The sequence below is a fragment of the Oryzias latipes genome, chromosome 3 (assembly GCF_053564925.1).
Source record: "Oryzias latipes strain Hd-rR chromosome 3, Olatipes_Hd-rR_3.1".
NCBI lineage: Eukaryota > Metazoa > Chordata > Actinopteri > Beloniformes > Adrianichthyidae > Oryzias > Oryzias latipes.
The window spans coordinates 28,398,557-28,540,164 of NC_136239.1; the positions used below are offsets into that span (position 1 = coordinate 28,398,557).

The following is a 141,608-nucleotide window of genomic DNA, read 5'->3' on the forward strand; positions in this document are numbered from 1 at the left end:
ATCCAACGTAAAACCCATCCTAATATGCCAATCAGACCTGTTGGGGTTTCCGCAACAGACGGGCTTCTCCTTCTGCAGAAGTCTAACAAAAATTCTCGTTTCCTGTGTGGTTATTCTCTTTGTTAAGAGACTTATGACATCCGTACCGGATTGGTCGAGGCCCCGGTTAACAACGACCGCCATCGGTGCTGTTCACCAACAGGGTGCTGGGGGAAATTGGACATATAGTACAAATGTAAACTGGAGAAGAGAGATTATTTACTCTGACAGTTTAAAGAAAAATATATTAAAGATAATGAGTATAGAAAAAAGGACTTTTTCGCTTTACTCAAGATAAATGGCTTTATTTTGGACACATTGAGAGCAGACTTTGAGTCCCTTTTACCACCCAGAGTGGAAACTCTTGTAGAGTTGAGGTGTTGGTATTGATGAGGGAGCGTCTTCCCATTCGGTGAAATCTGTCAAAAAAGTTTTGTCTGCTAATAAAAACTATCTGATCTAAACACAACTGCAACACAAACCTTGTCAGCACATTTTCTATTAGTGATATAAAAAAAACACTGGAAAAAATCAAATTATAAGGAAGTAGAGCTATTACACAAGGGGGAAAGCAGGAAAAAGATATGTTTGAGCAAAGTGTCTCATAATAAACAGGCAGAAGCATTGCTTAAGACTAAAGCAAGTATTTGTCATCAGTGCATTGCAACACATTGCATTTACTGGCTTTTTGCTGATTTACATACATACAATCTGGCATGTGATTTAACATGTAGGTAAAGTATTAGCTATTTTCTCTGAATGAATGAATGCATTCAATATTCATGCAGTGAAGCTGCTGTAAATTGTCATTATTAGTTCTGCTGGTAGCGGAACTGGACTGGGTTTTCATAAAGTCCACTTCACAGTTTCCAAAAGTGCTGCCTGTGTTTCTCTCCTTAAGACGTCACAACCGTTTGTCGTTCATGATCCTACAGTACCTTATTCTTACAGCAGTTTTTTGTGTAAAATAAACATTCTGTGTAGTACTGAAAACACAAAGAAAGGAAATTAACAGAAAACTATTTAGTAAAACCAACTGAATCAAAATATAAAATCAAATAAAAACCTATTTTTACTTTTATTTTTGGACATTTTTGTTGACAGTTCGTTTCCGAACTTTGGTGTGAAACCTTCTTTTTGTCACTATTATATTAAAATAGATTGAAACTTAAGTATTTCAATGTAATAACAAAGTCCTTTTGTATTAAAAATGGGTTAAACTAAATAAAGTTATTGTATTTTTGAAATACTATTCAATGGAATAGGTCAAACTAAATACCTCTTACTTCAGTAATATTAGAAGTCATTTCTTTCAGAAAAATTACTGACGTACCTTTAGATTTTTTTGTCTTTAGACGTTTTTTATTAATTGAGGTAGGATGTTTACTCAGTATTTTTTATTTCTGCTGCAGACAAAGCACATGTGATTTACAGACTTTAACACTTAGCTAAACTTAAACATGATCATCATGTCTTTTTGTTTCAATGTGACATGTTCACTATGGCGGATTTTTGAGACAGACTTTTTCAGAGAAACCAATGCAACAAAATACTTTAACCCTAGCTTTCTATTTTGTATCAAGAATTTATATTTACAACATAAAACACCAAAAAATAAGCCTTCAAATCATGTTATATAAATGATTTGAGATTAACAGTGGTGATTTTTTTTCTAGCTCCAAAAATTATTTTATCTTATTCAGAAATTTAAGAGATTTAATTAAAACTGCTTTTGTAATAAATTCAGGCATTTAGTAAGACAAAGGAGCCAACAATAGTAATAAAAAAATGAAATCATACATGATCAGAAATTCCCCAATTAGGAAAAAAATCCTATGATACTCTATTAAAAAATAAACAATCATCAATTTTGGTTTTATCACGTTCTGCTTTGCTGTTTTTGGTTTTCTATCATGCTACAAACTGTGCAAACAATAAACACAACATAAATCTTTTGTGTATTTAGGAGTAAATTGCTGTGTGAAAATAAAGTGTTATTTTGACATGATTAGCTATTAAAACATTTAGGGGGGTTTAGTTTTAAGGGAGATTAAAAGAATTTCTTTATTTATTATTTTATTTTACCATAGAATCCATCATAATTGCATACATCATCCTAGCTTTCCACCATAGTTTCTTTTTTTACATTATTTACATTTTAACAGCTTTTTTAATGTGCCTTAAACTACTCCTAACTTTTCAAACATCCCAAAGACTTTAGAGCTTTTACTCTTCTAGCAAGTCTGTTTGTATTAATGACGTTTTTGTGAATGTCTTCTTGCACTTAGCAGTAAAAAAATCTCTGTTGATGCTTATGCTTGTACAGATATATACAAGAGAAAAAGGAATTAGTTCATCTGTCCTTCGTTTGTTTGGGAAAATTACTATATTTTTCAAGGCAGTGTTTGTTGACTCAAACTACTCTGATCCTTTGAAGAGATCAACATGATTCCAGCAACTTACATGATGAACTATCCCCAAACCTCTTGTTAAACCTAACACACAGACGTTGGTGCAGGTATTTACTAGTCTGTAGACAAACAGTGATAACATCAGTGGTCTCTACAGGTGTTGTAATCGATTCATATTATCTCTAAGTGTGTTGATGTGTGTATTGATGTATAGCCTGAACCACAACTCCTCCTTTCCGCTCACTTTTCTTACACCGCCCTTTCTCTACTGTCAACAAACTGAACCATCTGTTTGCGAGCGTGGGAGATGACAGGAGTGAGTGCAATAACTGGAGTGCTGGGTGTCGCGGCATCAGGAGTTAAGGAACCTGGAGTTGATGCCACAGGAGTTGATGCTGCAGGAGTCGAAGCTGCAGGAGTCGAGGCGCCAGGGGTCCCACCTGGAGAAGTGCCTGGTGTTGTGCCGGGAGTGGCAGGAATGACAACAACAGGGGCCAGGCCTGGACTGGCTGCCCGATGCTCCAGTCGTGGAGTGGATGTGACAAAGCGTGCCTCCCTAATTCGATAGGGACTTCTGTAGACGGAGATGGGCGACAACTCTGAACCCCAACCAAGATAGCTTCCAGTAGAAGGGGACTGGGGATCTGCACTGAAATAGAGTGTTGTGCTGGACTCTCCAGGGATCCCTGACTTTTTCTCTGGGGAACCAGCCAGGAGAGGCGAGCGTCGCTCGGGTGACCAACCAGGTGTTTTGATGTCTAGAGAGACTACAGAGGATGAGCCCTCGGTAAAAGACGCAGGATTGCTGTCGATATGACGGAGGCCTCCAGTTTGTTGAGGAGATGAAAGTGATGGCGATCCATAAGCAGCACTCTGAAACTCTTCATCACCTGAAAATTCAAAGCATATTAAAAACATGCACTACCAAGAAAACAGGACAAAATCACAATCCTCACAGCAATGCAGTTAATTAGTTCAATCTGAAACTAGGATCCCCGAACAAGCTGTAGTTTTAGAAATATTTACGCTTGCTTTTACTATACAGCTGTGCAAAACTAGAATGTTTGGTTGAGTTTAGGTGCTAGTAATAACCCATCTAACCTTTTTCTTCAGAGTGCGGCGGACTGCATTCTTCTTCTGCGCTTTCTTCAAGAATCACCTCCTGGACGGGGATAATCTCTGGGTATCCTCTTAAATCCTGGATAACTGTTGGAGGATCTCTTCTTTTGGGTCGGGCTATGATGCTGGAATGAGCTGTCTTTGGAGGCTGTGAGGCTTCTGTTGCCTGAGAACAAAATCGAAGATTAAACTTCAGCTTCATCACAAACCATTCTAACTATTAAAGCTGTGGACAGCATGAACATTTTCACTTGTTTCCCTGAATGTTTTATACGTTTGGGTAGAATAATAACAAAAATAGTACTTTTAAGGCATTTTTGTACAATTTCTTTGACATTCTTGTAAATTTGTTTGTTAGAAAAATCTGCAAAAAAATGTGTGCTGCAGTGCATTGCTTTCACCCAATTCTTCACTTTTAAAACATTTGTTGCAAACATCACTATTTTTTTCCAATTATATAACAAACATTCTTCTGTTTTTTTCTTTGTTTACGGTGATACTAAATGAAGTTCTAGATTTAATGGTATGTTGAAAATTAGCCATACACGTCATGAGATTGCAGACAAAATCTGTGCAGACTCCAAACAATAATTCCTCAAAAAACCTTTATTTTAATGTATTCTTTATCCATTTAGGGAATTTAGTCAGTAAATTATAGATCTTGCCTGGGTCTCTTGCGGTGTAGGTGTCGGAGCGGGTTGTGGTACCGGTTTTGTGATTTGAAGAACTTGCCTCTGAATAGGTGCAACCTTTAACAATAAGATCACACATGACACCTTTATATTATCGTAAGAGACATCACATCTGCAGATAAATAAACCTTGGGTAATATTTGTACCAAAACGAAGCAGAATCATCCACGTGTTTAAGAGCAACAAACCATAGGGGTGTGTGGAACGGCAGGTGAGTGGATTTCCTCAGGCAGACCCATCAGTCCGGCCAGTCCTCCCTCACCGTATGCAGTCCAGATCCTCACAACATCCCCTGTCTTCAGAGCTAGGCGAATCAACAACCAGTGGTGATGCTTCCAGCCTTCCCATTGGATGGGAAGGTCCATGAGTGTACCACCGCCTGAGCAAAACATTTAAAATAGTTTTTAATTCTCAGTGCTGATAGATTAATATAATATATGACATGCAGATTTTTTAGGCAGACCTGACAGTGTGGCATGGCGGTGCAAAGTGGGTGAGACTTTCTCCTCCAGAGACAGTGCAGACCCTCGGTCTGTGCAGGCTCCACCTATTCCCCTGTGACGAATACTCTGGAAGATCTCAAAAGACTTCGGGTGGAGGAAACGATAGTACAGCACCAACGCTATCAGTCCTGTACAAGGTAAACAAGCAAATACCAAACAAATGATAAAATAAAATAAAAAAGGTAACATTTCCATCTAATAAAATAGATGAATGAAAAATGTTCTCAAACGTTACCAATAAGAAAGCTGCAGAACACTGCAGCTGGGATGCCCACGGTGTCCCAGGACACCATGGTGAACAGCCAAGAGGAAGCCAATAGAAGAAGAGCATTCTCCACAAACATAACCTACAGTAAACACAAATTAAACACATATCTTCTCCAATCAGATGTGGCATTGCTCTGATACCGCTTATTGAAGTGTTGATACAATGCATAATCAGCAATCACCTTCTAATAAATACACTTTAAATAGCTCTATTTAAAACATGAATTTCTAATTCTATTTTAACGGTTGTTTAAATAAGCTTAAAAAATCTAATCTAATCAGATATGCTGCTGCTCTTCATGGCATTAAACAATATTGATATCAATAAGTATTTAAGCTTGCATTACAAACTAAATATCTGATACTAGTTTAAAGAGAAAAAAAATTCCCCACACAGCGTGAGTGTGCATTATTCAAATGAAAGTCAGATAAGGCTTAACTCTTTCATGTAGTGTTATCTGTGCAGCAAAAAAGGTTGTTCCTCTGAAAAACCGTTAAACACAGCATAATAGGAGGAAGGTGCAGAGAGAAATACAACACCGCACACTTTCAGTAAATCACATGATAGGAGGAACTGCTTTTACATGACTGTGTGATATTTATTGGTTGTGTGAGCACTGTACTGTTGGCAAACACAATGAACATTAAGTTACACCAAACCAAGAATTTGTCTTGTGTCTATAAACAAAATTCCAATCATTAATTTCACTGCCAAATATAACAAAAAAGCTTGAATTGAGTTAATTACTTCCTGCTCATCTGAAAGTTTGGCTTTTAACTCTTTCAAACAGTAAGTGTTGAAGCGCACTGAAATATAAATAAAGCCCGTTTTTACGCAGCATAAGAACAATAATCACAAACACACACATACCAGGTAAAAAGCAGCCATGCGGTATCTGGACTGACCATACTTCACGTTGAGGAAGAGAAAGACATAAATGGCGCCCAGCACGAGGTTAAAGATTCTCCATCGACTTGTTGACCGTATGATGTCAGTCTGTTGAGACACCATCCAGAAAGTTGCCCCTAACCAGTGCACACCTGAAACACAAAAACATCTGCATCCTTGCCAATGTTTTACTGATTCCTCCTTCAGCTGTGAGCAAGCTACTTTAGAACAGAACCGCGACCGTTTGTTAAATTTGTGAAGCTTCTTCCCCACACAGCAGACTTTTCAGCACTCACAAGAGTTTGGAAAGCCAACGCTGAAACGCACACTTACCAAGGACTCCCAAAATCCACTGTCTAAAGACCCGTGTGAACAGCATTAGAACAGCAAACCTTGATCCAAGCATGGCAACCTGCAGGCAAATAAAGTATTTTTGCAAACTAATGGCATCAGTACAGATCCATAAGTACACAATTATGTTAAGTTCAAGGGTGTGTTGGTCTTTGCCCACCCTCCAGAGCAGTCGACAGAGAATGGCAGCTGGGGTCATATGCAGGTGCCCGGGTCTGATCAGGGAGCACGCTCTGGCATAGAGAACCAAGGCCCAGGCCAGCGACAACAAGCACACCACAAAACACACCGAGGCTGGAGGGAGAAGAGGCAGGAAAGACACAAACAGCAAAGTAAAGTGCTTCACTACACTGAAAACACTAAATAAGTGTTGTACAGGAGCACAAATTTAGTAGTATACAGGTGTGAGTTTTGCACAGTTATGTATTGACCTAATGCTTATTATATTTAATATGCTGTGAGACATTTGCCTCTTTCCTAAAACAGGAAACCTGACCAAACTGAACCTAAACAGTTCATTTCACCATCTGGTGTTTGGTGAAACACCATCAAAAGAAATAGGCCAGGATGGTTTTAATGAAAATTGACTGGATGTTGTCTTTTGTTATTGGAACTGTCACTATACAGTATAGGTGTACATTTTTAACCCTTGTGCTATCCTATGGGGTCAAGATGACCATTGATGTGTTCTCCCTACCATGACAAAGGTGGATAAAGGTGGAAAGATTTCATGTAATCCATGGACACCAGTGAAGATCACAAATCATTGAAGAAAAAAGGTTCAGAGCACTGTCTAGTGGGTCTAGATGACCCAACTCCCAACGTTAAAGTGCCTAAGATAGCACAAGGGTTAAAAGAAGTGCTGACAAATAACAATTTTACTTTAAGCAAACTAATGGACCCACACTGCCACCTATTAAAAGGCCTTAAAATAGCATGTCAAATACCATTTACATTATATGGGACTGTTTTTAACACTTGCGACTTCTGTTCTCCCTCATCTACAGACAAAATGTTAAGTTTTATATAAAGTTGTTTGCGGTATATTCTTAGACTCGTGACTTTTGCAAAATACGCAGACTATGACGGTTGTACAGTGAAATTATTGCTTTTTTTTGTGCTAAATATCCTTAATATAAGGGAAATCCCAAGATCTGCTTAAATAAAATGTATAAAAAATGTTTTGCTCATTTGAAATGCGTGACTAATAAACTTAACCAAAGCTGGGATTTGAGCTGTAGATTCAGCAGTTCATTTTCCCACACAAAGCAGTCAATCTGTTCTAGCTGTGCAGTATGTTCTATGCTCCTTTAAGCATCTCTCCTTACTTGGAGACTTGATGCCGATATCAGTGCAGATGAGCACGTAGGTCTGGAACAGCGTCTCTGGGAGGGTGACCACTAGGGCCTCAAACAATCTGAGGGCAGATGCATCAGCCTGCTGCATGATCTCCACATATAAATCCTCATCTGGAAGGTGCATACATTCCCACAGCCTGTGAGGACCAGTGATTAGACAAATACAGGTTATAAACATGAAACTGTATTGCTAACAAAATGGAACTGTATCTCCACTTCAGGGATTACTGCAGCAATTATCGTGATACATGTCTATCATATACACTGGAGGCACAAATGCACGAAAGCCCACCTTTTGAAGATACCCAAGTGCAGTATGTGTGTCCACCTGAGAGACTTCCGGGCTATTCGTCCATCTGACAGATACCACTGGTAACTGAGCCACTGAGGACCCCAACCTGAAACACACAGCAACACATCACGCCACTCCACACTGACATTTCACTTATTTCCTCCACTCTTCCACTGATTTGTGTGTAGCTGGAGGTGTCACCTGGAAGCAGGAACAGTGCAGTGAAGCCAGCGAGATGGGCGTAGCAGTAGTTATGACCCACCCACAGGTAGTAAACAAAACAGTAGATCACTGGGGACATACAAAAAAGACACAATAGTGTAAACTTTCGTTAGAGGAACAATATTTGGTTTTATTAGGATATTCAGAAAAAAACATAAACTCAACTTTTACTTTTACATCCGTTGTATAAAATATACTAAACTCTCATCCAGTGAGAACTACTTTTCCTAGTTTCATAAAAAGCAGTAAAAAACAAACAACAACAACAAAAAATTGAATACCCGTCTGCAGAGCTAAGAAAACTTAAATCTTAATTATATAATCAATAATAAAATATTACTTATGACACCATCAGTGGCTATAAAACCTAGTTAAGCAGCAACTTTCCTGTTATATATTTGTTAAATAACTTTAATTTACTTTAATCAGCAGTAAATCATTCATGAGTAAGTCTTAAAAAGTAAGTCTTTTATTAATTTATATATTTCTACTTATTTTGATTTAATAATCGCTTACAAACAAGTTGTTACCACATCTAAATGATGTGACATTGAGGTTGTAAAGAATGCTCTCTCGGTGTATTACTAACTCCTCTTTAATGAGCATATTTCATGCTAAGTAAAGTATCTGAGCATGTAAACAATTTGAGAGAATCCGATTTATGATCATGCAAATATTGAGCATAATTATAGGACAAAGTCTATCAAAAATAACTGCTGGTTAGATTAAGTCTGCTGTATTTGTGCATGAAGCTGCTCCAGCATCCATCAGTGTCGCTGCAGCAGTGCGTCTTCATCCAAGAAACGCATTTGCAGCAACTTATCCCGCGTTCGTTCTTCATCTTTCCATTTGTGTTATCCTAGTGTCCTTGCTGTTTTGAATGACATTTCTCTGCATGGCTGCACAGACAGCAGTCTCTCCCCGCTCTGCATTCCTCCGTGCATGTAACATGAACCTTAAAGCGGGCAAAAAAACGGGCGGGATGTCCGGACAGAAGACTAGGCCCCGCACTGGGGTCTACGCCCATCCCCTGCTCCATTCCCACACGTTCGAAAAGAAAAGGAATAAAAAGAAAGAGAGGAAAGAAAAAGAGCGCTAAAAATACGAGAGCACGGTTCCGCCAAGTTTAATGCAGGAACCGTCCATGCAGGTAAAATATCAACATGATCACTTTGGGTCGTGAGTCAGCAGTCCTGCGGGGGTAAAGCAAAAGGGATGTTTGAAACTGAGAAAGAGGTGCTGCGAGTAACGCAGAAGAATAAACCTATGCAGCGAACATATTTTGTGCAGCATAATGTAAATTTTAGCTGCTTTTTAATATAATTTTTTTTTTTATGTTTTCCATCTTGGGATGCTACGCGTGTCCAGAATGGCGCGCACGCGCCGTCAAAAAGCCTCAAAAAAGATTTGTCCTTGTGCATCATCATCCTCATCATCATCATTATCATCCAGCACACAGAAGTAAACGTGCGTGTAAACCCGCGTGTGTCTATGAGTGCGTGTGTGTCCCAGGTATGTTTGGGACTTACGTGCCGTCCTCTCTGCAACAATGAGGAATGCGGTAAAGGCGAACACGCAAACTTGGCAGCACGGCATGCAGCCGCCTCCGTTGGCTGGAGTGGCCGAGTAATCTCTCATGGTAGTCTCAGGAACCGACCGGGTCTGGAGATGGACAGCGATGTACCGATGCGGACCCCCGCTGTAGCAGCGCGCGCTCTCCGCTCCGCGTCCCCGCCTGACCGTCCCGTTAAAGTGGTACAGCACAGATGTGCACTTCTACGCTCTTCATCTGTCTGACTCTGTCAGACGGCATTCCCTGGTCTTAGCACGACTAAACGGTCCTTTTTGAAAAACGAATCACTCATTTCTGTATTAAAATCCTATTTAAGAATTTGCTTCTACAAAAAAATAAATAAATAAATAAATAGTAATCATAATATCCCCTCTTCCTTCAACATACACATTCTGAAATAAAACATCCATAGGCCTATAATCAAATTGTAACACGAGAAAAGGTCTAACATACTTCAATTCTAAGATAAAAACATGTCTAAAAAGAAGTGTTGAGTCTTTGCTTACAAAGCTTTACAGATGAAGCCCTCACATCCTCAGAAAGGCTGTTCCTCAGTGCTGAAATAACCTTTGGGGCCACCAGCAGACCTGCACCTGAAGACCTGAAGACTCTCTGGTATGGTCCTAAACTGTTTGTGCATTGATTTTTTGCTGCTGCTAACTAATCTGCTGATAAAAGTCAGGTATGCAAGTCAATCTGAACTTTGTATAATCAACTTAAGCATGCCTTTGCTTAACTTTGCAGTTTTCTCCCTTTTGAGTTTAAAAATAATTTAAAAAAAACTGTTTTACTAATTTTTTCTATTAATCTATGCATTTTCTGAATTTCTTTTTAATATTAAAAATACAAAAGTGAAAACAATTTACATAGATGGTACATATTTATTTGTGTGGGCGGGGCCTATCCATAGAAGACTGTTTATGGGGAAAAAAGGCTTGGCTTGTTCAAAAGTTTCACTTTAAACTAATTTTTCTCCTGTTTTTATTAATCACCGCCTTTTACTGCATGCCAATGCGTCAAGGACGTTGGATTAGGATGCTGTGAAGCTTGCAGAGGCTTTTAATGGACACTAGGTGGAGTCATTTACCTTCTTTTAACATGGATACAGAATTGTGTGATATTGGTGTTTGCATGTTTTCAGCAATTTTTAAATACTTAAAAAGTTTTATGACTAACGTTGTTGGTGTTCTTTGTCCTTAGAGTTGCTGGTTAATACTAACTACACGCAACATTGCTTCTTTGGTGTAATTTTCCTGTCTTTCAAAGATTTTATGTTCTTGGACTACATTTACATTTACAGGTTACATTTTATGTTCTTGGACTTCTATGTATCTGTATTTGAACTGTGTCGTGTACATGCAGACAGGTGACAAACTTATTCCCAAATTGAAGAACTTATAGATGTTTGGTATTAAAGTAGTTTAAACTACTAAACAAATAATACAGAAAAACCCAAATTTCTTTAGGCAAAGTTTATTAACTTAATTAATCCATTAAAGCTAAATAAAATCAATCTTAAACACACATTATAAGTTGCATTCTACTTCTTGTTTGTATCAGTGTGGAATTTCTGCAACAGGAGATTTAGAAAAAAGCATCATCATCTGCTGCAGGATTTCTGTGGTCATTTTTTTCAAAGAAACGTTTTATATGCAATTTTCTCTGCAAGAATATCTTGCTCTCTTCTTTACATTTTCCCCTTTTCAATGAAAGTCACAGCAGGGATGCAAACAATGAGAGTGAAAATAAAAAGGTACATTGGTCCACAATTCCATAAATCATGTTTTAACAGTTCACTTATGAATTGCAAACTTCCATGTTGCTGGTCTCAAAAGTCTCTTTCAAGTTTAGTCTTTTTTCAGTGACTTTCTTTGTTTCTGCTATTAGAATTGTGCTAAAGCAGTCTCTGCGATCCCTTTCCGTCATCATCTCTATTCTGGTCTTTTTCCTTTCACTTTTGCCCGTGGTGTGTGGAAGACGGGGCCATCGCATCACTTACAACATAAAAAAGCTGTTTTATGTGATCCCGGCAGCAACAGCTTAGTAGTTTCTTTAGTGCAAACTTTCAGCTCATCTTCCCAGTGAAGTCAGGGTTCATGTTTATGCTCCGCATTGTTCCACTTTCCCGTTTCCATCTTTCCAGTGTTCCTGCATCTCAGTCTCTGTTTGTCTCTCTGTTTACTGCAGCATCAGTAGTATCTGTTGAGGCTTTGAGTGACTGTATTGATTTCTGGTTGTCCATTCATCCAAATCTCCCGGAGGATGCGTTCCCGTTCTTCTAATCGCTGGGCACGGTCCAGCTCTGAAAACAAACACACACCCTTAGATACAAGTGAGAAATGCTCTCTGAATGTTGTGTAGTGACAGGTACCTGAACCTCATCACACCATTGTGTTGACTCTACTTGTACCACCTTTTTTAACCTTTTTTCCACTTCACTTCTGCACTCAAGTGAACCTTCATGTGGACCTGGGTTCTCTTGATTGATCCACACCACAGTTAAGTTGAGTTTAAACTTGTCAAACAAAAGAGAACTCTCTGGGGACATAAATTCTGGTGCAAATCAAACCAGTCAATGTGAATGTCCTCTTATGGTTATTTAGGCCATCACCACTCTTTTTGACTTGAACAAGTAAAGGATCTCTATATTTGGAGAGCTGCCTGCCATATTTTGAGCATCTGAATCTGTCAAAGTAACTAAGAACAAAAGCCACCAAGCCACTCAAGCCAACCTTTAAAGCTAAATCCTACTTTGCAAGATCAGAGTATATATTTTTTGAGACAGATACCCTCAGAGGATGTAAACATGGTGGCCTGCACCAAAGCCCTCTCGAAGCGTCTGCGTCTCCTTGCTGAAATATCAGATGTGTCGTCCATGTCCTCCTCCTGCTGGCTGTCTCCGGTGGCTCCAATTCCTCCAGAGGTCACAACAGCACAAGTGTTGATTGGGTTACCGTCACCATGAGGATTTTGGATGCAGCTGTGCCTGTGGCGTCGATGGCGTTGTCTCTTGTGACGGTGATGAAGATCATTGCTGTTGCCATAGTGGCAGTCGGCACGACAGTGTATCTGGAAGACGATGGCGCACAGCGTGACAAGGAGGCCGGCACACACACCGCCGAGAAACACCAGGGCTGTTCTCTCAGGTTGGTCTGGAACACATGGAAGTTATGCACAAATTAGAGGTTACCAGAAAACCTATTATAGCAGTTGATTTATTGTCAAACACCACGTATAAAAAAGGTTTCTGAACCTCTCATCTGTCTGAAAGTTCACTTTGTCCAAACGTTTTCTACTTTCTACTAAAAAAAAACCAAACTCATTCATATCCTTTTTTTTCATATGTTATAAAATATATCTTTAACCCCTAAATGTAACCTTAGGCAACCATCCTATTTTTCTTTGTAATGTAGAAAACGCCAAATTTTCTCCATTTATCCTGTGAAAAGGTTTAGGCTTAACATGTTTGATAAAAGGAAGGGCTCTGCTGTTTTATGCTACGTTCACACTGGCCATAGAAACGCATGTTCAAGCAACCCATTCAACTGGAAAGTCGATGTGAACGTGCTTATGAGTGTTTTGGGCCACCGTGCTCAAAACTCTCATGTTCACGTACAGGCTACACAAGTTTAAGTCCAGTTTTTGGCTCTAGGTACAAAACGTGCAGCCAATGAACCTGCATTGAAAGTTAAACCAGTTGAACTTTGACCAATCAGGGACTCAATCAGGGATTTGGTAGGGACGCATGGATGGCATCCTTTTAAATACACAGAAGTGCCAACCGTTTGAAAATTGATCGTGAAGGAGAATTTAATCATTTCTGTGTGTGACTGGCTGGAATTATACGACACTGAGTTTATATCGGAAGGCAGCTGTGAAAGAAAAAGCTTTTCTTTTCTTTTCTTTATTTAGTTTACTTGACAAGGGACCATGTACAAGAGTATTAATCAAAGAAAAGACGCTTTGGACCAGACCAATGCTCTAAGAGCTAATTTCCATCTGCAGTCCCCCAAGCCTGGAGCAAGCTATTTCGCACCAAGCCTCTTCCAATTGTAGGAACATGCGCTAGTATTGGGTAGCAACAGTCCAGTGTGAACACCATATGCACCATCTACAAATCTATTCCGCTGCATCAGAGCTAGATAAATGTCCAAACAGGGTTAACCGGTCCTTAGGGCCAGAAATAAGACTGACAATGGTAGCTAATAAACATGACATCACACACACTGATAGATAAATTCAGCTGTGGGCTCCAACTTTTGCACACAGCAGTGGTTCACAGCCAGACATAAGTCATTCACACATGATTCTTCCGGCATACCTGCAATGAAGGTGTACGCTGCCAGTAAATTGCTAAGCATCGCCATCTCCTGAGGGACTCCCTTCACCTCCATGGATGGGCTTTCTGTTGGTATGGTGGTCATAACTTAACAGAGGATGAAGAGGTCAGATTATCTCCATATTCCTTCCTGGATGGTGGCTTTTTGGAGTAAATGTGAGCACAGAAAAGGTATTCTGGAAGGAAGGACAGGAGCCAAAATAAAAAGAGTTTTTAAATAATTCAGCAAACAAGACACATTTTTAAAACAAATATGTTTTTTTTCTGCTAAACTTGTTTTTCTTCAATACAAAAAAAACCCCGCTTACATACCAAAAACAGTTATATATGTGTGGATGAAGGCTTTTGCTAGTGACCTTACTTCTCAGCTTTCAAACTTTTTTCTATAAAGTAATTTTTTCTTAAACTGGTTTTGTGAGAGAGATAAAATAGCAAATTTTACATATAAAGAAAAAAATAAACATAAAAGATACAAACTAATGTGATCTAACTAACATTCAACAAATTTGTAGTTAATCATAGAATGCTGTGGAAAGAATTACATGTATATCTTACCCATTTATCTATTATTTTGTCTCTCTCACTCAATTCTTATTGTCATTATCAACATGCCTGAGCTGGTTTCATGCAGACTGTAGTGGAAAAAACACAGAGGCATTCATGCATAAGAACTACTGAAGTATAAAATATTCAGTGCAAAAATCATAATGCATGTATTTGCACGTTTGTACGTGCTATGCCACACCACACCGCTGTGGCACAAACAAACTTGTTAAATGCAGGTACAAACAATGCAGTGGAAGAGGCATGACGAATTCCAGGAAGCAGTCTGTGTTTGCGTCATAATTTTCAGGAAGATTCATGCAAAATGTGTCTTATGATAGAAGTAGATATCATTAGCCTCATAGTATAACTGATTAAATCACATAAAAACATTTTAGGAAGCAAGAAAAACACAGTTTTAAACTGGAATTATAATTTTTAATTGATATTTCACCAGTAAGTTCAAAATGACCCAAGCAATTATTTAATGAGGCCAACCAACCAAACGAATTACCGCTTACTCTATTCTTTCAAAAACAGCCAAGTGTGAACTTCTCATTTATCAGTTTTTCTTCAACGTGATGCATGTTATGTCATGCAGAGACATTGTTCCCATCAGTGACTGACCACACACTGGATGTCTGTGGGCCAAGGGGAGTACTTCTTTGCTGTCTTTATCATAACTGAACAAGAATGCTGTGGAAAAAAACATCCTTTTACTGAAAGGATTGAACAACACTGATGAGCTACATCAAATTTTTTCACTTGTCAGCCAAGCAACCTGAGCATAAATTACCTCGAACCACAGACTCTTCCATTCTCAAACTGCAGCAGACTCTCTTTGCACTTTTCTCTAGATTATAGGTTATTATATTATTTTATGTTTGGTTTGGGAGGAAGATCACCCTTTCTGCAGCTACCTACTGTGGCTTTTTGCAAGAATACATTTTTTTTCCATCATTATCTACAAAACAAAATGTTTACATCCTCATAAAAAGACAGATGAGCAAATTTTCTCTGTGGGCCTAACTAGGATGTCTACTTACCAATGTAAGTCAAAATCTTTAGGGAATATTTAACTAAAACATGGGAATAGGTCAGCTTTGTAGTTTTAGAAGTAATACGTGCGAAAACAAAATAAATGATCCTTTGTAAACTGAATCTGTTGATTGATCATCTATACAGCCTTTGTTTCCCTGAGAACCAGCCCATTCGTTTACGACCTAATTTAAGACTTTACCATTACCCCACCCAAACACCTTTTGAAGATTTGGTTCATTTCTCAAGCACTTGCTGAAAACAAGCAGCCATCAGCTCTTCACAAACTATAACTGTTATTGCAAAAACATTTACTGTGAACATGCAGACACAGTGCCCCCACAGTCCACCTGTGTGTGTATATTCTTAAATATAAGCACCTATGGACACAATGGGGATTTGAGCTTGTCAAGATGAAGTCTAATATAGAAAACACTGACTGATCATATTTTTCTTATGCTTTCTAAGATAATTGGCATCTTGCATATTTTTTTAACAACAGTGTTTGCAATGCAACCATCAAAATCTTAAACAATTCTCCAAAGAATTGTAGGTTTTTTTGTTAGTTCGCAGCAGAAAATATAATAACCACAAGATGTGGTCTAACTGAGTTATCCAGCTTCTAAACAAACCTTTATTATTAGCTAATCCAGCTAATAAAAGCTTCCTCCCCTCAGGAAGTAATACAAATGTCACTTTAATTGCAGTGGAGGGCAACAGCGTGAGCTCAACTCTCTCATTAGATTAAAAGTTTGCAATGCTCTCATTTGTTTTTTAATCTCTGATCTTTTTTTTGTCATACTCAAAAAAAGAAATAAAATTAGGGAAATTTTAATCAACTTCTGTTTCTCAAATTGATGCTAATTTGAGAAAAAGAGTTGATTTCCCCTGCTGTCAAGTTTAAATGCCTCTTGTTATGTGCTAAAATCTTTTTAACTCAGTTTTTCTGTGATTGTCACCCTGTAATAATCCCAAACACTCCAGGAAGACAGATAAACGCTTCAAATACCAGTGCCGTCAGTAAACATTTAAATGTAAAACTGCATCAGACTGCAGACAACAAAACCTGAATGCTGCATTTTTGTAATGTGATGTTTAAATCCAGACCAGAATTTTAAACTCAAGAGCATCAAAAATGAATGATGTTCTCAGAAACAATCAAGCTGGGCTAATTTCTGTTGATGTTCCCAGCTGTAAAAGTACAGCTCTTTTGGCCTGATGGGAAGAACCAAAGCGCACCGGAAAGGTAGCTTGTTGGTTTTTTTCTTTGCCCTTTTTGAAGTTTTTTACCTTGGGGAGGCCAGTTTGTCCCTTTGTCACGCGCTCATTTACATGAAAACACAGCTCTGGTTTAAGATTGTGTTACAAAATTAACTACACTGTCAGGAAGTCTTGCATCAAAGTGACAAGTGCAACAGGAAACACAACAAAAACAAAGCTCGGAGCAATTTTGCATTCACTGACTGTCAGGGTCATTTTGTGAAGTTGGGTGAAAATGCTGCAGGACGCAACTGCCCTTCTTCCTCCCACTGCTCTGCCTCCCCTCCTCTGACTTTAAATGTGACAGTTTAGGTTACTCTTACTGCAAAAAGCTTCAAATTGTGCCAGCACCCCCAACACCCATTTCCTTCGGTTACTAACTCCTCTTTGCAGTTCATTAAGCAATGTGGTTTTTCTACTTTGATAAATAATCAGCGTGGTTTCCAAGCATAGACAGAGCAGGTAAGACAAATAAAAAAGTGACAAACGTTTGGCAGATGCAGCAGACAAAAAAGCTGCTATGCAACAGAATTAGTGTAAAAAGCCTCATCTGCAGAAGGCTCATTACAGGAGATGTGTTGAAAATTGTCCTAATTGAAACAGTAAACAGCAAAAAAAAAAACATTAGGCTGACAGAGTTGAGGTCATTTATAACAAGAACACATTTGTCATATGCAGTTTTTGCATATGTGCTACAAGGTTTCCACAACAGTACAGGTTATAACTGCCAATAAAACAAAGAAAACACATCGCTTCTGTTATTTACTGCTACTCCAGCATTTAAACAGGCTGTCAAAGTGGTCACACTTTCAGAAATACAGACAATTTCCAAAAAGCAGAGATATCCATCCAGTAGATGGGTTTTTGTTAACAAGACACAGGATTGTGTTTATTTTCCACATGTAATTTTCAGAAATTTCATTTGAAATATTGACCAAATGTCAAGGACTCATGAATGTTTTTGTGATTCCTTTTGTGCTAAAAGCAAAAAAATGTTGACATGAAGAATGGAAAAAGGCAATTCTGTGAAAAAAACTTTGTCAGAATTCAGGTGACAGTGACAGTGTCTGAGCGGAGACCCCCTAAAAAAGGAACAGTTACTGGCTCAGCGAATTCAAACAGCTCTTTACTAGGCGAGCTCTGATGGTGCTGACAGGTAGAACACTGGATTTTGTACAACCAGTCGCTGTCTCATTTCATCATTTTCTTCTTAATATGCAGGCCCCAAGCTTGGCTGTTCAAACAAACTTCCAGGAGCTTTAAAAGTTTGAGTTAAAAGAAAAGGAGATACTCAAATGTGAGGTTTCAATGCAGAGTTCTTGGAACAAAGTTTGGGACGGGAACCAAGTGTGGATCTGTCACAGCAACAGTTTGGGCAAATTACATTCACATCCTTTGTTTTTCCTTGACACTAATCTTTGCCTCCATTCTCTGCTCTGCGTCTGTGCAGTCTGATCTTCTTCATGTTCACAGAGGCTCTTTGTTTTTTGTTTTTTTCCGTGTGGCTGAGAAAACTATATGGTTCCTCTGGCGGTGTCAGCTGGGCTCACACTGTACTCTTGCACACACAAACACACAGGGTTCCCTTTCGCACATATCTCCCCCATCACACTCATCACACATAAACCCTGCCGCTCTCAGAGTGCATGTCTTCTGACGCTAATCTAATGTGACAGTTGCCTTTCCCTCTCCTGCTGCACCGTTACTAACATGACCTGCAGAGAGAACAGAATGTGCGTGCAGAATTAAGGAAAAAAATGAAACAGTTCAGGAGAATTGAAGCATGCAAATATAAGGAGTGTCAGGATAAGGAAAGCGTGATGTGGTGTGAGAAAAGTGACGTGTGAAGAAGAAGAAACTGAGTGGATACTTCTTCCGACATGCAGCAAATCATCCACATCACAAAAAATGTGGATACAAACACCAGCAGAGTCACAATTGCATGCAAACCAAATACTCACAGTTCATCAGTCCCATGATTCCATCTGAGGTGTGTTTACTTGTCTCTCCTTCCTCCTCTAACCTCTGATTCCTTGCTCTCCTTCCCTCTTCTAGTCTGAGCTTTTCATCTTCCCCTCAACAAAAACCAAAAAACACTAACAGTACAATTAGAGCTATAAATCTCCACTGTCCCCCAACGTTGTCACACTGGCACACAAACCTCCACCTCTGCCTCCTCTTTGTGAAGGTACAAATTAAAAACATCTGTCATTCTCCCTTCTCTTCAATTCTTCTCTGTTTCAAGCAAAAGAGGGAGGAGGAGGAAGTGCTTTGCTCCAACTTCTTTCCAAAGGTCACTTATCCAGAAATTTCCTTTTAGTTCTTCCAGGTTGTTTTCCAGACAGCAGCTGACAGAGGTCGGCCCCAGAGGGCATGGATGTGACCTGAGGCTGGCTGACTAAACCTGTGTGCTCCGTCTGCATCCCCTGCCTTCCCTCACATTAACATCACACAGATTCACGTTTTTCAATGTGGACTCACCACTGCTCCCATCTCGCTTTCGGTCTGTCGCTCTCCAAGAGGGAGGAGAGAAAAAGACAGGGGGAGGGAGACAGGGAGGGGCACTGTGACTGCACTGCTTTTTTGAAACAAACTGATATTTACCTCCTGAAAAACGCTTTTAATATCACAAACATGTGGCCACACCATGTCAGTTTAAAGGTTTTTTTTTTAGTAAAAAAATGGTAAAAATGGGTGTAAAATCATACTTTACTATGACTTGAGAGCATGCTCAGCAGCTGAGGCATCACAGTAAAGCCGCTGCAGCTGTGAAAGAGACAACAGCAGCTTTATGTGTACATGTGCGTGCACGCTTGGCTGACTTTTATTGCCGTGGGGGGCTGATGTTTTAAACTCAATCAGCAGTTTTGTAAGAGCAACTATGTCAGATAAAGTTTATGAAAATTTGATTAGCTGGTCTGTCGTGTTGGCAGGTTATTTTTGAACCCGTGTTATGCAATGCTGAGAAAACCCTCCCGACTCAAACTTACCCAGGCAACGGCGCTCAACAGGTATGTGAAAGAAAAACAAGACAACAGATGCTCAAAGCTGAACCAAAGTTTGATTTTAAGCTGTCTGTAGCATTTCAGACGGGGTCTCATTTCTATCTCACTATGTTCGAGAAAGATTCAGATAAATAAATGCAAGCCTGCTACTTGAAGCACAGAAATGTTCTTCTGCCATCAGTAATTTGCAGTTTTCTTGGCGCTATGATGCTGCTGGCAGCCTTTCACAACCCCCACCACAGTAATATTTGATCCGGTATTAACTTCATCCCACCCCATTACCCTGCAGAGTTAGTCGGATGCTTCCATGTGGAAAGTGACAGAGTCTAGACTCCCTATAATGTTTCTGTGCATTAGTATTGCCACAATTCTTAGTTTAAAACCAAACTTTATGCTATGCGATTAAGCCAAATTGGAGGGAAAGTGAATTGTTGCATCCCTACTGCATACCAGTATGTTTACGTTAGGATTTATTCTTTTTGTTTTATTACTTTATACCAGGTTTAGTATGAGCCGAATGAGAGGTTGCTCGTCATTGTTTCTTCCTCATTGGCAAATTAAAAAAAAAAAGATTTTTCTGACTGTTTTTTTTTTTTTTTGTAATTTACAAATTAATTATGAAACTGTGTTCGAATTTTGAGAGAGATGCCATCTTTGATGAGGAAAACAAAGATGTTGATGCATCAGAATGAAGTGGACCAGGGAGCCTGTAGCCTTCCTTTTGTATTTATACTTGAAGAATACAATCTCTTAAAACTGCTTTTTTCGTCTAATCCTGATTCATAACGATTTGAATAAAGAAATACTCAGAAAAGCTTTTTTAAGCATAATTATTTTATATACACTCACCATCATCAGAAAAATGTGACAAGCACAAAAACACAATTTTCATCGGAGTATGTCTTCAATCTTTTGTAATTCTTTGATTGGTCAAGCTTTGGTTAGTCTGTACAGAAAATGGAGTGAAGGAGAGCTTGTTCAACACAGCTGAAGGGGTGGGCAAAGTGATCTGACCTGGATTTGACGGACGACTGCTCAAAGTCTTCTTATTTCCTCAGGAATCAGCTGAAATAGCAATAGATCTTCCTCTGCTTTGAAGATGTGGCTTCTTCCTCTACAGGTAACTAAAATAAAGTCATTTTTGCCCTTATTGCTGTACTTGTAAAACATGAACCAGCCTTTAGCCTGTGGGGTTGTGGGAGAGCAAGCACCTCAGTCAATGGTCAACCAGTTTCGTTTCCTTTTCTTGGAAAGTTTGCTGAAACCAGTTTACATTTGGTGCCTTTTACTTCTTTAAACTCCTGTAGAGCAAATTAAATCCAACTGCTACAATGAAACAGGAAAACTTACTTCTGTATGTTTTCTCAGTAAAAGAGGAACTAAGATATGACTCCATTTGCAGAGCTGGACAAACTTTTAAGTTCAACATTCAATGTTAGAAAAAGCTTGTAAACACGGATAAAATGTCAAGTATTTGCACAGCGAGCCTCAGCGTTAACCTTTACGAATCTAATTTAAGACGTCTGTGATACACAGAGTCAATATCTGATTGGGCCTCGTCAGAGATTTCACATGCAATGCCGCCAGAAAAAACACATACAATAATGACAAACTGTCTTTCAGGAAAATCCAGTCATTATCCGAAGCAGGTGATGTGAGCAGTGCGTGCCCAGAGAGCATTTTTGCAGCCAACACAGTGAACAAGCTCTCTTCATCCCTTATTCCATAATTCCATGACCTTTCTGTCGGTAATCACAGATTTATTTTGTTACCTTTTGCAGTTTTTTGAATTGTGCAGTGAGTATGGGAACAGAATTCCAATAGAAACTATATAAAGACGAACAAATTTCTTTTTTTTTTCACTGACCAAGGTATTCTGAAAAAGCGACAAAAGTACTTAGCCTAAAAGCATTTTTCTGTGATCTAACCATGACAATTTAACAATGCGGATTTTTGAATGTTCAAGATCATTATGTGGACTTTTATACATTTTTCAAACATTTTACTTTCATTTTTCTTTTGTGATACCTCATCTTCTTTTAAAAACATCTTGTCCAACTGACCTAAAGGAGCTAAACCTTTTGTTTTATAGGTTATGCATATTTATATACTTTCTCACTGATGGAAACTAAAATTCATACTGGTAGAGACATCTGTGACAGTTGAGAAAAGTTTTGTAATGATATGTTTGGCCAATTTTTGGGGGACATTTTTGAAAACACAAAAACAATGGAGACACAAACACATCACATCTGTATACTCCTGGGTCTCACTGTCACAACCCAGTGAGAAACCACCTTCTGGCAACATGATACAAGATCCAAATATACATGTCAAATTGAGCAGATTTTACAAAACCTGCAGAAATATTGCGTTTAGATGGTCAAAAGATCATCAGCTTATCATAGTTTTTAAATGAGTGGGCCTCAGATGTTTCATGTCCATCCTGTTTAGTATTGGTAGCTTGCTTGTTCCTTAGGAAATATTGCTTCAAAGTTCCTCCCACTTGTTGTAAAAAATACATTACATTCTATCACACCACAAAAATTGTAGAGATCAAATCAACAAACAAACATGATTTTTTTTAAATAAAGATTCTTGTGTCTGTAAAGCTCAAGATTAGAATAGACTTTCTTTGTAAAATGGGAACTCTCGAAGAAAACTATCAACTTATTTCATAATTTGCCATTATCTTGGGGTTTATACCTAAATTAAAATCCCACAAAATCTCAACATATTGAAATAGGCATAAGAGAGAAAAAAACACCACTTAACTACCTCCACAAAATGTTCTTATATTTTAAAATACATTTTTTGTTATTGTGAGACAAATAGACGGATAAACATGTTTGGGTTTTATACCTTTATTGTAAAAAGACAGATATTTAAACATTTTAAATGAGTGTAAACAGGTAAGTTTCTTCAAAGAAAATGGTTCTGTTCAGTTAGGGCCAAAGACTAAACTGATAAAATCATCCCACGTATCTCAAAATGAAGATGTTCATTATGGTACTTTTTATTCTTTATGGTATATTATATCACATCATAATTTGGAGATACAGTTACCTACATTCATTTGAGATAAACAGTACAAACAGCTAAAAGGCTGTAGGACATTTTTTTTGGGAAGTGGCATATTTTATTGTCACAGATATAACAGATGTATTGTCGCATGACAAATCAAATCAACAAAAAGGATGTAACAGGCAGCAGACTGGGATCCTCGGCATCATTAGTGGCATAAACACAATGAAAAGTTGTTTAACATCCCAAACACACAACACTTGGACTCTTTGCATCACAATGCATCTATTTGAGCTCCTCCAGCTCAGGATGATAAAATATTAACTCTCCTGCATTGTTTTGTGAGGAATTGTTGTGAGTCATCTCTGTGGCTGCGGGTCACAGGACTTGTGAATTTCATTCTGCACAGCAGCAATCCCTCCTCCTCTGGTATTTTACCTAATTATTCATGAGTGGGGAGGGGGTGAGGAGTTGGGTCAGGGAGGGCAGGCTCTGCTCCATTTATCCAGAAAATAATTAGTAAGTATTTTAATAAATTAAATGGCTCTGTGTTTGAAAAACTGCTCTGGTGAAATGAGCTATTTCTTTTATTTTGGTGTATTATCCAGAGGTAAGTCAAACTGGAAGATGTTTTACATACATGTCACTTAATTGGAGAAATCATTTTTTTCAAGATGAGTGAGCCTTATAGAAAAAACAAATTAATCTAAAATATGAATGAAGAACTCTTAACAAACTGCTGATTTCAATGACAAAGTCAAAAACCGTCCCTTTGCTTATCAGTGGACTGTGTTCTCCAGTATGGTGTTCCATTTGAGCCAAAAAATATCTATGTGGTCACTGTCTACGGCTGTGTCTGAATTCCCTCTGTACTCCCTAACCACAAGATCATCTAGTGCTCTGGACTTTAAAAGCAACTCGGACACCATGCTTACTATGTTTTGTTTTTTAAATGACAAATATTACATCATAGATTTCACAAAGTAAAAACCTAATAAATAAGAGCATTTTACGTCGACTATTTATGAATTCACTGTGTTCTGATGATGAAAACATTAACTGTTTATTAAGAAAAATACATTACAATACATTTTTCCCCCCACAAAAATTACAAAAACTCGATGTAGGAATTGCAGATTCTGACAGCTCTACGAAATGGCAAACACTCTATATAGTGCGGTGTGTAGTGCGCCTTGTGTTCACTACTCACTTTGAAGTGAGTAGTGAACACAACCTACGTCTTTGGTTCATTGTCTCTGCCTATGGTCCACTGTCTATGTCTATTGATGAAATGTACTGAACAATTGTTAATGTCCATGTATGAACCAAAGAGATAGACAGTGGAGATAAAAGTGTTTTTGGCACATAGGGGCCCCGTATTCCAGAACAGTAGGAGCTCCAACGTTTTGGATGCTCTACACCATAATCAGAGACCTGGCTGACCTTGTTCAGAGGATTTCTTCTTCTTTTTTTCTTTTCTTTTGTCTCTGTTGCTCTTGGGCACTTCTACTCTGTGCTGTCTTTGGCCAGAACAAATCCCTCATTATTTCCACGTTATCTGTGTGTATCGTCAGAGCCCCGCGGGGATGTGAATCAAAAGGCACAGAGAGCCCTGTGGGAGCTGTAGTCTGCTGGCCGGGTTTAGATTCAGTTTTAAGGGTGCGGGTCAAGCTGCTGGGGTGAAGGGCCAGGGTAAAGAGTTGCAGACAACTTTAGGGTAGCAAGTGTCCCCACGGGGTCTAAGAACAAACAAATGTGTGTGTGTGTGTTTGTGTGTTACATAAGACAGCTGCTCATGTGGTGATAATCAAATCATTCCCATGACTGAGTCAAGTAGAACCGAGGGCCTCTCTAACTCATCTTCTGTGCACGTCTTTCCCTCCACACTCTCGTTCTGTGCCTCCATATGTGTTTACTTTCTGCTGTTCTCCTCTGGCTTTCACATTGCACTCCTCATTTGTTCCAAAGCACACAAATCTTCTGTCTGGATGTCTTAGTGAACTTACATCTTTGTACATTTATTTATGAACTCAAAGAGGAAGCGAGCTCCTAACTGACCTTCAGGCCCAGCCACAGTTCACACATCACGAAGCAGAAGTAGGACCACACAAGGTAACACACAAAAGCTATAATAATCACAAAGCAACATTTAAGGATGTTTTATATAGCTTTAAAGTTAAAAACCGGACTCTATGGGCGCTTTAACCCTATAAAACCTATTATATCAAATAATTGACAGAAAATGAATACACGAAAAAATGTTGGTATGTAAATTAATTATTTTTTTATTTTCATATGCAAAAATGTGGTTCCAGGGAAAAAAGCTCCTTATTAACCCACTGTCTCAAATATGAGACTCACATTTTTAACATAGTGTAACTCTATGAACTATCAACAAAATTTGCAGTCTTTCAACAGCAAGAAGTCATTAAAAATTACTTTTCCCACCAAGTGTTTTTTAATATTCATGGAAGCAGCCATTCTGGCATAAGCAGAAAAGCCCTTCTACTGCCCCTAGTGGAATTTTAAGTGTTTAAATGTTAAGAGACGAAAAATTTAACCTATGAAAAATACATTATTTAACATAATTTGTTACCAAAATATGAAAAAAATCTTTCAACCTAATTGTGGGGAAAGAGAGTTCCACGTAATTATTCAAATAAAATAGGATTAACTGATTTTTTTTGTTGGAAGTAGTGATTTCATCACATATGGCTGCTTTTTACCAAATTACTTCATTTTTCAATATCAAGACAATAAAACCAGTTAGTTCACTTCACCATCTTTAATTTCTTCTAATTAAATCAGATTAGGAGCAACATGGAGTTCATAGTGAGTTCAAACAGCAGGATAAGAGAGGCATAGCAAACAGCTGCAAAAAACAAATTATAAAACTTTGACATTAATTTAAAAAGAAATTAAGTTAGTCCAGTCTTCACAAAAAGTCTTGTTGAAGACAAATCAGCAATAAAACAGCAGGACTAAGAAAATAACTGGTAACTTCTGGCAGTAATAGTAAGACAGAAACAAAACAAAAAAGTCAAGTAAACGAGTTTTATTAGGTGAAATCACACATAAGGACAAACCTCAAAGATCCCCAACTGATTCTCCAAAATGACACAGCAGAAGCGCTCCAAACCTTTGGATAGTCGCACGCATAAATTAAAATAAATACAACACTCTTCTGGTTATAACCAGAGTTTGGTAGTTAGAAAAGAATCTGAATGAAGGACAAATGAGTAAAAACAAAGGCAGCGTATGTAAAACACAAATGTACACCCTAAAATCTGTGGACTTTATAATGCTGTGTTTATGAAGGACATTTTCAGAGGAAGCAGAGATGGAACTCAAAAAAACAAAAAAAAGAATAAAAAAAAATAGAGAGAGAAGCTGGAAGATGTTTTCACCTTGATCTTCTTGCTTTCCACTGAAATTACTTGGCCTTAAGGTGATCATTATCAAGCCACCTTTCTCCAATTAAATCAAACTACAGTATTTTAATAAAGGGGGAAGATTCATCCTCACCCCACTGCACTGCAAGGAAATGTCCTCAAATAGACTCCCAAAATGAGTAACATTCTATCTAAATTGTGAGCGGTATTGCTGAAGGGACACAGACTCGACTTAGAACAGCAGAGTTTCTTTTGTCGACAGTAGCAAGAGGACTTCAGAGTGGGGCTTTGAGCTTCTCCTGGTTGTCTGATTCATTCCACGCTGCTGTCCATCATTTGTCAACTACCGTTTGTAACACATTAATGCCAGCTTTGAGAGGACGGCATGAAGCCAAACAGCTTATGATCAATGATGGGCCAAAAAGCAGCCTCTCAAAAGCAGTCAGTCACCGTCTCCTTTGGTCAAAAGAAATATTAAAAAAACGTGAATAAGTCCATGGGCGAGGACAAACCGGCATCTTCAACATCAACATGCTGAATGGTCTTGGTTAAGAGAACTTGGCAAAGTTTGAATACCAACACCTGCGGTTGTGCAACAATCTTGCAGAAAGGTTGGGCTTTATTGTCACGATGCTTTAAGCTGAATTCATTCTTTGTCCTTTTGACCCACATTTAGCCTCCACCGTTTATGAGGACAGCAGTGCTTCCCTTTAAGCTCTCCATGCTGTCAAAATTGTGCAGATGCAAACTGCTGAACAGTTCCTTCTTTGCTTGAAACTGTTATGCAACTGTTGTGAATACAGCTGAATTTATTCATGTTGTGTAGGCTGAGAATATGAATGAAATCAGAAAAAAAACGTCTTTAGTACTAGGTATTAAGGCATTGCTTGTGAAACAGTGGGATGTGCTTCTCCTCAGAATCCTCATTGTTTAAGTGAATGGAACCTTTTTCGCTTGTTGATGTGAAAAATAAAAGCAGCCTTCCTGTTTGGAAATCAACCAGCCTTCCTATTTGGTTAATAGCCCCTATGTTGGTGCCCGTGTGGAGGACACAGTCTTTTGCGTTAGTTCAGCCCACGTGTCTATCGGCTGGCGTAAAGCTGTAGGTCGAGGCGGACCCACACTTCTCCTGTTGGAACCTCGTGCAGCAGGAGACGTCGTGTTACCGAACCCTTGTTCTCCATCTCTTTCTTTATGGTTGCCACGGGAATCTCCGTCCGGCCCAGGAACTCTAACAGGAGAAACAAAACAGAATTAAAACACATGATTATAAAATATAAAGTTAAATAGAACAAATGTACCAATCTATAAAGGATTCTATCAGATATGTGGAGAAACCATTCAAACTAATGCAGGCCCCATATTAGAAGGGAAAAATTTTATAATTTGAGCTTAAAATGGAATTTCTGAGTATTTTTTTCCTCAAATTGTTGTTAATCAGAAGCAGACAAAAAAGGCAGTTGGAAAAAACTTGTCGGTGTGGCATAAAAGCAATTACGGCAGGCCACAAGCTCCCTGCTTTGCTCCATTCTGATGCATCCACTTGTAGAAAAATGGATCCATGTACGTCTTTGTTCTGAGCGGACATCTGGATCAAAACTGTACGGCTGGATAGCTCCAATATTGTATGCCATTTTTGTTGCAGTGGTAATGTTAGGTTGGGGTTGTGAGGCCCTGTAAGTTAGCAGTAGAGTGTAAACCAGGGGTGTCCAAACGTTTTGCAAAGAAAGCCTGATTTGTGAGGTGAAAATGTGTGAGGGCCAACCAATGGGCCAGCATTCTTTAAATCCTTTTCTTAATATTAAATCCAAATGAACTAATAACATTTTCATTGCAATGGGATACTTTTTATTTCTTAAAATAAAACAGAAATAAAAGGTAAACACATTTTTTACCAAAATTGTAGGGAATTTCATATTTGATGACCAGAATTAAAATATAGAAAAAGTTTGTCTGGGAAAAAAATAAAAAATAAAAAATTTAAGTCTGGGTTCATATGAATGTTACATTTTATTTACAATTAAATGCTAACTGTAACGTTTTAAATTTAAATCGTATGAACATGGAAAATAACATAAATAGTTATCCTTAAAAAAAAATCTGTTCCTCTTGCTTGACCTTTAAGGCTCTGAAGGTCAAGCACCCACAGGTTGCAAGAGTGCAATCGCAATCAGGAAAGAGTACACACAGTCCTTAGAAAGTTCTGGGGGCTGCATGTTATTGATTTTATGACAGGAGCCCGAGGGCCGGTAGAAATTTGAATGTGGGCCACATTTGGTCCACGAGCCGGACTTTGGAGATGCCGGGTGTAAACAGATAGACGTTGGGGAGTAGAGGCGGGTTAATCCGTGCCAACGTTTCCACCCACAACTCAGAAGCAAATTTCTAATGAACTCCTGCCGCTCCGCAGAAACCATGCCCTTGAAAACGACAAGTTTTTTGATTATGCCTAAAAAGGGCATAACGAAAAATTAAAGATCACCGGAAACGCTTTTATAAAAAAATCAGAAGAAGATCAGATTGGGACTTTAAACAACACCACTGATGAAAATATGAGACACAGTAAAAAAGAGAAACTGCCACTGACCATCGGGGGAGAACTGGGCTCTGTCAGAGATGGTGATGCAGAGGACGTCCTGGTACAGGTCTTTGAGGTGAAACTGACACGAGAAATTCCACTTGGGGTTCAGAGTATCGTTGAGCGTTCTGGAGGTGAAGACCTGAGCTCCCACGTTCACTTCACAGTAAGGGTTACTTTTACCTGCAGGCATTTGAGAGAGTGGACATGCAAGAATGTCAGGAAAGTGTCACTGCAAGACTTACCTTTGGACGAAGCAAGAAAAAAAGATTCAGACAGTAGGTGATTGAAGCACCATCAATCATTGTGTCTGACTCAGAAAGCAGAGCTAAGTTAAAAACGCACAGACTCACCATTTGGCCTTGTTGCCTTGAGCTCAGTGGCCTCCAAGATTGTGACCAGAAGTCTACCGATGCCACTGACTTTTATGGATCGTCCTGCAAACAAACACGTCAACAGACACAAGTCAACAACTGCATTTGCTGCTTAATGCATGTTTGCAAAGACTAAAGTGGGAAACACACCTTGATAAGCCTTTTCCCTTTTTTTCAATTCAGTCTCAATAAATTCCTCAGACGCCGCTTTAATCTTCTGAACCCACGCCGTCCTGAACACGCACACAGAGCGTTGGCAAAACTGGCTTTACACCTGCTTCATCTGTCTACAGGTGTGTCCCTACCGTTCATTGATGTTTTCAGTCTTCAGTACGTAGACTCTGTCGATGTGAGTGATTTGGAAGGTGGGCTCATCACTGGAGGAATCAGAAATCTTGGCCAGAATTTCATTTAACAGAACCGGCTGTGGGAAAACAAGAGGCATCAGATGACAAGAAAAACAACCTAAATAAAACATGACTGAAGTGTGCGGATGGCGTCCGTCCTTCTCTTACTGGTTTGTACATCTTCAGCTGCACGTTGTTCCTGTTGCTGAACAGTTTGTCGGGCCCAGAGGAGGAGAACTGCTTTGCAGCGTGAGTTAGGAGCAGGAAGTCATTAAAAAGAAAAGCCCAGAGTTCCTTGTTGCTCTTTGCCTTGTACATCTGTAGGAGCACAACAGTGATGAAATGATGACATGAGTCTGCAACAACACATCTTTATCCTCCAAAAGAAAAGACAGTATATCATATCATATTTTACAAATGGATATTCATGTAGAACAAGATCAGAATATTACGTGAATGTCGTCCTATTATGATCGCTTTAACTTGAAAGGATTTTTCTATAAATCACTGCAGCTGTTCCCCGGTGTTTGATTGTTCTGTTGATACTCACTTTCCCACTGTGCAGCAGTTTCCGGGGCCCCAGACAGTTGGTGAGTGAGTTAAAGACCAAATTCTGCAAGAAAACACAATTTAAAATGGAATCCTTTAGAAACAGAAATGGTTTTAAAAGCAGTGGGCATCAACACTTATTTAGGTCACGGACCGGTTTGATGTCAGACTCACTGACTGGCCTGTATGAGGCTGATTTTTTTTTTCTTCTAAGCTTCAAGTTCCCTCAACTTTTGAGGTTTATCTTCAGCCTCTGTAAAATATCTGCAGCTGGTTTAAACTATATATGTACAATACATTTTATGTAGGAACCATTAAATAATTATCCAGATTTAGAAATAGATTCCAGTAGTGTCCCAAAATAAAACTTTCATCAGAATCAGATTACCGGTATAAATAAAACGGAAAAAAACTGGAACCGGTCCGTAGCCCAAATATTGGGACCCCTGGTTTGAAGGGAAAGCAGATACCTCAGCAGGACCATCACACTGAACATGATTCTGAATCCACTCCAGTCTGTCAGAGTTCTCCTTCTCCCTCACACCTTCGTTTACCTGCACAGAACAGTAAAATACAAAAATCCTCTGAGCTAAATTCTGACATACGTCTTAAAGGTCTGAAAATGTAAGAAAAACAAGGTTCAAAAACCTGCTGACAGAGTTCCTCGGCTCTCTCCAGAGCTTCTTTCAGAGGGCCTCGGTCAGCGTGGCCCTCTATGGTACTATCCAGGATCTACACACAGTTACAAATAAAAAATGAATCAAACCAACTTGACCTAGAGAGGGAAAGTTTGGGTCACATCCCAGACCATCAAACAGGATGGCTTACGTTTTTGATGTGCAGAGGGTAGCGGGTGATCCTCTGCATGGGTTTCAGCAGGAAGCTGGACAGCGGCATGCCTTTACATCTGTAGTCTGTGCCAAGTTTCTTTATCAGGACAAAAAAAAGGGTGAGTGTTACTTTATAGATTATACCTGGCAGATGTATTAATACAGAATAATAATAAAAAAAAAACTTTGACCTTCCAAGAGACAAAGCTGTGGATAATGTGCAGTCAAGTCATTCAGGTTTCTCTCGGTTGCATAACTTCCTCATAGTTCTCACCTTGAGGAATTCCTTAAAGTCGGGCTCGTTGTCGGTCCGGGTCTGCAGCAGTGAAGCTCCGTTGATCTGGCAGGAGCAAAAACTAATGTAGGGCTGCATGTGGGACAGCTCAGCGGCCAGAATGTCTCCAATCATCTGCACCGGCATGTTTTCCCCTGTTGTCTTCTTACGAACACGGAGAGCCCTGCTCACGCCACACAAGGAATTTACAGAAACATTATTCTGTGTTTTTAGAGAGTTTTAGTGATAATTGCTTGGACTTGTGTAACATTTACTTGACAAGTTTAGTGTTGCAGGCCAGAAGCTCTTTCCAGTTGACAAAGATCATGGCCATCTCAGAGTCAGTAAGCCTGCCCGACTCTGACATGGGTTTGTGGAAAACCTGCACACAGACAAACAGCACAGAATAAAGATGCAATCAGGTCCAAAGCTCCCCCTACACGCTCAAAAACATTTCGCATGAAGGCTTGTGCGACCTACCTCCAGGACAACCTGCAAGTCATCTACATATTTCTCTTCAGCATCCATCAGCTCATGGATGTAACCCTGTCGTTTTTTCTCTAAGGGGCTCAGAGAGTCCAGGCTGGTTTGGTCTGAACACCCTAAAGGGGTGAAGACGGGGAAAAAAGAGAAGAAAGAAATGGACTTTAAACCAGTGCAGCAACTTCAATGAAATCCCCACAGAGTGTTGAGAGAGACACCTCTGCACTGCCTCCTACTGGAGGTTATAGCAACCAGAAACAAAGGCAGGCCTATGCTGACAAGTTTGCATCAAGAAAACCGATAAAAGGAAGTTGAATGAAAAGGAAAAACAAAAATCCCTGAATAAACCCCCAGTACACAGTCAGACTTACCTAGAACAGACTCATCATCTGGCCTTTCAGAAGCTCCCACAGAAACAAACTCCTGCTCAGTCTCTGAGCTTTTTCTGTCCTCCCCCTCGTCTGCCTGCTCACCATCTCTGTCACTCCAAATGTTTAAAAAGTGAAATCTGCATTCCCAAGCCATTGCTTTTCTGCAGGGATGTGAGTTTTCTCTCAGTCTGACTTCTGTCTGGGTTATCTCTGTCTGCCTCTGTGCTGCTTTCTTCACAGAGCCCTCTAAATCTGTTTGTACCAAAACAGGAAGAGAGATGGGATCTTTCCTTTTTGCCCTTAAAGACTTGTTCAGAGTAAATACGGTGAAAATTTTCTTACTTTTTGGTGAAGTCTTAAATTATAAAAAAACAAAAAAAACAAAAAAGAACTGGTAAAAGTAAAGATTTGACCCATCCCAGGTGAGGGCTAAAATCCCTAAAAAAACCTCAAACACATGGACACTTTTGGGATGAGCGATTAAAAAAAAGGACAAAAATGTGTTTTTTGTTGAAATCATAGAAAAAAAAAAAACTAAATGCACACAAATTAAAGGGCTGACAAGAATAGAATAGAACAAAAACACAGAACATCCAAGTTCCCACTTATTTGCTTTCACTTTTATTTAAACGTCAGAACAGAAATGGTATTGAGTACAACAAAAACAGTCATACTATCTTCCACCACAAATTTGTTAAGTGCTACCTCAAACAAAACTCCTAATCTGTAAGTGACAGACCAAAAATGTACCCAGATGTCGTAAGGAAAAAAAAATGTCTGCACCCAAGCTTCATTTTCCTCCTTTATGTCTAGTATATTTATTTTTTGCAGTGTGCGTTCGACATTACCAGCAAACACTCACCCATGTTCTCTCCATAGTCATAAATCAATTTTTGCAGCACAAAGCAATCACAAAAGATAAAGTGCAACAACCTGATTTCATTGCCACCCATGAACACAAGGCTAAGGTCCAATGCAGGACTGCTCACCTCCAGAAGCAAACCCAGCCATGGCTTTAAAAGTGCAAGATAAACAGCTGGTGTCACATTATGCGACTAAAGTGAGCAGTTTTTAAACAAAATGGAAAAACGTTGCACCACTATGTGAGCATACAACACTTAACTTTGGCTTTTAAAGCTTCACATTTTAGCCGTTACTGTCTCATTTATTCAGCACAAAAAAACTCTTAACTGAGGATAATTAAATTAGCTTTTAAATTTCACAGAAACTGGTGGTTTCTCACCAAACAGCTTCTGCTTCCTCTAATTTCAAGAGTAAAGACAAATCTTCCTCCAGGATTCTTTAGAAATAAGTAAACTCACATAGATAATATCTGGGGAAAACACATGGACCTGCACTTTTGATTCTTTTTGCAGAAAACTAAAGATTTTTTTTCAAAAAGCTTGAAGTATTTGGCTGCACACAGGCAGAGCTACAAGGATACAAATGAGACCGTGAAATCCAAAACTAAACGGGAAAAAAAGAATTCTCTGGTGAAAAATGAAGAGTAGAACAAAGACAAGCCACAGAGAAACCCACTATCGCTCTGCTTCATGCACTTCTACTTCAAGTTCAGCCAAACAAACAGGAGAAAAAATAAAGAGGCACAGAGGATTTAGCATTTCGAAGAATCAGAAGAGAGGCACCAGGTTTCTTTCATCCATCAAATATTTCAATCAAAAAACAAAACTTCCCCCTTTATTATTATTTTCACCTATCCCTTTAAATAACATTAGCTGAAAGGGAGGGGTTAGAGAGAAGAGAGTCCAGAAACGCCACAGCATCAGAGCAGAGTGGGATAGTGGGTCTCTGAGGCCTGGTTGAGAGGGGAGGAGGAGGAGAAGGAGGAAGAGTCTTTTTACCACCCTGGAAAAAGAAAGAAACAGTAGAGCAATGAAAGAAAAAGTAAAGAATAAAACTACAAAACAGAAGGTTAAAATAGGCAGAGATTACTGTTCTACATGTGAACAACTGATAGAAGCAGCCGCCAGGGTTAGAAAGAGTAACAAAAAGCTTTGACTACTTAACACAGGCATTTAAAGCAAAACAAGAGAGACTGGCTTAAGCATGTGAAAAGTCCGTGCTACACGCTGCGTTGGTTCACTCACACTGCTGGCTGGGCTCAGTATCCAAAGTCATCTTAACGTAATTGGTGGGGAACAGGCCAGTGACCCCGTCTACTTCTCCTTTCCACCAATCAGGATCGTTCTTGTCTAAAACGTTGATCAGCTGTCCTTTTGAGAAGCTCATCTCATCCTTGTTGGCGGCTGTGTAGTCATACATGGCAATCACCTGGCAGACTGAAACAGACACGCCGTGTTATGATCGATCTATGCAAAGCTTTTGACCGTTTCAGTGTCGCGCCATTGTGCAACTGTAGGGGAGGAGCTTGTTATACCCGGCTGGGGAGCTGGTGTAGATTTGCCGCTGTTGGAACTCAGTACTTTAACATTACTGCAGTGGAACCATCCCTTCCGACGTTTCTTCCCACGCGCCTGCAGTCACAAAACAAGGTTATTTAGGTGCAAACAGTACAAACCCAGGACTGATGATATTCTATGAAAATTACAGTGCAGATGTCTTAATTTAAAGGACGACTTGAAGTGACCAAATATTTTGCTTTTTATTATCTATGAAAAAGAACTAAACTAGCTGTGTTAATACTGAGGAGGTGCTGTAGTATATATGAAGAGTGATGAAGCTAGAAAAGAAACTGGGTACAAAACTAAATAAATACATAAATAAAATAGTAAAGTTGACATAAAAATGAGAGTTCAAGTTGTTTTGATTTATACTGATTAGATCAATGTTAGGGTGGTGCAACAAATGCACAAAAAACAAGACCAGGAAAAAAAAACTGCTTTCAATGACTAACTTTAATGTTGGATAAAAATGTTTTCACAGTAGAGGGAAAAATAAGGAGGCAGGTGAAGGTAGGAACCTTTTTTAGTTTTTAAATAGAACAGGTATCCCCACCACCATTTATTCCATTTTTAACAGTCAATTTGTGATTGAAAACATTAACTTGGTTTTTCTGAGCTGCATGTCTATATGCTTTTCCCAGAGAGACTGTCACTAAACTTGTTTCGGTTCTACTGTAACTTTATATTTAGGTTGTTTTTCACCTGTTATCACTTTTACTGAGGAATTTACAGATAATCTTTTCTCTAACTTAAATATTAGTTTGTAGCAAACACTACATTCAAAGGAGTAAAAAGTCTAAGCTCGTTTCCCCAGAGTGAAATGAAGTGAATGAGTTCAACATCAACCTGAAGTTCTCCGAGCCACCAGCCAGACGGGTTCTTATGGAAAATGAGGATGAGTTGGCCAACCTCCAGGTTCAGCTGCTCAGGGACAGCAGAGGAATGGGCTTTGATCACCTGGGCAACCTCTGCACACAAACAAAAAGAACAGCCTTTCCATAATGCAGCAGATGCATAAATGTCACTTTTTGTTCCATTTTCTAGAGATAGGCAGACTGAACGTCATGAAAAAACAAACTACATTATTTTATTTGACAGGGAAGTAGACTTTTGTGATTCACAACCTTCTAGCAAAGTAACATGATAAAAGTTAATTTGTATAAAACTGGTCCTTTAGTGATTTTTGAGTTTTTTCTTTGAGAATACATACATACCCTTAAAAACAAACATTAAAACCGTATAATGATGTTAACAACATAAGTAAAAAAAAAGGTTTTGGACCTACAAACAGGAGATTTAGTTAATGCAAGAAAAGAAAAAGCTGTTTACAGTTGAAAAGCCGCAGCTTCAGGGAAATAATTACAGAAAGAGTTTGGGATGAATTTAAAGACTCCTCAACCAAATAAAATCTATCAGGCTGTGGTTCCAAGTCTTTGATCAGCTTTTATAGTTACCCCAAAAATATTAATGGTCAAACAGAAAAGGTTTAAACATTATTTATCATTGGGAATGTTTAAAAGAAAACTAACCTTGCTTTTTCTTTCCAGTTATGCTTGATGTCTGTGAAAAAAAAAAAACACAATAACAAAAATTGATGTTACTTATTAAATAGTTGTATTAATTTTACAGGAGCAAAACAAACTTATTCTGGAAGTCTTGTACATAGCAGTACAATCATTTTAGATGTGACAAGTCTGTTGTGTGTGCGTGAGTGCATGCTGGGTGTCCTTACATCGGCCTCTTTTGGCTTGACGTAGTTGTGGGGAAAGAGGCCGGTGCGATCTCCCGTTGAGCCGTTCCACCACTCTCCCTCCCTCTTGCTCACCAAGATCACGTCCCCCTCTGTGAAGGTCAGGTCGCCGGCCTGCGGGGACTTGTACGCATACAGCGCCACAAACTCTGGGAGCAGAGCACACCAGAACAAAACAGAGACATTGGTACGATGACTAAAGTCAAACTTCACTGATACAGACGTCAGACTGCAAGGACCACAAGGACAGGTCGCACCATCGCAACCACATGACATATTGTTCCATTTTAAAACAGAAAGTGTCATATGAGGCCAATTAAATATGTCACATGTATCAATACAGTAAAAAATATATGTGATGTAGTTCAATGCTTTAGCTGTTTACCCTCCAGCTGAAGACTGTCTGCAGAGTCTAAAGCATCGGCATGGGAGCTCTTCCTGTTGTGAACACAAACGGACAGATGGATTCAGACATTTCATGTCCTCACAGCCATCTAGCTGCTCAGATTACAGCGATAAAACTCAACATCATACTTAGTTGTTTTTTTTCTTAGTGAATGCTTGGCATTCTCAAGTCAAATAGCTGCAAACTTGGTTATCAGGAAATTAAGACACAGATCCTTCTCAAAACCTGCAGTCTATTTAACCTGGTTGCTCATAAATATGAGGGAGAGCATGAAGCTGCCCTCGATCAAAAGAGTAAATCACAAAGCTCCCTCCTACGGCTCGGATTCAACGCATTTGTGTAACGGTTTAATATTGTTTATACATAGCAGCATTGTTTACATTCACAGAGTTTCAAAACATGCATAAAATCAGCTGTTTATAAACCAAGTCATGTGGTTTTTGCTCCTAAACTGCAAAAAAAGCCCTGTGATCACTTAAATAAAAAGGTGATCAATGGTGCTAAAAAGGACAATGAATGATCTAAGTGTCAAATAAAAGAAGATAAAAAAGGATTTGAAGCAAAATTCTTGTCATTTATCAAAAATCTCCCAAAAGCAAAAAAAAAAGAAAAAAAGAGCCAGATTTGCAATTATACAATTGCCAAATGAGGCCTATTGGGCTAAATAAATAAGATTGAATTGAATGACTAAACGGTTGCTCACTTTAATTTAAAAATTAAAAAATTCACATGACAAGAAATACATGGAATCATTTGTGCAGCCTGACTTCCACACGTGTTTGCTGCATCATCACGTGGCAGCTGCAGGTTTCCACTCATTCACTACAGATCAAACCCTGTTACTGTTTCTTTATAGACCAATGAACCATTAACATTTTCAACAAAGCATGACATCAACAAATGGCTCCCGTGTGGCTGGTAGCTAAGCTCATAACTCCCTCAGAGAACGGGTCAAACGCAGAGAACCAATTACATTTTTGTAAAATACTAAAGTGATTGTGCTAACTAACAAAAAGTAAATAACAAAAAGAAGTCTAGTAGACACTTGATTACTGCTGGTTAGATGGAGGGATAGACAGACAGCTGAAGAATAAAAATGACTGAGGAGACATGTTTGTTTTCATTTGTTTCTCTTTTCCAAAATAAAATCCTAGATAGATCATTTGTTTAAATGTCTGTGTACAGCTAAAGTTGCTGTATTAATATTACAAATACATATTTATAAGTCCGGTATTAACTTTGGGAGGAGGTGTAAAAGAACAAAAACTATGAATCAAAAATATGTAACAGCAAAATGTAGCATTGACATAGGACAAGCTACTTTAAGTCTGGTTGACTTTTACATTTCTGATGAAGGAACTCAGGACGACCTCCAAAGAGACATGCAGGTACAGATTCTTCTCCAGGTCACAGTGCACACCTGAGAATCTAAAAAATGTAAAAAGGACCTAAACTTGTCTTTGTGTGTTCTGAAAAAATACCGGTCGGGTTCTGTTGTGACATATATAGTAACCCACCTCAGACCCACCCCTGCCCCCTCCTCTGGGCTGTCGATGTTGTTTTAGGCTGCGGCTTGTTTACCCGCCTGGCCAAAAGGCTGAGCTGTTGCGGTCACTTGAATCAAGGTGTGCAAAGTTATGCAACTGCGATTAAAATAAAGTAAACACAGGCTGCGCTGCAGGTGACAGCTGGAGCTCCTCCCACAGAGTTCAACGCACTGTAAAAATGGTTAGCCTCTTTAACATTTAACAGGCTTCAATAGGGTAGGGACTATAAAATGTTGTCTGGTTCACTTTGGAATATGGACCAGTCTGTACTTTTTGTACCATATTTAAAACACAGATTTCAGATTAATTAAAGGGCAGAACACTGAAATACCCTCGACCCATAAAGTTCATTTGTTTTTTAAAAGCAAAAGTACTACTCTGAAACACCCAAATCAATGCGACCTTTGGGGACAGCATCTCTAACACATGGAGGGTCAATACTACAACTTTTATTGTTTTATTCTTTGCCTTCCAGAAAAGCAGTAATAGTGGGTGTGGTCTACAGTAAAATACATCCACAGCCTTGAAGGAGGAGCTACTTAGAAACACTTTATCAAGAGGTCAAACTCGCTGAGCCGGCTTCAGCTTTCCAAGCTGAAAAGCATCACAGCAGACTGTTCTAGACTGCTGTGATGCTTGTCAGGGTCACAGACCAAGAAAACTAATTTACGTGCACAAAGGAATGATACCAGCATCAGTTTAAGCTGCATGTTCTCTTGTCACATGCTGGTTTACATCAGATCCTGCTGCTGGGCCTCCTGCTTTTAAATATCTGTGTCCTGGTTTTTTAGATCTCTCTGCATGATGGCCTATGGATTTTTCCCCTCGTTGTGTTTTTTGTCCCACAAAGCAACAAAGCCTCTCCTTTGAACCTAGTATTACACAATAAAAGTAAGAGTGTACTCACTCTGAGCTGTCGTCTTCTCCCAGCACCGACACATATGTCTTGGGGAACCAGCCCCGATCACCGTTCAGCTCGCCCAGCCACCAGTTCTCCTGCTGCTCCAGAACGTGAATCACGTCATCCTTGTTGAAGTTCAGATGGTTGTCTGTTTTTGCAGTCCATGAACACAGGGCCTGAGCCAACAGGCTCACTGTTGCCTGATGATGTAACAGAGTGACATTTGAAACATTAGTATACTGGTGTCGTAAATGTCTGTGGTACAGTGTCCTGTCATTTGCAGTGAGGTCAATAAGTATTTGATCACCCTGTGATTTAGCAAGTTCTCCCACTTGGGAGGGGTCTAAAATTTTCATCATAGGTGCATTTCCACAGTGAGAGACAGAATCTGAAGAAACATTCGGAAATCACGTTGTACGATTTTTTAAAACAATTTATTTGTATATTACTGTGACAAATAAGTATTTGATCACTTGAGTTAAACATCTTTAATATTTGGTACAGAAGCCTTTGTTAACAATTACAGAGGTCAAACAGTTCCTGTAGTTCTTCACTAGGTTTCTACACACTGCAAAACAGACAGCAAAAGGTGAAGGATTTTGCAAAAGGTTTCTTCAGAATAAAGATCTCACCTGTCCATGTGTCTCAGAAGGGGCTGAGCCTAGAGAGTGTGTTGGTGTGAAGGCAGACTTTGAGGCGTTGGAGAGCTGTGCTTGGAGGGGCATTTTAGCAGGAGCGGCAGCAGAGTTTTCAACTGAGGTTGATGGACCCACTCTCTCAACATAGCTCTCTGGGAACCAGCCCATCTTTCCCTGGCGGCTGCCATAAAGCCAGCCTTCCTCCTTCTCTGTCGTCTCATCAACCTGTTTAGGCAGGAAGAGTTCATGATTTGGATGTGATCTGGAAGAACGACTAAACCAAATGACAGGGTGAAATGTGATTTGCTGGGATGTGGAAATGTCACGTTTACCTCGATGATGTCTCCTTCGTTGAGGCTAAGCTCCTCATTGTTTCGAGGAGTGAATGGGTAAAGAGCTTTGAAGGATGTGAGCGCCGCAGACTTCCTGTGCTGTGTGGCCTTCGGCTGTCCACCTGAACAGGAAATACGACAGGAAAAAAAATCTATTAACCTCAAATGGTTTCAATCAGCTGAACCACCACAGAGGAGGCGCTGACATGTACGGAAAAGTTGGAAAGTCTGGTATTGTTTGTCTCTTACCCTTCCTCTCCTCCAGCCCCCGCAGCAGAGCTGTCAGCTTTCCCTGAATGTCCAGCTTCCCACCGTTTGCTTGAGGCTGACGAGAAGCTTCCTCTTCCTTCTTTCTCTTCTCCTCTGCTTTCCTCTTGTGTTCTTCCTCTTCCTTTCTCTTTCTCTCCTCATCTGCCCTTATCCTGTCCTCCTCTCGCCTCTTTTTTTCTTCCTCCTGCTGTTGTAGTCTTCTCCTCTCTTCCTCACGCTTTTTTCTGTCTTCTTCCTCCTTCTTCCTCCTCTCCTCCTCCTGTTTCCTCTTTCTCTCTTCCTCTTCTTGCTTTCTTCTCGTTTCAGCATCTCGGAGAGCTGCTTCCGCTGCCCTCTGTCTTCTCCTCTCCTCCTCTTCCTTCTCTCTTCTACGTTCTTCTTCCTCAAACCTCTTCCTCTCCTCTTCCCTCCTGTGCCGCTCCTCCTCTTCTTTCCTTCTCCTTTCCTCCTCTTCTTTTCTTCTTCTCTCTTCTTGCCTCCTCTCCTCCTCTAATTTCTTCCTCTCTTCCTCTAATTTCCTTCTTTCTTCCTCTAGCCTCCTCCTCTCCTCCTCTTGCCTGCGTCTCTCCTCTGCCCTCAGACGTTCCCCCTCCTCCCTTCTCCTTCTCTCCTCCTCCTCCCTCTTCCTCTGCTCAGCCCGTTCAGCCTGTTCCATAGCAGCCTGGATGAGAGCTTGTCTTTCTTTCTCCTCTTCCTCTCTTTGTTTGGCCTCCCTTTCTTCACGAAGCTTCCTCTGCCGCTCCTCCTCATCTCTCCTCAGCTTCTCCTGCCACTGACGCTCCTTTTCTATTTGAATACGCCTGCAAACATAAAGTCAAAAATGACTGACATAACCTAACAAACAGGTTCAACACTACAAAGGTTATTTCAATCTTTTTCCTCAAGTATCATGACATCTTTGAAAATGATGAAGCACTGTACTTTTGTCTTTCTTCCTCCTCCCTCCGTTTCCGTTCCTCTTCCTGCCGTTTCCTCTGCTCTTCCTGTTGCTTTCTCTTCAGTTCACCTTGTTTCTCCTCTTTGATTCTCCGCAGATTTTCAAGTGCTGCCTGTTGCTTTCTCTGGCTTTCTCTTAGATCCTGAGAAATGTTAAAAAGAACATGTTTACAAAACAAAAGATTTTTGTTTGAGTGGGTTATGAGACATAAAAAGAAAGTACAGAACCTAAAGGATGGAAAAGTGTAGACTGCTTTGAAGGACATACAGGAGATGAGAAATTATAAAGAAAACAATGGGACCTAAAGGGAAAACCTTTAACAGGTAGAAGAGGTTACGGAGGCAGCCCAGAAGACATAAGACTGCCTGAAGCATCGAGTCTTCAGCACCCACATTCTGTAAAGCATGGGACACAAGGTACAATGGAGGAAGGCAAAGAGAGGAAAAAGTGAAAAATAAGAGACACCTGAAAGTTTTAAAAGGAAAAAAAAAGAGGAAATGAAGTTTAAAGGCAATAAAGTAAATGTGAAGAAAGTCAGGAGTCAGAAAAATATTCTCTATAAGGTTGATAACATAAGGAGAAACAAAAACGTATAGGGTAAGTACTGCGAACTGCTTTGTTGTGCAGCGGATTGTCGAAAAATAAAAAAAGCATTGTAGCTGACAGATTTGGGCTCAATGGAGTCAGAGCACAGTGAACGCACCATGCAGAGACGTCTGCCGGCCCTGGGTTCTGTCATTCAACCTGTTGTTTGCAGTTTTTTGGTAATTAAGGGAGGGTGGGGGGTGGGGGGGCTGGTGCATGAGACAGCATTAAGGTGTCTGAGGAGCGCAGCTACACTTTTAAATCAAAAAGTAACACACACACACAAAAAAAGAAATTTTTGGGGAGCGTTTCTGTTGTTGAGAGGTGCTGGTGAAACCTGTACAGTGTTGATAACATCCTACAGTAACTTCAAAATAAAAGACATAAAACAGAAATGTCTTGCGTTGAATGACAGAAGCCAGGGCAGAGGAGCGTCTCTGTGTGCGTTCACTGAGCTCCTGAAATTAGCAGACCCAAAGAGCCCAACTCAGTCCCATACAACCTACTTTTGGCAAAACAAGGCAGTTTGTCAGAGAAAATGTCGAACACAATTAAATTGAATCATTATTAATTGATAAGTTCTTCTGGTTTGGCAGGGGGTATTGCAGAAATAAAGGGAGGGCGGATAGTGCATGAGACAGAGTGGAGGCGTTTAAAGAGCTTAGACCCACTAATACATTAAAAATGTACCCAAATACAACAACTTTTGGAGAGTGTTTTCTCCTGCTGTCTTTGTTGTTTACCAGAAAATAAAGAAACAATCTCAGCTTCTCAGTGTGGGAAAAGGAGAGAGCGACGCTACAGAATATTCTTCATTTTCTGGTTAACGACATTTATTCTCGTGATATTGAGATGGTGGATCTCGCCATTACGAGGAAGCGGTAAAAAAAAAAAATAAAGTAAAAAGTAGGGCAGGCCGTTTTCGGCTTCTGTATTAATGCATACCTGCATATCTTTGTTGTAGCGCTCTATCTCTGCTAGTCTGGTGGAACTCTCTTTCTCCAGAGCTTCCAGTTGCTCCCGCAGTTTCATACAGGTCCCTTTCTTTTCTGCAGCAGTCACTTTCATCGTGGCTATGGATGACACTAAAAAGAGATGGTTCACCATTAAAGTCCAGACCGAGTTAATTTGGGGATATATTTGTGTTGGATTTCTGCAAAAAAACACCTTACAAACTTACAATTTGTTATTGTGAGTTGTTTTATGTATGCAAGGCTATGTTTATGTCAAATTCCATATTTTTTGTGTGTTTTTTTCATCTATTCATGCATAGAAATTGAATAAATAATTTATTATCGATGTCAATTGTTCCCTTTCTACTAACCAGGCAGGTTATTCACAGCCATGTTTCTCAGTTTCTCTGACAGTCTCTTCTGCTCCGGGGTCAGCTGAGACAGTTTCCTCTGAAACTCCTGACAAACAGGAAATGGAAAAAAAAAAGACATCCATCACATAAGAAAACACAGTCAGAGGGCAAAAGTCAACAGACAAGTTTGTTACAGCTACTAATGGTTGATTAAAATGCTGTCAGACAGCACCATGAAAAAACAAAAGGACTTTAATAACATCGAAACAACAACTCAAAAAAGCAGACCTCTATTTGTTTTTGTAGACTGGTAATGTCCTGCTGGCACGTTTCTTTCCTTTGGTTGGTTAGATCCAGCTCAGTCTTCTGAAGCTTCTTCTTGTTCCGAATGTCTCGAAGTCGATCTGAGATCTGTCGGTGTTTGTTACCCTGGAGCACAGATTGGATGGAACATTAGGAGTTGAATTCTTTTTAAAGATCAGAAAACTTGGAAAGGTTGACAGTGTAATCTCTTAAGCACTCACCACAGCCTCCAACTCCATCTCCAAACTCCTCTTTTTAGCCTTCAGTTTGATAATCTCATTCTGCTCCTGTTCCTTCTTCTTCTGCAGGTCACTTCGCCTCCTCTTCTCCAACTCCACTTTTCTCTGACGCTCCAGTTCACGTTGGGCAGCCTAGAACAAAACAAAGGTGGCAGTGGTGCACATCAGCATAAGACCCGGCCTGCATGTCTCTCAGCAGAGAGTATAAAAGCTAAATGAGCATGTGTAGTGCAAGCAGGGCACTAATACAGTAATACCCCAACATGTGGGCTTCACCTCTTTTCTCTCTATTTCCCTTTGTCTCTCTTCTTCCCTCTGTCTCTCCAGTTCCCTCTGTCGCTCCAACCTCAACTCCTCCTCTTTTTTCCTCCTCTCCTCAGCTTCCCGGGCCTCCCTCTCCTTTCTCTCCTGCTCCTCCTTCTCAATCTGAGCTTTCCGCTCCTTCTCTTTCCTTTCTGCCTCCAGGAGGGCCAGTCGTCTTTTCACCAGCTCAGCATTCCCTTGCTCCACGTTGGCCTTGAATTTATCCTCAAATGACACTAAGAAGATGAAATAAAGTTTTAGTGATGTCAATGTATTCTTACAAGTTTAAATGGTCTTTTTAATGAAGGTTTATTACATCATTTATGATTTATTTTTTTACAAGTTAAGAGATTAACCTTAATTCAAAGTTAAAAATAAGAATGATCACACAATCCTAAGTAAGAAAAGGTACTAACAGTTGACTTTGGGTTTCTGCGGAGGCTGCAGGTCCAGTTCTTTGGTTAAAGGTGGCTTTGGGGAGGAGCTTCTGCAATGCAAATGAAAAACAACTTTTCAGAAGACAAATTCCAGCATACCAGTGAAATAAACATATGTATATACTCATCTCCTGAATGCTTATAAAAAGATGGGGATCTTTTATGTCTAAAGGTAACTTTTTTTAGCATCTGCATACCTTAGTGTAGGCGGGATCAGCTCAGGAGGCAGTAGCGAAGGCAATGGCTGCCCACTCTTTGCCAGGTCCACGAGATGCATTGCCAGAATAAACTCTTCTGCTTTCAGATTACCATCCTTATCCACATCTGATAAATTCCTGCAAAAGTTTACAGATTGGAAAAGATTTTTCATTATTTTACACATCAAACAAGGCTGTTTACTTCATTTCATTTAAACTCTATTTATTTCATTTTAGGTAATATACAGTCAAGTCAATTGTCTCAAGATGCTATAAAATTACTTTAATCAATGGCAAAAAGATCAAATATTTGGTATGTGTTTTAGTAGAGTCCAGATTAGCCTTTTTTGATTTTTTTTAACAAGGATTCTGTTTAAAAATGACACAAATCTATTGACACGTGCCCAACAGTAAGGCTTCATAAACACTGTTGAACCGTTAAAAACGCAGCAAAAAAAAAGTAACACAGCAATGAACATTCCTCTCCAGAAATATGTTTTAACGAAGAATTTTAGCCACAGTGAGCTGTAGCTAAAAACATAGCCAGGAATTTCTTGCAACAGCTTTATTAAAATTATTAAACAACAGCATTTTACAATAGGACGTTATTGATCACAAAAACAAGAATACCTCTGGTTACAAAAGAATATCTTAAAAGAAAGAAATACTATTACATTGGCTCTCGTGAAATGATAAATCTTGCCTTCTATTTCTACACCTGAAAATTCCTTTTGAGCAAAGGTTTAAAGCAATAATAATACAAACAAGCAGAATTCTTACCAGATGGAGGCCAACTGTGTCTGTGATAGCATTGTGGTTGCCATGGCGGATCTCACCTGCAGACCTGAAAATATGAATGAGAGATGACAGAGCTGTGTGGATAGATGTGTGGGTGAGGAAAAGGAAGAAAGACATGATAGGGTGATCGTGTGAAGAGCCTTGAAAAGCAAGTGTCGCAGTGAAGTTAAAGAAGTCTGAGATGATCCAAACAGTCTCACGCATCCCTGCAAGATATTTCAAGCTGATCTTGAATGAGTGTAGCCATACAGCAGACCAGTGAAAAAACAAGACTGTTAAAGCAAAAGTAACTACAAAATACATAAAAACAGCATAACCACATTAACAGAAAAAGAAGCTGTGTGATTTCTCAAATGTAAAAGACGAAAAAAGCTATTTGACAGTAGGGGGTAAATCAATTCGAGCTGAAGTGAATGAGTGCCAAAGCGTGTGTGTACTTGTTCTTTTGTCATTTATTTACTCGTGCTTTTTTTTCTTTTTTCTGGAGGGAAACGGGCCCAACAAGGCTCACTGAACAAGAAGGCAGATACAAACCCGGCTCTGTGTGCTAAGAAACCTCCCGAGTCAGAACACACCCACCAATAAAGCCAGCTCCTGCTTTGAGTTCACTGAGGCTTGTGTGCCAGGCTTTATGAACCAACACACAAAAGTGGGAGTGGACTATAATGAAATCTGTGACGGCATCCACGCCTGTTTGCCCCACAATGCTGTGCTTTGTGTGTGAACTGTTCACTGTCCGTGCAGGGTTTCGTACCAGAGAGATATCCTTTCATCTGCTTATCCAAAATGTTGAACTGCTGTCTGTACTTTAGCCGAGAGGATTGTGGAACAGCCCAGTCACTAGGAACAGCAGACATGAGGAACTTCATCAGTGGAGAAGATGATGATGAAGAAGAGCTCATAGCAGATTAAACCAAACCAATGATAGAATCTGCTTCAGGAGTTCTGTGTTAGCATTTTACCTGCTAGATGCCAGGTCCAGCGGTGATGAGGCGTTGATTCCAATTAGAGGTAGGCCTGAATTACACACACAAGTTATTACAGATCATTCTACAGGAAACTGCAACACCTTTAAGGTTCTCTACTTTTTATTAAAATGCTTAATGACACTTATATTAAATCAAAGTATTGCTTTTTCTATGTCCTAGATAAAAACGAAGACCTGTAGAGGCTCCATGAAACAATGGTTTGTAGTCCATTGAATGAACAGGATCAGAAATGGTCAGACTGATTAAATAACTAGGAAAGTGGTGACTAAATGATAGATTCCCTTTTATTTTAACTACTCAAACTACTCAGACTCTTTTTCCACCCATCTTTTAAGAGTTTTACTGTTTGTCACTCAAATCATTTAAGACAACTCTGAAAAAAGTAAAGTGGAAATGTTTGACTTTTTATAAGATCCTCGCCTAATAAAAAAAAACCTTTTAGAAGGTAGCATAGCTCTTTTAAGCATGAGTGTCAGCAAATCACGGCTGTTTTTTATCAGCTGCACAATGACGGTGCAAATTTTAGGGAAGCTGGTTAAACAGGCTTGAGAAGCAGATCAGCAACTGCGACAACAAAATCAAAATTACCTTTCAAACCAAATGAACCCCCTATAGGAAGGAGCTTCAATGCCAATTTTTGCAGCTAAAATCAAACAACTTTTTTTCCACTGTTCTGTAGGTTTCAGTCTCCCTAAAACTGGCCTATTCTTTGCTCCACATCAGTCTCAATGATACATTCAGAAAACACAAAGCAACCTTCAACATCTTTGTTACAAATACACAACATCTGAATTGATTTTCAGAGCATTACACAGGCATTTTAACAGGTTAGTATAAAAAAAAAATGAAATGAGAGTCACAAATACCAGTAGTCAAGGCTCCAACCGGCATTGGTTGAAGAATGGTACCATTCAATAGTGGAGTGCTGAGACCAGGTATCTGGGAGAGTCCAGGGTTCGACATGGGGATGGGAGTTATTACAGGGCCGTTAATTATGGTCATTGGACCCATACCTATGACAGCAAACCAAAATTAAAATTAGTTGATGACACTGTCACCCCTATTTGCCTAAAATATCCGAAGATTCTACTGGTGAATGTGTGTTAAATGATTGGGTCACTGAAGAAAAAAAAGGACACATTTTAGTCACATCCAAACTAAGCTCTGTGACCACACAGTGAATTGTTCACTAGCCTCAATTACAACATACCATAGGCAGGGTTGGGGTTATTAAGGCCGGAAAGCGAAACTGGAGTCTGCTTCATGATGATTGGTAGTGTTGAAGGAAGTGGTGTGCCCTGAAGTTTCAGTTTTATGAGCTTCATAGCAATGGAAAACTCCAATCTGTCCATTTTACCATCTTTATTCAAATCAGCCAGGGCCCTGCATGTCACAGAAAAAACATGATAGTGGGGGGAAAAAGGTCAGCAAAACGATAGAGTAAAGAAAAAATTAAATGTGAGCAAGTAACTGAGCACATAAATGTTTCTTAAAAATGAAAGTATTCTCACCAAATCTCAGCCAGAACTTGAGCAGGTAGACCAGACTGGAGGAAAAACGTTCTAGCCTGTTCTCCTACAGAGAAAAGAAAAAAGCAATGAGGAAAATAAAAGTAGAGTTCTCCTTTTGAAATTTGAGAACTATTTATTTATAAATGCCTGAACAGAAAATCCTATAGCGGTGTAAAACATGTTTCCCCATGTCTCATATTTTTTGTTTGCATGTTTATTTGTTCAGATCATCATCCATCCATTTTCTTAACCCGCTACATCCCTTTCGGGGTCACTGGGTTGCTGGAGCCTCTCCCAGCTACTGTTGGGCGAAGGCGGTGTACAGATCACCAGTCTGTCGCAGGCCACACCATCACTCCCACACATGCACACCTAAGGACACTTGGAGGTACCAATTAACCTGGAGTGCCCAAAGAAAACCCACGCATGCACGAAGAGAACATGCAAACTCCACACAGGGGGGTCCCAGTCAGCATTCAAACCATGGACTTTTTGCTGTGAGGTCACGTGTGGTTGCACCATGTTAAGACCATCAATCAAATCAAATTAAAGAAGATACGTGCAGACAGAAAGTGGAGTCGAACAACCTAACATTGTTCATCAGAGATTCGCCTCTGAGTTGTGGGCGGTACTGTTTGCGCGGAGTATGCCTGCCCCTGCTTCCCAGCATCCTTCTGTTAACACCATTTTCCGCAAGCTTACAAATAACACAAGTATTGACTAGAGCTGTGACAGTGTGGGATTTTTGATCACTGCGGTGATGAACCAGAGGCGGGGGCGGGGTATCGTCACACCCCTAGTATTGACACGCGTTTGTTAGTCATAGCAACCTGTATATAATCCATAAGAACAAAGGCAAAGGCTACACCTTTTGACATTAGTGTGATCAGTAATGTCATGGTTGATCTTGTGTTTTTTACATGCATACCTGTGATGTAGCCCATTGAGGGCGAGAGAGTGTCAAACTTCTGATCATGCTTGCCCCTCTCTTCTGGAGAGATTGCCCACATATTGGTGACACCTAGAAGCAAACAATTGGAGAAACTTTAGTCATACCACTGAAAAAGCAAACAAAGCCCTATAAAGACTAAAAACTAAAATTTTAACTGACTGGTGAAGTGAAAGTGAAAATTAAGACGGCTCACAGAAAAATAAATAAATCAAAAGCCATGTGTGTTTCTCTTTTTCTCTGCACATCCTGCTACAAAACACACAGCCCTCAGTTATTAATTCATAAGAAAGTGCAGAGGACTCACCATTCATATTTGCAAGTGGACAAACTCCTGGTGGTTTCCTCAGCAGCTACTCACAGCCATCTGCAAAGCACAGTCACAGTGCAGGCATCAGTTATTGCTGCAGCTGAGACGTTACAGCATCGTCTCTGAACCAGGGCGAGACTGAATCAGGGAGGGGAACACAGGGAGAAAGAGAGACAGAGAGAGACCAATTCTGGTCCGTCAGCAGTCATAAACAGGACTACTCCTGTTTTGCTCCCCGGGGAGGAGTCTGGCCACCTCCCAAACCTTTCAAATCACCGAGCCTGTTTTCACTGCAATTCACAATCACTCTATAGTGGAAAGAGATAAACCCCACAAACACCACACAAGCAAAACTAACAATCTGTCCATTTAAAAGCCTCAGAATTTGTAGCTTTTCTCTGTAAAACACAGTCAGCAAAGTTAAACCAAAAACCAGCAGTGTCCTCAACAGCTCGTTCAATGCATTGACCTGCAGTGTTAAAAGTTCATCTTTCATTTCACAGCAAACATCGCCCATCACCATAAACAAGACGTGAACTACACGTTTTCTAAAAGCCTTGTTCTTTAAACTAACAAGCCCACATTTACAGAGGCGAGTGGGTCACAGTCAAATGATTTCTGCAGGCAAAACATTACAATTTTATCTGCGCACAAATCTGAAAAAGGCCCTTTTTTGGGGAGTAGTGGCCACTGCTTCCTCACAAATTCATGTAGACACAAGTAGCAACAATGATAATTAAGTAAATTACAGAAATCACACGGTGATAGTTCCTACAACACAGGCCAAGCAAGAATGCAATTAGAGCATTTAAAATCTGTCACGTTCTAAACAAAAAAACTACAAAACACAGCAAAGTTTTGTTTAGATGCTTTGTTTAATTACACACAGTTTTAGAGGTTTGACTACATGTGGAATCAGTCAGCACTCATGTGTGAGAAGATGTAAAAACATATAGACAGAGAAAAAAAACCTTAAGGACTCCAAGTTCCACATGAGGGCTAAAGCTATGATTACTGCAAGAGACTTATCCGCGCATTAAACTAACATGATCTAGAACAAAACACGGATGATTACAGTGTTTATTGCAGCGGGTATGGCAGAACTTCTCTTATATGCCCACTTTCCATTCTCTTTTAATTGTATGCCAGAACATGTAACATCTTATTTAGGCCTGCACAATAAATTGCAAATTTATAATTATCGCGATATCAAGCTGTGCAATACGCAGATCGCAAAAGACGGCAAAAATTGCAATAAATGGTTAGCTTAAATGTGCCAAAACAATCTTATAACGGCTTGATGTATTTAATGAATCAAAACAATCCATTTATGCATTTGACCAATCAGATGAACGCCTTCCTGTTGTTGACCAATCGGAAGGAGCTCTGCTATGCTAGATGTTCGCCTCCGGAGGGTCATTTGGATTGTAACTTAAGTTGTGTTGACTTTTATTTAAATTAAACTGTTGCAGTAAAATGGAAATTATATTTCTTTGATTCTTTAGCCATTTGTTCATATACTGCAAGTTATATAGTCATCACAATATTGATCATTAATAGCCCATATCGCAAGTTTTTCTCATATGGTGCAGCCCTAATCTTATTTATTTACTTACATGAAAGGAAAATACTTTTTTGAACCCACACTTATCCAACACGTTCATGATCTATCGGGAAAGCAGCCCTTTCAAATGTAAACCTTAAAGTGTGATTTTCTGCCAGTAACAGACTATTGTTCCAATAGTTTCTGCTGTAAATCTCTAGTAACATGAAACTGTTTCAGAAAAAAAGATAAAAACTAGAAATGGAACCAACACTATAAACTGGAATGGGCTGCGCTGCATGCTTTTAGAAAACATCTGAGTTAACAGCTTTGCTGTGCACGAGGATGAACGACAACTAAGCTTGAGTTATAACCTGCTGTGATGCATTACATGACTTGATATGCCTTGTCAATCATGTTGAGTCACATGCACATGTGAACAGAAATTGCAGTTAGACTGGTATTTCATAAACATTGAAAAACATTTTTTGAAGCTGTGTTGGCCAATGCAAAAAGCATATCCTAAGAAGTAAATATTATTATGATTGCTTTTATTTTCAACAGTTTTTTTTAACCATTTAATTTACAACAGTAAAATGTTTTTCTTCACAATGATCTTTTCCAGAGGTTGAATAATTTCCTGGGAAGTGATTCATTGTAATTAAGAGTAAATTAAGAAAAGCTGAAAACAATGAAAAGACGGCATACATATGGAGGTTGTAAATATGAATAATAAGTTGATTCTTGCTTTAATTGAAGATAAAAACAAACTGTCTACCTGCTGGATGTCTATATGTATGTTGTCAGTGAAGTTTTGCTAACATGACTCTGGCTTTAAAGGATGATTGGGATTTGTCTTGAGTTTGCTTGTAATGTAGTATGCAAGTGCTTCCCAAGGCTAAATGAAATGTAAATGGTTGGACTGGGCTTCATTTTGATTCTAAATCAATCAAAACTAGTGATAAAAAAACAGACAAAACATAAAAAAAGTAATTTCATAATTGAGATATTACACCTTGTAAGTAAAAGAAAAAACGTTTTTCAAAATTTTCTCCTAACTTGGTCACTGATGAGTTGGTCCCCTGTTTCTGTCATCAGCCTGAGAGAGTCAAATGATAAGATGAACGGGGAAAAGGAGAGAAATTCCAGTCTTTTATATCAGCCCTTCCTGCCCACTGCAACACAAAGCATTTCCATGTCAAACATCAGCTGACTGGAAAAGATTGTGTGTTTTAGAGACAAGGGAAAGCTTTGAAGCTGGGAGGAAATGTCTAACTGGTGAAGGTAGACCTCTAATTATGGCAAGTGGATATTGCAGACTGGTGAGTGATTATTAGGAAGCAACACTGGTAAAAAATTAGGGAAAAAGTGGGTGAAGGACAAACAGTTTGTTGTGGTCTGGCTGATGGTCTCACACACGAGCAGAAAGGCAGTGTTGATTTGCTGCCTGCCATATGCTGCCCAACATCTCTGCTTTCTTGCCCCTCTGGGAGCTTTTGCTCCATAGGTTTATTTCAGTATCCACCCTATTTACGTTTCTAAGTAGATCTCCTAATTTAAAAGTCAAAACTTTATGGTAATTTCTTTATATTTGTCTTAATATGGGCTATAAAAAAAGCAGAGAAAAGAATATTTGTGGATGTGAAGGCTAAACATGTAAAGGTGAAAGGATGTTAAAAAAAAACCAAAAACTTACAGTTTGAACTTCTGGAAAGGTAACCTCCTAATATGTCACCCTCCAAAAACGTTTGAATAAATGAAAAGCCACTGGCAGCTTTCTTCCCGGAGACAAAATCAGAGTCGTTTTTGAGTTGTCTAACCCACTGACCAACTGACAATAATGGCAGACCAAGCTTTGCAAACCTAATGCAAATTCTTTCTGAAATCATGCTGACCATTCCCTGAAACTCTAAGGCGTACGTGTTCTAACTCGGGGAGGAGCTTCGCCCTACAAAATGAACAAAGGAGGCTCCCTATGTGTAATATGATCAACTCACTAGTGCAAATTCATGGTAATTATCAGCTTCCAGGGCCCCACATTACATGAAAACTTTGTAATTTATCAATGACGCAGGACGTTTAACAGACAAACTAGACCGGAAAAGCATTGGAGGGCAGCTGTGATCAAAACCCTTCTGAACTGCAGGGAGTGGTATACAGACATAGGGGCCACATTTATAGCAATTTCAATTGGAAAAAAAAGAAAAAGAAATAACCTAAAACCAGACTGAGTATTGCTCAGAGAATCTAGATTATACATGATGCTAAAGGCCTTAATTAACATGATAAATGTCCCACTCCAACAAATTCAGCTGCTTCACCCACAATTTTCTGTTTGATTTGAAAAAATGACAATAAACTTAATATGACCAAAGATCTTTTTGTCTTGTCATTTCAATGAATTTCAGCTTTAATAACCTGATGCACAAAGGAAATCAGAGCATCCCATAAAGTCTGGTTGTAAGGTGGAGCCTGTTATTTCTGGAGCTTCAGGTTCTCTACCATCAGCACTTCTCCACAGAAGCAGCTCTCACCTGCTGAGGATTTCATTTAGCCACATCCACACACGGACACATTAAACAAGGATGAGTCAGAAACGGCCTCTCTGCCTTGCTTTCTGTCTGTCGGTCTCCTACTCCCACCTCATACAACAAATGTAGAATTTGCATAAACAAAAGCGTGCAATCAATGCACCAAGACAACAATAGCTGGTGTTCGTGTCTTCCTCAACAAACCAACATCGTTTCTTTACACGTCACACATCAATCTCCTTCTGACAGCCATCATTTGGACTTATTCTGAGCTTATCTTTAATATGTGGATTTCTGATGGGCAAATGTTTACAAGGATGAGCTCAGCTATGACAACTAACAGTAACTTGAATTCCAACCACCTCCAATTATGGTGGTTTGGTATAAATCTTAAATAAAAATACTGTAAATTCTATTTTTACTTTTGGAGTTTTAGCATTTGTGATGAAAAAGGAATGTTTATTTTATTTTACCTATGTATTAATTTAGTTGGAAAGACTGAAATCTATCAGTCACTTCAGAAAAATATTATGAACAGCTGTTTCCATGGACAACAGAGCAATGGTAGCCACAGTCTAATTTCTCATTAAATAACAAGAGAAATATTTACATTAAGGAACAACTGTAGACAACTTATCCAGACAAACATCAAACAGTTTTTACTCTTTCAATCAAATATGAAATGGAAACTTAAATTGTTAAGTGGGCAACAAACTCACTTCCAACCCATAAGAGGCTGTTTTCATGGCTGATTGTTTTTTCTTTGAGGACAACATGCTAGGTGTCTGCTTTGTATCGTGCTAAATGGCTGCAAAGCTCTCTGTCTTTCAGTCAGTGTACACACAACACTGCAAAGTGTTTGATAAATAGTTGAACTGGCCCCGATCCCGGTCAGCTGCAGAAGCAGCACTTTCCAGCAGTAAATCCATCCCGTTTTCCTGTATGCTGAGTTTCCTGCAATTGGTACAAATTTGACATTCACATTACTTCATCAAAACTGCAACATATTCATACTTCGGAAGGAAAAACAAAGCCAAAAGGGTAGTCGGTCTTGTCTTTACCCTTCTTAGCAGAACACTGCCTGACTAACACGCTTCTTTCTTTCTAAGAAATGATTGATTCAGCGCTGCTGTGCTCACTGACCTCACACCAATGACATCAACTCTCACCACATTTCTCTGGGACTCCTGTTTTTTCTTCTGACTGTTTGAATCTTCACTCAATTCATCATGCTTCACTGTAAGTTTACTTTTGTTTCCTCATTAGCAGCTGCCAATAAGAGTCTTTAGCTTATTCTCTATGAAAACACAGACACTTGCTTCTGGAGAGTGGAGCGCTTCAGATTGGGCCTGACTAGTTGAGTTTTTTTGGAGCTTCGATTTGTTTTTCCTATGAGATGAGGAGGGCCTCTCCCTTATTTAACCTTTCTCTTTACCCACACTGATTTGTACATGTGCAAGAATATGTCAAAACTGGAGGAAGCACTGTGATATGCATCACGCTTTAGGTGTGTCAAAACACCAAATGTCACAACTGAAAGTCTTTTTTTTTAGTTTATAAAAATAACTGATTTCATTCTTTAAGGCTGTTGTTTTAAATGAGCCTTGAATGTGCTTTTGCCTAATATTTAGCTTACTGTAAGGATGATTTTCTGCAATGGAGCATTTTCCTAAATGAATTATAGTTTGAATATTACTGATGAAATGAAACACAAGCGGGATGGAAATGATGCTCTCATTAAATCACTGAATGACTGAAATAGCCCCAAACAGAACAATAAAAACATCCTAAAACACCGTCTTGGGGCTCTGTGTGTGTTTGTCCATAGCTGAACTGATAGGGTCACATTCCACGATCACTTGTCACCAGCCATTGAGACATGTCTGCAACCTGCTAGACTAGTTTCAACCGAAAGGTATTTAGGACTTACCGGCCAGTCTGCCTTTGAAAACCTTTCCCTCAAAAAGCGATTCCTTACAGACGCATCCATTAACAACTCAGTGAGGGGTGTCCACGAAGGATGACTATCAACAGAGCAGAGCACAGCTACTAGCTAAACCTAACTGCCGTCCCAGCTCGGTTCAAGGAGCATCACCGCCTCAAAGACACATTTTAACTCACATGATGATGATGATGTGGTCGCGCGAAAAGTGGACCACAAACAAAAACATCACAACGGAACTGAGCTAAAACATCTCGGACGATTAAAAGCGAGTCAACAGAAACTTTCAAATGACTACATGAAACGTACACTCGTGCTTAGATAAGCAAGCAGTTCTCGCCTACATACCTCATTTGCCACAGTAAAGGGGCGAAAACACAAACGTCCGAGCTTTAAAGTGACCCGAAATGATCCTCCACCACTTCTGGACGGTTTCCAAGACACACTGTGAAGTTTAGTATCCAATAAAAATGGAGAACCGTTCTAGAATCGTTGAGTTTTGGCCTCATTAAAAGTCTGAGAACCTGTTGCTGACAGCTCAGTGTGTCACACCAACATGGCTGACGACGAATGATCACCGGAGACTGCAGGGCGCAGTTAACGTCCTGCCGTCCACTCAGTGTGGGAGGAGAGACGGGCCCGTGAGGCAGGCGGAAAAGTTCTGAAGCGCTGAAGGGAAAAGCGACGGATGCAGAAGGCTGATGGGACAGAAAAGGAATCCGACTTTCAGTGCTGTAACCGAACGATTCACATCCATGTCTCTAAAGTCAACGAGGAATCTAACAATCCCAAAATTAACTAACACAACGGTTTAAAAAAGTAAATAAACGAATAAATAAATAAATTTTTGAGTAGTTCTCAAATTAGAAAATGTTTATTTATAATGTTAGACAAAAAAAAAAAGAAAAAAAAAGATATCAGGGTTGTTGAAAAGTGATTTAAACAAAAGCTGTATAAAGTCCAAATAAAGAGGTGAAAAATGATCATCGTTATCAGATAACAAATAATAATCGAATATGAATAATTACAAAAAAAAATAAAAAAAATAATAGAAGTAAAAAAAAAAACTTTAGATTTCAAGAAAGTACAAAAAAGTAAATATTTAGATGGCAATGACATTGATACATATTTTTTTCCAATATTCAGCTTTATACTCAAAACTTAAAAAAGAGGTCTAAATAAAAATAGCTAAATTATTGTGAATCAAATAGTCAAATTATTTAACTACACTATCCATAATGCATTGCGTGTGATTTGCGACGGTTTTCCAACACAGTGCCACACTGGTTTACTTCCAGTTTACGGCATTGTTTGGTACAGTAGAAGTAAAATGTTCAACAAGAAGCCCAGGAGAAACTTTCGGCAGAGAAAAGCGAGCTCCTCTGAAGATGAAGAGCAGAGAAAAGACAGCGCGGGAGAAAATGAAGACGTGAAAGCTTCACTGGTGGTAAACCCGCCGTCTAAAGCAGCGCCGGGTCGCGGGATCTCATGCAGCTCGAAGCGGGAAGCAACGCCTCCGAAGGCCGACAGCAGTGACGAAGAGCACCGAGAAGCCCTGGAGCTGACAGAAGAGACGAGGAATAATAAAGATGGGACTAATTGGAAGACAAACTCCGTCCTGAGTTTCTCTGTCGAAAAAGAAAGTGAGTTAAAATGTTGCTAAGATTTGTAAACGACAGAGCAACGTTGAGATATGATTGTGTCATGATATGAATGATATAGCGAGTTCATAAATCTGTGCTGCATATGCCATGTGTAATAATATATATAGCTAAAGAGTTAAAATAAACCTAAAATGCATGTTTGGTGTTATATAAAAGTCAGTTGAAAATATTTGGCGACTTGTATGTTTCAGATGAAGAGTCAAGTTTTCAGTTGAAGAGGACTTCTGATAAAGCGGTCCTTTTCCAAGTCAGGAAGAAGGAGGCTTTGCCTGCTAAGAAAAAACCATTCAACAAAGGTCGGATATCTAACTGTTGTTTTTTTATTTGCATGATTTTTTACTGTCTTCTTCTTTTTGCTTGTCATTGTCAAAATCATCTGACTTCATTCTTGAGCAGATGTTGTTGTAATTTGTATGAAAAGATTTTTTTTGGAACAACAAGCAGTTTGTAAACAACTGTGTCTTACATGTCTCTGCAGAACCAGACTATTTGAAAGAAGTCCTTTGAAGTTAAGATTTCATACATGCAATTTATAATAATTTAAACATAATATATAATACAGGGTCTGAATCTTACAAAGAAGTGGACACATTCTGGAGTCATAGTCCCCACTATGTTGGTATTTAATGATTTCAGATGCATTCATGCAAGAACATATACGAATAATGAAATCCAAAGTATATATTTAGTTAAGATCATTTTAAGACAGCTCCAGAAATGACATTTATTTATCTATTGAGTGCCTGTGTCCAGCCAATAAAAATACTTTATAAATGTATAACATCCTCAGCAAAGAAAAGCACAGGTCGGTCAGTGTAAGCACAAAAAAGGGTATCAGGACTTTTTGGTTAAAGTTCCTAAAACCAAGTTCAAAGTCAAATCAGCTGAGGTTAATTAATTTAAGGCAATTCCTTACACATTTCAACCTTTTTTGACAGTTTCTCATACATTTCATTAACATCCAGTGATTAACAGTAGTGCATCAGAGTCAAAATAAGTTATTCCACTTAGTAATTCATTAAATCAAAGGGGAAAATGTGAAGGTTAAACTTATTTTGAATCATATATCTCTTTACCCATCAGGTGGTGGAGATGCCCTGTCATCGATTTCCCCCAGGCATGATCACTGTGATGAAGCCTTGCCACAGTCTCCTGAACATAATTCCAGCAGTGAAGACATTAATAGTGAGGACACTAGCAGTGGAGACAGTAATAGTGAGGACAGTAACATTGATGATGACGGGACCAATGGAGGAGGGGTTGGGTCTTCCTCACCAACCTCCGAATCAGACTCCACCTGCTCTGCTCCCAAACCAAGTAAGTGTTAATGCGTGTCTGCACCTCATGTTGATGTCATACCAGAGTGTTCACTTTATCACGATTTGTTCCCCTAAAGCTTCATAAATCTTGGAATAAGGACGTTTCATGCTTGATAAACGGATTTGCTTCTTTCTGCAGTGGTTTTCCCTAGTGCTAAGGAGATTAAAGCAGCCAGGAAGCAGCGATCTGCCATCCGAGCCCAGAAGGAGTTTATTTCGCTGCGTCGGGACCACCCGAGCTCAAATGGCAGCACACCAGATCACTACAGCAGGGAGGACGAAGAGGAGAGAGTTGACGACGATGATGATAATGAGCCAGATGATCATGAAAGAAGAATTGAATTTGCTCCACGACCGAAGAGCATCAGGGAGAGGATTGCAGAGAAGTTAGGTATGACAGACCGAAGCATTGGGACATTTCTGGGGAAAAGAAACATGTTAAAAAATATGGGTCCTTCTACAAATAATTGTTATTGTACGTTTTAGTAAAATGGTCTAACAAAGTTGACCTAAAGAAGGAAATGAATATAAAGCAACTTGATCCTTCTCAGATGTTATTTTCTTTCAGCAATAAACACATTTTTTGTGTAATAAAAAGGTGGAAGTGGTGACAGTTTGGACGGATCGGATGAAGAAGACCAGGAACTTTGGGAACAAACACAAATTGGAAAGGGATTTAAGAGACAACCAGGGGAGCAGGTAAGAAAGGCTTCTCATCTGATCAAACTCAAAGTTTCATGATTAGCTGAATTCTTCCTCCACTTTCCCCAAATCAACTTGTTCAAAATAAGATGTGTGTTTAAAAAAAAGAAAACCCATAAAGTTATCTTATAGAACACTCAGTCTCTGCTTTTTTATAGTTTTGACATGAAATTCTGTTTTTGTGCTCAGAGTCCGTCTGGCAGTGACTCCAGTATCAACATCAGAGGAAGAAATAAGAAAAGATCTTCAAAAAACAAAATCCCAGAGAGTCTTCCTCCCATTTCTGTCTCAATGATCAAGAGAAGGATTGCTGGAAAGTTAGTTCATTATGGATGTATTTGTGACGACACTTTCACAAATTTAAATATTTTTAATTCCTAAACACTTCATATTTCAACACTTCCAAGTATTTTCTTTTTTAAAAAAGGTTTTCTGAAATGTTGAAAAACTAGAAGGAAAGAGTTAATAGAAAACATTCAGTCCACAGGAACTGATGATCTTAGATTAAATTGTGTAAAAATGTGGGTCTTTTCTGAGAACGTTTTTCTTATCCATTTTATTTACAGTTTAAACGTTCTAAATGCAGTGTATAGATTATCTACTAAAGCCTATAATCTCTCTCTCCCCATAATCTCTGTTAGATAAAATGAATAAGTAACATCTTGCAAATGTGAGTTTTTTTTGCGTTTTAGAAAAAAAAATCAAGTTTGACTTAAATTGGGTTTGTAATGATCATTTAGTTGCTGTGTTCAGTTTGAAACCATTGAACGTATCATCATAAATTGCTGCTGTTTTAACGATCTTTATTGTTTTTTTTTTTTTTAAATCTCCGTTTAGTTTAACTCTATATCAACAAATTTGAAATTGAGTTTTGTTTTAGGGGGTTAAAATATTTAGTTATGACCAGTAAGAATCAAAGTCCTTAGAGTTATCTAATTATAATTTTTTATGTTCGATTTTGACTCTCTCCTCTTCAGGCTGGATTCCCTGAAGGAGGTGCACAGAGCTCGGCAGGCAGAGCTGAGAAAAATGGCGGGAGATGTGGAGAACGCCACAGCCTCTCTGGAGCTGCTGGAGGACGCGTCCTCTGAGAGTCAGCTGAAGTTTTACAGGAACATGACTCTCTATATCCACAACTTGGTGGAGTGTCTCCGGGAAAAGGTTATTTATCATCTCTCAAAAAAGGAAATTTGTAACGAAAAAACACTAATACTAACAGAGGGTTTAAGATAAAAATGCTGCAAAACCAATAGCATTTTTTTATTGTTGCTAACAATTTGATTGTTCCCTTGGATTGTTGGTTCATAACTACAAATATGATCTTTCAGCTGTTTTATTTACCTGGTGTCAAACAATAAAAAAGCAAATTAACTTAATTTCCGACCAATTGCATTTTTTAAATCACTCAGCAATGTTTTTCCAATGATTTGTTGACTTTAGGTTGTTGAGATCAACGCTTTGGAACTGGAGCTGCACATGCTGCTGTCTGACCAGATGGAGGCGCTGTTGGCTCAGACACGAGGGAGGATTAAGGAGCAGGCTGAGCGCCTGCAGCAGCTCAGCTGTGAGTCTACAGTGTGTGCTGCTTTGTAGCACAAAGTAAACAGTTGAGTTTGCATCTGCAAAGGATCCCAGCTTGACTCATTTGTATGATTTGGTTGTCACTTTCAGATAACACAGAGGAGCAAAGTAGCTCCACTGTTGAAACAAACAGAAAATGGTGAGTTCAATAATATCCATGTTAAGTCTCTGCTTTGTGGGAGAAATGTAAATGATCTTTTAGCCATTTCTGACCTACATTTTTTTGTATTTTTTATGATGCATTTCAGCATCAAAGAGCCTCAATCTGAAGATTTTGATCTACCTGAAGATGCCCAACTTTCTCCTGAAGAGGAGGAGCAGTTGCAAGCAAGAATAGGTACGTCTAAATTAAATCTTCACCTTTTAATGTGTTTTTAAATCTGCATCCCACTACAAAATAGCTTTATTAAAACTTGCAGTCTCCCTTTTTTTGCATTTAAAAACGGAAAGTTCTATGTTCGTGGTTTATATTCGCACTCCAGCTGACATCCAGTCGAGATCCCAGGACGTGTTTTCCGATGTTCAGGATGACTTCTGCTCCGTCAAAAACATTCTGGCTCGCTTCGAAGAGTGGAGAAGATCCTACTCCGAGTCCTACCACAATGCCTACATCTCCCTGTGCATACCCAAGCTACTGAACCCCATCATTCGCCATCAGCTGCTGTCATGGAACCCTTTAAAGGTATTTCAAAGTACAAGTCAACACAGAACACTGCAAAGTCACAACACTGAATCCATTCTGTGATCATGTTTGATGTAGGAGTCGAGCTGCGGAGAGTTTGAAAACCTCCCGTGGTTCTCGGCAGTGGAGACATTTTGCCACGGTCACGGCCACGAAGAACTGGAGCAGATAGATCGACAGACACTGACCAGCACTATAGAGAAGACTGTTCTACCAAAGATGACAGGTAAAATGTTCTTTTACGCAACAGGAAACTTTCAGGTTTCAAGTTTACCCTAAAGTTTGAAAATAACTCTTTTACTTCTTCATCATTAATATTTCCTTCAATCAACTTTTGAGCTGTTGCTTTGAAAAATTCTTTTCTTTAAACTACATAAATGTTGAACACTAGAGCGTCATCGGTTTGTTTTTGTATGGGTGTCTTGCAGCTTTTGTGGAGCTGGTGTGGGATCCCATGTCCCACCAGCAGTCAGTGAGTCTGTCTGGTGTTTGTCACAGACTCGAGGAGGATTACTCCATCTTTAAAGGGGAGCAGAGTAAACCAGTCAAGGTGAAGCCCACACTTTCACACTGTTGCTTTCTAGGATGTGCTTTTTTCAATGTTTCAAATGTGTATGCATGTTCCATCAAGGGATTTATTGAGGCTGTCATCCAGAGGCTGAGGAACTGTGTGGATGAAGATGTCTTTATACCGCTGTATCCTAAAAAGTAAGTTTGTGTCTCCTTCCTATATGGCCATATTCAAAAACTTTATGTTCATTTGTAGTTTAAACCTTTGATTAGGGCTGCACGATATGAGGAAAACTCGCGATATGCGATATTGGTGATTAATATTGCGATAACGATAAAATTTGCGGTATATAAACAAACAGCAAAACAACCAAAAACATCATTTCCATTTCACTGCAACAGTTTAAAAATTATACTCCAAATGACCCTCGTCGACGTAGGAGGCAAACATTAAACATAAAAGGGCTCATCTGATTGATCAACAACGTAAACGGGTCCTTCCGATTGGTTAAATGCATAAAGGGATTTATTTCATTTGTTCAATATTTCAAGCTGCCATGAGATTGTTTTAGCACATTTAAAGGTAACCATTTATTGCGATTTTCGCCGTCTTTTGCGGTATGCATATTGCACAGCTTGATTTCGCGATCACGATAAATTTGCGGTATATTGTGCAGGCCTACCTTTGATGATTTTTTTTGGCTTTTTTTTTTCAAGCATATTTTTATTCAATGTTTTGTGTAGGTGTTTCGATGACGGATCTTCAGCTCAGTGTCACTTCAGGGATCAGCAGTTCTGGACCGCCGTGAAAGTAGGGATCATAAGACCGATCTTCCTCCGCGCCGCCTCGACCTTTTCTCACTTCCAGAATCTAATCAGAGATGTGTTGCGTTCTTCTCAGCTCCTAGGTAACATGGGCAGGTGGGATCTCCTGCTTCCTGATGCTGTTTTAAAGGAACTGATGCTGGATAAACTGTTGAACCGATACCTCATGATCACACTTTGCAGTCAGACACTGTCCAACAACACCCCTGCATGCAAAAAGGTATTGGATCTTTTCAGCAATGGTTTTGAATGTATTACTGGTATATTAGTAACCAGGTTTTCTTAATGTCATTGAACGCACCGTGTCCCTCCTGCTCAGATTGCAGAATCTCTCCCACTTTCATGGTTTGAAGGAGAAAGCCATTGTTTGCCTCAGCTGCAGAATTTCAAAAACCACATTGTTCAGGACGTCCACAGAATCTGCAAACAGCAGCCTCCTGGAGATCCAGACACCAAGTAAGATATATCCATATTTACACATTTAGAATCAGTAAACCCCATACAATAATATGAAAACCAGATACTTTCTAGACCTAATAAATCTTTTAATTAACTCTTAGATTAAAATATGTTTAAATAAAATGTTAACTGATGACACCAGTTAAGATTATTATCGATTTATATCAGTTCTATGCTTCCCTTCCATGTTTCTCATTCTTTTTTAAATATATACTGTCTGCTGCAGATCTGCTGTTGTTGAAGACCTCAAGGTTCTGAGCAGAATCAGGTGCTACGACTCCATCATGGATTTGGCGGGAAAATATCACTGCGAAGATGCCATCTATGCTCACCAGCTTCTCAACCAAGAGTCACAATAAAGCACAGCATTTGCAGTGTCACAGCAAATGTTTTTAAAGCAAACCAATGATTTTTCTATCGTGAACTTATATTTTTTTTTTGTATACAAAAGTTGTTTTTCCATAAATAAATATTTAAATTTAAGAAAACAATGTGATGTCTTGTTTATGGTCAACTGTTTTTAATGATCTAAAGAGACAAATAAGAATGTGCTGTCTGAGATCTCCATGACCCTGATGCTAACGCGGTTCCCTAAATCTCATGTCAATGGGAAAACTGTCTCCCGAGGCAGATTCCTGCCAGGAAAACCTACACATGCATGTAAACCCGCAATAGATTTGACTTTAGGAGCACAATAGAGGCCCCAGTTCCAGTTCTGCAGCTCCACTTGTGTTCAAACTAAAACCGATACTTATAAAAAACCTTTATAGTTTACAAACCCAGTTACATTTAGCCTAGATCTCTGATGAAGCTAGTCTGAGGAATACAAAACTTTTCATCTTTTTGGTTTTATTCATGAATTTAGCACAAAGCTATGCTCAACAAAAGACATTTTCAACCCAAACTAGAAAAACAGCTCTGAGATGACATTTATGTATTTGCAGCAACTCATTGAAATTGTTAAGGAGATGGAAAAACTGAAGCTGTGGTTTGATGTAAATAAGCTTTCACTAAATTTAAGTAAAACAAAAATGATGTTATTTGGTCACCATAAGGGTAAAAATATTGACATTGACATGCACATAAATGGGGTGAAACTTGAAAGAATTTAAGAAAATAAATTTCTTGGGGTCATAATTGATGACAAACTTACCTGGAAAGCACATATTAGCTACATACAAGCTAAACTATCCAGAAGTATTTCTGTCTTAAATAAAGCTAAACTGGTTCTGGACCACAAATCACTCCGCATGTTATACTGTACATTAGTTTTACCATATTTTTCTTATTGTGTAGAGGTTTGGGGGAACAACTATAAAACAACGTTACATTCACTTTCAATACTTCAGAAGAGAGCAATACGAATCATACACAAAGTCAGTTACCTTGAGCACACAAATAAATTATTCATAGAATCAAAATTACTCAAATTTTACGATCTAGTAGAGTATTGTACCGCTCAAATAATATTCAAGGCCAAAAACAACTTATTACCCACAAATATCCAAAGGTTATTTATTACAAAAGAGGAAAAATACAATTTTAGGGAAAAAGATACATTTGTCATACATAAAGCACGTACAAATAAAAAGAGATTCTGTGTTTCAATTTGTGGAGTGAAGTTGTGGAACAGAACTAGTAAATGCTTGAAACAATGTCCAAACATAAAAGAATTTAAATATAGATACAGGAAGATGATCATGGATAAATATGTGCAAATACAAAAAAATACAGAATGTCAGCATTTATAAATCTGCATACTTTGACAATACGTTTTGTTATTCATTTGTATGTTGTTTGGAAATGAAAATTACATGTATATATGTACATATACACTTGGGTAGGGCACTGGACTCTGATGGTGGGAAAGTAAGGGCTTAGGGTAAAGGGGGGTGAAAGTTTATAAGATTTTTCTTCTTCTCACTCCCTTTTAGGACTGGTGTTTATATCATTTTGTTTTGTATAATTTACTTGTCTTTTTCTTGTTTTTGTAAGTTTTGTCTCGTTCTTGTCTTATTCTGTTATTTTACATTTGTTTCACTAGTCCAAAATAAAAAAAGACTACTACTACTACTACTACTACCCTGCAGATGAAAACATTTCATGCTTCCACCCCAGATAAAATCAAGTTTGTTCCACCAACCGCAGACAGATTCAGATTTATTTATTGATAAGAGTGAGTCGTTTGGTGCTTTAGCAACCACCATGTGAGAACCGAGCGCAGGTCTTGCTTAGTGGGCTGAGCCACACCTTTAATGAAACAGGCAGTTTTAGTGTGAGTAACATTATGCTAAAGATTTATATATTTATATTTCCGGTTCCGGGTTTTTATTGATACTTCAGGATTCTTAATTCTGTTTGATAAAAGTTAGGAACTGGATAATGATAAATCATGTAATAAATGGTTACAGTAGAACAGGGGTGGGATTATGTAAGTTTGCTTTCTTCCACTCCCTTTCAAGCAATATTTATTTATATGTCTAAATATACTAAGTTTGATTCGTCATTGTATGAATGTATAACTGATGATTGTATTGTTTTTGTGTATTACTCTTATTTGATTGCTTGAAATAAACAATTTCCAATCAAATCAAGATTTGGAAAAACAGCCCAATAAAGACAGGGATGTGCAGAAACACAGCAGCTGCAGTCTCATTTTACTAAACCGCAGACAAAAACATTAAAGTTTGATGACAGATACCTCCTACATTCAGCATTTCAGGGCTTGCTTTCCACTATACCAAGACATCTTTATTGATTTGCATACGTCATCTGATTCTTATTCATTTCTGACTGATTTATAACCAAAGAGAATGAGAATTTTTATTCTTTATTGCTTGTGTTTGAACACCTGATGTGAATTAAATCTTTCCCAGAATCCTTTCTTTATTTGGAATAATTTTATTAGCAGAGAGTCGTGCCAAACTTGATTACACACAACAGTAAGTGCAAGTGACCGTCTTCAGAGGAGAACTGCTGCCTCTGCTGGAGTTTTGTTTGTTAGCAGAATGGTAGTAAAGCTTTCAAACGGAAGCAAATCGGAAAGTTTCCACTAACAAAGCACCACCACCAAACAAATACGGTTCGTCAAAACCGATTTCGTGATCAAAAACTATTCTAAAGCTGGAATTGTTTCTATTATTAGTATGAATATTAGTGTCAACAGAAACCTGAAAGATGGCGTCTGGGAGGGGGGCGGGGTTTAGATAACAGAGAACTGGATGCCATGTTTGTTGAGGCGGTTGATGAGGGTGGTTTTAGAAAAAGCAGCTCCTGGGGTGTAAACTCCTCCTCTGAAACATAAACCAGAGTCAAATAAAAATCCAAATTTCACTCCGTAATGAAGCAATTAAAACATTTTTAACTGACGGATCACTAGAACTGTAAAAATGTGCATTAAAGGATGAACTCTTTCTGGAAAATAGAAATATGAAAACGTGAATTACTGCAAAGACTGGGATGACTGTGTGAGTGAATCTGCAATGTGAGAACTCACTTCTTGGGCAGAGCTGCAGGTTCGTTGAGAATCGTTAGGGCAGACTGCACCATGGCGATGGGCGTGGCCACATAGCCAACCTCTGAAAAGAGGACATATAGATGTAGTTCAGGAATAATAAAATATCCCTTTTTTTATATTTTTGCTCTCAACTTCTAGTACCTGGTCCCTGAACCAGTGTACGGATCTTAGTGGTGGGTTTGCCCTGGAAGGGGTCCTGCTCCTCTTTGTAGCCCACTCCATGGAAAGCCATTTGGAAAGACGAACCCTCCATCTATGAGTCATATGGATGAAATGAGTGAATTTATATTAGTTTGTCAACATATCGGGAAAATGATCACTTTAAACCGTACAAGTTGCCATTATTTTACCTGCTTTCTAGTTGGTCCAGCCTTTGTGAAAGCGCCAAAGGAGAAGAACTCCGGGTACTGGGAAATACAGGAGAATCAACCGCCCATCATTCTGAGCTGTGATGAATCATCTTCAGTACGAGTCAGTTAAGAGGCCTCTTTTTACAAAATGAATCATTGGAAGCATAAATTGTAAAGATCTTCACAAAATTCAGAATCAAATTATTGAGTTTTAATAAATTAAATTGATTTTGAAGGAATACCTTATGCTGTATAAAGACTAAAGAGCTTCTTTTGTTGCTTTCTAATGTAAGAATTCATAACATTATATATGAAGGTTACACTTTTGTTAAGTTACAATGTTTAAAAACAATTTCATGATCCAACAAAATTTTGTTTTGATCGGAAGATCCACAATAAAAAAAAATGTATTAAATCTCTTTTAATAGCAAAATCTAACCAAAGTAAATTGAAAAAGAACAGATTCTGTGTCATGACAGACGCAGGAGTGACGGTTCTCTTTTGTTTGTTTTTTTACCTTAATGAGCAGGTTGCGTCCAAAACTGAACTTGACTAGAAGCATGAACATCATTCCAGCAAACAACAACTTGATGGTGTTCCCTAAACCTCCCACTCCAGCGTATGCACCATACTGGACCTGGAGTTCAGAAGAACAGGATTTGATGTGTTATTTGGTCCATTAAAAAAAAAAAGGTCCACGATGTGTTCTTTATAAATGAGAATCACCTAAATGCAAATCTCTCAATCATTAGGAATAAATTATCTTCATCTGAAACATTGGTAACAAATATTGATGAAAAAAGAAACGCAGACAACATTTCATAACCTTTAATCCTCATACATACCGGGGTGGCTTCATGCTCCTCTACAAGGAAACGCTGAGTTCGCTTGACAACAGAAGGATCAGAACCCATGAAGGGGATTGCATACTGCTGGATCTCATTACTGTAGAACAGAGCTCCCCTAAAAATTCACACAAAATAGTCATTTAAGTACAAAAATAGTACAGTATTGAAGCACTTATGGTTTGACATTTATATATTCTTACATGTTTTTATTCAGGTTAGTACAAAAAAAAGAGTGGCTAAATAAATATTTTCTTTAACTCTGTTAAATTTTTTATAAATAAAAGTATGTATACATCTTATTTTGTACCTGGGTTTCAGTTTTGGTCCAACAGGGGGTAGAGGTCTGTGATTAAACTTCCTCCTGAGACTCCGCAGCTTCTGGCTGTCGGCAAAACCATAGATAGCAGACAGCCATGTGCCATCATGGATACACCCACCCTGACCAACAGCACAAAGAGGAAAAGAGGACCCAAAATGAAAAAAAAAAGACATTAGGCTTTGTTTTATGCAGCAAAACACAGTAGAAATAAATGAAAGAGAAGTCTAAAAAATAGAAAATGTAATAAAGAATTTAAATGTATGAATTGTAACATACATCTGGTCCGGAGCTAACAGTCAGGAAACTCTCAACTGATGCCAGGGTCCCTATGAATGAAGATACACCGCATCAATTATTACTACTGATCAGATTGACTGAAGCATGCAGGTCATGTGTGCGCACCCTTAAACTGGTCTCTGGTGAAAAGAACTCCCATGTCTGCAGGGATGGAGTCAAATCCGCAGCTCCCGATGACGTACACACCCTTCTCAGCAGCCTGGCTGCTGTAGTTCAGCTGCATGCTCTCCAGAAACTGGACACACACACACACACAAACACACACAGATGCAAATAAACTGCCTTCAGTTTTCCATTAACAGAAACTTTATTTTATATCAGCAGAATTTATTTAAAAAAAACACTTATAAGACAAAGACCATGTCTTTTAAAACAACAGGAAATAGTGATATATATGTTTTCTTTTAGTTACAGACTAAACTTTTACCCTGACATTTTTAAAGAATACACAGTTCTGATCAGAAAACCTTAATAAAATAATAAAATGAATTAGATTTAATCCCCAAATGCAGTTGTGTTTGGGTGAGATGCGGAGCTCCCAAACAAGCATTTGAAAGAAGAGAACAGAGTCCCCATGTGGCCGAAATCATTTTCTCTAATAAGACACCGCACGAATCTCAGTACGGCTTCAATTAAATCCAGTTACAGGCCACGTCAAAGGCTGAATGCCAGGACATCTGCTGGACAGCAATCCAAATGTCCACTGCCAGAACAGCATTCAACGCACTACAGCTAGAAAAATGTGTCTTTCAAAAGTGAAGGTACCAAAGGTTTGGATTAAGAGATTCAATCAATAAGAGTTTCAAAGTTATTATGAAAGGCAGGCCTTTTTATGACTAAATAAAAACAGATTCAAGCATCTAAATTCCATAGGACAAAAAGAAGAGGTAAACCTGTGGTTCGCCACTGATGTCGATATGGTGGGCTCCATTCTCCACACAAGCTTTGACCACTGGCTCGCCATAGAATCTGTACTGTGCACAGAGACAGAAACACAAAATACTTCAGACCGTTTCTGGCTTCTGCTCCTGTCCTCGCGTTGGGCGATGGTCATATCTGCAAAGGTCTCCGTTTGTCTCTAGGGACACAGTCATTTTATTATCTGTTTTCCGGTCTCTGGGATTTTTGATTATATTATTATCTGCCTCAACAAAGACCCTAAAGCTGGAAAAGGATCCAGCAAACTTCCCATCCTAGGACCGAAAACTTTATCCAGCCTGATGACCAGAAGAAACTAAAAGAAAAGGCTGAATAAAGAAATAAAGAACACACTTTGGACCAAATTGTTTTAAATGTGATTATTTGTAAGAAGTGTTGCTGTTTTAGCATCCTCCCTAGTCTGCATTACAGCCACACTAACCCGACCAGCTGTCCCAATGACAGCACACCAAACGGAAACCGATCATTTATTGTTATATTACAATAAGAAATTTGCATTTACCAAGTCACCTGGAATACCTGAAGATCATTTAGAGGCTTTGAAGCCATGCTAGTATTAATAAATAAAAGGCTGCTCCCACTTTGACTTGACAATGTGTCTTGTTTGAATTATAATAATATTTAACATGTGAATATAATGTGATGTGGTTTGAGAAGGTTTATTGCAGGAAACTTTACTTACTCAAAGTGTCAAAGAGAAGATATCAATAGATGTATTCACATCTTTAAATCCCAGTAGATAAATCCACCAAGTCAAAAATAAAATTGTAAATTATTCTTTGTATTTTTTATGCAGAAGTAAATAATTAGAGATAAGTGAAGTGTGAATAGGATAAGAAAAGTGCTGAACCCTTAAAGGATGCTGTAGAAAACAGGATCCCTGAGAAAACACCACAGATGCTGGTAAAGACAGAAAGGAAGCAGAGAAAACTATTTATACAAACATTCTGGAGATTATCTAAAAAAAACACCCAAAAAGATGAAGATCCTTCAGATTCAATTTTTTTTTACCATTTACATGCTTAGAATAAATACAATCCATTAGGATTGTCATGCCTGACATTCTGATTTCAACGGGGGAAAAAAACAAGTAGCAGAGCAAACCACATTCTGAAAGATTTACAGTGCTTTAGCTCTAAACGTTGAAGCTTTCATCAAGTCTTTTATTGTAGGAAAAACAAGAAACCTAGAACATTTTGACTCAAAGAAAAGGTTGAAAGACAATGTGTGCTTTTGCATTAAACCAAACCATTATTATAGAAAAATAAACACAAAACGACTGCATAAACTTAAAAAAAGAGCATTTAGTCAAACACTTGAGATCAAACAAGTCATGTAAAACATTAGCCTTATTTTATGAAAGAAAATACAGCCTGTAAGCAAAAGGCAAACAAACATGCAAAAAGCTTTTACTTACAGGCCCGACGCAGTTTAGAACAATGACCGCCTGTCTGCACATGGCTGCAAGAGAGTCTGCCTCTGCTACATCTGCAACAAGTATGTCCACTTCTGTCCTGAGTTCAGGCTTACCTGAGGGGAAAAAAACAAACCCAAACAATGAAAAAACATTCAAGCAGTCGCCCAAAAACATCACCAAAAGGTGTTTTTTAATACACTGGATTTGAATCAAACCAACACACTGTTCTGACAATCAGGAAAATGAGTTCATTCTGATGCGCCAACAATGGAAGAGCGTGCTGCCGGGTCAGCAGGTGAACAGGAAATACTACATTGTGGCTCCTCTAGAATGCAACAGTGTTCATGTAACTTACTGGTAATATTTATATATAGAGAATTTTTTACCATAATAAAAACAACAACTGAAGGAGTTCTTGTATGGATCTCAACAAATAATTTAACAAATCATGTAAAAACAGAGCTACTATGGATATTGATAACACATAAGATAGATTCCACTTTTTTAGTAAGTCTTGATATATTAAAGCTAATAACTGATAAACTTTCAAAGCTGGCTACACATTAAAAAATAGTTTTTATTTTCTTGGTTTAATGCAATATTTTCCTGAAGTATTTGAACTGGCATGAAGAAGTTGTTCTCTGTGAAGCAGGATAAAAAAAAGAAAAAAAGAAATCCTGAATTTCTTGTCCTTCCCTGCAGGCATTAAGCCAGCCTGCTGCACCAAAGGCAGACTCTGTGTTTAAGGACAACTTGCTAACTTAAGAATAGCTTTTCTATTCGACCTGCTCCACGTTCAAACTCCTAAAGATGAGGAACCAGCAATTATTTTACAAACCTCAGATTTTGCCATTCGCAAGCAACTTCTCTACATTAAGAACTTAACAATTACTATTAAATTGCAATAAGTCAACGCACAAATGTAAAATCTTTTTGATTTTAAGTACAACACAAAAGAGAGTTGTGCAAAATTATGTATACCGGTACTTGGAGAAGAGATAAACACTAAAAACAAAGAGTTTCTTATGATGAAAAATTTGTAAAATAAGGTAAAATGCATTAAGAAATCTTAATAATTAGGAAAAAGTCCAAGCCATTTACAGGACCTTGTCTGGACATGCGACTTCCCCAAACATAAAAAAATGCAGTTTTTACATTTAAAAAAACATTTTGAATTAAAAAAAAATCTCATCTTTAAGTAGTAAACACAAACAACATAACATAATAAACTGGAGTTTAAACTAACACATGCATGGATGTTGAGCTGATTTAAATTGAGAGAATAGTAAAGAAACGCAGAAAAACTGTCACATCTACACAGAAACAGTTTGTGACCTACAGCAGATGTTTACTGAGAAGTTTTGCAAAACGTAACACCAAGGAGGGCACATGGTTGAATTCCAATATGCAATGTTTCATTTAGCATGTTACAGATTTAAAAAAAAAAAGAATAAATAATAACACAAATAAATGAAGAATCCTGGGGGAAATTTGATCCATCCTTGAGGATGTCTGCATAAAAAGAATTCAAATTATTCAAACATCTAACTGCATCGATATGAAGAACCTTGAAGACAAAGGACAAAATGATTGTTTCTGTGAGATAAGTTTAGTATGGAGAGCTAAGCGACATGTCCAGCTGTGTCTGCCATCGGGACGAGGACAGTCCAGTTAGCGGCTATGTTCCATCAGCTGTTCTACACTGGCTGAGGACGGGAAAACAGAATTAATCCTCTGGAAACTGTAGTTGTGATAATAATAACAGGATAGCATCCTGATCTAGCAATGCATTTCATTTTCCACGTTGAGACAGCTGCACTGACACATACTGTGGAAAATGCTGGGACAACAAACATTCTCTCTAGAAATGTTTATTTCATTAAGCAAATCTAAATCAAAGGATTTCCAGTAACTGGTTAAGAAATTAGAAATACTTAACTGTTTATTCCAGAGACAGGTTTTTTGGGGGGCTTAAACTGGCCAAATAAATAAAATACAAGTAAAAAAAAATCTACTGTAACTGCTGTTAAAACAAAGCTGACACCAACCAGCATTTTAAACGGTATCAGCTCATGCATGACCTTCATTTACAATCAAACAGAGACCTTTTATTTGCAGGGAAAATGCAGAGGGGAGGGGGGGTGTCATACAAAGAGATTTCTCTCATTTTTACGCAAAAGAGAAGAAAAAAAACCCTAGCAATTATGTTTAATATAAATGTGCAAAATGCAAGCCATCTATATTATAATGTAAACCACTGAAAGCCGAATATTTTGTTTTCATTGTTAAATAATAGATTTTCCGAGTATTCTAGGTGTGCTTGGAGTTCATCATGGGTACAGATTAAAGGGTCAAAGTCAGATCCAACTCGTCAGTCAAGCTTCACATTTATTGCTTTATCATTTTGGAGAGGGAGTTGGGCAATACTTCTCAATCTGTGGATCCTTCTGGTATTTGACTATGATTAAAGTGCATCTGTGTTACCAGTTACTAAATTATTTCCTTCTTACAATTTGGATTTTACATACACATAAGGTTACTGTCCAGGTACATACTCAGAGCTCCGGCGGCCTTTTCCAGAACTTTTTCCAGCTTCGGCTTGCTCCTTCCTGCCACGGCCCATTTCAGGTTCCCACCCGGACCTTCGGACACCGTCCGCGCTACCTCCTCCACCACGAACTGCCCCGTGAAGCCGGTGGCTCCAAAGATAACCAGGTGGTAGGGCCTGCTTGTGGATGTATCGACGCGTGCCATGGTTACTGCTGGGAATATGACAGGAGGGCTCAATGCGAAGACTCAGCCTCTCTTGTCGACTTCAGTTTGACAGAGGGCTGTGCGCAGTGGACTGCGCGCTTTTACGGCGCAGCTCTGACAACTTCCGTAGCCCTTATGCTAACCTGCAAACGAACGAGTTATATCGCGATATAACTCGTTGCTGCAAACACACAATACAGGAAACAAAAAAAAGATTTTAAGCGTTTGTTCATATCAAATATTCCACAATTTGTTATAACAAGTATCATTTACAGTGGAATAAATACACATTTATTAAAACTGAAAACTGTATCGTATACGCTTTTAATTGGTCATATTATTTGCTAATCTTTGTGGGCTCTATGTGATTGGTCCTCATAGCAGTCGTATGTCCATGACGTCAATTTCCTGCGCAGGCACCACGTGAGTGTTGCAAAAACATCTAAGAAGGGTCAGGATGCGGCGTGCTCAATGTCACCGAGTTTTACCAGCCACCTCCGACATAAGAGCCGATTTTAAAGCAGCAATTCTTTTCCATTCAGAAAATTAGGATATTCTTCTGTGAGGTATGTTTGTGTTTCTCCGATAAATTAAGTGTTTAGGTCAGGTGACGTAGATCATGCTAATCAGAAAGCTAACAACATTACTACTAGTAGTTTGTTAATAAATGAATGCGTCGTTATTACTATTTATTTTCTTCACTATTGTAGTTAAAATTCAAAAACTATTTTTTTAATGTAAGCTAAAATTCGGAATTAAATAATTATTAAATAAGCACATCCCTTTGCATATCCAGTTGCTAAATAGACATTGAAGGTTTTTTGTTTTGTTTAATTGCTTTCTTGTATGGTATATGGAAAAAATACCATTGTTAAACTTTTCCATAAACTATTTTAGTCACATGAAGCTTAGCTATGAGGAAGAATTAACCCATGTATTTTTTAAGCATAAAACAGAATATAGAGCTCTCTACTTTTTATTGTATTTTTCTTAGAAACGTGTCCAGCTAAGTAATTTAAATTTTCTTCTTGTTATTGTTTTCTTCATGCAGTGTCTTCTTTGTGTTCTCCAAGCCTCCCACTCTCCCCGACAGCGTGGAAGCTGCATGGCCTCTTCGACCATGTCCTCTCACCTTTGTGGAGTCTTGGAGCGGATGATGCGCTCCTCTTGCTGCCACATCATTAGAAGTAGATCTTGTTTAGGACAAGCGGTTTTGGCCCCAGCAAGTTCTTCTATCTGTGTTCATGGGGCTCCTTTGCTACATAGAAGGGCATACAGCCTGGACCCATTAGGTCCTGGTCGACTGTCACTTGCCGCAGGCTCCCAACAGCCTCGGTCAGACAGGACACCCCCCTCTCCATCTCTAACTTACAGAAACCTGTCTGCCGCTGCTGTTAAGGTAATATGTTTACAGTAATGCTTGGTATGCACTGCAGTATTATTATAATGGTTACAATGTTGTAATGACACCCACAGGATGACATTTACAAAATAGCCATGATGACTTTCCCCATGTTCCGTGTTTAATTCTGGAGAGAGACTGAGTCTAATGGCCTCCCAAACAAAGTAGAGGCAGGTTTAAGGAGAAAAGAAATAATAGCAACTCTTGGTTTGAACAAATAAGTGTTTCATTGTTCAAGAAACAGCTATATGCCTTTTGGTTGTGTTTGATCTGCAGTAGAAAACACTGACAGATGATCTATGATTATGGTCTCCTGCTTTGTAATCGGACTGTCTCTGTCTTATTTCAAAATAATTTCCACCCCTGTAGATGTCTGTTTTGACTGGATCTCAGATGCCTGATTATACCAACATGTTTTGCATATCTTTTCTTGGAATTTATTGTTGTCTCAGACTACATTGACAAATACAGACCAACTATATACATTTTCTCAATAGAAATAACAAAAAAATGGCTGTTTTCGTTTCCCACAAGCCCTAATAATTTATTTTAAATTTTGATGCTTTCTTTTGTCATTACAGGGGCAGTTTCGACCACTATCTCGGTTTGACTACCTGGATCTTGGAAAAGTAGAGGAGAACATACGACGTGCTCAGGCTTGCAAAAAAAGAAGGCACTTCATAGTTAATCCAGATCTGGCTAATGTTGTTGCACGCCATGTGGCACCTGATCCACTAGATACCAAATCTGTTATCTTCGAATGTAACCCAGGTATGTGTTGGTGTGTGGGCTGTAAGGAATTTTTACTTAAACATGTTTTAAACAGCTTAGTGCAAGTTTGTTTCTACAAAATGTTCTCTTTTTGAAATGTTTATGACTACTTGTGTGTTCCTGCTTTAGGTCCTGGAGTGTTGACAAGAACACTATTAAATGCTGGAGCTCAGCGGGTTGTGGTCCTTGAAGGAGATCGATCTTTTCTACATGATCTACATGTAATACTAATGTCTCAGGGCATTTGGTGACCTTTTTAATGCCCCCTGACTCCTTGTCATCACAGTTATATTTGACATATTTTTATAATGTTTTTATTTTCAATTGATATTAGCTGATTGAAGTAAAAGTACAAATGTTGGTTCTTTGTTGTAGGAGCTGGAGGGACATCTTGATGGGCAGCTGGAGGTCGTTTATTGTGACTACTTTAAATTAGACCCAATTGGCAGTGGAAATGTAAAGCCACCCACTATGTTCACCGATAAGCTGTTCACTGATCTGGGAATGTCAGAGGCCGGCTGGACAGATGGTGAGGAAAACCGATGCACATTTATAATGCCACAAACCAAAGATGCCAGCTTTTTGCCAGTTCTCTCTCGCACACACACACAAACAACACACACAAGGAACCTTTTGTCTAACAACTGAGCCTTTGATCACAAACAGAAATCCCACTATCTTCTCCCAGAGCACATTAGCAATGCTATGAATTTAGACCATAAGCAGAATTTAAGATACTTTTGTGATGAATTTTTACAGGAATCCTCATTAAACTGTCAAGATAACAGCTTAAAAAAGCACTGAAAAAACATGTCTTTGTTGTGTATAAAATGTGCACCTTGCAGCATCTATGTCTTCTCATATTGTAAGATAAAGATTTATACTTTTACAGTGAGTTTTGTTCATTCATTTGCTTGCATGTTTTCTTTAGACATCCCAGTGAAGGTGGTGGGAATCCTGCCTCAGCGAAATGAACGTGGAATGCTCCTCAAGATGGCTTACGCTTTGTTTGAGCGGCTCTCTGTTTACAGATATGGAAGAATAGAACTTAACCTTTTCATTAGCGAAAGGGAATACAAGGTAAAACATCTCATTAGGATCATCGCATTTAGGAGAAGAATACAGCTATTTACCTGTTGCTTTTTTAAAATTAATCTGCCTTTAACCATTCAAATCAGTTCTGTCATTGGTGCGTGCAATAATGTTGATAATTCAGCTGTGAAAAATAATTTATCCGTCATTTTTGTCATCAGAAACTTGTGGCACAGCCTGGTGAGATGAGGTACTACAGAGCATTTGGCGTCCTCTGGCAGATGGCCTGTGACATCGAACTTCTGCACAAGGTACATTGAATTGGGGTTTGTTTGGATTTAGGCACATAGAAATGACTGCTTGACATGCACTGTAGATTGTTTATAATGTTTTGACACCCACCAAATGACATTTAAAAAACATTCATGATGCCTTTCCTCATGTTTAAAAAAAAAGCAGAATCACATCGGTAAATATTTTCACTGTTTGAGGTAAATATCTAGAATTTTGGCTATTCACACATTTAAAAAAAAGAGGAAATGACTATAAGATTGTTTATTTATCAAAAGTAATAGGTTTCGGTTAAAATCTTTAGTCTGAAACAAGCCTTTCTCCTCATTGCTAGTTGTAGTAGTGTGTCTTATTTGCGTGCATAAGTTTACTCAGAACTTAACCACAGAACCATAACGCCTCCAAGCGACAACACCGTAAAAGTTTGGCAGCCTTTGAGAATGGCATTTTGGTTTATCTGAGGAGCGAGGCTTTCTAAAATAAGTGTTTAATTTTTGTGACCACTGAAATCACTCCTCACACTGGTCTAAACTAGGACTGAGAAGGAGCCTCTTGTAAATGAGGAGATAAAACTAACCAGATTTGTCTCCACCGTCTGCTGCTGTGGCTTTCAGCACTTGCATGTCAGATTTTCTGCTTAATAAATGCGTATTCTTTCAGATCCATCATTGCTGACTGGAGCGTATGAAAAACATTGAACAGAATCATTTACTGAATAAATTCTAAAAGCTTTTAATTTGCAATTGAGTTTGATGACAACAAGAAGAAAAAGTAAAGGAGCTGAATATGAATGGTTCCTTATCTCCTCTTCTGTCTGTCCAGGAGCCCTGGGAGTCATTTGTGGTTTCATCAAAACAAGGTGTCCCAGCCTCTAAGGGCATGGTAAGAATGAGAGCAGGCCCAACAGCATGAATGCCAACTATGTTTGTCAGGTTGACTTCATGGTTTGTCTCCTTTCTCCCTCCTTCCAGCTTCCAAATGATTACTTGTGTCTGGTGCGTCTGCGTCCACGGGCTGACCTGTTCTCCAAAGGCCTCACTCCCTCTAATGCTTCTACTCTATTGATGATGATCAAGCAATGTTTAGCAAAGAGGAAAGTCAAACTCATCGACAGGCTCAAGTAAGCCACTCCCATGCTGTTTGCAGCTTAATGAAAGTTATAAATGCGTAAATTGCAGGCTGCTCCAGCTGACAAGTTGTACATTTTTTTCCTCCAGTCTTTGGTCACCTGATAGTGGAAGCAGGCTGTTATCAGAGATGGGCTTGCCAGAAGACATTCTGACAGGACATGTATACCCTGAGGAATACCTGCGACTGTTCCAGCTGATGGACAAGAGCCAAGAGTTCACACAAAGCTGGCTTTATGAAGAGATCTTGGAAAACACACAGAGGGAGGGATGGGCCTGAAATGCAAATGCAACCGGTCATTATCATTGGGTTCTTTACAGAGACACAGCAGGTGGTGTTCAACACTGAATATACTCGTGTGAAGAAAGTAATGATTGCAAAGAAACTATGACAGAAGATTGCTTCAAAACAAATTTAACCATATTCATGATATTACTAGAAAACACATTTGTTACACCAATTCATCAACTCAAACCTAATTATAAGTCACTTTTCATAAAATTAAAGGAGAAAGTGCTTGAAGAAACTATAAAAACATTCAAAATCATTTACAGAAAGTGACATTCATTTAATACACAGAAAAACAATGTACAAAGCTGTGTAGTCCTAAAGGATTAAATGCAATAGTTTTGCATGAAGTTATGTATCCATAACAAAGCCATTTATATTTTTCATAAAAACAGTTGTGTGCTGCACCCAACTGATGAAAAACAACACAGGGAAGCTTTTCACTGTATAAAATCAAGTTTTGTACATTTTTAATAAATATGTTGTATATGTTGAAGCTTATCTGTGTGACATGTCATGATTTATTCATTGTAAATTGCATGTTTAATTTAAAACACAATAAATAAGATTTTTTTTAAACATATGGAGATGAGGAATTAATTACAATTTGAATTTAGGTGAATGTTTTTATTTGGTAGAATGTGGAAGGTTAATGTTTGAATAGCTCCGAAAATACCTCAAGCACTCAGGTTTTCTGAGCTTAAAATAGTTTTCTTGTCTGGATCACAAGTAGCAGCTTTTGTAAAACGGAAATAACACATGTAGTACCACTGAATAAACGTTAGATGGCGACAAAGTGCCGTTTGGGGCAGCTCTATTTTGAGGCCCAATGACAGCAGAAGAGAAAAAAAACGTTCACATTTAGTGTAGACCTCAACATCTCCGGTAAGGTGACTGATGCTCCGTTCTTCGGCGATTCCTTTTAATCGTAAGTAATTATAAATACAACATTTCCGTCCCATTCTCAGACAAACCAAACAGCATGTCTTTGTTTGTTTTTAGAACAAATATACACGTATGGTTTACCTTCGGTTTTCAGATTACTATACACCCTTTCTTTGCGCTAGTTTATGCTAGCATGTTAGCATTTCGCAGCCTCAAGCTTTCGCCGTGTTGTTAGCGATTGTTTGACCACTGAAAGTGAAGTCAGTCATTAACTCCTCTTTGGTGAGACTGACTGTCGAGCTGTTTTTCAAACCCAAAATGCAGCAACGAAGAAATAGTGACTAAAAAACGTTCAGCGCAGAATTTTGTAGTCGATTAGTAACTAACTGTCAGAGAGATCAGATACGGCTACGTCAGGTGAGATTGACGGCTGTACCAGCAGGTCACGTTCTTTCTTATTATGCAGTATTTTTTGTTGACAGGTTGTTGTCACGTTTGTGTTTATTGACAGATGGTTGGGGTGTTTTAGACCTTACAAAAACACAACAACATATGTTGTTTTCGGCTTTGTTTAGGTCACGGGGGGATCATTAATCGCTAATATAACAGTGCGTTGCTGAGACTTGCTGTGTTGAACTGGAGCCAGCAGCAACAGTCTCCACCTTTAAATGATCATCGGGGTGTGTTCACTGGACTTCAGAAAATCTTATACAGAACATTGCGTGTGTGTTTATGTCAGACTGTCTGTTATCCTTCCGCGTTTGTCAGTTTTTTGTTTTGTTTTTTGTTCTCAAGCCTGCGGCAGCCTCACAGGCTTTGCTTTGCTGCTCTTTCCACTTGTGTTTTTAATGTATCTGTCAGAATTAGTTTCTCTGTTTCTATTATTCATGACCCATGTGGAGCGGGTTTTACACACAAAGAGGAGAGGATGGACGGATGGCTCTGTGGGAGAGGAACTGATAGGTAGAAGTTCTGTAGAACAGAAAATGAAGTGTAGACTAGTCATGCTTTTATTTCATTTTGCTGGTTAAAATCTACAAAGCACATGAGCCCTGTTATAGAAACAGATAAATCTGTGGTTTTTTTGTGTGTCTTATTCTTATTTCCTCTTTTAACATGATGTAAAGGAGCAAAAAGGAATATATCTGTGCAGGAAGCCAGGACCTCTTTGTCTCTGTGCTTTATTTAGTTCCATTAAACCATTTAGGACTTTTTTTTCTCGGATTTCCTAATTGTTTTAGTGGAGTCAAATTACTTGACAGGTAGGAGAAGATCTACTGCGCCTTTGCTTCTATGTCTCTTTTTCATTTCCTGTATGGTCTGTACTTAACCAATAAAGGATATACATACCTGGATTATTGGTAGGGATGGGCCGATATAATTGTTTCTGGCCGATACCAATAACCGATATTTTCCCTGCAACTGTGGCCAATAGCAGATATTTGCTGATACTGATACTTAAGTGTCTACAGTAACATAAAGTTTAGAATTCCGTTTTGTTTCTTTATTATAAATTCACAACTTTTCTTTTACTGGACAATCACATGGTACTCTATATTTTTTAACATACAGCAAAGGATCTCATAGGAACAAGTATCACTTTAAAACTTTGGTCTGAATGCTTTCAGATATATTTATATCAATGTTTATTGAATATTGGACGTAAAACACAATTGCCTGGGATCTATTTGGAACAACATCTAGCCCTGTCAAAAATAACATTTAAATAAAAAAAAGTAAAATACTGACTATAACTGTAAACATAAGCTTCCCAATCTATTAGGAACAAGTATACATTTCAAGCATGAACTGTTTCTGAAAACAGTCAGAAGAATTTCCGTAGATTTTTTAATATTAAGCCGATACAGATAAACTCGAAATATGCAAATATTGGCAGATACCGATACTGGCACAGATATGTCATGTACTTTTGAATAGTAAAGTTAAAGCTGTGATTAAAAAAACAAAACAAAACACTATCTACCTTTTATTATACATTTTTTATGTCCCTGAATACTATTTGAAAAATATTTTTTAATACAAAAAACCTTTTCTCTATGTTTCATGTACAGAATCAGTATGTGACCTATTGTAGTTTCACTACTGTTAAGTTTAAATCAATTATTATGTGAAAATACATTTTCATAACCAAACAAAATTATTTTAAATTGGATATTTGAGAAATAATCTGAATATATATTACTGCAAACCACAATTGATTAGATTCAGTAAACTAATAGGTTTGTCAAACCCAGTCGTAAGTTTAAACAACAGCTTCAAACATATAATGGGCTTTGAGCGTCATTTGATATTTTCAAACTAAAAATCCCTTAAATCATCAAACCTGAACGGTCACACCAGTTTATAGTTTTTTAGGTCTTACTGGGTTATTAACTTTACCACAAACACCGTGTATAGACAAAAACACTCAGCCGTATTGTCACCAGTGGGTTAAGGCTTTCAACCTCAAAGTGGTTGTTCTGGTTGTGGCTGTTTGTCTTTAGTCGAGTCCATTTTGAACACAAATAAGGCTGCAACGTCCCTGATGTTGTAAGAAAGTGTGCAAACCAGAAACCAGTTCTGGTTCTTCTCTTGTTATGGATTATCATTTGTCTTTGGTTTTTATCATCTTATGAAACATGATCGTAATGCATAAATAATACACAGTTTAATAAGTAGAACACTCCTAGCTTAGTTTGGGCTAAAATGTGACTACATTTTTAAATAAAAACTTTGGAATACCTATTTTAATACCAGTTTCATAATTTTACAAAACCTACCTCATTTTTGTCATCACAAAAAAACAATCAAGTTGGAATCTTTATTACAAAATTTTTCTAAATGAAAATGCCATTTGGCTTGTAAATCAGCAGTACTACATAGTAACCAGTAACAGTAATCAGTTACTTTTGATAGTTAAAGTTAGCTGTAAAAAATGAACAGTTACAACAAACTCTGGCATTACAGTTCTGTAAGTTTAGATTTAGAACAAGCATTTATAACATACTTAGATGTTGTTTTTAACTGATTATAAAAATGTAACAAAATTATCTTGATTGTTGCCATGTAATTTTAAAATTAGAAGTATTCGTCTTTACGGCTGTAATACAGAAAGCTAAAAAGTTGTGGTGCTCTTGTTTCATTTATTTTCATTCAGTTCAGTTTCATTCATTTCGTTTTTTTAAACATTTTTCACCTTAGTTGACCTTTATTTCTCCCACTTCTGCAGGCTTGTCGAAGGGCCTCTTGACCACTGGCATTGACTCCCAGGTTGTTGAAGCCAATGGATAATGGTAGTAAGTGATAACAATGGTTCTAATTATTTCAGTGGTGTTAAGTACTTCAAATTTGACATTTCCTTTGTAAAGTAGGAGTTTAGATATAGCATAAAAGTGCAATAAGAGTTGACAGATTAATGTGGCTTTCTGTCATTTAAAAATGATTGTTTTTGCTGTCGTCTTAACTTACAGCTATGAAGGATTTGAGCTCTTTTTTTGTTTTTTTATTTCTCCCTGTACCAGTTTTATTCTTACTTGAGATTATTTAGTCTTTTTTCTCTTTTATTCTTAGGTCAGTTTGAGAGGGTGAACAGTGTAATGTCCCAAACCCAAATAGGCGAAGTTGGCCTCTGTGATAATTTACTGCATTCCGAAGAACTCCATGTCCAAACTCAAAACCTCAATGAAACAAGCACACTCGCACACAGTCAGAGTCCCTCTGATTCACATAACATGGAGGGGAGAACATGTGGCTTTATTCAGCAGGCCTCTCTTAACAACAACGAGATGGAGGAAAAGGAGGAATACGCTGCAAAGAAATATGATGAGGGAGAAGATACAGATGAAGCGATGAAGGAAGAAGAGGAGGAGGAGGAATCTGAGGAATCGGCTTCTCTGATTCGCTGTCAGTCTCCTGATACTCCCATGACCGATTCTTCATTTTCAGAAACTGGTGAGGAACACAAACAAATCACATTCAACTCAAATTGATGCAGTACTTTTACAGATGTCCTGTGCATTCAGCTATGCGTAGTACTCCTGTTGACCACAAGGGGACAGCAAAACATCTTAATGAGGCTCAGCTGTTTTTTTAACCAATTTGTTGTGAAAATGCCTTCTTATTTTCATTTGCATTTGTGATTTCCTTCCCACGTTCTTGCTGTTTCACAGATTTGTTCTGTGCATCTCTGCACGCTTTTTTTTTACCAGTACAATGTGTTGTGCATCCTGATTGGCCATAGACCCTGTCAATCAACCTCCTCCATGCCGTGTCTTCTGTACATCTTCTTTCTCTTTCGGCTTTTCCCATCAGGGGTCGCCACAGCGAATCATCCTTTTCCACCTCACTCTATCATGAACATCTTCTATCCTAACATTAGCCAACTTCATGTCCTCTGTTAAGACATCCATATATCTCCTCTTTGGCCGTCCTCTTGCCCTCCGGCCAGGCAGCTCCATCTCCAACATCCTTCTACCAATATATCCACTATCCCTCCTCTGAACATGTCCAAACCATCTCAGTCTGGCTTCTCTGACTTTGTCGCTAACACAGGCAACATGAGCCGTCCCTCTGATGTACTCGTTCCTTATCCTGTCTAACCTGGTCACTCCTAAGGAGAACCTCAACATCTTCATCTCTGCTACCTCCATCTCAGCCTCTTGTCTCTGTCTCACTGCTACCGTCTCTAACCCATAGAGCAGAGCTGGTCTCACCACTGTCTTGTACACCTTTCCTTTGAGTCTTGCTGGCACTTTTCTGTCACACAACACTCCTGACACTTTCCTCCAACCGCTCCAACCTGCCTGCACTCGCCTCTTCACCTCTTTTCCACAATCCCCATCACACTGAACTGTTGACCCCAAGTACTTAAACTCCTGCACCTTCTTCACCTCAGCCCCCTGTAACCTAACGCTTCTACCTTGATCCCTCTCGTTCAGACACATGTATTCTGTCTTACTACGACTGACCTTCATACCTCTTCTTTCCAGAGCAAACCTCCACCTCTCTAGCTGTTCGTCCACCTGCTCTCTACTCTCACTGCAAATTACAATGTCATCCGCAAACATCATTGTCCAGGGAGATTCCTGTCTTACCTCGTCTGTCAGCCTGTCCATCAGCATAGCAAACAAAAAAGGACTCAAAGCTGATCCTTGGTGTAGTCCCACCTCCACCTTGAACTCCTCTGTCTGACCTACAGCACATCTCACCACCGTCATACTTCTCTCATACATGTCCTGAACTACTTTGACATACTTCTCTGCCACTCCAGACGACCTCATACAGTACCACAGCTCCTCCCTCGGCACCCTGTCATACGCCTTCTCTAAATCTACGAACACACAATGCAGCTCCTTCTGACCTTCTCTGTACTTTTCCATCAACATTCTCAAAGCAAAAATGGCATCAGTGGTGCTCTTACGGGGCATGAAACCATACTGCTGCTCACAAATCTCCACCTTCTTCCTAAGCCTGGCTTCCACTACTCTTTCCCACAGCTTCATTGTGTGGCTCATCAACTTTATTCCTCTATAGTTGCTGCAGTTCTGCATGTCACCCTTGTTCTTAAAGATCGGGACCAGAACGCTTCTCCTCCATTCCTCAGGCATCTTCTCACTCTCTAAAATCCTATTGAACAACCTTGTTAGAAATTCCACTGCTGTCTCTCCTAGGCACTTCCATACCTCCACAGGTACGTCATCAGGACCAACGGCCTTTCCGCTCTTCATCCTTTTCAGAGCCTTCCTAACCTCATCCTTTCCAATCTCTGCTACTTCCTGCTCCACAACAACCACATCTTCCTCCCTTCTTTCCCTGTCATTTTCCTCGTTCATCAGCTCCTCAAAATACTCCTTCCATCTTTTCTGTACACTCTCCTGGGTTGTTAGCACCTTTCCATCTCTGTCCTTAATCACCCTTATCTGTTGCACGTCCTTCCCATCTCTGTCTCTCTGTCTGGCTAGTCTGTACAAGTCCTTCTCTCCTTCCTTTGTGTCTAACCTGTCATATAGCTCATCGTAAGCTTTCTGTTTGGCCTTTGCCACCTCTCTCTTCACTCTACGCTGCGCTTCCTTGTACTCCTGTCTACCTTCCTCAGTCCTTTCTACATCCCACTTCCTTTTAGCCAACCTCTTCCTCTGGACGCATTCCTGTACTTTCTCATTCCACCACCAAGTCTCTTTACCGTCTTTCCTCTTTCCAGATGACACACCTAGCACCTTCCTACCTGTTTCCCTGATAATCTCTGCTGTAGTTTCCCAGTCCTCTGGAAGCTCATCCTGACCACCCAGGACCTGCCTCAACTTCTGCCTAAATTCCTCACAAGTTTCTTCATTCTGTAGCTTCCACCACTTGGTCTTCTTTTCTGTTTTCCCTCTCTTCTTCTTCCTGACCTCCAGAGTCATTTTACACACCACCATGCGGTGCTGTCTGGCTACACTCTCTCCTACCACCACTTTGCAGTCATTAACCTCTCTCAAATGACCTCGTCTACATAGGATGTAGTCCACCTGAGTACTCCTACCTCCACTTCTGTATGTCACTCTATGTTCCTCTCTCTTCTGGAAGTAAGTGTTGACTACAGCCATTTCCATCCTCTTCGCAAAGTCCACCACCATCTGTCCCTCCAGATTCCTTTCCTTCACACCAAACCTGCCCATCACCTCCTCATCACCTCTGTTGCCCTCACCAACATGCCCATTAAAGTCTGCTCCAATAACAACTCTCTCTCCTCTGGGAAAACTCTCTATGACCTCATCCAACTCACTCCAGAATCTCTCCTTCACTTCTAACTCACAGCCAACCTGTGGCGCATACCCACTGACTACATTCACCATCACCCCTTCAATTTCTAACTTTAGGCTCATCATCCTGTCTGAGACTCTTTTCACCTCTAGAACACTGTTCACAAACTCCCCCTTCAGAATCACTCCTACCCCGTTTCTCTTCCTATCAACACCATGATAGAACAGTTTGTATCCTCCTCCAATACTACGTGCCTTGCTGCCCTTCCACCTTGTCTCCTGCACACACAGTACATCTACCTTCCTTCTCTCCATCATGTCTGCCAGCTCTCTGCCTTTCCCTGTCATTGTGCCAACGTTAAGAGTCCCTATTCTCAAACCTATGTTCCTGCCTTTCCCCTTCTCTCTCTGGCCACGGACCCTTCTGCCTCCCCTCTTTCTTCCACCAACAGTAGTCAAATTTCCACCGACACCCTGTAGGTTAACAGCATCGGTGGCGGTCGTTGTTAACCCGGGCCTCGACCGATCCGGTATGTCTAAAGTGTTGTGGATGATTCGCATGGTTATTTTGGCAATTTTTACGCCGGATGCCCTTCCTGACGCAACCCTCTCTATTTATCCGGGCTTGGGACCGGCACAGAAGTTACTGGCTTGCAACCCCTGTGGCTAGATTGCCGTGTCTTCTGTACATGAGACATTCAATTCACCAAATCTACATAAATATTTAATCACAAGCAGATTTTCATTTTTGTTCTTTGAGAGTTTAAACCAGAGAAGTGTGAGAATGTTAATGTGTGTCTGATAAAAGTGCACAAAAGTGTGTAATGAGGGGCTATTATACAGCCTTGAAAGATCTGTAATCCTGCTTCGCAGATTTCACCTATTGCAGGTTATTTTTTGGAATAAATGAGGCACCGTTGTGCTAACATTGTGAGTGTTAGTGTCCTGATAGATCCAAACTATTGAAATATTTTGTTGTTTTATGTGCACTTCATGCTAAACATTAGTGTATTGTCTATCAACTTAAAAAGAAGAAAAACTTAGTTTTAGATCTACTTAATGCATTGATAGTTTATTAGTTGCAGAGACTTGCTGTGTCTCAGGACAAGATCTGGGGTTTCCAGTTTTGTCACATTTATATGCACACAGCTACAGATATTTGGAAGTAGCACACCCCGTGAGTTCTCCTATAAAAAAAGAAAAAATGCAGTGAGCAGGTTGTCTTTGGCTTGACACAATCATCACATTCACTCATTTTCTTTTCCTCGTTTATTCTACATCTGCTAAGTGCTGCCATTCTTTTTTTTTTGTTTTTTGTAGGCAGTCTGCTGGATACTCCATATCCTTTTAGTCCTGGTACCAGTCCAGAACCGACCTCTCCGGTCATCGCAGCCACTTCAGAAAACGTACTTTCCATCAGCACTTTGGAAACAGGCCGGAGTGATGTGGAAGCCGACTCTTCTGTCTCCAGCACTGGATCGGAAATCTCTTTAAGAGGGATGACTGCCTCTCCTCATGACCATTACTCCACCGCAGGGACTGCAGATGCAACCTTCCAAAACCCTGCCTCACACACATGGTCAAGCAGCTCAGCAGGACATACAGACGCCTCTGACAGGATAACAAAAACCGTATCCATACAACCGATGACCTCATCCATGGACCTCATCTCCAACTGTGAGCCTGCTGTTAGCAGAGGCTCTTCCATTCCACCTGGGCTCTCATCTGCAGAGACACTGGCTGCACTAACAAGGCTCAACGCTTCCACTGCTGCTTCCACCCCTGGGAGGGCAACAGTAGAACCCTGTCTCTTCACCGCAAAGCCTGAATCAGCTGATCGAGAGCTCACTTTCACCAACTCACCTGTATCATCAAACCAAGAACTGAGTACTTTTACTCCAGTCCCCACCTATGCAGGTGGGCCTGCTCTGTTGGAGTCTCTTGAAGACTTGGTGCAAAGAGGTGATGACGCCCGCCTTCCACACTACCTTCATCAGGTATTTTATCAGCATTATCTTAAAGTCTGAGCCTTAACCACTTTTGCTTGTCCCCACTGTAGAAAACACAACTTCTGTTTCAATGTGTTTTCATCCTTCTATCCTTTTTATATTTATTTCATTACATATTTCTTTACTGTTTTTCTGCATTACTTCTTATTCCACCAGACTCGTAATCAGACTGGCAGCTAATAACCAAAGGCATGGGTGCTTCCTGCATCTACATTTAAAAAGTGCAGACTCCTAAGTGGTTCTGGCTTCTTCTGACTTGCATGATTGAACTTGTGTACTTTGAGGTGTGTGTGAACGCTCCTGTCACTTTGATTTCGATGATAAATCCCTTCAGCTGGCTCACCTGGCCTGTGGGAACTTCCAGTTAAACAGGTGTGTATGTGACTGGAAACAGCTTTAAAGTGTGTTTCACAAGAAAACTTACCTTCATTAATATTCTCAGTGGTGTCACTGGTTAGTATTTACTGTGATCTCAGGAAGATTTAAAAAATCTTTGCTACTTTACGGAGAGGTCAAAGATTTTGCTTCTTCTGGCCGTTGTACATCTAAAACAATATAGTTTTTTTTTACATTTCATAAAAGTAAGAAGTAAAAAAATGCATCAAATAATAAAGAGACAGTATTTTTCTAAAGATTTTCACATTTTTATGCACATCAGTCTTCTGCATGTAAAGTTTTTATCACTTTGTGATCTTGTCGTTTCTCTACTCAGTCATAAAGTTGCTCTGATTGGGTGGGGAAAGAAACGTCAGCTTGGCCTATTATCCTTTCCCTTTTCTAAAGTGTGCAGCAGTAAAGGGTTGTCTGTACATTGTTTCTGTTTGTTGGATAAACAGTTCAGCTTATAGCACCCATACCCTTTCTGTCATTTTTTTCCGGACATGTTTAGAATGTGGTTTGACGTGTTCATGTGCATTGAAATGTTTTTCTCTCTCAAGCATAATTTGTTTTTATGGGTAAATGTACAACGTTCATCTTTATCTACTTTACAGCTAAATGCTGTTGTAAAAAGAAGAGACATTGTTTTTTAGATGTTAAAAGATACAGAATACCAGTTTGTCTGAACAAACTGGAAAATGAACGCATGGCCACAGGTCTGCTCAGTTAACACACTTTTACAGTGCTCATTTGTAGGACAGCACACATTTTATTGGTGTGTTGTATCTAAAGTATGAGAGACCACAAAACTTCACCACAGTGAAAGTTTGATGGTGTAATAACCAATTTCATATCTCAAATGTTAAAGTTTCCAATAGCTTTCAGCTTTGTAGCTCACCTGTGAGTGAATATATAAAATGTCTGCAATAAGTAAGTCACTAAATTTGCTGCTAGTGTAAGAAGGTCCACAATAGAGGGAAGTTTTTCTCATAGAAATACCTTGTGAATCTGGAAATCCCTTTTGAAAACTGAATTTTTAGAAAGTAAAAAGGCTCTTTTTTCACGAAAAACTGTCCTATTTTCTGTCTTGCATGAAAAATTATCTCATTAAGAACATTTTTCAATAGCAAAATAATCTTTAGAAAACATGTCAGCGACTAGAATGTTTTTCTTCCAAAAGTAAGAATTCATGGCAAGACTATTTTTCTTATCCCATTGGGAGATTACTACTATTTTTTTTGTTCTTTTTTCTTAAATATGTTTTTAAAGAAAATCTGTCAACGGAGTAAGAATGTTTGACTTATTTCTAAGGGGGCTGTTAATGCAAACACCACACGTTTAAATTAAAACTGGAACGGTTTCTTTTGCTTCATTTCTTTTGCTTTTCCCATCCCAGCTTGTAACTGTAGCACTAAAGACAAGAAAAGCCTCCTTTCTTGTCCCGGTCCTCACTTCATTAGGCATGCAAAAGCTCTGTGTGTTCTCCTTTTCTCCTCCTCCTCCTCTCTTTTCTGCTCTCTGTAACACACACACATACTTGCCTTGTTCTTAGCTCTACACTTGCTGAAGTCAGAGGTAAAGTATCTCTTACTGTGTCTTTCCACTTACTCTTCATGTCTCTTCTTTCCCCCTTGTGGCTTATCTAACAGCTTACATGTCATATTATGTCTTCTGCTTGTTTCCTTACTTTGTTGGAATTACCTTTATGATGTGTTTACATGTTTTATAGCAATATAGAAATAAGTTTTGTGATATATTGAAGACGATGAATTGTTTCCGTTTTCTAGGTTAAACCAGTTGCTTTCGTGATTTCCGATGAAAATTCCACTTCACGTCATGACAGGTTTTATTTTCTGTCTGTTTTCTGCAGATCGCAGAGGCCTTTGTTCTTCAGGAAGACTGTATCCTTGTCACTTGTAGGTCTCTCTGGGTGTTTGATCCCCTCCCATTTTGTCATTTGTCCTCAGAATGTGCGTCTCTCAGTGTCAAAACTCTAATTCTCTTTGTATCAGACACAATGTGGTCAGATCAAAATTTTAGGTGACAGGCTTGCTATAAAAATATACCATATGGTTTCTATTCAACAGAAAAACCCATCAAAGGGATCAGGAAAGTGTATAGAGAAGGACTGTGGGAAATGGAAAGCTAGCTGAGCGGCACTGTAGGTCACGCATGTATAGAGTTGGTGAGGAAAAGCTTTGATGCTTGTCAAAGAAGGATTGTATTTTGGTTGCACTTCTCCATAAACATGAGACTGCATTATCCCCTATTGTCTTTTGCCTTTTGTTCTGTTTCTTCTATCTGCTCTTTCTTCTTGTTTTTTCTTTTTATTATAGTTTGCTTACGTTGCTGTAGAAGTGCAGGGGTTGAAAACGTGAAGCGTTAGGTCTAAAGTAAACTCTGCATGTTGTTTTTATCTTGACTGTTTGCTCTCAGACCAGCGAGCGCTATGCTTCATCCAGCTAGAGAGACTGTATCACCAGCGACTATTGGACAACCTCGGTGCACTTCAAGAGCAGTGGGGTAACACACATCGCACACTCCGTGGACGCACAAACCCACAACAAAAATTGAACGGCATTTCTATTAGCGCCTGATCTCAGCAATTATAGCTTAAATAAATCTGAATTTTGTTTTTTCTTTTTACATTTTTAATGATTTGTATTTAACCCTTTTTTTTTTATTCTGCTTCTTCATCAAAGAAAGTCGGTGTAGCAAGATGACCTCTCACCTTACAACCCATCATTTGGATTCGCTGAAAAGTATCTGCCAGACTCACAATCGGTCAGTTTGCATGCGGATTTTTTTTTTACTGCTTCCCAAAAAGGAATTTAGTTGTCTTATTTTATTTTATTAATTTGTTAGTTTGTGCGAAATCTATAGATGGCGTATCACCTGGAGCAGTTCATGGTTTTTGTAGCAGCTACTCACATTCATCCTTAACCCTTAAATGCCTGAAAATATTTCCAGCTATGAAAAAATATCACTCATGTTTTTGTTTTCATGTAGATGCAAAGTGAAGGTAATTTTGGAGCGAAAGTGTTTTGATGCATATTTGCGTCAGTAGGTGTCAAGGGGTTAAACATCTGTAGTCCTGATATGTATTTTTTTCTTTGGAGGGGAAAAAAAAATAAAGAAAGTCCTCTATCAGAGTGCTGTTTAGCATAACACTCATTCATTTCTATTGAGATTATTGACTGGAATTTTTCTGTTACCTCTTTGTCGACAACAATTGTGTGTGGGTGTGATCTCCTTGGCTTAGTCTGTGGACATTTCATTATGTGATGAGCAGTGATGGCTAAAACATATGGTCTTTAGCGACTGCTGCTCTTGCATTTTTAGATACTTGAGCCACTACACTGCCTAAGGTTTCACTAGCCTGAACTCATACACACACAGAAACACACCCAGAGATTCACGTGTGGGACTTTGGAGAACTACATTGATGACATTAAAGGTGACATTTTAGGAGACTGACTCCACACTAATCCATACTTTTATTTATTTGTACTTGTGATAGAGTTTAGATCTCTGTAACTTGGGTTATATGTGGATACACACACATCCAAAGGAAGTGTGTGTGGGCTATTCTTAGTTTGGAGAGCAGAGAAGGGTCACCCATCTTTTGCCTCTTCATTTACTAAAACTAAGAGGAGACATTCAGTTCTAATTCTATCACATTCTCTTCTGTGCACAGGCCAAGGACAGGAGATGCTGAGGTAGGGTATTTGCTATTTCTCTGTTTGTATATGTATATAGCGATGAAAGTTATCATGTTACATGTGGCTTTCAAATGCCTTATTGACATGTTCCTTGTGCATTTTCAATTGAATGTGTTCATGTTACACTTTCTTTTTTTTTTGTCCTTCAGAAATTTGTGCAATGTGGTGCATGTAATCATGGTTTTGTGACGGATGATTCTTATGTGTGTAGTGTGCATCTGTGGATTTTATGAAGCCTGAGATGGAAGGAGGTGGTGTACAGCTGCTATCTATGTCTGGTGAGTGGCTAAAATAATTGTTAAGATTTCATAATTTTGATTGATATCAATGTGAAGAATTTAAAATCAGCTAGAGTATTGCTAAAAACCTCATTACCTACTCCTAGACATACTCTTTGTGAAATACACCTTTGATTAGGTGAAGTTTAGACCAACCAGCAATATGTATTAGAAGATCTTTTCAAACTTATGACTTTTTAAACTGTACTGGTCACTTTACCCGTCTTTAGTAGAAGGCAGTTTAATTTGATTTAATTATCAGATAAAGTTCAGACAAAGTAGACTTAAAGGTCTGATGTTTGGGATTTGAAGTGGAATATCCTTTTGAACCAAAACTCAACATTATAAATGGTATAGTTCTTCCAACTGAGTTGTGTTGATATTATGTTTTATATTCAGTGAAATGTTGTCTAAAAGGTTTGAAGGATAACAGACGATACGTTTTCAAAACTTGTTCTAACTAAAACGTGCATTCTTGTATGTATATTTTTATGTTTGGATGTCAGAAATGAAACTGAAATCATTAGGTTTAAGTGATAAAATGTCTCAATAAAACTTTCTTCTTGCTTTACAAAACAAGTCCTCACTTAAAAATGTGTGTTCCTGATTGTAAAGATGTTAAACTGAATGGGTTTATGAGTGGACTGTGGCCTGGTTGACAGGTTTTGTTGTTAGCTTTTTTAAAAATTTGTGTGATGGTTTGGTTCAGTTTGGGTTAATAGCTGGTATTATCCCATATCAAGGTTACAGGTTGACTGGACCGTTCTCATCTGCAGTCTTTTATGTAGCACATCAGGTTAAAGAGGAGGTTAATCTGAGGGTTGACGTCTCCTATTGCACTTTTACACTTCAGCTGACGCTTTCAATTCTCCTAAAATGTCAGAGAAGAGTAAAACCCCACTAAAGAATTATAGTACGGAGGCATATTTCCATAAATCTCTGCTGGCTGACAAACGAGATGATGGCAGAAGGAGAGGGGAGGCAGAAGGGGCACGGTGCTCAGTTTCAGTGATGGAAAATGTGCTGCACCCCTCTACAGCTGGAGGGATGGATCAGTCCAAGCCTGCAGAGCAGCAGGGAGAGGATTCACATCCAGGACGGGAAAAGGAGGAAACGGGGGGAGCAGAGGAGGAAGACTGCGGTGTGGAGGAGGCAGCAGAGGCTTTGGAGCTGGAAGATGGGGGAGCAGAAGATGAATGGACGGAGAAGCAGGAGGAAGCCAGCTTTTGTCTGACAGCTCTACCAACTCTACTAGTGGAGACTCTGGCCAGTGGGGCCGAGGTGGAGCCGCTACGCCAGGTTGCTTTAGCTCAGGAGAAACACCATCATGACTCGCAGGTACATGTGTGCTTGAAATCAGTTTATTTGAACCAAACCAAATTAGACCAAAACATTTTAATCCGAACACTGTCACAGTCGTACAGAAGAAAGCAGACTATTTACTATAAACTCTTGTCCAATTTTGCGGCAGGAAAGCTCAGAAACCACTCTGCACAAGGAAGCACAATCCTATCAAGAGACCCTGATGAAGATGCAGGAGCAGCTTGAAGAAGACGAGGAGGAATACGAGTTGGATCAAGCTGATCTTTTCAGAGAAGCGCCCTCACTGGATTATATGGCAAAACTCATCACTGTTGAAGAGGTATGATAAACTTTATGTAAATAAAAAAGTTATATTAATGCTCTAAAAAATCTGAATTTGCATCTGCTTTCAGGAGTTTCTTTAAAGTCTAACCAAACTTCATAAAAGCAAAAGATGCAACACATTAGACGATTTTACTCAGCTATGTATTCAATTTAAGCGGTTCAAGTCGCACACTAAAGAACAAGTTTCCTATGAAATATATGAACTATTTTCGCAGCTCATTTTCCTACCCAGAAGTAAGTTGACTGGATCTCTGAGGCACGGCCTTTCGCTCCATGTGGGTGCCGCTTATTTCATGGCGTCAGCCGAGAGCCGGCCTCAGCAGCGCATCTTCATTTTGCGCACAAAAACAAAAAACATCCAAACTTTTGCAAAGATGGATGTGCGTATAAAATAAAAGCCTTTAGCTGATTACCGCTAGCTCTGTGGAGAAAGTGGATGTTTGTGCTCTATTGCAGCTGAAGGACCTTTTTTTTTTTTTGCACAGGCTGTATCATATTTTTAAAGGGAACTTTTGGGCTGCCGTCAAAAGTAAAATAACTGAAACTGTTATATGAAAAATTAACATTCTTGTAATTTGTTTGTTGTGAATATTTAAAAAGCTACATTTAATAAATGAACAGCTTTATAGACACAAAATCATTAATAAAGTGTCTTTTTTTAACAGTGAAGCAGGACTTGCAACACTTGCTGGGTCAGTAAGAAACTGGATAAAATGGCCAAGCATTAAAGGTTGCAGACCCCTGCCCGAACCCAACTTTGCGACCAATTGTAAAAGTAAAATAAAATTGACTTTGCTAAATGAAATGTAAAACGGAGATGCAACAAAGTGGATTCTGTTTGTATTTTTGTCAGTGTGTGAAGACTGGGACTAAATTGGTTTTGATGGTGTGAACAGGATTTGTGCTCCTGCTTGTATGTGTGCATATACTGTGTGACCCTTTTTGTTGGTTTTGATGGACAGATCTCCCCTGCTTCTGGCCTGGTTTCTATATTGAAGAAACGAGTTAACACGGATGCCGTCAACACCCCAAACCGCTCGGAACCTGTACCCAAGAAAGGCTTTGCTCAAAGACGTGTTCGCTTCAAAGTTCCTGATGACAGCTATGATAATGGTATGTGCTTATCTCAGCCTTGTAAACTCAAAACTAAGAAAATTGCATCATTATGGAGCAGATGTCCAGATTTATTTTTTAGTTTCCCTTGAACTAGTGAAAACAAGCGAGGCCACGCAGTCATCTGGTTCAGTGAATTTTCCTGCAAACTGTCAGGAGCCTCAGGCAGTAAAAGCTGTTTTCTATCAATAATGAGAACTTTGCTGAGAGTCCTGCAGAGCTTGACTTGGTGTAGGATCGGACAGGGTTTAGATTATTTCAAGAACACATAAAGCAGAGTTCTTCTGTTCTTGACCAAGGCCTGAGGTCATCAGGAGCAGTATCTGCATTATCAAACTTTAGGGAGATTCAATCTTTATAAGGAAAGTCTAGAGGTAACACACTCCTCAATTTTGTTAGTGCAATCTATGCTAGAGTACAAGTCATCCCGATAGTTGAGCCTTAGATTCCTGTTCCGTCTTCAAGGTTTCTACTTTCTAAGGGGTCATCGTATCTTTTGGACATCCGTTATATATATTTGTAGAAGCCAATCAACAGTGCCTCTGGGCATGTGCTTTGGGAGGTCTTCTGAGCCGTTCAGTTTCTTCTTCTCTGACAGTATGCTGTCCTTTTGTCATGGATTCTGCTCAGAACCTTCATGGACGGAGTTACTTTTGCCGCAGCTGAGGCATGGACAGATTCCAGTTTTGGTGTATTTGGGATTCTATCTTTGCTTTTTGCAGATCCATGTTGTTCTAGTTATCCATCTTCTTCGATCTGTGTTCTCCAGCTTTCTCTGGAAGGGTCATGTAAGGGTTCAGAATCAGTTCGTCTAAGTTTGAGGCCATGGTTCTCAGACAGGAAAAGACTGATCAGTTTTAACATTTGCAGTCGTTTGGGCTCTGCTTCAGGATCTTGTACCGAAAGGACGGTTGATTCAAATGTCAAGACTCTCAATTTTCTGGCTGTTCTACATTCTTGCCGTCGCCTGTTTCCATGGTCTGTGAACTGAGAAGAAAAGAGGAGAATTGCAGGTTCATGCAGTTGAAAAGACCTTCCTTCTAGAGCAGCCAAAACCTTCTTAATGGCAAGATAAGGGCTTCATACATTTGACAGAAACAGAGCCGCTGCTTCTGCACATCAAGAGCGGACAGCTGAGGTGATTTGGAACATCTGGCTGAGATGACACCTTTGTTTACGAGGTGTTCTGCTCAGGAGCCAACCGGATTGCATATTCTAAATAAATGCTCATTCCATTTTCTGTGTAACAGCTTGTTTCCTTCTCTCTGCAGATCTTGGCGGTGGGGATTCCTGCCTGCTTCTCTTCCTTCTCTGCCTGGTGACCGTGGTGATCAGTGTGGGAGGCACTGCCCTGTACTGTGCTCTCGGTGATACCCACTCCTCAGTCTGCCAGGACTTCACCAGTAACGCCGACTTCTACATTCGCCAGATACACCGCGGCATGAGTCAGCTGCAGCACTGGTTTGCTCCGGGATCCTAGCAAAGGAACCCAACCACAAAAATGAACCGTTGGAGTTTCCTTATGCGGCAGTTCCTTCTGCCATCTTCAGTAAACTGTAGGAATGATTTCAGATACAGCTGGAACTTTTAAAGCACCTTTTGGAGTCAATATTAATTGACTGCTTCAGTTTGGAAGGCAGATCTCCAGAGACAGGAGTGAAACGAAAAAGGTGAACACTTTCATGTCTGTACAGATTGATTTGATCTAAAACTCTTCAGTTGTGGCTTAGAAACTCCCTGATGACTTTTTAGGCAACAGTAAGAGCTGCAAAGATTTATTACTGAACATCAGAGGGAGATGAATCAGTCTGGATTACACACAAAACACCGCCTGGACCGGAAGGAAAAGGAAGGAAAATGTGGGGAAAATATATATTCTGGGGTATTACAGTAAAAAGTAAGAAGTATTTACTTTTTTTGTTTTAAATACTTGTGCAACAAATTGTATTTTATCTTTACAACAATATGTCTTAATGTCCTAAGTATGTCTTAAAGCTTGAGTGTTTTGGAGCACCTATATGCTGTCAGAAAACACATAGAGGTTTTAATTGAGCCAAACCAAACTGCTAATGCAATACAGTCATGTCAAATATCTTGTATGAAAAATAGATGATTAGAAGAGTTGTTTCTCAATTATTGCAGTTTGCATTTGCAGTCAGGGGTTGCTAAGGAGCTCCTAAAGCCGTTTGCTGTTTGCTGCCAGAGCAGGTTTACTGTAAGCTGACACTGCTGGAAAGTCCTTGTGACCTTTTATTGGTTTCAACAAGGTGGCCTCAATGTGTAGCATAGCAACATGTAGTAAAACACATCCACCTCTGTGTGTGGTCAGATCTTATAACATGTTGGACACGAGAATGGTACAGATTCCTTCTTTTTTCAGAATTTTGCAATATTTTCTACAGGTGTTGTTCCGTTAGGCCTCAGGGTGGCCTGACATACACGAAACACATCCATATGCACTAACTGTTTGCACAGACACATTTCGAAGAGATGGGTTGTTTTATTATTGAGATTTTCTTAGTTAATGCAGAAGGTAATGATATTAATAGATGCTTGGTGCAGATAATTGGTGCAGGACCAGAAAAAAAGCTGTATTTAACAGTGTTTTTAGAAGAATCCGGGCATCGTTAACTATCATTCAGTGGGATTTTGCCAGTATATATTTTTTTCCTATTTTTCCCACCACTTTAGTCTTCCCAATCAATCAGTTATAATGTTTGCCATTTTTTTGTCAAACATTTTGTCCCCATGTGTTGTCTTTTTAGAGTAAGACTTTAATTAAGTCTATAGGTGCAACACTTATAATTAAGCCTTTATTTGCAGGACTTCATCTTCTATTTTTATCCTCACTTTAAGAAAGTGATTGTTTTCCTGAGGTCATTTTAAAACTAAATCTTTCTTTTCTTCAGAGCTAATGATATGTATGTAAAACAGCACCATGTTGCAATAATTTGTTTACTTTATTGAGTTTTTCATAAAATAGCTGTTGTGGTGGATAAATAAGAAATGTCCTTGGAAGTCTCCATTTTTTGTTTGAAATAAGAAAAGTACCTTATTTTACATTAGTTCTAAAAGTTAGCATTATCTCTTGGTCTTATTGTATTTATTAAAACCAAAAAATATGATAAAAGGCTTAAGGATTCTTCAAGACATTTAAAATAGTGGATTTATGTTTGTTATAATTTGCACATGCCATCTGGCTGGTTCAGATGAAAATACTCAGCTTCTTATTTTACCATGAAGGTGATTGCAATTATTTATAAATCTAAAAAAATAATGGTTTTAAGCAGTTTAAAAAAATTGTGTTTATGAATATGATCTTCTTTCATTTTTTTTCTCTAGCATCTTTTGGCAGAGGCACGTTTAGCCTGATTCCCCTGTCATTGTGGTGTCGTTCTGTTGTTTTGTGCCTTTTTTTTTTCATTTTTTAATTGGTTATTCCTAAAGATTTTCAGAGACTGGTAAGTTTCTGCTACTGCTGCCAGTGTAAACTTTAATCATGATGGTTGTGAAAGTGTTCACTTCTCTCCATTTATTACTGCGGTATGCCTTTTCATTCTTCTCAGCAGAGCCCTATCAACTACAAATGGTTTTGATTTGTTAAATATTTTCAAACTTTTTCTGGGTGTGTCAGTGGTGTTCCACTTTTAATGCATATAAAAGTTTTTATGCATCACTTGATAAACTTTCTGATTGTAACAAAATTATGAGGTTTTTCATTGTTAAAAAAATACCTCTTTGCTGTTATGTCTTGTATTAAAATAATTTATGTTTATAAATCTTTCCTCTGTCTTTTCTGTAACAGGGTTCAGAGCTTTTGGTCCATATAGGAAAAAAAATCGACCAAATTCTCCTTTTTAGTCTTGTAATGGCTGATGTATAGAATTGGTTGCTCTTTTTTTCCGGCTCAAACTCATTCCTCAAAAGAGAAAAAAATATTCTACAGTTCACTGTAGTGTGCAACCAGAATTGGAAAGGATCAGAAAGTAGCAGTTTATTGAGTTGACATGGAAATATATAGCATGTATCATGGAAGATTACATAGAAATAAATACCCTCTCAGGGCAAAAAAAAAAAAAAAAAAAAAAAAAACACTTTCCAAAGGGCATAGAGTAGATTTAATATTTGTTAGACAACCACATGTACAAAGTTAGGTACTGTAAAAAATAATTTATTTGGTCAATTTTACTTGTTGTTCCCCTTTTTCGCCAAACGGGGGTGCTAAACATATTTCTAGAGCTCATTAAGTCGATATTTAAAACTAAAGATGTAGACAATTGTAATGTATAATTACATAATTACATACAGGTATTTGTTGTAACTTTTGATAAATAGATCCGAGTATATCTGTGTTCGTGTTCAATACTTTTATCGTGAAAAACAAACAACAAAAATATATACATTTTACTTTACTGCGAAACTTTGTCCATGCGTGCATGTGGCGTCATGACGTCACGCTCCTTGCGGAAGTAAACACGATCCACTTCACGTGGAGCGAAAATGGCACCGATGTTGGAACGTTATGTGAGTCCAGGAAAGGGGAACGGTTTACGGGCCACCGCCAAGATCAGAAGAGGGGTTCTGGTTACCTCTGCCGAACCCGTGGCGTACTGTGTTTCCAACAAACGGGCCAGAGAGGTCTGCCATCACTGCTTTACCCGGTAGGAGACTGAGCGACCTGCTGCGGCCGGAAGCATGCTTCATGTTTATTTAGCTGTTTAATGTTAGGGAGCTATCGGAAATGCTTTTGGCCACTAGATGGCAAAAGTGTTCTTTGAAAGAAAGAATGATTTGATATTTTGTTCACACATTTTCTATTTAAAAGAGTGGTTGATGGTGAAAACATAAAAGTTACTGCAGATAGTCATGCAGGAAGGAAATAAACTATTATTTTAGTGCAAAATAGTCAACATATATATTCTATAAAAGATGCATTTTGTTAAATATACAGATATCCGAAAGAAAAAAATCCTTAGCGATCGAAGTAGTGAAGATTTCTTTGTTTAATCTATTTTGCTGCTGATATTTTTCCACATTGATGCTTTAGTTAAACAGACCCACTTAATGAGTTTAACCTGCAGAATGGATGCATGGGAATTCAACCATTCTCTCCAAGGAGCCTGATTAAGCTGATATCTTCAGATCACTTGAAGTGAAGTGATTTCTAGTAAAACGACTCCATCATGAATGAGGAGGAAATTGGTGATACTCGTGTAAAGCACCTAAGCATCCCACTAAAGAAGATTGTTTTCTCAATCAAGCATTGACCGAATTATTCATGTCCTTGGCAAATTTTTGACATGCCACCTTTTTGTTCAAATGTCCCTAAAAGCTGCTTTTTGTTTTGTTTGTTTCTTTGTGAGGCTTCTTGTGCATATCAAATAAATTATCTAAAGAAATAGGTTTACTTCCAATCAGTAAAACATTATAGATTATTTGTTTATCTAATTTAATGTAGTCCTTTACTTTACAGTTTTAGTGTATCAGAGTTGTAATGCCCCATTACTTCTATACTTCTGCAATATCGGCAGAAGTAGATAAAATCTAAAGTTTACATTTAGATTAGGCTGATATGATTTAATAATGACAAGTGCTGTTTTTTTTGTCAAAGTGAAAGTGCCGGGAGAAGAACTTAAAGACGAATCCTCACCTTTAGTCAGTTTAGGTCTTAAAATAAGCTACTGTATTCACTTTAATTTAAGTGAATAATGGTGACCAAAGAAAACTTGAGGCTTCAGAGACACTAAAACAAATGCCACCTACAAAAATGACACTTAAAATCACACAATAAAGAGGACTAGACACACTTATAAAAACACAAAAATGAAATAAAAATGTTTTGGTCTTTGAAGCTTAGCAGGAAATGTTTCCTATTAGTTTAGATTTAAATGAATCTAAACATATTATAGTGACCAGATTAAAACAAAGCAGATAAAAAGTAATTGTGTCTGTTTTTTCTGGTAATGCTAATAGTTTTGCTGCTTTGAATTGTTACATTTTTGAGCTGACTGACTGTTGAATTCACAAATTACTGACCATGTCATGAGTAAAATATGACACAAAAATAATAAATAATACCTGAAACCACTTTCTTACAGCAAAGAAGTCATATGCAACTGTGATACATTACTAATGAGTTACTCCCGAACCTGAAAGTAACAGTCCGAATTTGCCAGAGTTATGAATATTTCTGGGTCAGAATGGTATCATAGTCTCATTGAGACAATAATCTTCTTCAGTGGGATTCTGTGCCATTTGCAGCAGTAATGTTTTCCTAATTAAACAGTAAATCAGACTGGAAATAAGATTAAGGTTTAAAACTTTGGAAACTTACCGTATTTTCCGGACTATAAGTCACCCTTTTTTCATAGTTTGGCAAGGGGTGCGACTCATACTCCGCAGCGACTTATATTAGAAATAAAGTGAAATGAATACATTGTTAACCCTCCTGTTATGTTCATTTGTGAGGAACAGAGATGATATTCTTGGGTCAATTTGATGTATGAGGTATGTTAAGTGTTAAGAGTATGTTAAGTGACTCAGAGAATCAGCAAACTTTTTTTTACAGTAAGATCTTGAAGGCTAACAACATAATATTCTATTTTCCAATTATTTCATAGATTCAGAAATGCAATAAAAATGACAACTGTTTCTACAAATACAGGATGAAAACAGAGTATTAATTGGCCAATGATGCTTCATCAAAAGAATAAATAAATAGGTTTGAGAAAGAATTACTGTGAAATTATGAGATAAACAGTCTGCTATGATTGTGTCCTATGAGGTTGTGAAAGTTATTATATCTTGGTCTGAGATTTTGTCAAATAAATTTCTCGTCAAAATGCGACTTATAGTCCAGTGCGACTCATCTGCGTTTTTTTCTACTTTATAATGCATTTTTGGGCTGGTGCGACTTATACTCCGGAGCGACTTATAGTCCGGAAAATACGGTAGTTTCTGATTCAAGGAATTTCTTGGGGTTTGACAATATTGTAAATAAAGTGTAAAGAAGTCTGAATGCTTTTTTTACATGTATGTGCCACATTGTTCTTAGATTACCTGTCTTTGCTTATAGATGTTTTGCAGCGATAACTTTTGATAACTAGATCCAAGTCTATTTGTGTTTTCTTACTCACCTGTGTTACACAGGTATATAAAATAACTGACCAAGACTATGAAGTGGTGCAGATTAGAGGTGGGGAAAAGGGTTGGTACTGTTTATAGCTCATTTGTGCTACAAACAATGTGCCCAAATGTGTTATATATTTTGTACCAGCATAAGCTTCACTTACAGTAAAAAAAAGTGTCACCAAATAACATTAAAGCAGCTCAAAATGGATAATTCTGAGTTACTTGAAGATGCAAGTAAAAAAAACAAAAAAACATTTTTTTTTGTATTTGTATCAATTTTAGTGCAACGTGTCTTCTTAACTGTTTTTATGTCATATATAGTCTGTATTTAGTCTGGGTTATTTAATCCTTTGGATTAAGGCAGTGACCTAAAATATTTTACCATTTATTAACCATTTTTTTACATTTACTTGATGGGTGGAGATATATAGACCCACATCAATGTTTTAGCATATTTGGTCCTTATTTGAGGGGTTTGAGAGAGGACTCGCATTGACATAGATTAATGCAAAAGGAGTGGAACAGAATTCTTTCTGGCCGCTTTGAGCTTCATCAACGCCACGTTAATAATTACAGGTGAATTTCCATCTTGAACATTCACGTAGATTTGATCATGTCGGATTTTCCCAGTATCTTAAAAAAAGTGGGCTTTAAAAAAACAAAAATCAAATGATGATGGAAAAGTGACTTTGCCCAATTCTCATAAAGCCTCAAACACACAATCGTTACTTTGATTTGAGTCACTGTATATGAAACATATTTGTTGTATTAGAGCCAAATCAAACCTTTTCACTAACTGCACCGCATGTAGGCTGATGCCTCAAAACAACAACAAAAAAAGAGTATTCTTCCTGTTTTTATGGAGGCATTCTGAGCTTCCTTTCATTACTGAGTGTTGAAGTCTGTGTGTGTGTGAACATATAATTAATAGTATAGCTGTCTCATTGTGAGCAACATGTGTGTGTGCAGAAAATGAGCAGGTGGTGGGCGCATCAAAGCTGAAGTAAATACAGGCCTTGAAGGCTGTAAGTAATGAGTGATAAACGCTGCGGGAGCAAACGGACGCACACACAAACTCCTCTGCAGGATCAAATCGCCAAGGGTCAACAAACAAACAAGTCTGGGTTCTCAGACTTGCAGTGGGCAGGATGGGTTGAGGAGGGAGAGATAACAGAGTAAAGCTGAACGGTGACTAAAACAAAAGCAAAGGAAGCTGATTCAGTCTGCAATTTGATGTTTTTCCCTGAAAGACCCTTTTTACCTCAATCAACAGTACATCCTTTGTACAAGCTGAATGCACGAGTCATGAGTTGTAACTGAAGACGCTACACTCAAACAAAATGTTTGTTGACTAAGAGAGAAATCCTATTAAATACACAGATTAATGGGGAACTGAAGTTTGCTACTATTTAGGCCTGCACAATATACCGCAAATTTATCGTTATCGCAATATCAAGCAGTGCAATATCCATATCGCAAAAGACAGCAAAAATCGCAATAAATGGTTACCTTAAATGTGCTAATACAATCCTATGGCAGCTTGAAGCAATCAAATAAATCCATTTATGCATTTGACCAATTGGGTGGACCCTTTACGATGTTGACCAATCAGATGAGCCCTTTTATGTTAGATGTTTGCCTCCTACGTCAACAAGGGTCATTTGGAGTATCATTTTTTTAAACTGTTGCAATGAGATGGTAATGATGTTTTTGGTTGTTTTGCTATTTTTTTATATATCGTAAATTACATCGTTATCGCAATATTGATCACTAATATCGCACATCGCAAGTTTTGCTCATATCGTGCAGCCCTACTACTATTTAAATAGACAACTGGAATCAAGAGCCAGAAATGTGAATCCCATGTTGACGCTTGAATTTGATTAACATGACGCAAAGCGATCAAATGGAACTGCGTTTACCAAGTATGTGGCGTAATGATCAAGCGCCAGCACAGCGGATAACACGCGTGTGATGGCTGCTGAAAAAAGATACACGTGTGACCATACAGTGTTGTAAAATGTTCTATTTTTAATAGTTTTATGTAAAAAAAAAAAACAGCAGTGCAAGTAGCAGATAAACCTTTATTCAACCTGAATTGTTTTTGGTTGCACTTGATTTTTTATTTAAAGTTGTCATAAATATATGATGGAAAAACAACAGTTGGCTGACCTATAAAACTAAAATGTGACTGGATTTGGATTTGTTTACTTGTTTGTACACATATTTTATTTACACTTGATTATCTTGTAAGAAATGCAAGGAATCTGGAAAACGTCACCTGCACTTTTCAGTGACAGGTATTTATATGTCCTGGATGTATTTTAGGCCAGTGAATCGGATCGGATCACCGCCACCTAAGTAACGACCCACAGCTCTAGTCAGAATCCCAGATGGAGAAAGTCAGACGTGAGGAAGACACTGACGGCTTGATCTCTCTTCAACAGATAAGACATCAAACGCAGAGTAAAGACGAGCGAGGATCATTTCTTTCTGCACCAGTTGAGCCGCGTGCATGTGTGCGTCAGCTGGAGTGGCAGTGAAGCATCAACAGCTTCTGTGTCAGGGGAAGTTTCTCTATTTGATGGAAACCTTTCAGCCACTCTCTCTGGACCAAGAAAGCAGCACACGGACAACAGCAGATCATCTAGATAGAATCTTTCATTTTATTACGTTGCATTGAAAGTTGTATAAACCAGTTTCTGCAGGGGGTTTAATTTGAACTGAAAAGAGGTGCAAGATTGACAGACATGTTTTGTGCTGCATGTCTTTGAAATAACAGTGGAATGAAGATTGAATTGAAATGCTGAGATGCTGCAGGCTTTTCTTGCAATCTACAATTTTAAATTGAAAAGAAAGGTTCGATGTAACTTTTATTTATTATTTTAAAACACCACGATTATCTTTTGGTCTATTGTAAAAGTGTTCCCCGTGGTCTGTCACCATTGTGCTATCCTAGGCACTTTAACGTTGGGAGTTGGGTCATCTAGACCCACCAGACAGTGCTCTGAACCTTTTTTCTTCTGAACCCCAACATAACATTACAGGTGCAAGAAAACGGCGAGCAATGTTGGAGATCCTGATTCACAACAATTTGAATAAAGAAATACTCAGAAATCCAATTTGAATCTTAATTCTCTTTATAAATGTCCTCAATCATGAGAAAAATGCTACAAGAACACATTAAAAACACAATTTTCGTTGGAGTGGGGCTTTGAGATCTGCCGCGTTTTTTCTGTTGTGCCCTACAGTTTTTTTTAGAAAAGTAGTGCCACACTTTCATGGCTTTTTATGCAGAAAAAGAGGCTGAAACTATAAAATGTGAATAAGACATAAAACGTTCGTGTAAATATCTAAAGCTCACGTAAAAACCAAAAAGACTGTGTGGGTCCAGTGGTTTATGAAGGCACAGATGTGTTCGAGTCAGCCCAACTCCTCCTCCTCCACCTCTTAAGCCTTCAGCCCTTTCAGTTCATTTTCTCATCAGATTCTTCCCCCATCTGTTTCCCTGCTTTATACCTCCATTCTTATTTGTCCCTCTTTTGATCCTTTTTTCCCCCCTCCATCACTTTCAGGAAACTTTCTGCCCTGTCCCTGCTTCTTTTCTAACTCCTCGTAGATTCAAGTGTGTTTCTTTTCTTTTCCTTCCTCCCCTGCTCCTTGACATGTGTTCCTCTCAAGACGTGCACAGCTGCTTCATTTGCAAACCTTGTTATTTGCTGCAGACAGAAAACACACCTCCTCGCGTCTACGTTGGTCTAACATGCAGATCTTTTGGGGCTACCCTTTTTACTCTGCTTGCGAGGACCGCTGTCTTTTTGAGAAATTAGAATATTGCCTCCCAAAAGAACAAATACTTTATTTCTACTGTGGTTTAGGTTTACACAACATGTTTAATGAAAATCTGTGTCTCCCTTTTTTTATTAAGTGCTGATGCGTTAGTGTTTGTGCATTTGCTCAAAGAAAAAGCTCCCTGCTGATGTACGTGATGGTAGACTCTGCATCTGTTATTTGTGAATGATAGGATCGCTGTTCAAACCTGCAGGCGGAAACACAACAAAACACTATCATTCCAACCCCAAGAGAAGAGGATTTGTTTTGCTTGTGACTTGAGATTTAATCAGTGGCATGAAGATGTTCTTTCATTTAGCTGGAAACGAACAGAATTGCTTTTGTGTATGAACAGTCTAAGGATGTCTACTCTTGGAGAAACATTGATCATCACCTTCATTTGGGTGTAGCTGCAGCGATGAGGGCTCAGTTTTCCAAACTTAGGATGCACATCGTGAATTCCTTTTTGAATTTCAATCTGCCTGGAAAACTGAGCTTTTTTAAAAAAAAAAAAAAAATCAGTCTACAGACTTGGCTGACTGAAATTCAGCTGCCAGGCATTCAGCTGAAATCTAATTGCATCTGCTCCTGGTTTATTCACATCACATGTTGCAGAACAAGCTTTGGAAACTTCTCAAGAAAACTCTAAATTAACTGCACCCAACAGTGCAAAACAGCATTGTATCTTTATCTTATTTAAATTACTAAAGATATTTTGAGGTTTCTGCCCCATCCCAGTTAGTAGTAGTTGGTATTAGGAGTTGTATTTGGTGTTATTATTAATAATGCTATTATTACATGCACTGTTTGTTAAAATGGTGTAAAACTAGTGAGTTGTGAAGCAGAAACTACTTTTTTCAGCTCCTAGGCTGTCCAAAATACTAAGCATTTGATGTTGTAAATTTGGCACATCTGAGCTGTGAATTCGGCTTAACAGAAAAAAATCTCTCGATTTGAAATATGAAATGCAAAATTTCCTCTTATGCATGTTTTGAAAGGGCCACTTAAGAATCGTCTATATCTGACTTTAAAAAATAATAATGTCTCTGTATGTCAGTGAATAAATACATATAAATGAACATAAGATGCATCTTGATGCCATATAATTAACAAATACATCTGTTGCTACATCCTCAAAGCTTGACAGATGAGCATGTGTATTAAGTCACATCTGTACCAAGAACTCAAAGAGTAAGAGCATCTTCACTGTTGCACTCCGAACTAATTAGAGTTCAATTTATGATTTAACCAGGCTCTCCAACCTCACACTCTACCCCTCTGTTCCAGTTGATTACCTTGATCAGGTGGTTCAGGTGGTTGAATGATCACACCTGATCCTCATAATCAGCATCAAGTCAACCAGCAGTAATAATAGTAGAAAAAAAGCAAAATTAGAGAGTGATAGATCTCAAAGACCAGGGTTCAGACATTATCGATTAAGGATAAAGAATGGAATCATCACAAAACAATAATTAGTATGAGTAAAACCACTGTCTTTTGTACTTTTTTTAAGGATGTACCCCACTATGAAAGGTTTTTCAAGTATCCTTTAACTTAAACAAGCTTTATTTGGTTGATACCTTTATCACATAAAAGTGATTTTGTTGAACTTTACAGAAAAAAAGAAAAATAAATCTGGTGTATCAGTAAAACAATGAGGAAAACAAACACTATAAAATAAAGAATTGATGGCATCAAAACATTGTAACTGTGAACTAAAAAAATAAATAAAAAAAAGCTCCAAAGATGTCTGGCTATGGAGAAAAAAGCACAGTTTATGTTGGTTCACCTTAAACTAAAATATCAGTGTTGATTACAGACAAAAAAAAAAACTACCTGGATTTTTTTTCTGCATTTCTAGTTAAATTGTCAACAGTTTTTATTCAATATGTTAATTATTTTGCTGGATATTTTCTATTTTTATTACCTTAGGTATTAAAAAAACACGAATTCCCCTCACAGATATCAATCAACGTTGTCCTCAGTCATCAGTGCAGATGTGGATGTTGTGGATATTCTTACATATCCTTCTTAAGCCACAGGGAGCCTCGTCTCATATGAGTACCCTCAGATGTCCCTCAGTGAATCATCCTCTAATCAACAGTCAAAAGCTCAGGAAGGGTTCGAAAAGCCTCGAGAAGCAGCTGGTGTTTCTCCTTTCTTCACAGACATTCACACACAGTCAACAGTGTTTCTTCATGTCAGTCACCAGTTTTCAGAGAACCGCACATCTTGAACGGGAATGTGAGCTGATTAGGCTTACCGCTGTAGCACAGACGGATCAGTAGGTGGCACTAGTGACCCTTTAGCAGTTCACTTGCTGTTTTTTATTTTTTATTTTTTAAAGGCCAACTCATTCATGCATTGTTTCATATTTGCTTTACTAAACACTGAAGTCCCTTTGCTAGCAAGCAAAGTCTGTGGTGGAATAGTCTGCACTGTCTGAGATAGAGCCAAGTTGTCCACACATTTTTTACAAATTGGTGTTTCAAGCCATTCTTAACACAGAATTGCTGCGTGCAGCTGAAACAAGAGGGGGCGGAAGCCGCCCAGCAAACAGCCAGTGCTTTAGAACTGGAAAGCTCCGAGTAAATTTATTCTTGCAGACTTATTTGCAGATGCATGCTCTGAAACCATGCATCCTGGTCAAGTGAGATGCACCATGCAGTGTCAAATACTTCAGAGCGGAAGTGAGAGAAATCGGGGACTGGACTGCATCCACACTCCCCCATCCCAGGAATGCAAAAATAGACCCTGCATAAATGTTCACACCTTCAAAAATACTCAACTAGACATAGTCAAAAAATATCTGTGGGACATGGTAGAGGAACCAATGCTCAGGGGGAATTAATTACCATGCTTAGCACACCAAGAGAGAGAGATGCTGAGGTAAGCCTAATTAGGCGTCTCATTTCACAGGCGTAAAAAACTGACCAGATCTGCACACACGCAAACACAGAATCATGCTCTTGCATGTCAATGCACAAACCCTCGTCCTTATATCATTACCACTTCTGTTGAGTGACACTTCTGTCCTGATTATTCTTTTTCTCTTGTTTGTTTGCATTCTTTCTGAACTGGTTTCTCTATTCCCTCACCTATCACATTCATGTCTTAGTTCTGTTTTTTTCTTCAATCTTTAAAACATCAAAACCAGCTTTCTTATGCTTGTCATTTGTCACCAAATATGAGATTTCTAATTTGCAAGGTCGTGAAAACATTCAACTGGCATGTTGCAGGAGAAAAAACACAATATGAAAAATACTCCTGTGTACCAACTTAAAGTTTAAGATTACCTGTGCAAATGTAAACAATCCAGATAAGACAACAATATGCAAACAAATATTTATTAATTCTGTGAGCAAATAGTATTTAGTGACTGTTTGCCACAGAAAATATGTAGGCTAAAAACTGAAAGACAATATAAGAAAACAAAGTAAATGACTCCCTAAGGGTGGCGCAGGAAATTGGATGGAAATAATGCAAAATAAAAACAAAAAATGTATGACGCGGAGAGGAGGAATTTGACAGATACAAAGAAAAAAGGAGTTTTAATCTTGTATTCTGCATGGCACTAATAAAACCCTTGTAATGTTATTCATGAGTTTTCCCGCTGTGCCTGCAGTCCAAGCATGGACCTGCCATCCAGACGACTAGTGCTTCTCACAACATCCGACACAAGCACGGGACAATGAATGGAGGGAAAGAAGAAAGGATGAGGTGACAGTGAGTTTGAGAAAGGGAAGCAGAATGGATGACAGCTGCATGGGCAGAATCATAACACACTCATATTTTTGACGTTTATTAAAAAGGTTCCTGCTTTATGACTTGTTTGTATTTGCTTAGTCATTTTTAATTTAATTATTTTTTAGTGTTTTGTTTTATCAACTGAATCAGTCCACTCAACACTCTTAGAGCCAAACCATACCGGAGAACTGGGCTTTTTCTGTCATTTTAAATTGGTAAAAATGTCAAATTTGTGGAATATAAGGAACATTTAACTCCCAAATTGTTGAGCTATAAAAAATGTGTAATTGCTTTTACTATGTAATTCATAATAATACCTATATTGACGTTGCTGCTAAATATATAGCAGTTTACTCCCAATCATAGTAAACGTGTTGCCACAAAAGCTAACTTTCTGTTGAAATATCCCCTTTTTTCCTTACTATTGGAGATAATCTGATAAAAGCTTAAAGTGTTCGTGTTAGAAACCTTTTCAAAAGGAAATGTTCTGTTATGTGTTACCAACCTTCAGCAGTTCTGCTGGAACAACTGTGTGACTGATGTATATACTTTTATGTGTTTGGCTTTGACTCATGTCTTGGGGAAAAAAGCTAAAAGCTTATCAGCATGTCACTGATCACCGTAACAACAGTTGCTGTGGAAAAGCTTTGTATTAATGAAGCTGTGCAGCTACATGCAGCTCTGGACCAGCAATCTGTTAACATTTCTGTCATAATTGTTGCACTTTGTATTTTAATATCAGCAGTTTAGTGTGTTTGTTTTTTACCAGTATTTTTGAAAGAGATTTTTTTCAATTTATAAACCAAATAGCGGTATGCATGTAGATACATGTACAGATCAGGTGTAACATTATTTGAATTTTCAGATCAATTAAATATTATTCAATTCATGGTATCAATTCAGCTACGTTTATTTTTAATATTCTAGTTCACAACCCAAATGATATCAAAAACTGAAAGAAAAAAAAAAACTCAACATCAAACTTTAATTCAGTTTTGAAACCGGTGTTTTCTGTTGGCTGTGGTTTTGCAGGACATTTTTTAAAAAAGTTAAGGAATGGTTTGGGAAGCACAACAGGAAGTTTAATGTGTTGATATTTCTTCCAATGATCCCAGCCTTTTTTAACATTTGTTGGACTTTTGTACAAATCAGTTGAATCCACAGAGGCACCAACTAGCAATTAACGGGACTTAAAAGATCTGCAGCACATTTTGCTGCCACGGTTACCACAGCTGTCCTTTGGTAGTCTAATGGAGGCCCCGTCTAGATGGGTTAGCTCTGTTTTGGCAGCCAAAGAAGTCCAGCACCGTATTAGGCAAGTGACTATAATGTTATGCCTGACTTGGATAAATTGAATGAACCTGTCACAGTACAGAGTATTAATCATATTTCCATTTTTCTAGAATATGGAGGATTTTTCACAATGATGTCTGCTTTAGGCAGATTTGAAGCAGACAGTGTCCAAAATGATGCAATATTAGAGTGTCATATTCTGCACATTAACATATGCTGTCACTCTTGCAACAAGTAATTACTTCCTGTGGGATAACATTCCCCACAAAGTTTACAGAGGCGGGACACTAACAGAAATTGGGTTGTTTTCAATGACAGATTTCATGTTTCTTCTATTCAAAACTGATGGGCTTCCTGTGTGTGGCAGTTTTAAGTCACCTCCCCCCATACGATGCATAATATGGTATCTGTTTAAGTTCAGGTCTGTTTAGATTTGAGGCTTTGTTTTTACTACTTTACTTTACTTAATTTCTGAAGCCGTTGGCAGCTTCCTTGTTTTTGAAAGATCTCATCAGGACAAGGGTAGCTGTATTTTCACGAACCATGAGCAGCACTGTAAATTTAACTCTGTTTTTAAAGCTAGAAAGGTCCTGACAAACAAGACAGATGGCGAGCAAAAAGGTTAAATGCAGAAGACTGAGCAGCTGAGAACAGTGTGTTTTGGAAACTTCCACAAATTCTGCTGGGGCCTTAGGCCAAATACAACAGTCCAGTCTGGTCTCACAGTGATAGAGAAAACATTTCACTTTAATGTTGCCAATGCTGACGGGTAACAGCTTTTTGAAGGATGTACACTTTCCCACAAATTTGCTGGATTTGTTTGTAAAATTCCAGTAATTACCTCCAAAGCATTTACAAAATACATTCAGACGAATAATGCTTAACTTTTTGTCCAACAAGCTTTATGATGTCTGTTTAAGAGCAAATGAAACCAGACATGGCTCTGACAGAAACATTGAGCCAATGGCCTAATTAAAAGGTCTTAGTTACATAAAAACTTTATTGACACTTAAGTTCAAATGTTAACCTCTTAAGACCCGAGCTCTCGCTGGATATGTGTTTTTTATTTTTTAGTCATATTGGCCCCAATTAAGTAGAATTAACTACAGTGGTATTATAACCCACTATGTGATGTCCATGCATGTGGATGCCAGGTCTTAAGAAGTAAATACAGTTTTAACATTTCTTCTAAAAACAGTATAAAGGGACTAATCTGATTCTATTCAAATAAGTTAATTTAAGTTTTTACTCAGGTCTTTATTTAAGGAAGGAACAGTATTTTTTCTTTTAAATAACAGATTAATAGATCACCTGACAAAACATTCAAATACTTTTTATTAGAAATTGTTTGGAGCCCTGTAGCACTGTCAAAAAGGAGCAGGAATGTTGAACACCAACTTTTGGAAAATTCTGTGGAAGTATTAAAGGTGAAGCAGGTTATGAAAATCAAGATGTGAAAGTCAGAGTTGGATCTGCTGTGGCAGCAGACAGAGGCACAGTGAAAAGCAGCACCGCCAGTCAGAATTTAAAGCAGGTTATATTAAAAAAAAAGGTCTCCTAGACCTGCTGTGTTTTTGTGGTGGAATCTAACTAGACTGGAGCAGCTCATAAAATATTAATTCTGTATCTATTTTATGTTTTATGCACACAAACGCAGCCAAACTAAAGCCAACACATATTTTTACAAGCCTCAACACAATGGGCTTTACTGACAGACAACTACACACAGGAGTGCCATCATGGTATCTGGTGGATTATAAAGACTGGTAAGTCTGGAAATAAAATAAAAAAAAGACAAATTTATGTATATAAATAAATAATTTATCTTTAAAATTAAAGGTTTGTTAATCTAAAATTCAAGTTATAATCAAAATTAAGCATTTTTATTGGCAGAGTAATGTGTAAATAACCACTTTCTGCTATTTACTCGTCCAGTAAGTGTTAAAGAATGGAGGCTTTTCTTTGAAAAGGTGATTCATGCAAACCTAAAACATTTAATCATTATGTCTGATCAGCACCACATCTTTTCTCTAAAATCACAGAAAGTGAGAAATCTTCTTCTAGCCATTGTGATTAGTATTTGGCAAATTGAAGAAACTAATTACCGGTACAGGTTAAAGCTGGATGACTTCCCCACCTGCGCTTTTCGCACCATAACAACCACGTGTTACACTGTGACCAAAGGCATCACTAATCCAAGAAGATCCAAGCAGAAGCTGCGCCGAAGAAGCGTGGCAGCAGAAATGTTGGCAGAATAAAAGCTAGACGCGGCCAAGATGCAACACTTCTGCAAAGCAGACACTGGCGCGGAGCTCCTAGTGTGAAACCGGTAAAAGATTCACAAGCTAAAGGGGCCGAGTTTGTGCCAAGAAATGCCAGACAGATTTCTCAAACATTTTACAGTAGAAGTGATGCGGGAGCTGATCTCACTGAATCTCTGAAGGAATTTGGGCTCCGGTCCAGTCCAACTTTCAGTAGGGAAGTGGAGGGTTGATGTGATAGTCTTCAACCCTCAAAGCAAGAAAGCTGAAAGATAAAGCTGTGTTTTTATCATTGCACTCATCACCAATCAGATTGTTGAAAAAACTCAATATTTCTCCAGGATAAGAGTTACAGTGAAGGTATTTCCGTGCACACATGAACATGGACACACCTGTCTGTGTGTGTTGTGTGCCAGGACTGTAATTGGCTAAGAGAGACATGCCATCTTGTTATCAAACTGACAGCAAGACAGAACAGGGAAGATGCATTGCTGCAGACTTTCAAGAGAGAAGATAAACACGTGCGTAAAAACACACACAACCACTAACATGCACATCTGTGACTCTACGCACAGTGACAGTAAGCAGGGTAAAGCTCAATAAGTTCCCCTTAGATGGCTAGGAAACTGGAGATGGTGTAGGCAGATAAAAAAGAGATAATGGGTACACACAGTCGTCTTTGTACAACATATCGAAAGAAAAGGTTATTCCACATGGAAAAGGTCAAGACAATGACAGAAACATGCATGGGTATTTTGGGGGCTGTTATTCTACTCTCCAGCCAATTTATTCAATACTTTTATGCAGTCTGAGTGGCTGACTGTGTTCTGTAAGACATTAAAAGTAAAATGAGTAAACGTTTAATTTATATTACAATAAAGAAAGGTTAATAAAATAATCATGTGGCCAAATCTTGCTCTTCCCTTGAGGATTTTCCATTGATCATCAGTCATATACATTTTTTAAATGGCAGAATGTGAATGAAGTTGATGAGATACTTGGAATTAACACTCTTTTCTTTCTTCTTTTTCTTCTTTCCAGTTGTGAGACCTTGCTGAGGTGTTCTCAGTGTAAGATGGCTCGTTACTGCAATTCTGCCTGTCAGGTATGAGCGTGTGCGTGCTTGTGTGTATACCATTGTCTATGTAATTAATGTTTTTCCCAAACTTTAGTAAGTCTGAGGTGAGCTCTAGTAAGTAGTTAGAGGGTTCCTGTGTATTTTTCGGAGCAGTCACTGAGGAATGAGTTTGACTCAATAAAATGGCCTCTGAAGTGATTTGTTTGCTGAAATCATTGCTGTCTAATGTCTCCCCTTCTTGCAGAAACGAGCGTGGCCGGGTCATAAGAAGGAGTGTAGATGTCTGTGCAGCCTCCTACCCAGACATCCGACCGATTCAGTGCGCCTTGCTGCAAGGCTCATTTTTACCCTGGTAAGTGTCCGAAATCTCACCCAGACTAATCTAAACAAAGAAATCTGCTCTGTAAATGACTAATGGAGCCTTATCTTCTGCTGAACTTCATCATTTGAGGTTTGTGCTTAGATGAAAACTTAAACCCTCAAATGTTAATTTTAATTTTTTTTCATGTTTTCATTTTATTCTTGCTGTTCTGAAAACCTTCTCATGCTATAAAGTTAGTTAAGTTTCACTATAATAACACACAACTGAGAGTGGTGAAATTTGTTCGGCTCATTTGACCCTCACTTTGGGGGCGTGGTGGACGGGTATCCATGCAACTGTTTTTTTTTTTATCCATCTCCCCAAACCTGATCAAGGTCCCTATTCCATCTTTCTATGTCAAATATTGTTCTTCCTATCCATCTTTGGAAAGTTAGCAGTCTTTGTTCATTCCATTCTTTACTGGCGAATAGTATTACCCTGTTTTCTGTTTTGGGAGTCAATTACAATGAGGATAAACCACTTTAACACATCTCCAATTGCACAACTTCAAGACACTGCAGTCAGTGACCGTTTCGTTGGTTTAACTCCCCAATTCAATCCCTTGATGCTGACTGTCAAGCATCAACATCAGACCTACTATCTCCACCTCACCACTTTGCCACGGAGGGATCAGCAGGCAACTTCATGAAATTAAAAACCTGACAATAAACTGGAAATTGCTTTGACAGCATGCTAATGGGTCTTTTTTCCTTCTTTAGTTAAACCCACTTCAGAGCAGTAAGGAGGAGCTCTACAGTATTGACGAGCATGAATCCCGTAAGTGCCTGTGTTTTTAGTTTAATGTTGCTGGAGGAATAAAAGCATTTTCGCTGTTTTTGTTGATTTTAAGTTATTGTGATTCTTCAAATCTCATGAATTAGCTGAGGGGCCTTTTTCAGCCATATCAATCATTTGTGTGTGTTGAGCTACGTTTTTCCTGGTAAAACGAGGATGCTCAGCTCTTGAACACCCTGATGAGCGTAGACTAAAGATTGTGAGGTAAAGGTGTTTGCTGGGAACTAAAGAAAATGGAATTTTCTGATCATCATTTTGTGACTCTTTTTGTTTCAACTTCATATGACCTTCACAGGTAGAGATTAGAGAAGAATACAATAACTTGTCTGGTGCAAAGGAAGACCATTACAGCACATATTTTCATTTACGAACAAGTTAAACCCAAATCTGTTGAATAGAATATGGTACATTGTGAAAAAAAAGAGGAAACTTCATTTTCACAGAGCATCAAAGAGAAAGTTGTTCTAGTGGAAATAAATGTTTGCGGAGCAATTTATATGAAGAAACAGCAAAGGTGAGAAAAATATGGTGGAATATGACCTTTAAAAAAATAGATCATCCAAATATATGAAATAAAGCAACGCTGATTTGTTGATTAAAGCTAGAGCTGGTAAGACATAACTGTTAATAGTTTTGTTTATTTACAAGTGCTGGAATTTTTCTTGTTGGAAAAAAGTGAATTTGACCCTAAATATTCTATCTTAAATTTGTTTCTACACTTTGCACTGATTTGTAAATGATATGGGTTACACATAGGATGATTCAAGTTCACAGCATAAAGGACCCAAAAAACACATGTTAAAGAAAAATGGAGTCAGTCCACAATATGGATTAGATTTTCCACCACGAAATGTGAACAGAGATGTAAGTTCAAGTTAAACTCTATCTGTGCAATATTTTTCCAAAAACATGACACTTAAGACTATTTTCTCATACAGATTAGCTGAGTGATTGCATGAGAAGTTGGGCAGAACATTTCTCTTTTGTTAGTATAAATGTTCTGGCTCTTGTATTATTGTAACAGAGACCCAGACTTTAATCCTTTCATCAGATAGGCTAGATTTTAGCACATTGTGGACTATTAAAATTAAAAATGTATATCTTTGTTCACCAATCTTGAATGTTTAACTTGTGTCCTGGATCAACACCTGACTTAAATGATGGTGTTTCTGTCGGGATTTTCACGAGATTAGGAACCTGTTGAACATAACAGGAGCAGGTAAACAAGTATTCCATAGCAGGCGGGCACAAGTACCACAACTGGTATGTTAGTAGGTGGACGATGCATTAACAGAGGATTGGATTGAGTTTTTGTAGATCTGGATTCGATGCCTGAACAAAAGAAAGAAGGTCTGTCTGAACTGGCGACCATGTTGGAGCTGTACATGAAAACAGAAATTCCTGACCTGAAACAGAGAATGACATCAGAGCTGCCACTTTCCTGTCGAGAGGCCCTCAGCATCATTGCAAAGGTTAGTTTGCACTTCATATTTTTGTTAAAGCATTGAGTTTTTTTTTACATTCAACAAGAAAAAGCATCCGAATTTTAAAAGAAAGATGTGTGCCTACATGAAAAAAAACCTACTGGTATTTCATAGTAAGATGCCATAAAAAAGAGTTATATTCATGTAGATCAATTGAAGAAAAAAGCTTTCCTAAATTGCATCTAAAACATTTCATAAGGAAAAAAAAGGGTGCGCCCCTGGGCAAGCCAAGAGTGTGTGGTCCTTCCTTAGAAATTTCCTGATGTGTTTTGCAATGCTTACACTAAGCATTTTGGGCCCTACATCCTTTTTTTCCCTGTTTACTAAATAAACCAAGGTCGCTGTTTATGCTAAGCTACAGACGAGCTGCACCCTAACTGTGGTAGGACCTTTTCCCACTCGTGAAAATGCAGATGTTTGCATCAGTTTGTATTACCGGTACTTTCTTCTGCTTGTCAGCTGATTTTCATTTATTTACAATAATCTTCATATAATTTGTTTGCATAAAAAACATGTATATGAGCACATATTTTTGTAATGGAGGAAGTACCTTATATTATTTGTTATCTCATATTTTGGACAATACGATGATAAACATTTTTAAAGTATTTAAAGTGCTTTCAATCTATGTTTTTGTCTTGTATAGCTCTTATACATTTTAGTTTTTGTTGCGCTTTTATGTTGCCCATTCTCCTCCTATATACTTATACTAGAAATGCTAGTTTATTTAGCAAAGTATGTTCCTGCTAAGCGTTTTAAGCAGACGCATGCTTTGGAAGCTTTCGCTCAACATCACTTATTAGCGATGACTGTCTATCTATAGCTCGTCATAGTGTCGCATAAACAGAAACATACATACAATGAAGACAATTTACTCATTTAATTGATTTTCTAAATAAACTTCTGCTTACAGCCTATACACTGGACTGTGAAAAGGTGTTGGGTTGGGTTCATGCACAGTTTTGCATTGTGATTGTAAAGATGAATCTATAGCTGCCATAGGTTATCTGTACTTGTACATCAGTGGGGAAAAGGCTGAAGCTTTAGGTATACCTGTCTGCGTTTAAGCATTTTTTTTCTCTTTTAAGTATATAGTTGAAATATATAGTGACAGAGTGTGAGTGTGTACAGAATTTTTTCTCCCTTCATTTTATGTTGTGGTTATGCACAGGCACAGTCTGAATGGGCTGGTTTCATCCTGACGCACATGAACTTCACATTATAATGACAGATGAGCTTGCAGGCCTTTGTGTGAACTTGATTATTCGCTGAATCAGCTCGTCTTGTGCTGGGACATGTATATTTGCATGAATTCCTTACATGACCTAAATGTAACCCTGTTGAACTTGCACATACTTCTCCTTAGACCCACTCTGATCCTCTTTTAATCTATTATAATAGCGTTCTTATTACTCATTAACCATAATTGTACCATTTTTAGCTCTAATTAAAAAAAGAACTGAACCATTTTCTAGGACATAGTTTCTGCAGAGCGGCAGTAGTCTATTAGATATTTGCATTTTTTTTCTACAAACTTGGTATAGAGTACATTGTATGCATTTTAACGGCCTTCTTCTTTAAGTGATTCACTTTTAAAGTATGAACCCCCGCGGACCCTTAGGTCCTCTACCTGGTCTTTTAGTTGTTGCCATGGTAAGGACCATCTGAAAATCTGAGGTGAGTCTTCGTTCTTCCATTACTGTCCTTGCCTGTGGAACAGCCTGCCGGAGAGTCACAAAGACCGTAGAGGCTTTTAAGAAAAAGCTCAAGACCCACCTTTGTAGCAGTTGTTGCCCTATGTGGGGGCGGTTGGGGTCCGATTTTGCAGCCTCACTTCTGTGGAGTGGACCCCATTGCTGTCCCGGTGTGGGTGGGCACTGTGGTGATGTTCCTGTGGCTGTGCTGACTCCTGTCATGAAGAGATTCTCAAAATACTGTTTCCTCACAACAGAGCCAATCCTAAGTTTTTTAGAATTAACTTTTATAAGTAGTCATTGTAAAAAAAAAATTAAATTCTTGTCATTGTTATGCAAGGTGGTGCAGTGGTTAGCGCTCCTGCCTCACAGCAAGAAGGCCCCCGGTTCAAGTCCCGGCTGGGGGACTTGAAACAGAACATCAACGGGGGAGCTTTCTGTGTGGAGTTTGCATGTTCTCCCCGTGCATGGGTGGGTTCTCTCCGGGATCTCCGGCTTCCTCCCACCGTCCAAAAACATGCTTCATTGGTCAACTGGCAACTCTAAATTGTCCATAGGTGTGAGAATAAACGGATGTGTGATTGTGGCCTTGCGACAGACTGGCAACCTGTCCAGGGTGCCCCCTGCCTACGCCCACAAGTGGCCGGGATAGGGTCCGGCAGCCCCGTGACCCCGAGAGGGACAAAAACGGAAGAAGATGAATGAATGAAGATGAAGGAAAGTAGTCGTTGTTTATGTGTTGGAAGGATGGGCTGGGTTTTTCTCTTTTTATTATCATTATTACTATTATTACTATAGCTCGTGCTGGTTTCCGGCGCCTTACGTCCGTGAAACCAGGGTTCGACTCCGGGCTGCTCCCTGTTCCCTTCTCTACTTCTGTGCCGGTTCCAAGCCCGGTTGCTTTGAGAGGGTTGCGTCAGGAAGGGCATCCGGCGTAAAACATTGCCAAGTTTACCATGCGACTCGTTCGCTGTGGCGACCCCTGATGGGAAAAGCCAAAAGAGTAACAACATAACAACAACTATTATTACTATTTATTTAGTCTGTTTTTGTTTTTAACTGTAAAGCTTTTTGAGCTCCGCAAGCGTGAGAAGCGTTTTTTTTTATAAATAAAATTAGATTTTTTGATTTGATTGTTTGATCTGAATTGTGGGTGGGAGCGTTGGTACTGAGTAAGCCCGCCCCCACTTCCCCTCTGTTGCTGAGAGCTTGGAGCAAGGAGCTCGTGGCTTGCCCAGCGTGTTTTCTGCATAACAAATACGGTCATTGTCAAGCTGCATTTTTTTCATCTGCTCCTGCTTCACTACAGTTTGAATAAAGAAATATGCATGAAGGCAATTTGCAGCCCAATTTTCCTATTATGTTTTCCATCAGAGAAATGCCACAAGAACATGTTAAAAACTCCAAACTCGTCGGAGTGGGTCTTTAATATCTGAAGCTGTTTCTGTGCATCCAGTTCACATTCTGTCTACCTTCTTTGTTTTCTCTTGGCTACCATTCACGCTGATTCCAATTTATTTGTCATCTGTTGGAGATTGGAAATGCAATAAGAGAAAGCGAGAAGAAAATTGCAGTGACATGTTGGACTGGGTTTCACTAAAAATCTTCAGGTTCTGGGTTTGATATGTTGTTTGTTTTTACTAGTGGTTCTTGAAAGGTTCCTTTTTTTATACATTGGTATGGATTTAGATCAAATTTGAGCAAAATCACATCAAGCATTGTTTGGAATGTATTTGTTTTAAAACCAAAGCACATCTTTGGTTTAGTGAAAATGAACACAATTGAACGACACAACAGTTTTGGTCTTAAAACATCCACAAAAAACTAAAGTTTTTGAAATATCTCAAGGTATTTGAAGTAAATAAAAGCACAAGTATATTTTCCTGACAGAAAAAACATTCTAGCTGCTATTGTAAGGCTGCATTTGCGATCGGTAAATGTCAGAAAAAAAATAAGTGAAGTAATATAACAAGTCATTTTGTTAACAAATTGCATTTTAATCTGTTAGTTTCTAGTTTACCTATAAGGAATCAACCGTGTAGATCTGCTGCAGCTTTTTTGCAAACATGCTCTGGCTATTTCAACATTGTTGATTTTATTTTAACCTCTGAATTTTTTAGTTCCTGTTGACCGCCAATCAGCAAAGACTAGATTAATAGTATAGTGGTGATTTGACACCTGAAAGTAAGTTTAGCCCCCAGCCATCTTAACATGAGGATCCAGGGTTATGGATTATTAAACTCTAAATCCAATTATTAGGGAAATAAAGTGTTTAAGGGGAAAAAGATGGGAGAAGAAAGGAGAATGAGCAAGTGGAATAAGAAAACATGGAGCTCATTATTCCGGCCAATAAAATGTTAAAGGTAGTTGTATTTATAGCTCTGGGAAGTGGCTGGAACTGCTACCCTTGGGAGTCTCTTCAGACTGTTGGGCAAGTTAGATGAGTCTCTCTGGGAAAGTATGTAGTGTTGTTTATTACCAATATATAGTGATGATTTATCACAGACACACACACACCTGGTGTCACATGTGAATGCGTAGCTAATAAATTTACAGTCCTGCTGACAACTGTTTTGGCTTCAATTACTGGAGCCAGAATGAGAAGTGTGTGTGTGTTTGTGTCTGCAGAGTCTAATTCATGCGTGTGCAAACTCATATTTTGGTGTTTGTTATTTTCCCATCCTCTCTAGTTTGTGATAATTCAGTTTATGCGTCTGTGTGTAGGTGTAAATCTATGGATACGTTTGTGTCGCCCGTGTGTGAGCATCACGGCTTCCTTTATATTTAATGGCCATCTGTTGAGCCACACATTTGTATGCAAACTCCAACAAACGTATACACCTTGACAAATGAAAAAGTTGCCAGTCAAGAGAGTTTTTGCTTGGCAGAAAGGACATTTTACGCTTGTTTATAGGTTTCCATGCAAAGGATCAAGGAGTCAAGAAAAACAAAATTGAAAATTGCAGACTATATGCTAAAGATTTGAAAAATATGGCTAGAGAAAGTAAAATGTGGGAAAAGAAGAAGCCCAAATTATCTTCTTGTCATGTGTTCTTGTGTTTCTCTCAATGCAGCACGGGAAATGCTGAAGATAATCCATTTGTCTATCTCCTCGCATGTTCAACTTTATCACTCCAGCATTTCCCTGATCTGTGGAGCTGGTGGTGCTGTGCGCGCTACCTAATTAGCTTAGGCTTTTGAAATTCACACACATAGAGCTTAGTGTAATGACTTTTGGCCCTTCAATTATGCAGCCACAGACAGTAAATTGTTAAAAATGAATAAAAACCATTTGCCTAATTGATGTAGATTGGCTGTGTGTGCGGGTGCTCAGAGAGATGGAAATAAAGAGGGAAAGAATAGAACTCTTGTAAATGATTGACATCGGTGACAGAGTTGGGGAAAAGAGAGTAAAGTGGAAAAAAACTGGGAATAGGAAAACATAAGAAAACAAATGGTGATTTTGGGAATTGTGATGGTTTGCGAAAGGTTTGCAGAAAGAGGGGAAAAAATTGAGAAATCCAGACAGGTTGAGGAAGAAGACACAGAAAATTGGACAATTTTCACTAAATCTGCTGGTTTTAGGCACCATGAGGCCTGTATATGGTGTTTGTGTACTGGTGGGTTGGATTTGGATAATGAACAGCTTGTGGCTCCAGCTGCAGCAGCCACCACTGTTTTGGCTCTTTTGTCATTTTTCCCATTGTTGGATCTCCTAGCAGTCACGCCATCAGTTACAAACATTTCTTTCCTGTGGTGGTATAAAGGAATTTCAACAGGGAACACGTTGATACATTACCAAAATAAATGTTTTTTGTTGAGTTTCCCAGTTCCTCCTGAGATTTTCCAGGCATGTGAAGTATTCTTGTAAACCCTTTCTGTGGATGATGACCTTTCAAAGACCCTGTGGATGCTGCGAAATGTTTTCCTGATGCTTCTGTCTGAGATTTAAAACCACATGGACGTGTAAAAGTTGTATATTTTCACAACACATGAGGGTGGAGGTTCTCCTCATATTAGTCCTTTAGTGAGTAGCAAAATGGAACATAAGAAATGAGACAAAACAAACATTTTTGTCTCAAATATGGAGATCTCCTGCTAATTTCTGACACTTTACCTTTTACTTCATCTTCCACAGGACAAATATTTTGTGATTGGTCACATAATTGAAATGGGTGTGGTGAAGCAAGTTAAACAGAATTGAGGAAACGAAAGGTGTAATTCAATAGATTCTACCTGGATCAGATGAACTACTAAATGTACTCATCGTCTTAATTTTCTCATGTTTAGCTACAGAAAAAATACACTTTTCCCCTCTACTTTGAACATCTGATTCTCCTCCTCTCTAATCAACTCAAAGACAATCATTTCTTCATTGCCCTTTGTTGTCGTCATATCCTAACATGCACTACAGAAAAAAAAGATTTCACCAAAACCCTTCACTGTAACATCTTAAAAAGGAGGTAATCTCTTGGCAAGAAAGAACCTTTTCGTTCTCCCTGACATGCATGCAGAACAAAAGGCCTCGATTCTCACAGAGTATGAAGCTTTGCTGGAGCAGAGGTGATTAGAAATGTAGTCCATGTCTCAAACAGCGGACACACTGGGCATGTGACATGGGTTCATCATATGGACTTCACACTAGAGTAGAGAGGGGATTCTTCTTCTTTTTCCTTTTCTACTGTTTACTAGCACACGTCTGCCACCCACAGTTGGAAGAGGCTTGGAACGAAATTTCAAAGCGGGGAAAATCTTGCAAATCTTGCTCCAGGCTTCTTCCATTCCGATATATGAAAGACTTGGTGTCATATAAGCTTCTCTCTCACATACAAACCTTCAAATCTCTTAATTGTGTAGTGACGAAGATTTCTAACTTGCATCGTCTGACCTGTAGTTCAAATCTTTCAACTTCATAATCTGATTGGTTTTCATTATAAGATTGGTCATATGACTAAAATAGCTGTTCCAGTTCCTAAATGAATATATTAAGAAAATTGTTGGGTTCAAATAAAAGCTGAGTTTGACCGCTTTGTCTGTCCTCTTTTCAGTCTGGGTGAGTATTTTTTGCTCCCTTCCCACTGCAAACAACAAAGTTGAAAGCAAATAGCATGGGACATTTCATCTTTTCATAGCAATTTGACTGTCCGTTTGGGATGATTCTCCACATTTTAGGCCTGACATTTGAAGTTAATGCGTTTTACTACATCTCACTGCAAATATTTTTGTGTTTTTGCCTGATAAATGTAACCTAAAAGTGGCTGTGGGGCTGTGGTTTTTGAAGATTATTAAAGACTTTGAGTTTCAGTAGTGTCTGTTGTCATTTCAGCTGTGTACATCACCATTTTTTTTTAACTTTATCTGTTGTAAGTCATGTTTGTCTGCTCAAGTTAAATAATTTTAATGCAGTTAAATGGCTAAATGTTTTTTCCCCAACTCTTTTGCTTTCTAACTGTCAGCTTTAAAAATGAACATTTTTGTTATTTTTTCCAAATGATTATTTCACAGTCCCGGTATCAGTCTCAGTTTTACAGAACAGAGTAGTAGCTGGTTAGTGCTGTCTCTTCTGGTCTATTAGGCTTACAGTAATTGCAAATGTTATGTCTAGATGCACGACACATTGGGTCCCTTTACTGCCCTTCACTTGTTCGAAGTTCATTATTGTGCTTTATATAGATTGTCAATCTTTTGTGGAAAATAACCAATCTAGTGTGTAAAGTTTCCAGTAAATGAAGTTTAACCATGAAGATTTTTATTTCCACCCTGAATATAAATTAGTTCGTTCCTGCAGTTTTTCCACTCTCATCTGTCTCCCATCTCTGTTTTTGTCTCTTAAACTACAGCCAAGCATGAAAGGCTCTGTCTGTTCTCTGTTTGGGGACTCTGAAGAATAAAGCTCTCCTTTACTTTCAAGTTTGCAGTTTCCCTCTGCGATATTTGTATTTGCCAACTTGCAAAGTGCAAATGTCCATAAAAGCTTTGAGACTACAAAATCTACTCACTGTATCTCATCATTAGGAGAACTATTCTTGGAGCCAAGGCCGGCAAGTTTTCATCTAAGACTGACTCGCTGTCTCTCCCTGATGAAGGCTGAGCTTACATTTGGAATAGTTTTCAGTTTTTCTGGCTACAGGACCTCAGTGCACGACCTCGTCTAATCTGTCAACAGCGGCTCCTTTGGTGTCCTCCTCTGTTTATGCATAGACTGTCAGTGCTTTCATAACATAACTTTTCCCTAATGTTATTTGTAAAGCCCATAAAAATGAAAGTGACTGTAGAAACAAATAACCAAACAATGATCAAACTAAATTACTTCTTTCTGGACTGAATTTAGAACAAAAGTCAAAGCTGTCAATTTTTTTGACACCCTTTTTTTCTAATGATTTTTAGCCTTTGTTCTGTTGTGAATTTACGAGTTTAGATTTCAGCATCCACTGATGCAGGGTTTGCATTTCATACGAAAACAAGGAAAAACACAATGCATGCATTGTATTTACAGTATTTTACAACGCATGTACTGAGCCTTCATCAAGTCAGCTTAAAAGTGGCTCAAAACAATGTGAAAATTTCAACAACAAAAAAAAAAAGGTAAACGATGAAATCAAAGGAAAAATCTTTCTGTCAGATTAAACATTTCATTTATGATGTCCTTTTATGAAAAACTTGTTTTTTTTTTAAATAACACTGTAAAAATAATTTTTTAAGCCATTTTCTAATGTATTTGCATGTCCAATCTTACACAAAATGCTGTTTTTAATTTAAGAGGAGAAAGAAATGGGAAAGGACACATCAAAAAAAGTTTCAGTTCCTTTTTTCCGTCCACAATCATGAACTTATTCATGAAGCAAATCTATAAATGGGACTAATTAATAAAAATCAGTATTTAAAAGTGTAGTTTATGTGTCCTTTTTCACCTATTTTAAATGTTTGACATTTTTGATGGTCTGAAACATTTAGGTATTAAAAAAACATGCAAAGAAATGAGGATGCAGCTGTTTTCCCCACTATATTGTTCATCATGTCTGATAACGTTTGTCATTTATTTATTTTTCTGCTGTAAAGCTATGAGTTTTTTCCAAAAGGCTGGCATTTATAAACATAACTTTCTGCTTAAGCGTTTTTTAGTTGTTGCGTGATATAATTTTTTAATTGTAATATTTGTATTATGAATATGATTAAAGAAACTCAGCAAATCATTTAAAATAACTTGATTTGTCATTCTATACATGTGTTAATAATGAACTTTGAATATTTTTTCATATATTAATCAAATAAAGGTTTTGATTAAATAATGCTTTAAAAACCTTTGCAGACTGAATTGAGACTTTATACTTGTTCTGTGAGGACAGCAGAGCTAGCTCCTCACATCAGAGCTGTCAAAACACAGTCGCTAAAGCTCTACCAGCAGATTATATACAGTTTTAACATAAATCAAATATAAAATCACCATTTTTGTATGTAGTATGCGGATAATTGACACTTTGAATTTTCTAAAGGTAAAGACAATTTGAACATAAAGTATTCTGTAGATTTCCTGCTATCTGAATCTCATTAATGCTTAACTGTCGCAGCTTGTCACCACAGCCCTGAATCTGCAGTCTCTGTATTGATTAAATGTGGCAGAGCCTGTTTAGACATGTCAGCACTTTTTCTTGGCCCACAGTGAGTGGGATGGGAAAGGAATATAAAATATTGAAGGATGAAGAATTTTCTATTTTTAATAGTTTTTTTAATATGACCCACATTGCTTTATTTGTCCTCAAATTAGTAATCTGTTGTGACGCGTTTGATCCACTGTTTCAAGGCGCGTCACTGATTGAACAATTTTCACGACTTTGTCTCTTAGAGAGACCTAAAGGGATTTTAAGATTTAATGAGCCCCTCCCTGTAAACACCCCCATGTTGAAATGACGAGAGTGTGAGAAGGATGGGAGGGAAAGATGACAGAGAGGAAGGACAAACAGCAAACACTGGTGTCCCCCTGGACTGGTATGTCTAACGTTGTGCAATTACAACTGGGAGCCCCTTTAATTGACTCCATCTGTGAACCCCTGAGTATTCACTGTGAGCGAAAACACAAACCCCTATTTGAAAAGCTCTAACAGTACAAAAAAGATTTCCATCCTCAAAGGTACGCTTAGATCTTTTTTTAGGATAAATAGGAGGATGTTATGCAGGAATTTATTTATAGGTTTTGAGGCTCTTTACTCAGCCCATCTTGGACTGAGCTTGTTTGGTTTGGTTCAGCTTGACTTTATTTCTCCACGTCTTTGAAGACCAGTTTTGGCATCTCTATGACTGATTATGTAATTTAGAAATTGTCAACTAGTTCTACACGACACAGATTTAATCTGACCTTTAACGCTGCCATCTATGAATTGGTTTTGTATTTATCAATGTACATCAGCAGGCGAATTTGCGTAAAGAAGCTAATAATGACTGACTTGTTCCATTTGGCTCTGGACATGAAAAACAATCATCTAAGGCTGTCTTTGTTCTTTTTTTCTAAAGAATATTATAATGAGATTTTCATATAAAGTGCATTAAGCAATTAAATAGGGCAATAGTTGTTTGATTAATGATCAGCCCTATAGGCAAGGTGTATATTAAACCGCTTTTATGAATCAGTTTTATTAGTTCGAGTAGCTTTAGGCCATTAGTTATCCTAGGTTTTGAACCATGATGTCTTGTAATGACAGGCAAATGGGTTTAGGAGTGTTCTGACATGAGCATAAAGAAAGGTGGGTCAGTGTGGTTTTTCACCCAGCGTGTCCCCTTTTACCAAATGTACATAAGTGGTGCTCCCTGATTCTAAATCAAGAGTGTGTTCTAGTTTTACAGGTGGGGGAACACAGATGGCTCTTTGGAGAAAGAGGGAAAAAATATTCAAGAAGGGCACAAGTAATATGAGGCTGGGTATGGTTTGGAATCAGAAAAGAAGGGTGAATGAAGAGTTTTATATGCCCATTTGGACCAATCATGATCAAATATGGGATACCTTGTGACCTGAAATCATGCTGGCTTAAGATGCAAAATATGGGCAGATGAGTTGAATAACAAGGTGCAGCACCGGGGTGCATGAAATCTTGGGAGAATCCTCTTTTCTCGCTTTTGTCTCGGATAAAATTGGTATTTGAAATGTCTGGGCTTTGGGATTTGTTCTGAAGTTGCCATTTTCTAAACATGAAGGAAAGGAACCCCTCCCAGATGTCAGTTTGCTGGTGGGCACATCTACTAGTACTAGTCATGTCAAAGCTTAGAGGTTTTTGGTCTTTGATTTTACATCAGTTTCTGTTCAGCACAACCTCCATCCCCCACCTACCCTTAACCCCTTTATTCTTTCATCATCATCCTGTGGTGATATTGCTGGATTGGTCGACACCTCTCTGAAGGAATAGGCAATGAGCTGACAGACAGCAGAAACGGGAGGCATGGGGAGAGGAGAGGATGATTAGGGAGCATTTCTATTGAAGAATGGAGATGAGCTGGTGTCTGGAGAAGACTGTAAGAGTGAGCAAGTGTTAAGTGATTTATTTCTGTAGTTTTAGAATTAACACCTGACACCACTTCATCTTGTGATATCTCTTTTGAAGGCTTGAGACCATTATTAGGAAGTCATCTGGATTTTAAAGTAGTATTTTCTGGTTTATATTACTTAGTTTGCCTTTAGTCTGAAAATGTTTTTGCAAAGAAGAGTACAAACACTTTCCCCATAGAGAATTGGCCATAGTTGAACATTGCAAGCACTTCCACACACATAGTTCAACTCTCCCACAATGATGTCATTTTCTAGAACCACTTTTCTGTGCTGCAGTGTCAATGGTTTAGCCAGTGTTTGACCTATAAAATTCTTTCTGTATGAGCTAAAACCAAATAACCACCTTGTGAGGGTTTCTGTGTCTTTTTTGCTTGATGAAGACTTCCACCAACTGCTATGGAATATGCCATTATTTTAAGACAGCATAGAAAGAGACAGAAGGACAGTGGTATTTTTCTAAAGGTGGATGGAGGCTCTGAAGGTTGAATTCAAGACCCATTTGTCCAACTACTGCCAACACGAGGTGAACTCTTCTTACAAGCCAGACTTGTTTCCACCATGTTGTGAAAAAGGCACCTGAAAAATATGACTTCCAGTCAGTCACCTGCTGTTGTTCACTTTAAATTCCAAGATCCTTGTTTGCATTCAGGATTTGTTTTTCTCTTAAGTCCATCAAGCTTCTCATTTGTACTTTCTGCATTTCTTTCTCTAATGATGTTTTCTCAGATTACTGAAGGTGACCCACATATGTATAAAAACCAACATTCAGAAATGCTGTTTTTCCCGCTTATCCTGGGTATCTGTGCCTTGTGCCATATATTTTTGGTCATTTAAATGTATACTCTTCTAAATAAACCCAACAAAAGTAAAATCAAAATGTAGACGTTTTCTTAATATAAGCACATATGAGGTAACAATTAGATCTGATTATTTTGTTCAGATTATTAAGATGTTATAGTATCTTTAAAAAAGGAGACATACTGTCCTGATTGTGTACAAGATGAAATTACTTTGCATGAACCTTTTCATATTGGAAACACAACTGGTACACTATTAATTTGTTTTTTTACAAAAAGTTATTCACAAATTACTGAGCAATTCCTTGAATTTATTACAGTATGGTTTTATATGTTTTATACGTGTCCTAAAGTTTTGCATGAAGTGTTTGCGTGAACTATTGAGAATATGTAAATTCTTTGTCATATCGTCAGGACATATTGTCCCTGTTGAATCAAGCAGCTAAACAAATTGCTTTCTAATCAGTTCCAGGTGTCTAGGTTCATCTGTAGCATCAAACTGAACACATTTGCTGCTCTCCTATGGGCTAAGTCTATAATCTCTGTTTGATTGCACATACAGGCCATAAAGGGCCATGATTGCTGTTTGTCTTGGTTGTCATATGCTTTCTTTTTTGCTCTCTCTTGTTGCCAGTTTTTCCTCTTCCCACCCTTTAGCATCTTCTTTTTTTTAATCTTCATAGTATTATTTGTCTACACCACTTTTTTCTCAGCCTGAAGCTTTGTTGCTGAGACAGAAATATTAGCAATGGAGCAGCTAATTGCATACTTGAAGTGTGTGCTTGTGTTTGTGTTGTGCTGACATTGCTTTTTTTTCTCTTGTAACAACCCATGATATCAGTTTGTGTGCGTGAATCCATGCACTCATGTGTGTCAGTGTGTGCGCACATTAGTAACTAAGCCTGATGAATGGTATAGAAAAACTGTTTATATTGTTGGTTTAAAGAGAGAAAGAAAACAACAATGAATTTTTACAAAGCTCTTTAACTGTTTAATCATGATTTGTTAGTGAAGAAAATGTTATTATTCAGGTTTGTATTGCACTAAAAAAATACCTCCCCACATTTGACGTATTTTGTGGTGAAAGAGCATCATTAAGACCTGCAACCATTGGCGAGATGACCAAATATAGAATAGAATAGGTCTTTGAAAAATAGAAAATGTGTTTTTAGATAGAAAAAATGGGTTTCTTATAACTTTATTTGGTACATCTTGCTAGAACCGGGTTGGACTGCCTTTTTGGCTTCCGAAATGCCTTTGTGGCATAGATTCAACAAGGTACTGGAAACATTCCTCAGAGTTTGGTTCGTATTGACATGACAGCATCACGCACTTACTGCAGATTTGTCGGCTGCATATCCAAGGTGCCAATCTCCTGTTCCACCACATCCCAAAGGTGCTCTATTAGGTTTAGATCTGGTGATAGTGGAGTCCAGTGAACTCAGTGTCATGTTCCAGAAACCAGTTTGAAATGATTCCAGCTTTATGACAAGCCGCCTTATTCTGCTCGAAGTAGCTATCAGAAGATGGTACACTTCATGACTACATGGAGGGATGGATGTGGTCAGCCACAATAGTCAGGTCAGCTGTGGCGTTGTAGCATGCTCAATTGTACTAAGCGGCCCAAAGTTTGCCAATAAAAAATCCCCGACACCATGACACCAGCACCACCAGTGTGAACCGTTGATACAAGGCAGGATGGATCCGTGCTTTCACGTTGTTGAGGCCAAATTCTGACTCTACCATCCGAATGTTGCAGCAGATATGGAGACTCATCAGAACAGACGTTTTTTCATTCTACTATTGTTCAATTTTGGGGAGTCCGTGGATTGTAGCCTTGGTTTCCTTTTCTTAGCTGACAAGAGTGACACATGGTGTGGTCTTCTGCTGCTGTGGCCCATCTACCTCAAGGTTCTGCAGACCTCGGTTGGAACCAGTGATAGTTGAGTTCCTGTTGCCTTCCTATCAGCTGGAACCAGTCTGGCCATTTTCCTCTGACCTCTGGCATCAACAGAACTGCCGCTCTCTGGATATTTTCTCTTTTTTTTGGACCATTCCCTGTAAATCCTAGAGACGGTTGTGGGTGAAAATCCCAGTAAATAAGCAGTTTTTTTTTAAATCAGAGCAGCCAGTCTGGTACCAACGGTCATGCCACATTCAAATGTACTTAAATCACCCCATTTTTCCCCCCATTCTGATGCCGTTTAAACTGCACCAAATCGTCTTGACCATGTCTTCATGCCTAAATGCATTGAGCTGCTTCCATGTAATTGGTTTATTAGAGGTTTGCATTAATGAGTTGGACAGGTGTACCTAATAAAATGGACATTGAGTGTATGTTTGTTACATATTGTAAATTGAAATGTAATTTGTCTGATGATTAAAGTATCATGAATATTTTTAATCTTCCCACTTACTTTTTTTCTCTCATCTTCACAAAAAACAGCAAATACAATTTATTTTGTATTTTCAGGTTGTCCTTCTCTATCTTGATTTTTACCTGCAATAATTTATAAACTAAGTAACATTTAATTAAAAATTTTTCTTTAGTTTTATTATATACAAAATAAAAGTCTAACTTCATCAGACATTAATAAATGCATACTACAAGAAACCTGCTCTCTAAAAAGCTGCTCTGATCCTTTCTTTTACAGATGATTCCTTATGGTTTCAAAAGTTTTTTTTGACTGATATTTTTTCTTTTTTTAAGGGCTGCTGTAGAAGTTGTCATGGAAACTTTTTTTCCACTATGTATCTGTGACATTAGTCATAACAGTGTCTTTCTGTTGTGCTGTCTCCTGTTTTGTGTGTGTGGGCCAGGGGAGATGGATGAGTGTAATTTTCATCGGTGTAGGAATCACTTTGTCACTAAAGGATGCACACACATTGTTTATGGCGGCACACTTTGCTTCAGGCTTTACTTTAGATTGGAGGCAGATTACATTGCACTTCTACACATGTCAGTATATATACTTTTGCACCAACATGCATGGAGGTCTAATGTAATTTGAAAATGCTTTTCCGATGATCCAGCATCTAAGCATGTTGCAGGAGAGCACACCACTGACCTTTGACCTCACAGGACTAATACAACCCAGCATGGCAAACCTCTTACTGCATGAATTAGAAATATGAGTTTTTCATTTGATCTGAGCCAAACGTTAAGGTCTATATTGTAAATAATAATTAGTCAAATTATTCTCATAAAGACAGCATCATTTGTATTAAATGCTATTAACTACAGACAAGTATATTCTTTGAGTTTTTCAATATAGATTAGAAAAGCTTTTAATCAAAAAATATTTTTGTATCCTTGACAGAATGAGTTCTTAAATGACAGTCAAAACAGCTTCAGATTAAAGTGATCCACTGCCTTACCAAAATTAAATTATTAGATATTTCAGCAGCAATTGCTGAAAAATGTTGAAAAGAGTATTGATTTAAATAAAGCATTTACACTACTCATAATTTTAAAGTTATATTTTTTTGGTGTTATAAAAGTGGCCCTATAGTAAACCAGTTGTCAACTCAAGACACAGTATGTGCAATTTGTAAGTCACACGTCAAAATATATTTTTATGTTCAATGTGGATCCAATAATTCTTTTTTTTACATATGAACCACAATGTAAAGTTTATTATTGTAGACGACACACATTTATTTTGCTCAGAACAAAATTAAAAGCTTCTTTTTTGGATATAATGTATATTTTGGTTTTAATAAATTAGACTGTTGTTGCAAATAAAACTAATATAATACCATTGTGTTTACCGCAGAAACAAGGTATTCAAATGATGCATGTGATGCATAAAATATAGAAATGTATTATTTATTCATTTACCAGTATGCTTCTTGAAATGTAAAAATGATAAAAAAGCGTGTTTTTGGTGTTTTTAACATGTTCTTGTAGCATTTTCTCATGATGGAGGACATATATAAAGAAATTTAAGATTAAGCTTTATTTCTGAGTATTTCTTTATTCATGTCATTGTGACTCAGAAGCAGATGGAAAAATTTAGTTGGAAAAAGCCTGTAGCAGTCTGTGATGAACTACTGCTGCTCTGCAGAGACTATGTCCTAGAAAACAACACAGATCTTTTGTCTTGTCTAAAAACAGCATAATTATAATGAAAAGAGATCAAAAGTTGATTGGAGTGGGACTTAAATGACATTTTAAAACAGCAAGATTTATGTTAAAAGTTAAAATTAGATCACTGCTATAGTGAGGAAAAGTTGTTTATCCTTACGTCTCAGGCTGCAAATCACAGGAGATTCAATTTAAAACTACAAGTTGACCACGTTAAAGCGAATGTGTTTCTCTGTTATTGGTGTCAGACTTTAAAAGACTCAGCAAAATGTAGCTTGTACAAATATTTTTCAATTTTAATAAATGTTTAGAACTAAATGTTCTTTAAAAATGTCTAGATAGGTAAAAGTTGTAGTTTTTTGGTATATCTTGCTATGATGTTTCACTAATAACTACTTATGTATGCAATAAGCAGATATCCACATTTTTATTTTAGCATTAAGATTAAAAAAAGCAGTCGAAATAACATTAGAATTATTTTCTTCTCACTGTTACTTCCCAGTCACAATAATGTTTTGCTTTATCATTTTTTTGTTAAAATACATTGTGTAGAATTGTGCACTTTGATTAAAACATGTACAAATAAAAACAGAGAATAAAAAAAGGTTAGACTTTAGTGTTTTATTTTTAAAATGATCTCCACACAGGCAGTTTTATTTAAAGAAGCAGTCTTAAAATGTGCCAGAGAAGGAAAGTCTGTAACTCATAATTCTGTTTTGGAAATTTCACTAAATACAATTTAACAATTTGTGTCACATAATTGCCTGTGAATAAAAATAAAACTAGCAAAATCTCTAAGTCGGCAACAGATTAGCTGAAACTGGAAACAAATGTTAAAGTGTGGCAGAGATAATTCCATCTGTTTTCAGAGTTTTATCTTTTTTATTTTTATCAAAATCCTCATCCAAATTTTTTATTATTTTCTTAATTGATTTCTCAACTTTACATAATTGATTTGTGTCCCAGTGTGGATTTAATGTATTAAAAATGGCTTGTACATTCCCATAATGAGAGTCATTTTACAGTTTGTAACTTCCGCTGCATTCAACCCAAGTGATGCTTTAGATAAGAGGTGAAGGAAATGCACAGAGAAAAGCCATTCAGATGTGACGACATGCTCCCTGCAGCATGGAGAGAGGAAGAGCCGCTATTCCCTCATGAAACCCTCTTTTATTCGCGCCCGAGCAGAGCAGTGAAGCAGGAAAAACGATTTCCTGCAGTGCTGCTTCAAAGAAAAATCGATCTGCTCTTTTGACTATTGTCTATTGTTCTGATGTAACCTGTTCTCTAACAGTCTGCTGAGCTTAAACTTTCTTTTTTTGTTTTGTTTGTATCCTTTTGATTTCTTATATTTATTTACTCCTATTTTTATTTTATGTTTGAGGGTCATTTGATTCGAGAACACGAGCAAAAAGTAATGAAGTAGAAACATTTGCAAACTGTTGGGTCAGTGGTTAATACGCTGCCAATATGGTATACTATGCAAATAGATTTTCTCTTTAAAGAATACTGGAAGGTTTTGCATTTCATCAAATTACCTAAACAGAAATCTGGTTATTTACCTGCAGAAGTTACTGTAAACATGGAAGCAGTTAAAAATGTCTTTGTTTTTAATTGTTTATGTATCTTTGCTTGCAGCCATGTCATACTTTACACATAGGGATTAATGAAGATGACTGTCTATTTGCTTAAGAGGTGCCTATATGTGTATTAAAACAACCAGAAGAGACTGTACTGATGAATCATCACATTGTCCTAATGAGATTCATAATAATATCATTCACCAGACAGAACTGCACGGCTGGGAACATTTTATTTACCAAATGTCCTCTGATGGAAAATGAAGGGTGAAAAATAGCCAGAGGATGTAATCATAGGACATTAGAGGAAGCGGGTTCCACTCATGAAGCTGAAGTTGTAAAACAGGAACAGCCATCACCATCAAGACACTACAGGATCTTTTAATCATCATAGCAGGTGAAACGATGACCGTCATGATAACAGTTCATGTCTACTACTGTGCTTTTACAGCACTTTAATGCTCTACAGTCTGGCAAAACCAGACTTTGTCACACTCAGAAATGGATGGTTAGGAAACCCAAGTCCTGATGAAGAAAGGTTTGCTTGATACACACACACAAAAAACTAAAACATATAATCATAAAACGGGGAAAAAAAATCATCAAAAACATGTCAGCCATCAGACTAAGCTATTATTAGTAGAATTAAAAGAGTAACTCGGAGTAATTAAAACCAGGGACTGGAGACTAATCAAACTAATAGAAAGCAGGTGTGTTAGTGACAAGACATATATCAAAATGAGAACAATTCTACAAATTATAATTAAACCATAACAAGATATTCTTGCTTATAAATCTCTGTGTGATAATTATGGAGAATGTCTTTGAAAATCAATCTGAATGTTAATCTGGTTTGATATTAATTGGTACTGTAACTGTTATTTGAATGTGTCGGTGTGTATGGGAAACTTTTGCTTTAGCTGAATCTGTATGTATTCAAAATGTGCAAAGTTAGCAGAAATGCATGTTGGCCTGCTTTTTCCCTCCATGCTTTTATATGGAGAGTAATTTGAATCAAAACGAGTTATTAAAGTGTAGAAATCAATCTTTATAATCACACACACCCTCAGGCAAATTATGTGTGTCTGTGTGTTTATATGTATGTGTGCACACCCCCACGGCTGAAGAATGTCCGTGACTGATCCTTACTTGTCAAAAACCCTTCTGAAACATGTCTGATGCTTTGTAAAACATTTATTAAAGAACATTAGATATTGCTCAATAGGCCTGCACAATATACCGCAAATTTATCGTTATCACAACATCAAGCTGTGCAATATGCATATCGCAAAAGACAGCAAATTTGCAATAAATGGTTACCTTAGATGTGGCCAAACAATCTTATGGCAGCTTGAAGTGTTTAATGGATTGAAAGAATCCCTTTCTGCATTTGACCAATCAGATGGACCCCTTCACGTTGTTAACTAATCGGATGGCGCCCTATTATGTTGTATGTTCGCCTCCTGCGTCAACAAGGGTCATTTGTAGTATAATTTTTAAGCTGTTGTAATGGAATGGGAATAATATTTTTGGTTGTTTTGCTAATTGTTTATACACCGCAAATTATATCGTTATCGCAATATTAATCACTGATATCGCATATCGCGAGTTTTCTTCATATCGTGCAGCCCTATTGCTCAACATAAAGAGTTTTTTTTATTCAGAGCAATAGACTGTTGCGAAGTGTACTTTTCAACGCACATTAGGAGTGTCACTCTTTCTCTCCGTGTCTTAACACCAGGATCCCCTGCTTCCTCCTTCATCAGTTAAGTACAAGAGAGAGCATCTTCTTGCAGAAGAAGACTGTTTATTCATATTAAACACCTGCTCTGGATGATAATTATTTTCCGTGATTATCTTCCTTGCCGTTTTAGGATATTTTCTGGCTGCTTCTGGGTCAGATGATGCCATTTCTCCGTGCAGTGGCACAAACATAGGTTGGTAGCGATTTAGGAACCGGTGGAAATAGCTGTAAAATATTCCTTAGTAGCCGGGAAGGAAGCTGACGGTCCGGGGTGCTCTTCATCTCTTCAAGATGTTTCCTAATTCAGTAATTCAATATCTTTAAGACCTTTTAGGACCACGCCAACCCTGTTTAAAGCCAGAGACTAGTTAGCTAGCACAATCCATCACCCTCGTAATTATTTTTAACACATAAAATATGAGCAGAAAACCATAACTGAAATGTTAAACTGGTGATACTTACTGATGATTCCATGCAGACTGTGTCTATCTTCTGAAAATCCCACTTCTTGCTAAATGCGCCACCGTCCTCCGATTTAACTACTCTTAGTAGGACGTTTGAGGTGCTCTGGCAGCGCCTGATTAAGCATTTTAAACATTTATTTCTTTTTATCATATTTGATCATATTTTTAAAGATTTTGTCGTTTAAAAATGAAAAGAATGCTCGACTCTGTTGACAGTACACAAATGTTGATATAAAATAAAATTGTAGAATTTTTTTCAGGGGTGGCCACTTGGGGGGCCAGCATATATTTTTCAGAATGGCCAGTGCCCTCACTGGCTATCACATAAGATAAGATAAGATAAAGATAAAGATACTTTATTGATCCCAGCTTGGGAAATTCAGTTGTTGCAGCGTCGGCGTTAGGCTCAAGATACAAACTTACACACAATAGATGACAGAGAACCAAAACAATCAATCGGAAAGAAACATCAGTGAATTAGCACAGTCGTATTCCATGCCACATCAGGAGAGAGAAAATAGACGGACCATAAATGACTTTATCTATTGCACATGGGTGACAAGTTATAGAGTCCAATGGAGTGAGGAATGAAAGATCTCCTGAAGCGGTTTGTGTGACAGCGAAGCTGCCTTAGTCTGTTGGAGAAGGAGCTCCGCTGACCGTCCAGTACAGGATGGAGAGGATGCTCAGGATTATCCATGATGGATACCAGTTTATTTAAAGTCCTCCTCTCCATCACAGATTCAAACGTGTCCATTTTGCAACCAATTACAGAGCCAGCTCTTCGGATCAGTTTGTTCAGTCTATTGCTGTCCCTAGCAGATATGCTGCCCCCCTAGCAGACCACCGAGAAGAACAGAGTGCTGGCCACAACAGACTGGTAGAATAAATGAATAAACATGTGGGCGTGCCTGCCCGCAGCCCCTTTTACAGACATAAAAGTCTCATACAAGGGTTTTGAGTTTTTGTGATGTGAACCAGAGGAGTCACATGATTGGAAAAAGAAATCTGCAAATACGTGAAACGCGAATACGCAGGGGAACACTGTAATGATAATTAAGAAGAGTACTGGGAACGATTTTCGAAGAGTTCTTTAAAACCTTAAGTTCCACTGTCTAGCATTGTTTTGACATTTAGATTAAACTGCCTGTCTGAAGGTTTCATTAGGACTCTCCTAGAAAATGGTTTCTTTCTGCTAAAAAAAACGAGATCATTAGCTGCAGTCAGACTTTTTTCCAGTTAATGTCATCTCAAGGAGACATGTCTGAACTTAAGATATGGTCGAATGGCTGCAGAGTTAAAAGAGAAGTCCTGGGGTCAGCAGGGTCGGATGTTTACTTTTGTTAACTAAATGGGAATATGTTCTGTATTTAGCAAATTTAGAACTGCATAATTTGTGTATATTTTCCTCTAGATGTTTTAACTAGCGTCGTGTGAGCATGCAGCAGTGTCAAAAGTCAGTGACAATGATGGTTTACCTTGTGTTTTCTTTCCTATTTGTCAAACTGTCAATTGCGAGATAAAAGCATCATCATTTGATCATGAATACTTCATCAAAGCATTAAAAAAAGCCCAAACTCACTCCAACACACGTGCTGCCTTTGATTTGCTCTGATGGCCTTTGTAGTTTTTCCCCAGAGTGACAGTAATTGAAGCGATTCCAGCAAACTCAAACACATTTACGCTTTTTTTTTTTTTAAATTTATCTTCAGTAGACAAACAAGTAAACCAAGCTTTAGAGGATGATGGGACTCTGGTTTCTGCTTCCTCAAATCCCATCTCCACAATTCACTAATAGCATAAACAAGCTTTCTACAGGCAGCACCTCCTTTTCTGCTTTTTACTTTTCACTGTGCATTTATGATCATTTTATCTCCAGAATTGAGGTATTTTGGTAAATCTTATGGAAATTATGCTGGAAGCTGAATTTTTACTAGTCTTTTTTTTCATTCTTGTAACATTTTGGTGAAATAGATGTTTGAAATTGGAACATTTATTACAGTGTTTATTCTGTCCAAATCCTTGTAGCTATAAAGAATTGTTTTTCTTAACCTATGAACTGATTACAGCCATAATTTAAATTCACACTTAAATCATCTAGTGATCTATTTTGAGTTTTCCAAAATCAAAAAACCTGTGTCGATTTATAGAACATAATTTCTGCAGAGCGGCAGTAGTTTGTTGGCAATCCGCCTCTTAGTTGTGAGCGGGACTGTTGGCACAGAAGTAAGCCTCTGCTCATTTTCCATTCAATATCTGCCCTTTTTTACACTCTCTCCTGCTATCTTACAACCCCAAGCAAACATTAGCAATACAACAAAAATGGCCAATTATATCGGAGCCGTTCAGCCGTGCAGTTTTGAGCCAGATGCCAGCTTAGACAAGGAAAACGAAGACGTGAAGAGGATGCATCAGAATAGAGCGGAGCAGGGAGCTTGTGGCTTGCCCTTCGTATTTTCTATTTAACAAATGAAAAGGCATTTTCTTTCTTCTGCTCCTGATTCACAGCTATTAGAATAAAGAAATACTCAGAAATGTAATGTTATGCTTAATTTTCTTTATTCTTTAATACCTGTTATCGCACTTATGTGACAAACTTCTTCGGCTTCAAAATTACCTAAAAGCAAAAACATAAGTGAATTCTTTTTTCATAGTTGAAAATCAGGCATTAAGGGGTTTTAATATACCGGGATGTTCTTTACGATCAAGAAAATCTATAATCTACATCAACAATTTAGATTAGATAGATTAGATTAGATGATAGATTAGAATTACTTCCCATGCCTCAGTTTTAGAAAGGGTTTCTTTTTCTAAACTCAAATTTTCTATTATGTGGCACAGAAAATGAATGTTTGTGAGTAGCATACTAAAATAACAGTTTTGTTTTTTGATTTATCAAAGATTTTGTGTTATATGTTGAATATTTCTAGAAGAAAAGGTCAAAATGCTGGTGTGGATTACATATGGGTACATTTTGGTTCTCCAGCAAATATCAGCCGCATGGAGACATCTGCCTTCAACTCACTCTGGGTCTTTGCCCTTTCCTCTGTGCATTGCAGGGTTTTTTCTTTTTCTTAGTAACACTGAGCGTTTGGTGAATACTAATGTTGGGGTTTTCGGCTTTCGCTGAACCATCTGTGTCTGTTTTTGACGACCTTATCCAGGAATTAAATTTAAAGCATGTTGTTGGTCTAAAGAAACTCATCGATGTTTCTAGCCTGAGGCTAAAATTGTGTGTTGTTGCAGCAGAGATTTGTGTTGTTTACATTCTATCTGACATACATTTCTATGTGAAACCACTCTGTTTTGGGGTAAATATTAAAATTTCTGAAGGCAAGCACAGTTTTAGCTAACAATATGCTTTTTAAATTCAGTTTAATACTTTTGTTGTTTCTTTAGTCTTCTATATAAGTAGGGTTTTTTAATCATATAGCCTTCCTATTCAAGCTTAAACTTTATTTTTCCCACTTATTGATGATACATTCAAGCCTGATATTTTATTTCTTGCCCAAGTGATCCTTTTTATGTGTGTAATTTTGTGCTGCAGCTCTGCTGCACACATTTAACTTTGCAAAGGCAAATATAAACGGCTGTTACCTGGAGTTTAGTTTTGTTTCAAATTACAATACCTTACATTTAGAGTATAAACTGATAAAAAAAGATCAAAATATAGAAAGAGACTCAACTATAACCAGTTTAGTAAATCTTGATCTTAACTTCTTCCCATTTTACTCAAAAAACATTTAGTAAGTATTTATTAGACAGAAAATAGCCAATGGAGCAGCCTAAGGTGTGTTTTACTTTGCTTAAAGAGATTCTCATTGTGAAGTAAAATAGAATGAAAACGTAGTAATATACTGTGTGTTCTTAACTAATTGTACCACATTGAGCACTTTATGTATTTTTTATATACATATATTTTTTACAAAAATGTTAATGGATTTTATTTATTTCTTAGTTCTTTTCTGTTGTAAAGATTTGTAGAATGACCGAATGTTAAATCTCTTTGTTCCACATTTGTTTGAATTTACAAAACTATTTTTTATAAAAAATAATATTTATTAAAAAAGATCTTTTTTTTTTTGCTATTTAAAGGAATATTTATAATATCGTCAGCCTAATAGCATTTCTGCCTAACTCATTTTTTTGCCAAATTGAGATATTGGCCTAACTCTACTCTCCTTTCACTGCTGCACCACCCTGTATAACTGCCTATTTTCTCAGCCAATCAGAAGGCTTCCATCATTCAAAAAACACTATCTGCTTTAGTCATCTAATTGACTTGGGCATTTTGATGCCATATAAAAATGTGCTCAAGTCATCTCAAATTGACTTGAGCAGTTTTGGCGCTACACAACAATGGCTGCCCTATGAAGAACAAGGCTCGTCTTAGCATAAATGAAGCATTAGATCTTATCTTTGATTCATCAGGTAAGGTTATTCATTCCTTTCTGGAGCCTGGAACAGTTATTTGTGACCTGTACAAAGAATACTGTAAAGCTGTTGGTGAGAATGGAGCACGGGTTGTGAGTGAGGGGTATTTCCGCAAAGTGTTCCGTGAGTTGAAATACTCTGTGTTCATAACACGG

The 141,608-nt window shown here is 38.3% G+C and overlaps 8 protein-coding genes across 19 annotated transcripts in view; 4 read left to right on the top strand and 4 right to left on the bottom strand.

Moving 5' to 3' along the window:
• Window positions 1-315: 315 nt before the first annotated feature.
• On the bottom strand, window positions 316-9,976 carry xkr5b (XK related 5b). Its single transcript, XM_004067377.5, has 13 exons — window positions 9,673-9,976; window positions 8,123-8,212; window positions 7,922-8,027; window positions 7,600-7,766; window positions 6,432-6,565; window positions 6,254-6,332; window positions 5,903-6,072; window positions 5,000-5,111; window positions 4,725-4,892; window positions 4,450-4,640; window positions 4,235-4,318; window positions 3,552-3,735; window positions 316-3,340 (listed from the first exon to the last, which is right to left on the bottom strand). The coding sequence occupies exons 1-13, from the start codon at window positions 9,779-9,781 to the stop codon at window positions 2,700-2,702; spliced, it is 2,235 nt and encodes a 744-aa protein (XP_004067425.2). The 5' UTR covers window positions 9,782-9,976; the 3' UTR covers window positions 316-2,699.
• A 1,197-nt stretch (window positions 9,977-11,173) lies between these two features.
• eva1ab (eva-1 homolog A, regulator of programmed cell death b) lies at window positions 11,174-21,098 on the bottom strand. Of its 3 annotated transcripts, none has more exons than XM_020699647.3 (4): window positions 20,916-21,098; window positions 14,038-14,231; window positions 12,506-12,868; window positions 11,174-12,018 (listed from the first exon to the last, which is right to left on the bottom strand). In XM_020699647.3, exons 2-4 carry the CDS (start codon window positions 14,138-14,140, stop codon window positions 11,906-11,908), a joined length of 579 nt encoding a protein of 192 aa, XP_020555306.1. In that variant the 5' UTR covers window positions 14,141-14,231; window positions 20,916-21,098; the 3' UTR covers window positions 11,174-11,905. The 3 variants fall into 3 exon arrangements, with proteins under 3 accessions (XP_020555306.1, XP_078801359.1, XP_011490708.1); XM_078945233.1 differs by lacking the exon at window positions 20,916-21,098 and adding an exon at window positions 19,378-19,423; XM_011492406.4 differs by lacking the exon at window positions 20,916-21,098 and adding an exon at window positions 18,858-19,398.
• A 4,867-nt stretch (window positions 21,099-25,965) lies between these two features.
• itsn2b (intersectin 2b) lies at window positions 25,966-56,183 on the bottom strand. 4 transcript variants are annotated; one of them, XM_078944581.1, is made up of 41 exons: window positions 55,795-55,934; window positions 55,619-55,715; window positions 49,252-49,311; window positions 48,924-49,016; window positions 47,996-48,059; window positions 47,695-47,867; window positions 47,351-47,497; window positions 46,458-46,512; window positions 46,250-46,335; window positions 45,478-45,541; window positions 44,698-44,835; window positions 44,480-44,550; window positions 44,037-44,299; window positions 43,743-43,892; window positions 43,507-43,647; window positions 43,237-43,324; window positions 42,858-42,997; window positions 41,312-41,469; window positions 40,370-41,190; window positions 40,121-40,242; window positions 39,783-40,013; window positions 39,157-39,350; window positions 36,682-36,734; window positions 36,279-36,445; window positions 36,076-36,106; window positions 35,393-35,514; window positions 34,522-34,618; window positions 34,232-34,423; window positions 31,750-31,871; window positions 31,545-31,651; window positions 31,270-31,453; window positions 30,994-31,092; window positions 30,814-30,897; window positions 30,636-30,719; window positions 30,167-30,229; window positions 29,785-29,934; window positions 29,575-29,693; window positions 29,420-29,502; window positions 29,249-29,332; window positions 28,905-29,078; window positions 25,966-27,548 (listed from the first exon to the last, which is right to left on the bottom strand). In XM_078944581.1, the coding sequence occupies exons 3-41, from the start codon at window positions 49,256-49,258 to the stop codon at window positions 27,400-27,402; spliced, it is 5,370 nt and encodes a 1,789-aa protein (XP_078800707.1). In that variant the 5' UTR covers window positions 49,259-49,311; window positions 55,619-55,715; window positions 55,795-55,934; the 3' UTR covers window positions 25,966-27,399. The 4 variants fall into 4 exon arrangements, with proteins under 4 accessions (XP_078800707.1, XP_011490724.1, XP_078800708.1 ...); XM_011492422.4 differs by having other exon boundaries at window positions 55,619-56,183; XM_078944582.1 differs by lacking the exon at window positions 55,619-55,715 and having other exon boundaries at window positions 55,849-55,996.
• A 338-nt stretch (window positions 56,184-56,521) lies between these two features.
• On the top strand, window positions 56,522-63,503 carry gcfc2 (GC-rich sequence DNA-binding factor 2). Of its 2 annotated transcripts, XM_011492436.4 has the most exons (19): window positions 56,522-56,913; window positions 57,126-57,230; window positions 58,018-58,100; window positions 58,131-58,251; window positions 58,393-58,644; window positions 58,852-58,952; window positions 59,145-59,272; window positions 59,933-60,116; window positions 60,396-60,519; window positions 60,627-60,675; window positions 60,785-60,873; window positions 61,019-61,218; window positions 61,297-61,444; window positions 61,647-61,768; window positions 61,850-61,926; window positions 62,473-62,539; window positions 62,630-62,773; window positions 62,873-63,009; window positions 63,239-63,503. In XM_011492436.4, exons 1-19 carry the CDS (start codon window positions 56,601-56,603, stop codon window positions 63,369-63,371), a joined length of 2,577 nt encoding a protein of 858 aa, XP_011490738.1. In that variant the 5' UTR covers window positions 56,522-56,600; the 3' UTR covers window positions 63,372-63,503. The 2 variants fall into 2 exon arrangements, with proteins under 2 accessions (XP_011490738.1, XP_011490732.1); XM_011492430.4 differs by having other exon boundaries at window positions 58,018-58,251.
• A 2,390-nt stretch (window positions 63,504-65,893) lies between these two features.
• LOC101161136 (saccharopine dehydrogenase-like oxidoreductase) lies at window positions 65,894-73,640 on the bottom strand. The gene is made up of 12 exons (XM_004067262.5): window positions 73,255-73,640; window positions 70,700-70,812; window positions 69,237-69,317; window positions 68,449-68,578; window positions 68,323-68,372; window positions 68,035-68,165; window positions 67,725-67,842; window positions 67,397-67,516; window positions 66,880-66,936; window positions 66,671-66,782; window positions 66,509-66,590; window positions 65,894-66,305 (listed from the first exon to the last, which is right to left on the bottom strand). Exons 1-12 carry the CDS (start codon window positions 73,451-73,453, stop codon window positions 66,215-66,217), a joined length of 1,284 nt encoding a protein of 427 aa, XP_004067310.1. The 5' UTR covers window positions 73,454-73,640; the 3' UTR covers window positions 65,894-66,214.
• A 212-nt stretch (window positions 73,641-73,852) lies between these two features.
• On the top strand, window positions 73,853-78,944 carry tfb2m (transcription factor B2, mitochondrial). Of its 2 annotated transcripts, none has more exons than XM_020699610.3 (10): window positions 73,853-74,019; window positions 74,527-74,852; window positions 75,437-75,626; window positions 75,756-75,847; window positions 76,002-76,155; window positions 76,558-76,706; window positions 76,880-76,969; window positions 77,772-77,831; window positions 77,921-78,069; window positions 78,167-78,944. In XM_020699610.3, the coding sequence occupies exons 2-10, from the start codon at window positions 74,559-74,561 to the stop codon at window positions 78,354-78,356; spliced, it is 1,368 nt and encodes a 455-aa protein (XP_020555269.1). In that variant the 5' UTR covers window positions 73,853-74,019; window positions 74,527-74,558; the 3' UTR covers window positions 78,357-78,944. The 2 variants fall into 2 exon arrangements, with proteins under 2 accessions (XP_020555269.1, XP_004067311.1); XM_004067263.5 differs by having other exon boundaries at window positions 73,858-74,019; window positions 74,505-74,852.
• Window positions 78,945-79,161: 217 nt separating this feature from the next.
• Window positions 79,162-98,916, top strand: cnsta (consortin, connexin sorting protein a). 2 transcript variants are annotated; one of them, XM_023953550.2, is made up of 13 exons: window positions 79,162-79,293; window positions 82,480-82,546; window positions 82,821-83,201; window positions 87,311-87,987; window positions 90,248-90,278; window positions 90,814-90,900; window positions 91,080-91,161; window positions 92,075-92,096; window positions 92,311-92,377; window positions 93,417-93,715; window positions 93,849-94,019; window positions 94,987-95,137; window positions 96,409-98,916. In XM_023953550.2, the coding sequence occupies exons 2-13, from the start codon at window positions 82,534-82,536 to the stop codon at window positions 96,615-96,617; spliced, it is 2,190 nt and encodes a 729-aa protein (XP_023809318.1). In that variant the 5' UTR covers window positions 79,162-79,293; window positions 82,480-82,533; the 3' UTR covers window positions 96,618-98,916. The 2 variants fall into 2 exon arrangements, with proteins under 2 accessions (XP_023809318.1, XP_078800709.1); XM_078944583.1 differs by having other exon boundaries at window positions 79,212-79,293; window positions 83,012-83,201.
• Window positions 98,917-99,546: 630 nt separating this feature from the next.
• smyd3 (SET and MYND domain containing 3) overlaps window positions 99,547-141,608 on the top strand; it is a 56,788-nt gene continuing 14,726 nt past the window's right edge. Inside the window, exons 1-6 of one of the 4 annotated variants that reach the window (XM_078944584.1) lie at window positions 99,547-99,798; window positions 109,725-109,819; window positions 114,442-114,505; window positions 114,723-114,830; window positions 115,559-115,616; window positions 116,943-117,106. In XM_078944584.1, the coding sequence (XP_078800710.1) occupies window positions 99,574-99,798; window positions 109,725-109,819; window positions 114,442-114,505; window positions 114,723-114,830; window positions 115,559-115,616; window positions 116,943-117,106 (714 nt within the window). In that variant the 5' untranslated portion in view covers window positions 99,547-99,573. The remainder of the gene's footprint in view (window positions 99,799-109,724; window positions 109,820-114,441; window positions 114,506-114,722; window positions 114,831-115,558; window positions 115,617-116,942; window positions 117,107-141,608) is intronic. The other 3 variants (XM_078944585.1, XM_078944586.1, XM_023953551.2) reach the window with 3 other exon arrangements.

Excerpts from the sequence above, each read along its gene's own strand:
- xkr5b (XM_004067377.5), bottom strand. The coding sequence starts at position 9,781 with ATGAGAGATTACTCGGCCACTCCAGCCAACGGAGGCGGCTGCATGCCG. Across the intron at positions 7,767-7,921 it reads CACTTGGGTATCTTCAAAAG|GCTGTGGGAATGTATGCACC; the intron begins GTGGGCTTTCGT and ends TGGTCCTCACAG. Across the intron at positions 6,333-6,431 it reads TCTGTCGACTGCTCTGGAGG|GTTGCCATGCTTGGATCAAG; the intron begins GTGGGCAAAGAC and ends ATTTGCCTGCAG.
- eva1ab (XM_020699647.3), bottom strand. The coding sequence starts at position 14,140 with ATGACCACCATACCAACAGAAAGCCCATCCATGGAGGTGAAGGGAGTC. Across the intron at positions 12,869-14,037 it reads AGCGTACACCTTCATTGCAG|ACCAACCTGAGAGAACAGCC; the intron begins GTATGCCGGAAG and ends CATGTGTTCCAG. Across the intron at positions 12,019-12,505 it reads CATGTTTACATCCTCTGAGG|AGCTGGACCGTGCCCAGCGA; the intron begins GTATCTGTCTCA and ends GTTTGTTTTCAG.
- itsn2b (XM_011492422.4), bottom strand. Across the intron at positions 44,551-44,697 it reads CTGATCCCGCCTACACTAAG|AAGCTCCTCCCCAAAGCCAC; the intron begins GTATGCAGATGC and ends TTTGCATTGCAG. Across the intron at positions 36,107-36,278 it reads TCAAGCCAAAAGAGGCCGAT|ACATCAAGCATAACTGGAAA; the intron begins GTAAGGACACCC and ends TTTTTTTCACAG.
- gcfc2 (XM_011492430.4), top strand. The coding sequence starts at position 56,601 with ATGTTCAACAAGAAGCCCAGGAGAAACTTTCGGCAGAGAAAAGCGAGC. Across the intron at positions 61,769-61,849 it reads AGCAGAGTAAACCAGTCAAG|GGATTTATTGAGGCTGTCAT; the intron begins GTGAAGCCCACA and ends TGTTCCATCAAG. Across the intron at positions 62,774-62,872 it reads ACACCCCTGCATGCAAAAAG|ATTGCAGAATCTCTCCCACT; the intron begins GTATTGGATCTT and ends CCTCCTGCTCAG.
- LOC101161136 (XM_004067262.5), bottom strand. The coding sequence starts at position 73,453 with ATGGCACGCGTCGATACATCCACAAGCAGGCCCTACCACCTGGTTATC. Across the intron at positions 68,373-68,448 it reads CACCAGAGACCAGTTTAAGG|GGACCCTGGCATCAGTTGAG; the intron begins GTGCGCACACAT and ends CTTCATTCATAG. Across the intron at positions 66,306-66,508 it reads CCTGCAGCTCTGCCCAAGAA|AGGAGGAGTTTACACCCCAG; the intron begins GTGAGTTCTCAC and ends TTTATGTTTCAG.
- tfb2m (XM_020699610.3), top strand. The coding sequence starts at position 74,559 with ATGGCCTCTTCGACCATGTCCTCTCACCTTTGTGGAGTCTTGGAGCGG. Across the intron at positions 77,832-77,920 it reads TCCCAGCCTCTAAGGGCATG|CTTCCAAATGATTACTTGTG; the intron begins GTAAGAATGAGA and ends CCCTCCTTCCAG. Across the intron at positions 78,070-78,166 it reads AAACTCATCGACAGGCTCAA|TCTTTGGTCACCTGATAGTG; the intron begins GTAAGCCACTCC and ends TTTTTCCTCCAG.
- cnsta (XM_023953550.2), top strand. Across the intron at positions 83,202-87,310 it reads TTCTTCATTTTCAGAAACTG|GCAGTCTGCTGGATACTCCA; the intron begins GTGAGGAACACA and ends TGTTTTTTGTAG. Across the intron at positions 92,378-93,416 it reads ACAGCTGCTATCTATGTCTG|CTGGAGGGATGGATCAGTCC; the intron begins GTGAGTGGCTAA and ends ACCCCTCTACAG.